Here is a 121,896-nt window from a genome sequence, read left to right on the forward strand (position 1 = left end):
GACACAAAAAATAGCAGTCGCTGAGCATAGGGCTATAATGACAATAATCAAGATGTTGAAGATGAACACCAAGTGGTCTTAAGGGACCGTTCACAAACACTAGTACGAGGGGGCTGAAGCCCCCCTTAGGAGGGTCAAAGATTTCCAGGGCCCCCTTTTTACATCAGCCCCCCCCTTACAAGTGTTTGTGAACGGTCCCTAAAGGAAGTTCTTGGATGCTTGGCATATCAATTCTACTCCAGACTATTTCAATAGGGACAAAGGAGTGACATAATTATAATATATTACTCAATATGACCTTTGACCTAATTAACCTCTGTTGCTCTCCACATTAGAAGTTCTCTTATTGGCTCATTGACAATTGCCGTTTGACAACCCCCCCCCCCCCCTCTTGACACTTCCTGCCAATCACATTGACATATCCTATTGACAGTTCAACTGGTGTATTATATAAGCCGCATCGTTTATGTTTATTTAGGGACGCACCATTAGATACCAAGGGGGGGCTGGGTAGTTTTTGAAAAAAAAAATTGTCGCGCCATCTGAGCAAAAAATAAAAAATTGCTCCACCTCAGACTAAAAAAAAAAATTTGCTCCACCTCGGACCAGAAAAAAAAAAGATTTGATGTCAAGGGTGAAAAAAGAATTGTCACAGGTAGTGAAGAAAAATTAACCTAATATAGCTTTTAGATTGCAAAATTTTCCGCGCTTCGCGCGAATTTGCTCCTTTTTCAACAAGAATATTTATTTTAACTTCGAACTGGTACGTATTTTATGCGCATTTGTTTGTGAAAAGTTATTATGTGAGACGGGTTTGTGAGTGAAAACATTTGATTCACTCTACTTCACAGATTTTCACCAAATTCCACCCCAATGTCAAAATTATTATAGAAATCTGTGCCACATGACTGGTTGAGAGCATAGGCGTAGATCCTAAGGAGATAAATCCCCCCAATATTTGCTAGGGGGTGGTCCATACAATCATCCCCAATGTTGACGCCTGTATGTGGGTTTCTAACGAAATTAACCAAAAAAAACCCAATTTTTGAGCGCTTCGCGCGCATTTATTCCACATTAATGTACAGTATTTAACCAGTTTAGCTTCAATATGCCAAAATAGTTCATTATACTTCAAGAAAAATTTTACAACTCAACAAACAAATTGTTGAAAGTTATAGGACTTTACGATTGAAAAAAAAATTGTCTCTCCGAGGTGTTGAAAAAAAAAATTTTGCTTCATCCAGGGGCTAAGGTGAGCGTGGCCTTGCGGTTAAGGCATAGGACTGTGAACCCAAGGGTCAAGGGTTCGAATCCCAGGTCCGGCTCTTTGTGTCCTTGAGCAAGACACTTCACTCTACTTGCTTAGTGCTTCGGAGGGCACTTTAAGCTGTCGGTCCCGTGTACATGCATATTTTCTCACATTAATGTAGTGTGCACGTTAAAGGACGTCACAGGCTATTCGAAAAGAGCAGGGGATCATCCCGGTCATGTTGACTGTACTTCAAAAATACACTCATCTACTCTAGGTTCCCGAGTAAAAAATAAGTACAGCTTGTCTGTACGCAGTGCGACAATACTCATACATATGAGGGAGGCACTTATAAGGAAGAAGAAGAAGGTGCTAAAAAAAAAATTGTCACGACCCCAACTACCAAGCCCCCCCTTGATATATAATGGTACGTCCCTTAGCTTCTCTGAAGATAGTACCCGCTAGAGTTCCGAATGCTCAGTCGCCTGAAAGGAATTCTCTAAAAATCGTAATTTGAGCCAATGTAGCTCAAATTGATTACAACATACCGGATATTATAAAATATAATTTTCATCTAATAGGAGCAGTGATTTTCTTACCCCTGGTATCCTTTACACCAGCGACAAAGGAAAAAGAGGGCTAAGGAGACTGAAGAAAAAGACTGAAGTAGAATGATTGAAGAAAGTAAACAAGACGCAGATACACATGACAAAGCCGACTAAATATTAAATCAGCAGGGATTAGATATTTCCTTCATAAAGTTATTTCTTTAACCCCCCCCCCCCCACACACACACACACACACACAACTCAAAGAAAAAAGTAAAAGAAATAGGCCTTGTTCTAAGTTCTGTTACGCACAAATTTTACAAATTGTAAGGCAAATACGCATACTTTCAGTAAACATCTTGATTTGGTATAAAATATTGTAAAATAGCACATTTTTGCGCGCTTCACGGAAATGACCTAATTTGAATCAACTTTCACTTCAAATAGAAGGAAACTGAACATTTTCTCGTGCTGCGCACGCATATATCCAAGCAAAAGCGGGCCGGAATAAACTCCCTGGCCATTTTTCCTACCCCACAAAGTTTTCCAACTAGAATTTACACAATAATATTGTAAAAAGTGTCCACCAAATGCCTCATGCACACCTGCGTCGCACAAGCGTAAAGGTACCCACTTCCAGATCATATTTCACAAACATTGTGTCCCCACACTTTTAACTTCGGATTGACTCCCTTGGCCAAACTGAAAAATACCGGAACATATAATATTACATACCTGGTGTTAGCCTGCCCAGATGTACTCTCGGTAGCTAATGTAGTTCAGTCAATCATCCAAAATATCCAAAACACAAGACGGAGAAGATGAGACGTCTCGGTTTTTAGATTGGGTACAAGTTTAGGCGTGTTGCATTGTTTGAATTATTTTGTTATATTTGACACTTTTGTAGATTTGTGGCAACAAACAGATGAAACTATTTTATACAATTGAGACGGTATAATAATAAACATTTTTTTACTGTTTTACTCACTAGTCGTGTCGATATTGGTAATCAACGCAAAAGTTTATAGTACAGTAGTGCAACAGTACACTTTTTAGCCGAAATCAATATGTTTACTGGAAGACTTATTTTTTGCTAATTAACATTTCTTTTAAATGCAATGAAAGCGTAGTTTACTGCACATCTATTTGTCAGAATTCAATATTATATCAATATAATTCTATCATGCAGACGGGGTGCAGCAGAATTTCACTATATTTCACCGAACTCTCTTAGTCACTTTATGTGGTGAAACGTCGCATAGTGTACACGCAATAAATTTAATAATGACACTTATATTAGAACGAAATTGTATGCTGTGCAGAAGCGAAACGACCACTACATGCGCATTCAACCCAGCAGTTTGACTTGATATTCTGGATGAAACTTCTATTTCTAGCGCACTCTATACTATCCAAGCAATTGATCCAAATTGATATTGAGTGTGCTGTATTGGTTTTATGCGTTGTTGCCTATTGCTAAGATATGCAGTAAATCAGTAACTATTGCTGTTCCACGGCTAATATATGTGCCCATGTGTCATAAGTTGGGACCCTCTTTTGTGACATGCTTTGCAGTTTTTAGATAAAGGGTTATACTTTTTATGTGCCAATTGCATAGGTTTAAATTGCCCAATCCCGTCGTATGCAGGTGGGTGTGAGATGGTGCAAAAAGTCCCAAAATATGACAGGGTTTTTACGCTTTTTTGGCCAAAAAAGGTCCAAATTTTTGAGGAAAAGTCCACTTTTTACAAAATTGCCCCCCCCCCTTGGGAAAAAAAGGTCCACTTTTTCAAAATCAGCACCCCAAAAATAATCCTGCGTACGGGCCTGAAATTGCCTATTCCTTTTAGGAGTATTTTAAAATTCTGCGGAGGTCAAAGTCAAACAGGGCTTGAAAAAGCCCACCAGAAAATATATAGTTTGCATAGGGTGCGAAGCTTGCTTATGTTAATACAGGGTGATAATTTTCATTATCATAATGCTAATTGATTTTTCAAAAATCTTAATTAAGGTTGGTCTTATTGAAACTTTCTGGCCTCATAACTTCTAAATTGTTGGTCTAAAGTATATAAAAGTATACATATTTAGAATTGCAAAGACTTGATAAGTTCATCTGTGAGGTCAAATTTGGGCCAAAATGGCACTTTTGGCCCAAAATCCCAAAAATAATGGTTTTTGGCCCACTTCTTTTTCGTGCATCGTAACAAAAAAAATCTTAGGCCAAAATTTTTTTTTTCTTAATTTTTAAAAACTAGATCAAAATATCTAGGACCTTTTTTTCATTTTTTTGAATTTTGACCAATTTCACCAAAAATATTTGAAATTTGGGCCAAAATCGGGCTTTTTTATGATTTTTTTGAAAAATCAGCATTTTTTGACCATTTTTGGCGCAAATTTCTCAAAGTTGGTCGAAATCCAAAAAAATGAAAAAACGGGTCCTAGATATTTTGATCTAGTTTTTAGAAATTAATACAAAAAAAATTTTAGCCCAAGAATTTTTTTGTTACGATGCACGAAAAGAAGTGGGCCAAACCCGTTATTTTGGGACTTTGGGCCAAAAGTGCCATTTTGGCCCAAATTTGACCTCACAGATGAACTTATCAAGTCTTTGCCATTCTAAATATGTATACTTGTATATACTTTGGACCAACAATTTAGAAGTTATGAGGCCCGAAAGTTTCCACAATTCTAGGGTTCAGACCAACCTTAATACCAATTAGCTGCTTCAAATACTTGCAAGTACCTGGTTTAAGTAAATAATCATAACAACCCAGAAATAGTACACAGCTGCATTCGGCCAAAAGCAACTTTGAAAATCGATTCTTTTACATTTTGTGGAAAATGACACTGATTGATCAGTAAACTAGCTCGTTAGTCTAATTAATTAATTAATTAATTAATTAAATTAATTAATTAATTAATTAATTAATTAATTAATTAATTAATTAATTAATTAATTAATTAATTAATTAATTAATTAATTAATTAATTAATTGATTAATTAATTAATTAAAATCACACAAAGTACTTAATTTCTCTAATTAATATATGACACGATCTAGTCGTGTAGTAGTATCAAATGTACAGTCAAACGAAATCTTGCATAAAAGTAAGAGCTAGCGTGGCTAGCTAACATGGGAAATATTCAGATCTATATAGAGTAGATAATTAAATAAATGTGGTGGCGATTCATTTTTATGACGAGAAAGCGTTGAAAACGTGTACATTAACCGAGTAGTGTAAAAAGATTGGCAGTGCAGGCACTGGAAAGCGTACGTTATAAGTAGTGAAATTGAACTACATTGCTGTGTAAAAATGTACTCGATAGACCTATGCAAAAGATAGAAAGATTCTTGCCAGAATTATTTCAAGCGTTATTTACATATAAGTGTAGGCAATATAATAAGTGCCGTGAGCGTCATAGGGGTACATGTCTCCCAATCGATTTGAAAACTTGGACAATCCCACAGGAAACTTGTCGAAAAAGGGCGTGTGCCTCTCAATCTGACCAGGTGCCCACCCCAATCATGGAAGGTGCCCCTTCATAGGATTACTGGACAATATGGATTTCTTTTTCTTTTCAAAACTTTCTTCAAAACGTATTCTCCAATAGGTTAATAATAATGTGCATATGCAATTTTGAAACAACTTTGGAAAGAGGTAAAAATTGCTGTCAACACTTTGTTTCCTCTGTCTGAACAACAATGTACAATAATTGGCCTTTATAGATTAAACATTAAACAAATTCACACGAATAAATAGACGGCAAACAATATCGTATACCTTCTGTGCCCATTTTATTCTCTACAAGCTGTCTATAAGCTAAGATACAAATCAGTTTGTCTCAAAGCTCCTGAGTGGTTGAAAGTTTACTTTTTTTATCATTGCTAAAAATATATGTCACAAAATTAGAAATTGGTGTTTACACGTGTTTCTTAATCAATCTGGTACACTGGCCTTTAACTAGTTACATCATAAATGTCTGGAAAATGGTTACATTGTAAGATAATTTTAATGAAAAATAGATATCTAATACGTATTTATATGGAAAGCTTCGAGACAAACTCATTTTCCCATCATTTAAATGATTACATTGTATGTCTTATTATGTTAAGGGGTGGCATTAATTTCATTAAGTGATGAATTGCTATTTTGACAATTTTGTTTTCTTTTTACATTCAAATGGGGAATCATATAGCCCAGTCTACTGTTTCTTTTCATTTGACTTAAATTGGACATTTAGGTCAAAAGTTATGTCTGCTCAACCGAAATAAGTTGCTCGAAATCCTATATTAATGTGTGTGTTGTATTTCTTTTATATTTTATATATTTATCTGAAAATCTATAAAGAGAAATTTCCAAATTTTATTTTTTTGAAATTGCGTGCTTCGGAAGCGGCCCTACCTAAAAGTATTCAAAAGTATTATGCAAACCAAAATGTATGTAAAATTACCAAACAAAAAGCACTTGAAAATTACGCGCAACCATATCCTTCAAAAATCTAATAAGGCCGGGGTTGCCATAGCAACGGGTGGCGCAGCAATGTTAATATTTTAGAAAATATATTTTGAAACTAATGCCTCCCCTTAATTGATTTCTTAATAATTACATTACTTTAAACATCACCCACATGAGCAAACTCACACACAGACAGACACCGCACCCGTACAAACTAACACTATTATAACGTCAAAACAAACTGGTCACAAAAATCATTCACAAATGCTTCATATCTTTATGAATACCGCATACTAACAAATAGAAAACAATCCTTTGCATACTTAATTCTGACAGAGGACGATGCTATATCGAAGTATTTAACAATGACAGCCGGTTTGATGCGGTCGCTACCTGCGCTCGGCGAATCGCTAAAGGCACTCCACGGTTTATATCAATATCGAATTCATTCGATGTTCATGACGAATTATGTAGCATTATGTTCCTTTAATGACCAGATTAAGCTTCAATGTCTAAATCATTCTATTATGGAGACCTTAGCTGTTGAAGTGCCTAAGTCCAATTTTGGCATTTAAAATAAGTATTTAATGTTTTCAAAATACAGTATCAAAACAATGAAAGGAAATAACATTTGGCATACACATTGGAAATGTCTATAGAAATGTATTAGCACAAGAATTGGTTCTTGATAGATCAATACTATTGATTTTGAACTTGGGCACTTTTGCAGCTCTGAGCAATGAACGTGTCAATTATTACATTTTGATATTGATGTTTAGATCAGAACCGTTAGAAAATACTATTATTACATTAAAAAATAACACCATAAATATAGGTGACATAATTATCACATGTGCTGTTGGCCTATCTCTATCAAAACCCATGCAAACACACTATGGGTTGGTAATGATAAAACGCTATCTAACCTGCGGCGTTAATACAAAGTTTTGTAGACTTTCTCAAAGATTATTTTTCATTACATTATACAGTATTTTCATACCCTTGAAATAGCTGGTTTTGTTATTTAAAACCAGTTTTAATATATCTTATTATACATTATTATATCCATAACTAATGTGTTTTTCAATTAAAATTAATAGGCACTTAGATTTACAAAATAAAAACACAACTCGAATCAATGAAGATACCATATTTGATCCTCCCTCCTCCTAAAAAGCATTTACAAATTAGGTTTAAAAAGGGTTTGCATTATATTTTCTGACCCCTAGCAACATCAGAACGTCTAATAACTCAATTTCGCCAAAATCAGACTTAGGCACCTCTGCAGCTCAGGTCTTCATATACTAAGTCTTACTTTTAAAATAATAAACTAGTAGCAATACTAATAAGAAAAGGCCTTTTTTACTTGCTTTAATATTTAAAAAGACTGAAAGAAGTAGCCGTGTAGCAGCAAAAAAAAATCTTAAACAGACACTCACCCCACACCTCCACCCCCACACAAAGCACAAACAACATAGTACATAGCAGTTTTTGGAGACACACACACACACACACACACTTATTTTTGACCTAAATGATCCTTAATCTGTTGTTTATGATTGATAGCCATTGTAGGAGTTTTAAGGTATTTTTGAAACCTAAACTCACTCAGAACTTTAGTCAGCAACTTCTATTGTTATGCATAGTCGCGCTAAAAGTCGACCGATACATGTTGAAATCAGCATAATTAATAGATTGCTATGAAATTAATTTTATCGGTCAAACATAAAGCAATATTTTTCCTTCAGAAATGTCAGTTAAAAACATAGTGCTTTGATATACTTTTTTTAAACAAATCCTGGTGTTAAAATTAGGCATGAAATTGTGTCCTTTAGTGTAAGATTTCTTATTTTATAGGCCTTAACTTCGCCCGCGAGATTTTCTCAGAATTCATTTTTTAGCGTTTCAAACTAATATAGTTTGCTAAAGAAATATATTTCCCACCTCTGTAAGGCACATCGTGTGGGTCTATATATTATACTTTGGTCAGAATTTCCGTTTTGATTTCACCTTTTTTCACTTGCGACTGCCAAAATATCCAACCAGTACTTCATTTCTATTATAACCAGTAGAAATAATCGATTTCTATTGTGGGTTACAAAATCATCCATCCATGGGTACATTCGCGAGTTGATTTTGACAAAATTGGTAATCGGAATTGAAAAATGGTGAAATCAAAACCGAAATTCTGACAAAACTATGACATATAGCTTGATATGATGTGCTTTAGAAATTTGGGAAATATGTTTCGTTATAGAATTATGTTTCTTTGAAAAGCAAAAACGTTGACCCCAAAAAAGCTCGCGGGGCTCATTTCAACACCAAATTCGATCATTTGTATTGCTTCATTAAATCACTGAGTGAGCCTTGTACAACAATAGCCTTCGGTTGAATAGAGTTCTGAGTGAAATGTGGATAGACTCGTGCATATTGTGTGTTTGTTTGAAACACGCAAAACATAGTCAATTCATTTGTGGTGAATTTTATGCAGCTGTGGGTAGCATAATGTACATGTAGCTACCAATCATGAACCAAAAATAAGGGTTTCCTAGTTAATAATAGATAAGGCCAAATAAAATTAACTGTTTGCCTCATGTCCCATGGGACTTAAAACTCTGATGCGGTCTACATTAATTTTTCGAATTTGGCAATTCAATCGGAGACTCATTTGAAACTGAAAATTAATTTCACAGACAATTTTCGGCCAAATTTTCGTTAACTTGGAAAAAAAACCGAATGAAAAGAAATAAAATTTTACTTTTGCAATTTTGCAAGAGAAAACACACAGCATAAATGTAATGCGCCAGGGGGTTATGAGACAAACTATTATTTTTTTCAGCCTAATATACATTTAAAAAATATTCCTGAGTAATATAAAGATGATAAGAAAAAAACTTGTTCCCTCGTCTTAACACAATTGATCGAGTGGGTGGTAGCCACATCTTCTCTTGATTTTCCTAAATTAATGTCCTAAATATGCCTGTCTGCAGGATATTCATACCAAAATAAGCACCAAACGGTACTATGATGTCATACCCCATTGATATTGCTGATTCCTCATTACACACATTGTACTATTCCTGTGGCTAATGAGACCAAATAGGGTTTGTTTCTGCCGAAGATCTAATTAACATCAAACCTGTACTTATAACAATTCTTTAATAAGCAGAAAGTTTACAATTATTATTAAAAGGAAACTGAAGTAATGGCAACAATCCCTTAACCATAGGCCTCTGTATGCAGTTTATACTCAGGCCCCAGGTAGGGTGGTATAATTGGCTTATGTTGTAAAAATGACCAAATTGTTTGGCCAATGTGACGTCCCTTGTTCATGGATTTAGCTAAAAGGAGTGAAAATCAAAGATGGCGGGTAGCACCCTTAGAAAGACGAGGGTTTGTAGAAACAAAATGGTTGAAATGTGGAAACTAAAAATATATTTTTCGAAAACGTACAATTTGTTCAACACGTATACATTGTATTACTTTATATTAGCAATATAATCAAGACACCCTTCTATACCTGTTATTGAATCACGATGCTTTAATGTGGCGCAATCAGAGGGGAAATTTAATTTTTTGCTCTTTCTTGTGAAATTATAAAGATGTATAATATTCCAGTAACACACAACGTTTTATAGAAAAGTTATAAATCCCGGGTTATATAATAGGGTATAAAAACGTTTTAACAAGATTCGTGAAACATTTTCAAAAACGTGATGCAAACATTCTAACAGAATGTTATTTAACTGTTGACAAAAATGTTTGCCCAAAATATTTTACAATAACGTTTTAAATACGTATTCATGATCTTTATATAACCCGAAATTAAAATGTTTTTAAAACGTTTTGAATGAACATTTTAAGAACATTTGTGTGTTTGCTGGGATAATAATAATCATAAATATAATGCGTTAATATACTAAACATGCCCCTCTTTGCAACCATCTTGATATAAACCGTTAACATTTATGACTGTTTACTTGTAATCTTTAATCATCCTAGCTCAATTATTCTTTCTGTTTTGGAAAAAGTGTTTCAAATTGTACATTTTGTTCGATAACTGTCCACGCATTCTGAGTAACTATGTGACACCAATAATATGTGTCATTCTGTGTAGTAAAATATTTTCATTTTAAAAGATTAAAGCCATAATGTATGATTTAGGTCAAAAATTAATTTTGTTTAATATTATCTGCCAATAATTAATACATAATAGTAGTAACAACTGTCAATGAGGTTTTCTGATCATTTTCAACCGAAATAATGAGGTAAAATGAAATGAAACCATTTAGCTCTGTGTGGGAATTGGTGAATAAAACCGGGGATCTACGGGTTTATTACAAAAACTCTTAAAATTTTACTGCAATTGCTTCTTTCACATTCTACACCATTGGGCATTAAAATTATGCAAAAGTAAAAATTCGAGAAACAATTAAGGGCGTCGCTGTGGAGCAAATCACACATTGTGGCTTTAAACAGGCTGTGATAGTGTGAACACAATCACAACAGTGGAATTACTGTTCTAAACAATTAATTTACTCGATTTGTAAAAGTAACATTAATTTAACCATAGAGAGGGGATTGACTTTCCTCTCCTATTGTTAATGTTTTTGTATACCAATCTGTAATCACACATTATGGCTTTAACAGGCTGTGATAGTGTGAACACAGTCACAACTTTGAAATTACTGTTCTAAACAATTAATTTACTCGATTTACAATATTATCATTAATTTTACCATAGAGAACGAATTGATTCTCGTCACCTAATTTGTTAACGTTTTTGGTATACCAATCTGTAGTCAAGGAATAGTTTTTGTCTTCCACTCATATGGCATAAGATATTCATGATTGGCTCCGTTCAAACCTTTGGTATTGCATACAAATTCGTAACGGACTTTAGCTAGGTCTAGACTACTAGACAATGCTTATTAAAATGTTTGGATGCGTGAAGTATATCAATATGAAAAACGGAATATTACGCCTCATCGGCTTCATATATGTTGTGATTTCATGTCCGACTTTGATTGACATCTATCATAGACTCAAATTAACTCATTACCTTTCCAGAGCTGAAAACGGAATATATTACAAACGACTTTGTTGTTTTATAATGAGGCAAATCACCAAAGACTGGAATCGAGCATATGCCAAATTATAAGCCAAAATTAATTTTCACCATTTATCCTATAATATAATTGGTATGTGACGGGTTTTCCTTTTCCTACATTCCCCAATCATGACAAAAATGTTCAAATAATTTATTAATTGGATTGGTTACCACCCACTTGTAACCACCCATATGTTCCTCCGACTTTGACAACTACTCTAACCGGTTAGAGTGGTTACAAAAAAAGCTTACAAAAACATTAAAAAAACAGAAGAAATTTAACCGGAATTGATAATTTTACACAAGCAAATTCTTTACAAAACAAACCGAATTAGGTGACATTTTAAAACTTGAAAAATTACGATTTTAAAAATACCCTTATCTCCAACAACACCAAATGTTAGTCAGAATCTGCTAATTTTCAGTCTCACGAAATGGTAAATTAAGAAGTACATAAGAAGGTTTTGGGTTAGAAAATAATAGTTGAAGAAACGAATTAATCTTAAACATTATGTTAAAGAAATAAGATTTTACACTCGTTATTTCCTTGATATTTCCAGGTCTTTTACTGTAATGACAACTTAACAAGCGACTCATAATTATGACCAAATCGCTTGATTTAACTTCCACTTAAAGATTAATGTTTAATTTAACTAATTATGTTGAAGAGATATTATTAAAAAATATAAGGAAATAGACCCATAACTGTAATAGTCGCCTTGTTTAACATAAATGTACTAAAGACGTGATGCACATTGGAGAGTTGATTCCAGACGGTTGCTTTCCAACGTTTTTACTTTTATGTTTAAAATAACTGTTGACAGCTCCCGATGTGGATTGGTCATACTAGTGCTTAATAATAAAGCAATGTTGATAATGGGCTATTCCTGTTCAAATCCATACACCCCATGGAAGATATGACATTAATTGTCTACACAAGGCGCGTGGATTTCAAACGTGGTTACCAGAATGGATGACTCAATTTGAAATTTACAGCCCCTGTGTAGGAATTGAGGACAGTGGCGGCCGAAGCATTAAGTGCGTAAAAGTTTTGGATTTTACCTTATTTTGGTACGTGTTTTTCAGGCTAAAAATGAGACTCATAGGCTAATTATGATTAAGGTCGTGTCCTCCATAGGGGGTGTATGTAATTTAGCTGGAATAGTCCGATTATTGAGACAGTTGTATACAACTCACACATCGGATTGTATTGGTCTAGAAGATATTAGTCGGGAACGCAGAGGGCTGGTTGAGATATTGGCTCTGAAAGAAAATAATGATGAAAATCAATTTCAAGACTTTATGTACACCAACAAGTTAGTAATGGCTAGAGTTTGCAAATAGTACATCATAGTGGCGTGGAAATTAATTCAGGGGTTCGTGCTTTTTCTGCAAAATACGGCCAGTTTTGAGGTTTGTGGTAATCAAATTCCCGTAGCGATATTTCCCCCTGGTCAAAAGGTACATCGCATAGCCATACTGTAGGTCTGCGTACTTGATGCTGAATTCTACGTCATTCAATGATTTATTGCTATTCTGTTACTTACGGAAAAATCCAAGCAAAAAATACTAGCAATAAATAACTCCGGGGATGTCTTAGTGGAAATGTGGGTTCGGGAATTTGTGGCAAGTTAGGGATGCATTTTCATGAGTCCATGGGTCAAAATAGTGTAAAATCCCAACATTTGGCGACGCAAGGACAGAGATCTTACATTTGCAGTCTCTCGGTATATTTTTGTCGTCTTTGCCATTCTCCAGCAAAACGGTGAAGAATTTTTTATTTGCCCACTCCTCCCACCAAGAAAACTGGCTATGCGCCTGCTTAATTATGACGCATTCAAGCCATTACACACTATAGACTGTTAATATTGAATATATTGAATATGCATACGTGTGATAATGAGCCTTGCCTCTAGGTAGCCTGCTATTCTGCCAACGCTGAAATAAATAAGAAACGAGGAAATATAATTTCACCCACCGTTGTACCGTCGGTTAGCATAAAGTTATTGCCAAAACCATTTGCTGCCAGATCAGGTTGAATACCAACAGGTGCAGGGGGGAAGCTTGGCCTAGGTCGTAGAAGCATACAGATGACACATAAGACGATACCGAGAGTGACCAACCCGACAATGACGCCAACAACAATTCCTGCGATCGCGCCACCAGATAGCCCTGTCGTTGGACAAAAGAAAGATCATTCTTATAAATGAGGGTTTATGAAATCGCTTTAAGCAAATTTACCATTGCACGGATCTCTAGATTGAAATATGATTCAGTGTTGTACCCGTCTATTTTAGCATTCGCTCAGAGGATGATTTAAGCACTTCCCAGCAAGTCTTGCGGTTAGCACAGCTGTGTGCGTGAACATGACACCACTGCCCGCCCACTGCATACACACGTGCATGGTTAAATTTGAATTTGGACAGATATATTTACAATAAAAACACCTTCAAAAAGTTGGTCGATTTCACATTTTATGTTATCTACAGAAGGTGTGAATTATCCTTCATGCATACATCACTTTAGATCTGAAATCGACCAAGTAATAATGACACACGGGCAATTCTAAAACAACATCTTTTGCACAGAGTTCAATGGGATTTGAAAAGTAAAGTGGCAGTTGAAACTCTAGTGATAACACTTTTACAGTGCATGACGGGGCTTCCTTAAATCATCCTCTGGCGTTCGCTTGTGGGTCACGAGCTCAAAGAGTTCATGAGCTCAAAGGTCACTTCCAATCAATCAATAAAGAATCGATCGATAAATTAGATCAGAAAATCAATAAACGATCGATAAACCTGAATTGTAGATAAATCAATAATCGATATAAATCAATCAATCAATAATCGATCGATAAATCAATAAATCAATATTTGATTTATAATTCAATAAATCAGTAATCGAGATCACCAACGTGTAATCTATACTAACTACGACGCAGTCAGGTTTGGTGGGGTGTGGATAAATCGATTCTTAATCGGATCTTCCGGGACGTTTCATACTACTCGTATTAATATAAAAATATATTTAAACATGTATTCGTCAAGCCTTCTCGTCTGAATGTAATTCAGTAATTGTAAACAGTATTGTATAATTCAGTTAATACAAGGAACTCGTTGGTTTCACTTGAAAGGTTTTGAATTTCACTTGAAAGGACCTAGAACCATTTCAATGGTCCTGGTATGATATTGTTAATTATATTTACTGTGAAAAATATCACAGGGGCAGTATTAAACCTAAACTCATTTTTAAAATGAACCTGTGCTCTTTTGCATCAAGAAACACAACGTTAGGCCTTGGCTAATTGCTGACTTTGCCATGGGCAAAATACACTATGTTCACTGAAGCGGTTGGCTCAAGAATCTCTGTTTGCGAAATTAAACTTGTACATTACACAGTTTTGCTACTTGAAGCAGAAATACCCAGCAAACAAAAAACGTTTTACAGAAAATATTTAAATGTCGGGTTATATAAAGGGTATAAAAACGTTTAATAGCATTCAAAAATATTTTTGAAAACTGAATGCAAAACATTTTAACATAATGTTATTTTAGTGTTGACGAGCCCAAATATTTAAGTGTGAACAAAATATATTGCAAAAAATGTTTGCCCGAAATATTTTATAATACGTTTTAAAAACGTTTTCATGACCTTTATATATCCCGCCATTTTCAAATTTCAAATTTCGAAGTAGTTTATTCACATGCTTTTCCATCTTACCAAAGTATTTGATCTTACATAGCAACAACAACAATAATAGAAAATGAATAATAAATAATACAGTATAATAAATTAAAACACGATACACTTTGTAAGATTGCATACTAAGCAAGTACTAAATTAGTTGGAAAATAAACTATAATTAATACAGAATTAATTTTAAATCAATATATCAGTATAATATAAATGAAGAATAAACAAGTGAAAACTAAATACATTTAGACCGGTACACTCAATATGAGTTCAAAACAAGTGCAAAATAAATACAAATAGTACGTGATAGCATAGCATAGAAAATAATACAACCTATTATAGGCCTATGGTATGAGGAGGCACACGGGATGACAAAAGGGCCTGTTACCAATTGACAGTTGCCATGGAAAGGGGAAAAACATTTTAAAACGTTTGAATGTTTTATTCAAAACTTTTTAAGAACACTTTCGTGTTTGCTGGGTAGTCAGCTTATTTCTGTGTGGCATATTTCCGCCAACTGACCAACACAAACAGTTCCTATTCAGAACCAGATGTAAGTAAGTAAGTAAGTAAGTATAGTAAAAAATTATAGTGAAACCATCACTAGATACAGTGCTCAACTATAAGATATAGGATCGAAATATATTAATATTATACAAATGAAATTACCACATCGCAATACAAATTTGTTTCGTATGGATGGTTTGACCCATCCACACTCGTCAGTTGCAATGTGTAAAATAACAAAGAATATGTCTTGAGTTTTGATGCGAGCGCAAGAGGAATTAACGCAACTGCGTATCTTAAAGTTGCGCAATACAATACGCGTCTTAAGTGCGTATCCATGTCTGGGCCTACTTATTGCTAAACATGCTAATTAAGAGCGACTTATTTATAGTTACACAGTAAATGTTTTTTTCTATGCCTGCAGCCACTTGCTAGTTCGTTTCTGTGGTTCAAGGTTGACATTTGTGGTTTAGTTATAATAAAGTATTTCTCAGTAATGCATAGATTGCATTTTTTGCTGCAAGTAAGTAAATAAGTAAGTGAGTAAGTAACTGTGTTAGTGAAAAAAAAGAAATTAGGAATAATTATTAGTCAAGAATGTAAGCAATCACAAACATCAGGTGCTTCAACGACCTGATTAATAATGTACTGTAAATTAATTTTAGTGAAACAAGGAAACTTGGAGAGTATTGTCTAAAATTGGACACAGTTCAATTCATGAGCATAACTAAATTGATTTTTATCTTTTCATTACCGGTGTTTTGATGAGATTTAATTATAGGTATGGTTCTATTGTTTGATACGGGACACGCACAGGTACCTGCCTATTGTAGTCACAATATCTAACCTGACAAGCGGATTTGTGAACATTCTCAATGTCATTAAAATGCAATCAATCATTTTTTACGATCACGTTTGAATCAAATACCTTCATAGTTAGCAAACTTTGAGTTTGCCCGTTTATTGTATTTTATTACATTACATGAACTGCACGTAGGTTTATTGTTCACATTACAACAATAGGTTTGTACTTCGTGCGTAACCGCAATAGGGCATTATTCCAATATATTTTCCCTACAAAAATCAAAACAAACGTGACTGCTTCACGGTTATCACATGGTTATTATTGCCAGTACATGTCTTGCTTTAACCAACAGTAATAACCAGCACATATTTTGTAAATAATTTCAACATTTTGTATCTTAACATATTAATACATTAATTTCACCTGAGAAGTTCGTTTTAGCTTGACCGTTTGTTACCAAAAGTTTTCACTAGGTTACTATTGTATTGTTTTAGTATATTTATTATTTATTTACAGCCAAATTAGTAAATATGCCCTCATTTAACTTTTTAAGAGACTTATATGCGCTTTGATAGGTTTTGAAACAAAGCTATGCCTCCTTGGTAAGTTAAATGTCTTTTTGTATGTTTATTTTAACAAAAACTATTTCGGAGTATTTGTCGTTGGCTAGTCTGTCCACCTGTTTCATAAAATTTATTTTATATTATTAGGGGCTGCGCCAGGACTCCAGTTTCTAAGCCTATATAGAGAGAACTTAGCCCCTGTTACGACAAGCGTGCTTGGGAGTGTGAGATATGGGTACTTTGAAAGTTGTAAGAACATACACCTGCCATTAAGCTTTGACAAAAGAACCTATTTTTAGTAATATCAAGACCAAATTCTACAAAATGACTGTTGCTATACAATATTAATATACAGCAAATCCAATTTCATCCGAAAAAAAAAGTTCTATACTTCAATGATAATAGAAAACTATTACTTTTATGGAGATTTGAGTACGTAAGTCTATTTGTTTTTTTCCTGAAGAATATATATATGTGACTGTACAGCACGAATGAGCCGTAAATGTCCTCAATTGTATTCTGAGTTACAGTAAAATGGGCATGAAGGTCGTATTCATAGGTACCTCAATTTGGTGCTACGTGTACCTCATTTAATGAGATACACGTAGCACCAAATTGAAATAGCTATGAAAATGACCTTCATGCCCATTTTACACTGTAACTCCGAATACAATTGAGGACATTTACGGCTCATTCGTGCTGTACGGTCACATATGCAGTATGACGCGCGATGTACACTAGGTAAGAACTCAATGTTCGTTTCTCTTTGCATTGTCATGTTTAACTACAAACATAGATGAATAATGTTCCACCTGATCAAATAGCTATATAAGGACAATTTGGTGACAAAGGGTAGTTTTCATTTTATAAATCGAACTCTAAAACCTCCGACCGTAATATATGTAGATTGCAGCATACACCATGTATACAGTATCGAGTTGCGCAGAGTTGATCCATTTCTTCCCGTCTTATTGAAAGGTTTGCTATAAGGTTATAAGCTCACGCCATTACCAAACACCTATGGTTAAGGAATCTAATACTATAATAATTATTCAGTAAAGTTATCTTTATGACCTTGGTGTGAATGAGCCCTAATAATTGTTTGTTACCAGAGGCGTAGCGAGCCCTCTCAGCCAGGGTGGGCAAGACTCCAAACATACCCCCAAGTTGATTTAGATATAGATAGAGCGAAGCGAGCGGAGCGTTTACTGGCGTGGGGACATGGGGGTGAAGGGGGCAAAGCCCCCGGAAGCTCATGGTTTTGGAGCATTTATATACCTTGAGGGAAGCCTCGCATACATTTGTAACGTTTTTATGTGAATATTTTACCATGTAAAAATGTAAAGATTTGATTTTAGAATTATCTTCCATAAGTTCCCTTCCTTCTCTTACCTTCTTCATATATTGCAATTTCTTCCCCTCTCTCTCATTCCTTCCCCTAACTCACATAGATTACTTCCCCCCCCTCAAATCACTGGCGTGGGGTCCATGGGGGTGAAGGGGCCGAAGCCCCCGGAAGCTCATGGTTTTGGGGCATTTATATACCTTGAGGGAAGCCTCGCATACATTTGTAACATTTTTATGTGAACATTTTACCATGTATAAATGTAAAGATTTGATTTTAGAATTATCTTCCATAAGTTCCCTTTCTTCTCTTACCTTCTTCATATATTGCAATTTCTTCCCCTTTCTCTCATTCCTTCCCCTTTCATTAAATTATTTTCCCCTAAACTACTTCCCCTTCTCTTCCTTAAATTCCCATTTTATCTCTTTCCGTCTTATTCATATTCTTCAATTTATTCCCCTTTCTCTCATTCCTTCCCCTAACTCACATAGATTACTTTCCCCTCAAATCACTTCCCGTACCCTTCCGTAAATTTGCTTTCCTTCTTCATATTCTTTCCCTTTCTTACACTCGTTCCCTTTCTTACACTCCTTCCCTTGGGGGGGGGGGGAGGAGTTGCCCTGCTAAAAAGTCTTGCCCCCCTGTGGGATGGTGACCGCCCGACATTTAAGACTTTTTGTGTTTCTGACCAAATTTACATTATATTTTGTCATTCTTAACCTAACTTTTTGTACCATATTTCGCCAGTTTAGCGTTAATATGGCAAAATTTTTCGCACGCTTCGCGCGCATTTGTAACATTAACTGATTTTCTCGCCAAAAGGTGCCCTCTTAAAATTTGTCTCGCCCCCCCCCCCCTCTGAAAAAAGTGCTGGCTACGCCACTATTAATACAGACTATACCAAATATATCCCAAATGACACCTTTTTTCGTGTCACATACAAGCAAAGAGTACCGTACCCATTGGCACCACCGCCGCTAAGAGGGGTTATAAATTATACACATCCTGACGAATTAAAGAGCCAGGAGCCATGTGTTCATTACCCCAGGCCCGTAATGGGTATCGACAGGTACTCCTTGATATTCCGACCATTTTACATCTTTTGGAGATGTACGACAACATTTACATCGATATCTGATTATTATAACATTGAGTTGTCCTGTCTTCAAAAATTCTCTTCTGATTTGCGCGAAAAATACGAAAGTGAACAGTTGTACTTACTGGCATTCGTTTACCATGTTTATGTTGTCGCCAGGTACACATGTCCCTCCGTTCAAACAGTAGTCAGTAGGACATCTTACTATTAATATAAGCAAACATGCAGTTAATATGGCTGTATCTAGGCGTTACACATTCAATTCACATTTAAGCTCAATTATTAATTATCTGGTACTATCTTCAAACGAGGGAACTACTCAAGGTATGGTATCCCGGGTACTAGATTTTGGGTGGTTTTTGGTGTTTATAGTTTGGTTAAAGCCCACACTTACATGTTCCACACGTTGGTCCAGTGTACTCGGCAGGACACATACACCTGTTCTGTCCGTTGCAAACTCCATCATTCTGGCAGGACGGAGTACAATCAGCTGAAAAAAGAACCACGATTTTAGCAAGTTTAGGTTCAAACATAACACAATATTAAACTATGAAGGTATTTGTAATATTGCTCTTACAAATAAAGGTGCTTTACAAACCAGGTGGATTAAAAACATAACAAGCAAGAACGAAACATCAAATTACCAAACAAATGAGTCTTGAGAGATTATTTGAAGGTTGTGGGAGCATGACGTTGGGGCATTAGCGCCAATCCGGCTTGAAATGTGGGGGACAACCGGCCAAAACTGTTTTAAAATGGCTGAAAAGAACAAAAAAATGGGTTATTTTGCCAAAAGGTGGAGGGGACACGTCCTTCCTGCCCCCCCCCCCCCCCCCCGGATTGACGTCTATGCGCTGTGGCGAGTTTTTGCCCACTGTGATGGTCTAACAGTGAAGAATATATTGTCACCGGTTGCATATTTAGTGCGAGGAATACTGAAAAGTCTGGTATCTTGAGTTGACCAAAGATCACTTTTGTATTATGCAGGGTACTTTTTTTCCTCCGAATGAATTTCTAGAATTCTGAATAAGCAATATTCAGGGGTAGGGCATGAAAAGAGGCTACTGTCTGTTCAATTGGCTTAGATTCTTGTATTTTTAAGATATTTGAAAAAATAAAAGATTGTGGTCAAAGTCATCAAAGAAAAGTGTTAGCAAAGCCTTAGACCCAACGTGATTTATACTTTTCAATGTTATTTGAAACCCCATTTCGTTTCAATTTTGGTCTTTTCCCGCGATATTTTTACAAAAAGCCGTAGAACATCGGGTACCATGAACCTTTTTGATTCAATCCATTTAGTGCAATGGGGACGAATGTCATAAAAATTAGATGCGCTGATGAGATAGTATTTCGACCATCCGCATCAAGAAGTATTGTCCAGCTAAATAGATATTTTTGTTAATGTTAGTAGGCCTAGTTTGTGTTGAAACCCCACTGTTGAAACATTACGTTATTATTATTACATTCCTTGCGTATTTATTTATTTATTTATTTATTTATTTATTTATTTATTTATTTATTTATTTATTATTATTTTATTTATTTTTATTTTTTTATTTATTTATTGTGTGAATGCGTCTGTGAAGGTGTAGGCACAATCTATTATTAAACTACACATTTATTTTCAATTTGTTATTTCGTTTTGTTTGTTGAATATGTGAAGGATATTTGGAAACAAAAGAACGTTTGTACAAGAAAATGTTATTTAAAACAATGAGGTTACAGAAAACAATAAGTCACTATCTGGAAATGTCAAGCGAATGCTGATATATTCTTGGAAAGGAATGATTGTAACTCAATTTACATTGTAAACCAGTTGAAATAAGAACGAAATCCATAATTTTAATGACATATATAATAATAACAAAATAATGCTCAGCATAATGTTATGCATAAAACATAATCGCGCATATAATTTCGTGCAACAAAAACCGGTGGACCATCATCACCTATAGATCCTATCCAGTAACCGGAACGGTATTACAATTTAAATGGCAGGACAGATTGGTGGACGAATTGTTTTGCTAAATTGGATAGGGTCTATGCCCTAAGTTGAGAATGGACCGTCCCACTCGATTTGTGAAAATGTCGCGAACCCTTTTGGTGGGGCCAAGTAACTGCCTAAAATGAGGTAAAATTGAAAAGAAATGGGGGTTTAAATTGAACTTTGGAATTTGAATTGATAAAATCACATTGGGTCTAAGGCTGTGCTAACACTTTTCTTTGATGACTTTGACCAATTTTTTTATTTTTTCAAATATCTTAAAAATACAAGAATCTAAGCTAATTGAACAGACAGTAGTTTTAAGGTTGTTGTTTAGACAGAACAAAATAGTTGGAAAACTGTTTGATGATGGCGTACAATCGGATCCAATAGTATGATGATTGTGAAAATAAACATAGAAAAGAGATCATGGTTGCTTGATGTGATCATTATTAATGTTTCTTACAAAACATTACATACGTCGTAATTTTCAATTCTAGACCTTTACAATGCCAACAGCTATCACACTAAGATACACACATATATTTGAGCTATTTTTAACTTTAAATAGATTTTCTTTTCTTTATCAACATTTTCATCTTTTTCTGCCTTTTGTGGTAATTTTAATTCTATAAACTGTCATATTTGTGTGCAAATTGAGGCGCCATTTACATATAATTAAAATTTACTTTAGCCCAATAATATGAGTCATTCCTTGCATTTCATGATAAAAAGTAGTTCCCTTGCTATGTGTTACTCATTTTTTATGTTTTAATGCCATTATAAAAGTGTCTACCCTTTGTAAAGATTCAAAAAAGATTTAAGATAAAGAGCGCCATCAGTGTTCAACTTTGCTTTAAAATGGATACATCAAACAACCGTGAGATACTTACAGTCGTCATCTTTGATATAGACAGTAGCACTGTTGTGAATGCAAAGCAAGCCGCCTGATGGCTGAGACAGTGATACTTGGAAACATTCTGCTGGTTCTAGCAGCTCGTCATCCACTATTGCTACGTCTTGGGTCTTACATATTTCATTAGGAACAAAGCTGATACGTTGATTCGTGACCTCATAATCATTAGGGGCTATGGCATCTTCATTGGATGTCGTTAGAACTGGGGAAAAATGTCAAATGATTTGTTTGTTTTCAAAAATAATTGTAATACGCAAGGCTCGTCTGGAAGGATCCATATTTTAAATGTCCAGACGATGTTGTCATTTTATTGTTACATGTTTGAGTTTCACTTGAGTGCACTCAATCCCGATGGCAAAGTAAAGGAGAATGTGTTAGAAAAGAGATATCATACACGTGTGGCAAACGTATACATACCAACAGTTCCTTCCTGACTGACGTCACCTTTCCTGCAAATCCGTATGTTCACAGCAGAACTTGACTCCAAGACTGGGTAAAATGAACTAGTAAGACAGAACTTGCTCTCTATAAATAAAAACCAATAGCAATATTTCCGTATTGTGTAATACCTTAAAATAAGTATGTATAGCGTCACTGAAGGATCCCTTCAATGTGAAATGAAAAACACCCAACGAGCTCGTAACCCATACGTTACCACAAAGTTTTCTCTTGGTAAAAAGTTATTTTCTTGTTGCACCATCCTAGGCGGCCATATAGTATTAAACACTTTTTAAACTTAAATATTCCAGGGCCAGGTAGATTATTCACAATTCATATACAAGAAGTATCATGTTTGCCTGTATTTTTAACCTTTTGTTATTTACTGTTACTTGGGACACTCATGGAAATAATTTTTAAAAAAACTTTGCAGACTTTTCAGTCGTAGTTTGTCACGCAGATACTCACGGGAAGAAGAAGAATCGTAAAGAGTCACTGTTGCCTTGTTAACGTCTCCAAGCTCGCCGGTACTTGGACTGCTGATTGAAATCTCAAACACTTCAGGATCTTCCCGCGATACATCAGGTAGTATTGTCACACTACAAGTGGTAGTATCCGATCCGGCAGGAAACGTCGCTGTCACGGCTTCTAGAGGTTCGAAGTCCAAATTTGCTGTAGCACTAACATCACGGGTAGAACACGCTGTAAGAAACGACGGAAACTTAATATTACTCTTATACAGAATCATATTTAGGGGATTGATGATTATCCTTACCAGTAACCCAAAGTCCCGTCTCATGAAGTACTGAAAGGTGCGATTCATTTCCAAAAATATACAAAAGTGTATGTTTGTAATAGTTGTAATAGATTTGGACATGTATTTAATAATATAGTTCAATTAAATAATGATATATTTTCCTCTGTTTTTGCTTCTTTCCATTTTAAGCAGGATTGATTAAATATCAGTGGCGTGTGGTGTGCAAATGGATGCTGTAGCCACCCGAATTTTATTATTCAGTCGGTAAAAAAGCATCTAATCGGAAGTTACGGCGAGCAGAAAATTTGTGAGCAGTCTGGAAAATCGAAACCCGCCCCTACCCACTTCACTGTTGAATACGCCATTGGGCAATTCCAGTAGAAACCCATACATCCCCTATGGAAGTTATAACCTTAATTTTCCACACCGGGGTGTAGATTTAAAAATTTCAAAGAGAGTCACCCATTCAGGTAACCCCGTTCTATTTCACACATCCAGTGTGGAAGATTAGCGTCATGTCTTCCATAGGAGTGTTTAGATTTCTCTGGCAGATCACCTCGTAGTGGTTAAAATAAGGATATTTTCAGGTTATACACCTGCCGTCAATGCAGCCTTATTTTGTTAAAAAAGATATAATACAGCTATGTCATTACACAAACTAAACTCGACATAATTATGACACTTCTTTTGGAAATTAAAGAGACGGGGTTACCATTTGCAGGTCTTGTTATAAAAGTAGATAAATAGTCAAATGTGGGATGAAACAAGTTCAAGTAAGATCAGATTTCTGGCGCTTATTTAGTGAAGGCCCGTGCTGCAGCCTGCAGAATTGCCTAAGTCACTAAATGCCGAAATTAAGTATTTAGTATTTTATTCAGTCTTTTATTCTGAAAACCTAAGTGCCGAAGAAATATTTCGAAAATATCTTGAAACACTCACTTTTATTAATAGTTTTACCGTTTTGTCATGACCACACCATAATTATGTTTGCATGGGTTTTTGTAGAGATAGACCGACAGTTATTGACGATATCAAGCAGTGTTGATGTTCCCAGGGGTCATCAAGTATAATGCAAACCTATCAAAACCAAGTTCTTAATTTTATAACCTTTTTAGGTGGTCTAATTTGGTATCATTAAGGGATCTAAAATGAGCGTTTATTGCGTTTCGACAGTATTTTTTGTAGGACATGAGAGCACCTCAGACCTATCGAATTACATTCTGAATACGAAGCATGTCTTTCTGATATCAAATAATTTTCATTTTTTGAAAATCTCAATATAATACAAATTTTATGACAAATTATAAAAATTTGATATTTTTCACATTTTTGATATATAACAGTCCTCGAAGTAAATTATATAAATCCAATGATATATTCTTAAAGTGTATGTAGCTGGGAGGAAAAGCCGACGGTCAATTGAAAATTTTGACCTTTCATTTTGAAGATATGGATTTTTTTCCCAAAAAGACCTTTTTTTTTTTGGTGTTTTGGGAAAAAAATCCATATCTTCAATACGAAAGGTCAAAATGTTCAATTGATCGTCGGCTTTTCATCCCACCTACATACACTTTAAGTATAAATCATCAGATTTATAAAGTTTACTTCAAGTACTGTTAAATATCAAAATATCAATTTTAATGATTTGCCATAAAATGTGTATTAAATTGCGAATTTCAAAAATCAAAATTATTCGATATCAGAATGACATTCTTCGTATTCAGAATGCAATTCGATATGTCTGATGTGCTCTGATGTCCCAAAATAAATACTGTCCAAACGTTCATACCCCAGCCCTTAATGATCCGAGCTGCAAAAGTGACAAAATCCAAAAATCAATACTATTGATTTGACCAATTATCAAGTTCATCAAGAACAAACACCTGTGCCAAAACATGGCATTTCCAAATGGATGGAAAGTTTTATTTTTTATACCTTGCTCCATTCGTTTGCTACAGTATATCGAGGACTTTAAATGCTTATCTCAAAATGCCTCAATTGGACCGAGGTACTTCTGCAGCTTAGCTCTTCAAGTGGAAACAATAACTTACTTATAGTGGCTACACCTTCTCTAGTAGATCTCTTGATGTTAAACGTGAATGGTGTTTGGGATTCATCAGCTTTGTAGTCACAGAACTGGATCCAGTATGTTGGTAAAGCGGGGAGAGCTAAAGGGATATAAAGGGTTAACAAAAAATACCCCCCCCCCCTCAAATTAAAAGACATTTCTTTGCATAACTTGACATAGATTTCGTTGTTTTGAAAAATCTAACAACCTGTAAATAAAGAAATCATTTCATATTTATATTATTTTATTATTTATTTTCCTACCCTCCCAAAGTTCTTTCATTAAAAAATCTTTTTTTTTGGCCAAAAATAATCACATTTACCAAAAATGATGCTTTCAGAAAAAGTTGCACATTTCCACATCCTATACATTTAATGTACAAAAACATTCTCGATATCAATGTTTTGATTTATTTAATGGTGTTTTTTTTTTTTTTTTTTTTTATGTATACGATTACCCAGTCATCCATGCAATCATCTTGCAGTATAAAACAATGACTAATTAACATGTACGGGGTTTTTCTAGAAGATTTTATTGAGCCGGTGTTTCAAAAATGGTAAAATCAATTTAGGAGTTACAAAACATTTCTTTGCATAACTTAACATTCATTTTGTTGATTTGAAACATTTAAAAACCTGTGAATACAGGCATCTTTTTGCTACCCTACCAAAGTTATCCCTTCTCAAAATTTTTTTTGTTTTGGTCAAAAATAATCACATTTTTCCAAAATGATGCTTTAAAAAAAGTTGCGCTTTTCAACATCCCATATATGTGTAATAAACCATTTTAAATCCTTCATTCTATTAATTTTTGTTAGTAACACTAATATCAACGAGCATGGTATTAACAGAAACAAATAGCCGACTCGTTAGTAAATTAGTAAAAATGTAGCAAATACCTACCCGGACTCATTGTCATTTCTGCGGCATCACATATCCATACTGTGACATCCGACGGAGAGTCGAGTTTGTATTCAGTTGGGCTTGTAGGTGGATCGATACATATTTGAAACGCTTCACAACCTTCATCATCGTCATCGGTTATTGCTTCTACTAAAATCGCTCCAGTCGGGACTGTAACATCAACTGGACTTGAGGCTACTGTGTAATCTGTAGCAACGGCCGATGCGGGTGTAGCGGTAAAGGCTATCCAAAAGAGATATAAATATTAAGGTTTTGACGTTAGAGTAAATTATTTCCTTCCTTTTAGGACTTGATAATTCTACACAAATGAAGATCTTGGTTCCAAAAGGCCCTAATTATATAATGGTGAAAGTAAAGTGTTTAATAAAATTAATGTTCCGGAAATCACACAGGGCAATATTTAAACTTAGAACCAGGACATGCTACTGATGTGAAACAAAGGTTAAAAGACATATTTTGTATTAACTAGCTTTCTTTATTCTGCATAATTCTCAATTTCACCAAAAAAGCTCGTCAACTAAAGAAAAACGCGTGAAATAAAGAAAAAAACGAATTCTATGATACATTTGTACGTCATTAATTATCTGACTTCAAACACAACAGCAATTTTCCTGCAGCGATTTCAACCGCGGAATAAATGTGCCGTAGTGTAGGCCTATTACACGAACGATTGACGAAGACCTGAAAGAAACTCATTATTTGAGCAAAACTTAAACAAGTTATTTCTTCTGTGCGCAGTGAAAGTAAATGCATTAAGCATCTCGTTGATTTTCATTACGAATTATTAGGCTAATTAGGCTAACGGTGCAGTCAGTGAATGTTAGTCTAAGTTTCAATATTCTGTCTGTCGTATTACTTTCCAGTTAGTGGGTATGTATTAACCTCAACACCTACATGCATTGCGCGTGGGGAGTGGTCAATTTTCTTTAAATCATTTTCAGCAACCTGAACTTTACATATTAGTGTAAAAGCTTACCTATACTAACAGAAGGTACATCTGCAGCGTCTACATTGGAAATCTCAAGCCCTATGGATGTGTCCTCACCTTCTGTTACAAAGTAGCTGGATTTTGCAAATGAAACGCAAGGCACTACCAAAACAAACAAGTATATTTGTTAATAATTTTAAATGGAATGAAGCATATTATGTAATTAATGTGTACATACCCAGCAAACACAAAAAGTTGTTGACATCATTCTTAATAAGTCAGAAAACGTTTCATAACAAATTTTGAAACATATTTTGGAAAACTACTTTAAAATAATTATACTAACATAGTGTTATGTTAGTGCTGGCAAAATATTTGGTTAAACAGTATTTAACAATAATATTTTGACAACATTTTTAAAATGTTGTTATAGTGTGTTTCCATAAAAAAACGTTTTAAAACGTTTTCATAACCTTTATAAAACACGATATTTAATATAACGTTCTTACCAAAACCAAAACCCAAAATATAACGTGGCGTACGTGCAGGACAAACGATATGCTGCTAGTAACATAGTCGATACTCTTCCACTGTTATCTCCCAGTGGTCCAATTCCATTTGAAATTGGAATTTAAGGTTGCAACTATAAATACGTATTTTTAATACTTATCAAGGAATAACTATTGTCTTAAAATAATATAATAGTTTTTAATACTTTCACAACTTCAACTGTGTAATTTATATAATTTCCCACTTAAAAGTGGAAAGTATTTGTTTATGTACCCTAAGACCTTAAATATAAATTGTGTCATTTGGAATCTGATCCACACGCTTGATGTTTAACATGAATCTGTAGCAAGATGTTGCAAAGGCATTGATCTTGTTTTCCATGTCCTTGGTGATTACCCATGACTCACACCCGTACCCGTACAGAAAGACAGAAACACAAATTGTCTCTAACAGCTTTATTTTTGTTTCAATTGGCAGGGAGAACAGTAAGAACGAGCGCTGAAAATTAGTCCAGCCGATGTTTGACTGGACTAAGACTAGACTAAGAAATTGGAGATAAACAATTAGACAATCATTTGGCGACTGTCTAGGAAGAAAGAAAAAGAAAGAAGAGCATATCAGAAAACGGCTCTTAGCAAAAATACTAAGAGAAATAAACCTTGTGCAGAACACTTCAAACCCTATATGATATGATATGATGATGATAGGTCTAAAAATTAACATAATTTCATATTTGAACATAATCCTATAGCACACAATACGAAAATTACCCCACAACTGATATTCCACACATACCTGGTGCTGCTACAGGTGCTACTGGATCTGAACAAAATACAATAACTGTTGACGGAGTGCACAGATCGTAGGTGGGCGTGGCCGCTGTATCAGCTGTAAGTGTTACTTCAAAAGCTTCCGCACCTTCGACAAGAGTCTCATCTGGACATGTTACTGTTATCGGAGTACCAAAAGCAACTGTACCCGGGCCTGTTACGGGTGTTGTGTGATCTTCCATACTTGTCGAAATGTCACTAGTAGTAAAGCCTGTAGTAACAAAGACGAACAATATGCTGCTTTTATTGTGTGCTTGCGTAAACAACGTTAACTCTCGTCCTGATCAGCCATTTTTGTAACACTAAGTAAAAGGGGGAAACCCCTCTATTTGTCTAAAAGCCATACACTGTTATAGTTGGTACCCGGAGTTGGTACCAAGTAGCTAGTTTACAAAATTAAGTACAGTCCTTTCTCACATAACGTTGCAACGACGTCATAACGTGAGGGTTTATTTTAACCTATGTATTGCTCATTTAAATATTTGGAAAACAAGTTAAAATTGCAGCTTTTCTGGCTTCAGTTCTGTTCTGTTTTCTCTTTCCTTTGTCTTTTGAAAAAAACCGGTCATGTTTAAGCGACATTTTATTATCTCATTTAACCATACAATATAGCCCCATGAAGTAATGTATCTCATATTTTTCTACAGTGCTTAGTTCAGGAGTTATATAATAGAATGGGTCAAATGTCAAAAATTTCATACACAGATGTCAAAATTAAAAAATGGTCCGATTCGATCGAAACTGGTATCAAAAATACGACTGTTTAGCATGAATTCCGAATTTGCTGATATAATGATATAATATTTTTCTCAATGTGGGAGATATGTACCCGAGGTCATGGGATGTTCATATGACCCCTCCACCTGTTGTTAACTTGTCAATAATGACATTCAGTATGAATACACCATATAAATTCTAGCTGCCAACCTTTGTTTTAAGGAGAGGTACACGAAATGTTTCTCAGATTTTGTTTCCACCGATTTAACCCCATTTAAATAGTGATCACCTGAAAATTGTCAGTTTTTGAAAAAAATCACAAAAATACACTTTTTGCCCCACATACAAAAAAATCAGATGGGAGTAAAATATTTTCAGTTAGATTTTACTAGAGACGTGAAGTAGAGACGTGAAATCAGGAAAGATTTCTTTATTTTTTGGAAATTCACCTCGAAATAATGAAAAAAAAAACATGTGAAATAAGCAATTTTGTCACTCAAAAACAAAAATTCAACATGTATATTTTTGTTTAAAACAAATATTTTGAAAAAAAAAAAACGCGAGACAGCCTTCCCTGGACTTTGATGTGTTCTAAACGATAGTGCAAACATAACCTTTTGCTCGCATTTCTGCAAAAATCGTGCAATGCAATGTTGTCAAAAGTAAACTCTAATAAATCGACGTTTTAGTAAATAAAATATCAAAATTATGCGCAAAACATTAAGTATTAATGGGTCGAGGCGATTGCATTGAAAAACCTAATAAATTATTCATAACAGTTACGTAATCAATCGATAGTGCGGACACTTTTCATTTGCAAACCACCAAAATTCGTGATCTTTTAGCGTTGGAAAAGAAACCACGTGAATAGAGTGCCCTCTCAAGAATAGGTTCTCTGTGGTTCATATCAAATGGTCAATAACAAATCATTGCAGCGTTGCACCTGAAGGTAGCTAGACCTGTGTTGCGTTCTGTATATTACTATACACACGATTTCATTGGAGATCTTCATGATGATTTGTTTTATTTGCCATATACGGAAATTATCGAAAATACTCAGAAGTAATGATACAAAGCAATGAAACTCTTCTCCGTGAATCGAGTGTTCGGTTTAGGAACAACCATGCAATTATGGAAATTATTTGTTATCTTCGTTGAAATGCATCCCGTAATCATACATTATATCTGGTTCCATACAGCAATACGCAGTATTGCTGTCTGGTTAGCAGGTACGTATAATTCCGCGTGAATTGAGACATCGGAGCAGGTCAAACACAGAGGACTAGCCTACATCTCGTATCCTACTATCACTCAAACAAGCAAATCTCTTCACGAATTTACTCACCTTGCGATCCTACATCATCAGTTGAAACAAACATCTAAGTTTCCACAAACAACTTTGTCATTCTTCAAAACTACAAGTAACTACTATTACCCGTTATTGAAAATTGTGTTCGATTTATGTCAACCAAAAGAACGCACGAGTCGAGTTCAGTTGACCAAAATGGTATCTCCTGCCTCCTGGTCACCTCAGATATGACGTCAGTATCACAATCGGTGGATCGGATTGGTTGAAATCAACGCCACGTTTTTGACCTTACAGGGGTCAGAGATGTGCATATTCATGTATGAAAACAGCGTTGCGGATATAGTCAGGAGGGTGAAAGTGCATAGGAACAATGCCGGGAACTACGTCACACTATTGTTCGACTAAGGCTACATCATTTTTAACGCATGCGTGTTCGTCAATACAGCTTTAGTCTCCTCCACCTTCGCAACACGGTACGTGGAGTGACTGGAATCACACTGACGGCGGAGGAGAATACTAACTGGTCAGACAATTTGATTCTATCAAGCATATAATACCTGAACAATCACCGTCATTTGATCGATTTACTACAGAATATATTGTATACACAAAATATCATTTTAAAATTGTAAACCTGTTAACTTATATATTTGTGTACTAAAGTATAAGTACACGTGAATAAAATCATGTAGAAGACAAAATGGCCGCTAATCCGCCTATTGTCTAGACTTAGACTACATCTTCCGGTTTGTTACGTAATACTAGGATGCCCATCCCTTTGTATCGATCCCTGATATAGTATCATCACCGAGACTGAGAAATGCGACATTTTCGATGTTTGTACGGGGAATTTCAGACACGGAGACTCCGCGGAGATTTCTACAAATTCGTCCAAAGGTAACCAAAGGGTTGGGGATCGCATTTTTAACTATCACTAAATGTTTCGGAATTGAGGTCGGCTAAAAAGTAGACCGTTTCGGGGACTGTAATTGGTGTAGATGTCACATTTTGAACAGTGAGCGATAAGTGACCAATTTCACGTTCAGCACAAGTGTTTATCCTTACTCAGGGTAATCATACATTTGGATAATTGCAATTATTCGATGGAATCATTCAAAGGATATATTGTTGATTCATGGGATTTGTTTTGAAGATGTCTTTCGAAAAGGGAAAAGGACCTAAAACATGATTCTATATTTAGTCGAACAAAGGTAAGCATGTGTCCCATTTTAAATGTGTAAACAGAGGAAGAATTCGTTTTATTTGGTTGGTCTGAACCCAGTTGTAGTAACTACAAATTTCGAACGTTTGAGGACTTGTTCTCAAGTTGTAGCAGGTTCCAAAATGGTGCCCAATACGTAAAATGTTGGCAAGTTTGCATTAATATATCAAGTAAAATACTAGACCTGCCTGCATGTCTTCGGTCCTATCCTTCAACATACTGACATTTACTTGGCTGTAAAAATTATATAAAAATTTCAAAATAAAAGGGATGATAGAGCCTCCCCTATTTCCACTTTAAAATTTTGGGCGATTTTTTTACTATTGGGCGCCATTTCACGGCTATACCCGCGACTTGGGCTAAAAAGTTTTGGCAACCCTGGTCAGAAGTGACGTCACAAAATTCACACCATGTAAACAGTGTGAAACGAAATGTGGAAAGTCTGAAAAAAACCATCAAATTACAGTATTATAAGTGAAAATATGAAGACATCCATATGCGGATAGTTCGCCGGAGTGTCTGAAGTTCACATATTGGACTACATTTGCGTAAGTTATTTATGTGATTTAGAGAAAGAAGAATTTTAAGTTTTCGGCAACCGGTAATCATGTGGTATTGGCCTGAATAAGCTTCATTGCGGAAAGGATACAAATAGACCGATCTGTAACTCAGTAATCAGATAATGTCATAATGTTAAATAAAGATTACTGAGTTACAGTTACTGGAACTAGTAAAATACTCACTTTAGAAACCTGTGGCACTGATGTATGTTATCTGTGATTCCTGAACTTATTCTACGTATCAGCTTTTGTCCAATGAAATAATTAAAAAGATGATTTTTTTAGTGATTTTTAAGAGCAGCGAAAAGTCCATGCCATGACTATGTCGCCGTAGACCCGTTGTCGACCCACTTACGGAGCTGCTCGAGCTTCAACTGGCCCGAGTTGTTTATTTATTAAAATCCACGTGCAACACATGCGCACTCAGTCACACGGTCGGTTGATGATTCTTCAATCTTCAATCTTCAATTGTTACACTCCTAACAAAGCGTGATGCTTGTCCAAGGAGATTCTTGATGATGCTCAAAGATGTGCAGTTGTGCGATGTGCAGAAACTATACAGGTGCGAGTAAAAGTAGATGCCCAACTAGATGAGCTGGTGAACTGCAGTGGGTTGCATAGCCCGGACTGCAGGGAGAGCTACTGACTGGAAGATGTTTGGTGATGTTGCTGAGACAGCTTCCAGAGGTAGTCTGTTCCATGTAGGAATTGTCCGAATAAAAAATGAGTACTTGTACAGGTTGCACCTTGCGTGCACTGGGTTATAGCGGAGTTTGTGTGATGTTCTACCAACGGTGGGATTCATGTTGATGTTGGGTGGAAAGCCGATGTTGATTAAGCTGTGATGAATCTTGTAGAACAAAGTGCATTGGGACATTGTTCTCCTTATGGCAAGTTGATCCAATTGCAGTTGGTCTAGCAATGGTGTTACGCTAGCCTTTCTTTCAAACACTCCCGTGATAAATCTTACAGCTTGGCGTTGTACACCCTCCAGAGAGTTGATGTCACGAGCAGTGTGCGGACTCCAGGCAGCAGATGCATACTCCATCTGTGGTCTTACTAATGCTTGGTACGCTTTCAGCTTGACCTCGGTGGAACAGGGCCCAAGATTCCTACGGATGACACCTAGAGTGCTGACAGCTTTTGCTCTAATGTTTGATATATGTTGCTTTGGTGACAAGTCACTGGATATGGTTACTCCAAGATATTTATGACTGTTTGACTTTTCAATGACTTGGTTTGAGACAGTGTAATTATATTCAGAGGGTTTTTGCTTTTTAGTGATGGTGAGATGCTGACACTTACTGGCATTAAATGACATCTGCCATCTATCTGCCCAGTCAAAAACTGTATTTAGATCTTGCTGTAGAGTTTTATGGTCTTCTGGTCCCTTGATCTCATGGTACAGAATGCTGTCATCAGCAAATAGTCTCATTTTGGATTTTAGTCCCTCAGTTATGTCATTTATGTATATAAGAAATAGGGTTGGTCCTAGGACCGAACCCTGCGGCACTCCTGATATCACTGGGGCCCAGGAAGAACAGGAACCATTAATGACGACACATTGTTCTCTATTTGTTAGAAAGCCATTGATCCATTTAAGTGTCCTTCCCCTTATACCATAATGTTGTAATTTTGTAGCCAGTCTCTGATGCGGAACCTTGTCAAAGGCTTTGCTAAAATCCAAAAGGAGTACATCTGTCTGACCAGATCTGTTAACGCACTCTGCCCAGTCATGGATGGCTTCAACAAGTTGAGTCTCACAAGATCTTTTCTCTCTGAAACCATGCTGATTTTCCACAATGATGTTGTTGGCAGCAAGGTGTTTGGAGATATATGTGAGAACAATGTGCTCCATTAACTTGCAGGAGATGCAAGTTAGGCTCACAGGCCGATAGTTTTCTGGTGCTGACTTGGTTCCTTTTTTATAAATTCCGGTGACATAAGCCTTTTTCCAGTCGTCAGGGAGGATGCCTGTGTCAAATGACTGACGGTAAATAAGGTGGAGCATTGGCGCTATTTCAGAAGCATAGTCATGCATCATTCTGGCCGGGATGCAATCTGGACCCCCAGCTTTGTTGACATTAATTTGAGTAAGTTGTTTAACCACTCCATTTAAGTCAATGTCTAGATTGTCAATGCTGGGAAATGATGTCACTCCTTTGTCTGGTAAAGTTGACAAATTTTCCTCAGTAAATACAGAGGAAAATTGCCTATTGAGGGCTTCTGCCTTTGTAGCGTCGGTTGTGCATGTTTGCCCTTCTGAAACAAGTGTGGGTATTCCAAATGTCTCCTTTCTCTGAGATCTAATAAATGACCAGAAGCTCTTGGGACTGGACTCTAGACTAGGTCCCAGTATCTCATCCATGTAGTGATGGTATGACTTGCGTATCATGTCTGTAACATGGTTACGTTGTTTTTTGTAACTATTCCACAAGCGCTGTGATTTAGTCTTTTTGCTGCCTTGTACAACTTGTCCCTTTTTCTCATTTGTTTGACTATATCATGGTTAATCCAAGGATGACTTTGTTTTCCTTTTGAAAAATGATGAGGAACACATTTCTCCATGGCCTCAAGTATGTACTTCTTAAGCATAGTCCAGTTCTCATTGACTGATCTTTCAAGAGGCCGACTCTGGAAAAATTGATTTGCATTTTCCTCCAGCATTGATTTTATGTTGTTAGTATCTGCTTTCTTGAAGTTGTATAATTTGCGTGGCGACTTATTTTGCCTTTTCGGCTTGAGATTCAAATCAAACATTAGTACGTAATGATCACTAATTCCTGGATAAGTTCTGATGTTACTAACCACATTTGGGTTGGTGGTGCATATTAGGTCTAACACATTTTGTGAAGCTGGTCTGGTAATAAGCTTGTTCAGCTGTGCCAGCCCAGATTCAGTTAAGAAATCCAGGAAATCATCATGCAGCTTCTTATGTTTAGATTCAGTTTTTGTCTCCCCTAACTCCCAATCTATATCTGGGAAGTTGAAATCGCCGCAAACAATGATGTTTGGGTGGCCTTTGCTCTTAGTCATAACCTTGTTGATACTGTCAAGAAGGCGATTTACTGGTTCTATTTTACCGTTTGGTGGACGATAGAAGCTGCATATGTACACTTTACCAGTCTTTACAAACTCCATATGCGCCCAGACTAGCTCGCATTGCGTGTCAAATTCAGGAGCTTCCACAGTAATAAATGTATCTCTAAGGGCTAAGAAAACACCTCCCCCGTTTTTCGTACGATCTTTGCGAATGACATTGTATCCATCTGGGAAGATGGAACCAGATGTTATTGTGGAATCTATTTTTGATTCGCATCCAATGATAATATCGGGAGAGTGGAATTTTAAAGTTGCTTGGAAAGCCAACCTCCCTTTTTCTCCTTTGAGACCATCACAATTTATTACCATGGTTTTCAGAGTTGGTGATTTCTTATTCTTTAATTTATAGGGTGAGTTCGCTTTAGATTGGTTTTGTTTTTTGGGTGTAGATGCTTCATGTGGAACAAAGTCTTCTATTTCCGAAACATCAGATCCAAGTTGAAGTTCGTCATCAAGCAGACTGTATGAATTTTGTGTATCAAGATAACTATCAAAGAAGCTGGAGCCTACATTTGGTAGTCCGCATTTGATACATAACCAGGTTAGATTTGAATGCTGGGTAAACAGGTTGAACATATGATCAGACATGATAGCGCATTCTTTGTGGTACCAAATGTCGCAGGTATCACATTGTATAGCTTGATGGTCATTTTCGACCTCATGGCAACAGATACCACAAGGGTATTCCAGAACTGGTGTGGGACCTGGGTTGGTTTCAACCCCACTTAGGAGCAGTATCATGATTATGATTTGACGCGTACTATTCATAGTTGGCTTGATTATTCCTTTTGGAAGGAATGCATGCGTTTTATTGCTGGTGAGAGTAGCTAACATTTCTTGTTGATAACCTTTACTGAGAGGATGTAGTCGAGAGCCTGGTGACATAACTTCCACATTATGAATGTCTTTTACGTCCCTATTGACACTAGGCATACACGTAAGCCAGATGTAATTCAATGTTAGTATACAAAGGCAAAATCGGACAAAGACATCCATGGCTGCTGCGATAATATAGGCTAAACAAGGAGATATTGAATTTGGTGGATCACCAGTGTGCTTAGGATGCGCATAAAAACTAATCAATAAATCCAATATGGCCGCCACTTGAGCCAAGGCGGGAAAATTTAAGTCAATCTTCAGCTAGTGTGACTCATCAAATATCAGCTGCAAAAATCCAGTAATCCACGGGAGAAATAATGGAAAGCTTGACTGACCTGAGTAAGTCCCTAGACTATGTCTTGGTTGAACAAACCACCGGGTGTGACTCCTAAGTCCTATGGCTATATGTGTACACTATAAATCCATACATGTAGGCACTGGTGTTAGGCTGCCAAATTTGGAAGGTATAGTATCAGTACATGAGTAGCCAAAATTTCCCATACAAAGTAGGTCCAAATTCTTAGAAAAATCTAAAGAAACAAATTTAGATGTGGATAAATTTCCTCAAACTCGATCCACATAAAATATTCTAACTTAAGAATGTACCATTTTCAGGTTGTTTTTTTAAAGGGTAATGAACATTATTGACATTTTTATCAAACATTTTCTAAGACATAAATGAAGATGGCGCTGGATGGTACCTGCGTACTGCAACAACTTTCTCTAAAATCCACTCAAAATTAACCATCAAAATTAATTTCTTTTTTTAAATATCAGCATAACCGAGGTTAGTTGAGATACTATTTATTTGCTTTTTACAATAAATATTAATTTTAATGCATCAAGTCATTCGATGTCAGTGGATGGAGTTTTTGTATTTTGTTTCAAGGCAGAATGACAGATTACAATTCTGCTGGCGCACATGGGAGTATAGGGTTAATCCACCAGTCCTTCAACTGCTTACGCACGGTCATCGGGTTGTGCCATGTTTTTATTGTTTTGAGATCGGGGCCGAGGGACTCAGGCTAGGCTGGGTCATGGGTCGAATACATCCGGGAATGCATCACAGATTTGCAAGTTGCAACATTAAAACGGTGGAATGTTTGAAGCGACGCTAGAGGATTTCAAATGTGTGGAATTTTTTTATATTCTGTTACCATTTTAACTGGAAATCATACGGAATCGATGGATGCATATGAATCTTGTGATACTTAAGTATCATTCCATGCCAGTGTTGGTGAGTACTGACCGCATTAATATAAGCACATACAATTTTTAAAATGTCATTATTTTTAGCAGCCATAATAGCAATAAAAATATCATAGTTATGCCTACCCTACTTAGGTTTGTGGTATTCTAAATAGACTTAATATCAGACAGAAAAACCTGTCTCAGAGTATCCTAAGCTTTACATTTCATAATAAAATGATACTCATCATATTATTATAATATTTAATTATAATAAATATTTATAATATTTAATCATTATAATATTTAATTATCGGATAGGCCTACTGGCTAATGATCGATATAGGTAAATATTCAATGCCAAAATACCACCAGATGGAACAAAATGCAGTTTGTACACGAAAGACAAATAAAAATTAAACAGAAAATAATTCTACGGTGGCTAATATCATTAATAAACAAGCACAAAACAAACAAATAAATAAACAAATAGGCCTAAATGCATTGATACAGAATGTGTATTATGTAGCAAAGTTTCCTAAATAAAGAATACGTAAGCGACTGAAATAAAAAGAAAAAAGAACAGAATAGAAAAAAAAACGACCAAAGATAAAATATTTTAATTAAAAATAAGTTGAAAAAGAAGAACATAAGTCTATGCAAATCTTGGCGGAATAATATAGTTATGACACAAATGAAAGTGTAATGGCCTAATTACACTCAAAATGCACAATTTGCGTTGTTATTTTTAATACATACAAATACAATTTTGTAGGCCTATACCAAGCTCGGTAGGCCTATTATATAATTTTGGACAAACGTAAGTTCAGCGCATGTACAAATACAGTATATTGTATTCATTGTATTTTTTAGTACACCACATTTCGCCATAATTCATTCTAGAAACGCTTGCTGTTAGAATTTTAAAAAAATTAATGCTAAATTATTGCACATTCTAGGGAAGCGTGGTTACCGTTTTGAAATAACCGAGTGAGAGGGTTTTCAAGAAAATATTTTTCCTGTCAAAACTGAAGCATCCTCTGTATAAAAGAAAATATGAATATTAACTGCACATCATATATAACGATTCATGATACCCAATTGTGGCACGTTTGATGTCGTTTATGAGAATTTTATTTCAATTTTATATACGCCAAAATATTTTTTTAATTGAGCAAGAATAAGGATAGAAAAAACGTTGAAAATTATATGTATAAATAACATTAGACCCGGCAAAAGATTACTGTTTCGTTTTTATGGTAATATAATCTTTTATTTCCTGAAAAAACATTTGGGGTCTAAAATGGATTCTTTTTATGTAATTGATAAAAACATCGAACGTGTGTACAAGAAAAATGGTAGGTTCCTCTATAGTATTTTACTGACCATGGAAATGTACTGACACCGTGCGAGCACATGTCAAAATCGATATAATGTATTGTCCATATAGACGCGCATTTATCATGTTTATTGTCGGATTAACAACAATTAAGCGCTATTAATACACATTAATGTTTTTAGGCAAATAAAATTCCAAAATATGGTACGTTTTCTGCTTTTGCTTGTCACGTGGTAGGCCTATTTTGAAGTTGCGATTATATCTTCAAATAAGTTTCAAATGGATTCCATCAAGACAAGTGGCCGAGTGGTCTAAGGCGCTAGGCTCATAGAGCATATCCAAAGCGGCGTGGTGCGCCGTGAGTTCGAACCCCGCCTCTGCCAAACTTTAAAAGAAGTAAAATTAAAATTTAACTATTTTTAAATTTCATATTGGGGAAATGTGACTGGGAGAATTTATGTATGGCGTGGAGTGGTGTGATTTTTTAGTGTAAAATGGTTTCATAATTTTTTAATGTCGTTCATTTGATTTTATTTGTTCATGATATTATGATAATGTTCCTTCTCCTATCACTTAATTTAGAAACAGCCGTAATTCTATTCAATAAACTGTAGATTACATGTTTTGTACGAATCCACACTTAGATTCGAGCAGAAAAGTGTTGATTCGTAGAAAATAATCTACAGTTTATTGAATAGACTGGCGTCACAGCAATGGTTTAAATGAACCTTACATCATTGCCCCCATTGTTGTTATTACGATCTACACGTGAATAAAGTGCAACATAATTATTTTGTTTGTAAGCCTAGTCAAGATTTAAGATCAACTCATCAATAAACGGTAACCAAGACATTTGGAAACACCATCGAGATCAAAAAATGTTTCATCAAGCATCTAGAAACACCACAACAGAGTGATCAAGATTCCTAAAAGGAATTGAAAATATTCGTAAGGGAGTATCAGATAACCATTTTTACTTCAATGAACTATGAACGATCCAGCCGAATTTATCTTAAGGGGGTACTACACCCTTGTGGTAAATTTGTGACTATTTTTGCATTTTTCTCAAAAAATAATAACACACTGGTAATAAAAAAATTACGAATATTATTGGGGCAAGGAATCCCATTACTACACTGAAATTTCAGTGACTCAAGTCAAGCGGTTCAGTATATATGATAGGAAACGAGGTACATGCTAGCGGTACCTTATTTCTGATCATAAATAACAAACCACTTGTCTTGTCATCGAGTACGCTGCAACCTCCTGGGATCCCCACACCCAGCGTAACATCCGCAAAGTTGAACAGGTTCAGCGTACCTCTGCACGTTTCGTCACCAGTGACTACAGTCGTGAGAGCAGTGTGACTGCCATGCTGAAACACCTGGAATGGCCATCACTACAAGAGAGACGCCAACAAAGCCGCCTTGTAATGATGTATAAGATCCACCAAGACTTAGTCGACATTGATTGGACCAACTACCTTACCCAATCCACATTTCGGACAAGAGGACACAAGTCTCGCTTCGTGTACCCTCAGACCAGCTCATCAGTCTATGCCAATTCCTTCTTCCCACGTACCATCAAGGATTGGAACATCTTGAAGAAGGATCCAGCTGAGTACTCATCCCTCGACGCCTTCAAGATTGCGCTGAGGGAGCGTCTCCTGATGTAGCTCCGCAACACCAAGTTTTAACCAGCACTGTATATTTCGCACCTCTACAATTTTTTGTTCAAGTTGTTCCTACCCATGCACACAAGCAGTGCGTTTTTCCTCATAATTGAGGCTGCACTTTAAAGGAAGGAAGGAAGGAAGGGTCACTGAAATTCCAGTGTAGTAATTGAATTCCTTGCCCCTATCATATACATAACTTTTGTTGCCACTATGTTATTAGTTTTTGAGAAAAATGCAAAAATAGACACAAATTTATCGAGGGGTGTAGTAAGGGATCAGTAAACATTGTTAACGTACTGAAACTAATGGGAACGTGTATGTTTGTATTTGTTATAATACTCACCTATCATGAGAGCGGGGTCCACTGTTGTAGGGTCTGCTATATTAGTAGCTATAATTCCAATCGATGCATCAACACCTTCTACTACTACGTAAGTAGATCTATCAAAGGAAACACACGGCACTAATACACCCCCTAACAATACTCACCTATCATGGGAGCAGGGTCCACTGTTGTAGGGTCTGCTATATTAGTAGCTATAATTCCAATCGACGTGTCAACGCCCTCTACTACTACGTAAGTAAATTTATCAAAGGATACGCACGGCACTATAAGAAAAAACAAATAAGAAGAATAATTAGCACACAATATATTTGATTCACTTCTCAAAGCTTTCGGTGGTGGGGAGTAAAAAGAATCGGGGTCTTTACACTTCTTGGAATAAAAACATATGAAGTATTCATGACGGGCATGACGGGTGAACCTTCTTTGGAGTTCTTTCTTATTACAAGCAGCAAAATGGAATGACCTGGATCAATGTTAAGTTGATCAAATCAAGTTAAACCCATATCAATATATTTCTTTCATTTAGAAGGTTCATAAAAAACTAGTTTACCTGATTCCAAGCTCACCATTTTTGAGATATATGCAAAACCGTGATGCAAAAATTTAAGCACTCAAATTTTAGGCTCTACGTGGATCAAAAAGTTTAGAATGCGTCGGTTTTGATAGCAATTGTATCAAATCGTTCCACTTTCAAAACATTTCATACAAAGAATAGTTAGCTAGTCTCAAGTGTTTCAATACTTTGGTAACAAGACAAAAGCAATTATAAAATTATAAAATATTTAACTATGTTGCTCTTCACATATTTTGTGATGATACCTCAAACAAAGAAAATTGTTCAAAATTTGACCTTTGACCGTTTGGTCTATAACTCACAAACGTCCTATACAGGGTGTAACAAAAAATTATACAGTTTAGAAAATAGTACTAGGCTAACATGCCACTTGTATTAAATTTTACTTTATCGTCAAGATAATTTCATGAACTAAAGCTTATCAAGTAGCTTAAAAGCTACTTCATAAGCTTTAGTTCAATAAAATCGATGGTCTACAAGCAAAGATATGGGCAATTTGTAAAGTAGTCCTAAACAGCTTGGGCCACTTTCGTGTCTTTGTGTAGTAAAAGTGACTGAATTGAGTTGAATCATGAACCATCTGGTCGTTGCTCTTAATATGAGTAATTTGAAACAATGGGGCATCTCAATTGTATTAAGATGTATAAATTTGTAAGAAATATCATATTATTTATGCCTAATGTTAATTATTTATTTATTTATTTCTTATTTAACCTGGGGTGACCAATAATTGCACTGGCACTGTTCTCCCTTGGTTCCCAGGTGTGAAAAAAAGAAAGAAAGTAAAACCTTTTGTTCTTATATAGATCTTTGACGATAAGCATGAGAGTTCGTTTTACGCGGTACAAACTTAAAATGGCTAACAGCCTTTGAACCTACGCTATAGGAAAGAAACCAAGTAAAGGTTTTCTGTTAGCCTATATATTACTGATCCAACTGCATATAACATTTATGCCATGACACCCTTTATTTTTTTCTGAAAAGCAACAATGCAATTGCTAATCATGAAAGGCGATTTTATGCGGTGCAAATATTAAGATATGTAAGCTCATATTAAATGTGGCCACACTCGTTTTCGGGGCGATTTAGTTAATTGAACATAGTGTTTCAACCCGAACCAGAAAAGAAACCAACTAAAGTTTTTCTGTTAGCCAAGACATTACTAATTCCATTACACATAATATATATTTTGCTATGACCCCTTTCATTTTGTTCTGAAAAGCAAAATTGCAATTGTATAAATTTTCCTCCCAGCTACATACACTTTCAAAATTTGCAAATGATGGACGGCTTTTCCTCCCAGCTACATACACTTTAAATACATTTCCTTAAATTTAACAAATTTCAAAGTATAGACCTCTGGAAAGGCATTCTGTTATAATACTGTTATATCATTAAATTTATAAAGTTTACTTAGATGACTGTTAAATGTTTAAAAAAATAAAATTTTGATAATTTCGTGCAATAAACTTTGTATTACGAGCGTATATCGCAATTTTCAAAACATTTACATACTGATGCTTCCAAAAAGCAACAAGTCGCAGGACAGGCTGCTCCTACGAGTAACCTGTCCGGCCTGAAAGTATCACGTCCATATATTTTATGCTACAGATGTAGGCCTATATGCATACGGGCGCATTCTTAATGTCTAAGACAAAATTGCAAAATCATCCAGCAGACCCGCTACCCATAGGACTTTACTAGGACATGTGTGCGCGAAGCCCGATAAAATTGTAATTTTAATGCGAAATAAGGATAATAATAACAAAGCCAGACAAAAAATATTATTTAAATTTTGTATTGTATGTGGTTAGATAAATATCACGTCTGAAGACAAAGTAGCTCTTCTCGGACGTGCGGACGGACTCTATTTTACACACTGCTATAATAGAATCACCTGCACATTTTATGCATTTCCGGTTGCAGCAGTTTATCCCCCACCTGCTTTACCGTCTATTAATACGCAATGAACACCATGAAATTCTTTATGGTATTCTATATACTAGGGTCATTGGATGGTGCCCAAAATGTCATATGACCAAGTCGGGGTCAAAAATCGCAACAAGTCATTTAAAAGTCATTATGACCAAAAATGTGATTTTCACTCAAAAATGCTAGTCCATCCACAAATTACATACAACAGTAACGTCACTTGCACACACTGTCTACAGGGTAAATATAATATTAAGGTCAAAAATCATTAATGTTTCAAAAAGTGTGATTTTAACTTCAAACGCTACTCATTGCACATATGTGATGCGATCAAGCAAAATCAGTCTCAAAACTCCGAAATATTGATTTTGAGATATAGTCATATAAAGGAAATATCCCCTTTTGTTTCCTGTTGTTTGGGAAACTCTTTAATTGCTCATATCTTTGAAACTGGTTGTCCAATTTTAATGGGGGTTTCTGCAAAATCAAGATTTGTAAATACTTTTTACTATGATATAAGAAACTGAAAATTTAATATTTCCGAGTTCCGACTGATTTTGCTTGATCGCATCACATATTACATACGACAATAATATCACTTGCACACAGTGTATATTATAGGATAAATACAATATTAAGGTCAATAATCATTTATGGTCATTTTCGGTGTTGAAAAAAAATTGTGATTTTGACTTCAAATGCAACTCTCTCCACATGACGTAAGCACAGAATTGAGTCAAATATCATCAAGGGGTATAACCAAATACCTTCAATATGTACAATATGATGCTATTTGCACATATGCATCAGTGATTATCAAAACAAACATTTAATATACTTGGGGTCAAATGCCAGTTAGGAGTCATTTCTACTATTTCCGTTGTAACGACAGTCCTTGCTACAAATTCTACCCTCTTACACGTTATTCCGATACAAGGTGGTGAACACAATTCCATTTGTTTTAGTCTTAGAATGTTATGCAGATCTGTTTTGTTTTATTTTTGTTCAGAGTACAGCTCAACTGATCATACTTTTCCTACATTCGACCTTGCATGATTTTTGAGTTGACACAGTCATGAAAATAACTATAGATACTTGACAGACCATAAGTAGCCCAGTTCTGAACCTTTTCATTGATCATTCATAACAATAGGTATCTGATGGATCAGTGAAGATAAGAAGGATTATAATATATCCGTAACCTTGATATTATAGTACATCTCGAGGAAAAAGTGCAATGGACATGTTTTCATTTTATGTTTCAAATATCCCGCGCATGAAAATTGAGTATTTAACCCAAAATGGAAAATGGAACAATTTATTGGAAATCTGTTTTAACAGATTTTTTTGACATCTTTTTCTGCACTGTATTATACCTAAATTACGAAATTTGATAAATATTCAAAGAAAATATAGGTCATCCAAAAAATGTTGATTTTTACACATTTTGGGGCAAAAAAGGAAAAATAAGCAAAAATATCAAAATCTGTTTTAACAGCTTCATTCATCAAGTCATAACAAACGGCCTACATGCTTAATTTCTAATAAAATATTGAAATTGTGAAAAATATAGGTATTTATTGATTTTCATGTTTTTTCTTGCAAATATGCTAATAATATGCAAATTATGAAATTGCAAAATAAAGTTTCTACATAGCATACATCTTTCAAGTGTGATGTTCAAAATGACAGACATCAAAAGAGATTCGATGAAATGTAAAGGTGTAGTAACAATTTTGGCATGGACTGTCTGGTTAGGCAAAGTACGGTAAGTTGAGCTGTAAACACATAAATAATAATAAACATTTGAACACAACCGAGAATATGGCTTAGCTCATCACAAGGCAATGACAAAGATACCCCAGCGTCAAAGCAAAATATGTTCTATGGGCGGAGGAATTTGACACTAAGGGTCAATCGGTTGGAATAAAAGTCGCTTGAAAAATCTGAACATATATTTTAAAAATGCTCTGATGTACAAACAAGTTAGTCTAAATTAGTCGAAAATTTCAACTGATTTTCAATATTGCATACAGCTAAAAATCCCCAAAATGCAAACTATGGATATAAAACAGGTTTTATTTCGTCGCGTTATTACAGAAAGAACTGTATCGTCGGAATCCTAAACTTGTGGGTACTTAAGGGGGTACTACACCCATTGCATTTTATTTTGCATGTTTTTGAATTTTGTGAAGAAGTGAGAAAAAAACAAATTGGACAAAGTAGTAAAAGTAAGCAAAATGAAGGGACAAATCTTCTCGTTCTATTGGTGGCATCGGTATCAATGTAGCTTACATGCTTTTACAGGTAGAAGCCAAAAGGTGGTACATCACCGATGTTTTAAATTCACTTCATTTTGGAAAGCTTACTATCAACGGATTTCGTTAAAATTTTGGATACATGTTGCTAACGCGTATTTGTAATTTCTTACAACTAGTCCAAAGATTTCCACTTACCCAGCAAACACAAAAACGTTTTAAAAACGTTTTAAATAAGTTATATTTTGGCTTTTGGTTTAGGTAAAAACGTTTTAGTAACATTAAAATGTCGGGTTATATAAAGGTCATGATAACGTTTTTTTTGTATGAAAACACACTACAACAATATTTTGTAATGTTTTCAAAAAATGTTATTGTAAACTATTTTTGCAAACATTTTTGCCAAATATGTGTCAATACTTAAATAACATTATGTTGAAATATTTGAACCCAGCAAAAACAGAAATGTTCTTAAAATGTTTTTTTTTTTCAAAACCTTTGAATAACATTTAAATGTCGGGTTATAATATAATGGTTACGAAAACGTTTTTAAAACGTTATTAAAAATATTTTGGGCAAACATTTTTCGCAAAATATTTTTTCAACCCAAAAATAACATTTTGTTTAGAAAGTTTTGTATCAAGTTTTCAAGAATGTTTTTGGAATGTTATTAAAACGTTTTATACCATTTATATAACCCGACACTTAAACGTTTTCTGTAAAACATTTTGTTTGCTGAGCAGTAGATTATCAAAAATGTTTTTAAGGTTATGAAAACGTTTTATACTCTTAATATACCCTTTATATAACCCGACATTTAACCTTTTTCTGACAACCTTTTATAACCTTTTGCGAATGATGTCGAAAACGTTTTGTGTTTGCTGGGTACTTGCAGACGTTTCGAAAACTGACAGTATTCTTTATCGATGCTATTGTTGCAATGACGATCTGTGTACAGCTGATGATGGATCGGTTAAGTTATTGGTTTACCGGAAGCCTACTCATACTGACCAATATTTGAACTTTAGGTCACACCACCCTCTTCACCAGAAACTAGGCGTTGTTCGTACCCTTCTCGATAGAAAGAACAGAATTGTCACTAAAGAGCAAGACAAGGTAGAGGAGGAAACTCACATCAAGGGGGCTCTCCAAAAATGCGGATACCCAGATTGGACCATTGAAAAAGTGAAACACGCCTAAGCCTAAGAAAGACAGATCTAAGAAAGACTATTCCGTCGAAAGGACTTGTTGTCATTCCTATGTGGAGGGAGTCTCAGAGCGTGTCTCGAGAGTGTTCAAATCATATAACATCTCCACCGCGATGAAGCCCCATTGTACGTTGCGCAATCTCCTTGTCCACCCCAAGGACAAACGGGATCCCCGTCATTCCACGGACGTCGTCTATTCAATACCATGTAAAAACTGTGATTTGGCATACATCGGGGAGACAGGAAGGAAATTCGGCAAACGTTTGGAGGAGCACAAAACTGAGGTAGAGAAAATTGGTGATAATATAAAAACTAGAGCCACCAGAAAAGCATCCAAATCCGTTGTTCACAAATCGGGTATTACTGATCATGTAGTAGAAAACAATCATGTCATCGATTGGGAGGAGGCTAGGATCGTCAAAGAGAGTAATAGATATAAGAGATGGATCAAGGTGGCGATCACCATCAGAAAGCGGGGCAATACCATGAACAGAGACGAGGGGCAATACAACTTGAGTCACGTCTTTGACGATCTGATAAGTGAAAAATCAACTGGCAACTCCGTTACCAAGCAGCAGAAACCATCAGCTGTACACAAATCGCCATTGCAACAATAGCATCGACAAAGAAAACTGTTAGTTTTCGAAACGTATGCAAGTAAGTGGAAATCGTTGGACTAGTTGTGAGAAATTACAAATACCAGTTCATCATGAACTGTTCTGATGAATATCTTCAAGAATGTTGCTAACGCATTCCCACAATGGGAATAAGTGGTTCTTGATGACTTCATGAACTTGGTGATTTTCAGTGCTCCACACCTATCAAACGAAATGGTTAAAATGCTTGTATTTTCAATGTTGAGCTATATTTTGTATTTTTAACTAGCGACATTATTTCACTGAAACCTAATTAAGCCATTGGTAAAAAGTTTCCTCAACCAAACTACAGTTATGTTGGAAAAAATGCATTTCTCTTCACCTATACCATCAGATTAGGTAGTTCTTCATAAGCTTCATTTTTGTGATTTTGGTACCAATTTTACCTAAATCCATTTCAACTAGACAATCTAAATTGTACTCGCCATTTACATCCATTCCCAAGAAATGTTATGCTGTCCATCATCGCATTATATATCCAGTAAAAGACACACTAGACCAAATATCAAAATTGATGCCTCATTTTAGCAATGTTGATATATCACATGTTGTTCACAATGGATGCCTAAATTTGACTCCAACCAGGTGACATATAACCAGACATATGATGACCTATAGTTTTATAGAAATCTCTTTTACAAACAACACATGATGGAGGCTAGCCAGTATTCAATTTGCTATACCATTCATTGTGGAAGATATATTTAGCGTGCATCACTAAACACAGTAAATAGATAGTATAACAAAAGATATAATTTATTCTATTCAAGTACTGCTTGACTAGAATAAATTATGTTTTGTTATGAAGCACACATATTGAGTTACTATAATCCCATAGTAACAGGTAAACAAAAAAGTATATAGGGCAAAATTATATACTATAATGATTAAAAGCACTTTGTAGGTAGAGATATTTTATAAGTTCAGGACATGAGGTGATGAACATATTTATGTACTTCATAAATATGCAAGAAACAAAAAGAAGAGGGGTACTGATGAAAATCAGGGTATTATACCCCCTTAATAATGCTGGAAACAAACTAAATATTTCGAGTGGTTGAAGAATAAAACTGCGATCACATACATTTCAAATTTTGACAATTGACCAAACTCTTCATGAAAAATGAGCCATTTTAATCTGTTCATCTGATGCAAATATTCAATCAATGACAATTGACGCCTGATGCGCAGTGATTGGTACTATAGATACAGGCAATTGGAACGGTTTAAAAATGAGGCGTTATCGACGCAGGATCACTCAAAGTGGGAAATTTTAGACATTGTTTTGTATTGTATCTTTAAAAGTAATGATGATAAGTATATAAAACTATACAGTTTTTGAGAAAAGCGCCAAATTTGATTTTCCATGCCATTTTTTTTTTCGGTCCACCAAAACAGCTTACCCTAAATATCCAAATTGATGAACATTGCATATTTGTGTTCTGAGGACTAGAAATAATAATAATAATACTAATAATAATACCCTAACCCTAAACCCTAACCATAAACCTAAACCTAACCCTAAATCCTAACCCCTAACCCTAAACCCTAACCCTAAACCCTAACCCTAAACCCTAACCCTAAATCCTAACCCTAAATCCTAACCCTAACGCTAAACCCTAAACCCTAAATCTAACCCTAACTCTAAACCCTAACCCTAATCCCTAACCATAACCCTAAACCCAACTCTACTTTTTTATACTTTTTACCCCATAATTTTCCTCATTCTTCAAGCCCTACCCTCTATCGGGGGCTAATTTATAGTTTCAGCTTAATATCCAAATTGATGAACATTGCATATTTGTGTTCTGAAGACACAAAATTATATAATTTGGATATTTAGGGTAAGTTGTTATGGTGGACCGGAGCAATCAGTTGTCAGCTTTCAATTAGTATGTGATAGCTGTTTTATTAATCTACCACATCAACAATTTAGTGTTTTTTGTTTCGGTCAATAAAATACCCAAAACTGACAATTTCCGACGATCAAGTTCTGTTAGACCATTTCTCTCATGGATAGCTGAGTTGTTGGATCAGAACAGGATTGGTGGATTTTCCATGGCCAGAGGAATTAGGTGATGATAAATTAAAATGGTCTACTACAGTAGACTAGTACTTACCTGGAGTACCTGGAGCATCTATAATGCATACTTTGGCTGTCGACGGAGTACCTAGTTTGTACATTGGCGGGTCTGTAGGTGGATCGATAGCTAATACACAACATTCCACAGCTTCAGTAAGGGCATCGACCTCAGCTGTTAATGAAATCGGCCCAGTGAGGATATCAACTGGATTTGGATCTAATGTGTAGTCTGTCGCACTGGTTGATATGTCTGTACAGGTAACACCTATCCAGAAGAGAAAGAACATATTCAAATCATTTACCGTTATTTTGTTTCCCTTATGATTTGACAATGAGGACCTACTACCTGCTATAAATAATAAAAACAAATAAATAAATAATAATAATAATAATAATAATAATAATACACCCCATTCTCTACAAATTATGTGGAATATTTTGCGTTACATTTGCATTTTAAAGCTCAACTCAGTAGTGACCAAAACAAGAGTTCAACTGCGCATAACATGTGACAGGCTTATCACTGTTATAGTCCTACATAGGAGGACTAGAAATAATAATAATAATACTAATAATAATACCCTAACCCTAAACCCTAACCATAAACCTAAACCTAACCCTAAATCCTAACCCTAACCCTAAACCCTAACCTTAAACCCTAACCCTAAACCCTAACCCTAAATCCTAACCCTAAATCCTAACCCTAACGCTAAACCCTAAATCTAACCCTAACTCTAAACCCTAACCCTAATCCCTAACCATAACCCTAAACCCAACTCTACTTTTTTATACTTTTTACCCCATAATTTTCCTCATTCTTCAAGCCCTACCCTCTATCGGGGGCTAATTTATAGTTTCAGCTTGTTGGGTATCCATATTTCGCGGTTAGTGCTTCTTTGTAGCCATGCGGGGCAAACTAGTTGAATATATCCACATTTAGCGGTTAGTGGTTCTTTTTTTTTTAACGGACTGGAAGTGCCAACATTATACAACGTCCTCATTCGACCAAAAGTCGCCAATGTTCAACAAAAGGGCAAGTCCATCACAACATCTTAGGACTTCTTCTGATGAGGATGTGTCACACATCGAAAATTCAAGGTTAGTTGAATTTTTGTGCTGAAAGTCAGTTTAAATTTCCCGTCCAATTTCAAACTTTGGTCGTTCAGTTTAGTATGAGTGTCATTCCTTTTCGCGCGGAATTGAATGAACGTTTACATTCTCGATTTCAATTTTGCAAATGTACAATCTATTTCATTCAAAATTTCTAAATAGTGCATCCAATTTCGCACATTGTGCGGCCACTTTCGCATATTGTGCAGCCAAAATCACCGTAGCCTTGAATTCAGAGCCTATTTGGAAATGCAAATTCGTATTATGCGAAAACAAAATCGAAAAATGTTCAATTGAATTCGCGAAGTAAAGAATCAAATCCTGAAGTTTATGTTAAGCATTGGATGCGTCAACATTGTTTAACCAAGCACGTTGCTATATTAATGTGAAGGGAAAATAATATGTTAAAAATTAACTAATCCATATGCCTAATAAGAATTACAACTAATTATACATTTAAAAGCGTCTTTCCCGGTTTAGTTCAGAAACCTCAAGGTAATATAGGTCCCATAGTTCAATCAAGCTTAGTGTAATAAATCATATAAAATATATGAAGTTCTTTAGTTAATGGTGCTTCTTCTTACAAGAATAGGTATTTTTAAACATTATTCATGAACGCTAACATATTGTCAATTAAACACGTGTTATACCCGATATATAACCCGACATTTAAACGTTCTGTGAAACGTTTTGTGTTTGCTGGGCATATAACAGAATAACTATCATTATATTATATACTTGTATAACTGGACAAAATTCAAAATGTGAAGGAAACTAGACCATCTAACCTAAGCTGTACAGACATATTTCGTGTTCAAGCCATTGTGTTAAATTATAAACACATTAACTCCTGGAAATGTGAAGATTAACATGTTAAACTGCTAATATTGTTAACACCCGAACGTGTTAAACGATGTTTTAAACACATTTTAACACGTTCGTGTGTTAACAATGTTAACATATGTTACATTCGTATGATATTCGTATTTGCAAGCGTTAATATGTTATAAAATATACTTTACTGTACAATCATTACCGATTAAGTGTTTATTTTTATGTCCCGTAAGGCTGTTCTGTATTTTTTGCCCTATACTTGAACACGTAATGGCTTATCATGTAGTGAAAGGGAACAGGAAGTGTTCAGTTATGAACGTATTAACATCTGTAAATGTGAAGATGAAGTTGTTTAAGTGTTGATATTGAGTAGTAAGTGTAGGCCTTTTCGGAGGTTGAGGTCAAAGGTCATGATGACGTCACTTCCGGGTCAAAGGTCAACCGAGGTCAAAGGTCACGATGACGTCACTTCCGTGTCAAAGGTCAACCGAGGTCAAAGGTCACCTCGGGTCAAAGGTCATCAGGGGGTCAAAGGTCATATTCATGAGATGGGCGTGGCTAATTAGCATAAATGAATAATCATGAGACGGGCGTGGCTAATTAGCATATATGAATAAAATTTTGAAAAAGTTGAAAAAAAAAAAATTCAAAATAACATTTCAAAAAAAATTGTCAAAAAAAAAAACAATTTCAAAAACAATTTCAAAAAAAATTATAACAACAAATTTTGAAAAAAAATAGAAAAAAATTTTGAAAAAATTATAACAAAAAAATATATGAATAAAATTTTGAAAAAAGTTGAAGAAAAAAAAAAACTTTCAAAATCAAATTTCAAAAAAAAAAATTTTCAAAAAAATGTTCAAAAAAAAAAATTTCAAGAAAAAATTTCAAAAAAAAATTTCAAAAAAATTTCAAAAAAATTATAAAAATTTTGAAAAAAATAGAAAAACAATTTTAAAAAAAATTAACAAAAAATTTTGAAAAAAAAATAGAAAAAAAAATGGAATTTTTAGAGTGACCCTTGACCCGGAAGTGACCTTTGACCCGAAATGACCCGTTTTTGTTCTAGAAACACCGAAATTTTATAAATAAGTGAACAAATGTGCCTAAAATAACGCGTCGTATCGGGCGTGTTGCGGGAGGTATCGGCGTCAAACTCTATATATTCGGTAAGGGTCGTATTACGAGCTATCCGCGGGGGTCGAGGAGTCGAAAGGTCGATGCGCTTAAAAAATTCATTTTGTCTAGGGAAACATCGTATTTTTCGTTCTATAGCACGTATCGAGCTAGGTCAAACTTAAAGCCCTGATCATGCTACACGGAAGCGACCCTCGACCCGGAAGTGACGTCGATTGCGTAACAAAATGCGTCATTTGCGTAACGAAACTCGCATCAGTTGCACGATAAAATGCTTCAAAATGAGTCAAAGAGTGGGGTAATATAGTGCATTTTGACCATGAATCTTTCGTAGACCCAGTGTGGAGTATTCGTATTCCGAAAGTGAACGGGAATCGCGATATGGAACCGGATCAAACCGGATAGAACCGGATAGAACCTGTTCTCCTATCCCCTCCCACCAACACCCCACATACAGCAAAATACACCAATGCGTCGATTGCGTAATAAAATGGGTCAAAGCGTAACGAATTGCGTCGATCGCGTAACGAATTGCGTCAAAGCGTAACAAAATGCGTCGATTGCGTAATGAAATGCGTCAAAGCGTAACGAAATGCGTCAAAAATGCGTCATTGCGTCCTAAAATGCGTCAAGTACGCAGCAAAATGCGTAAAGGCGTAGCAAATTGCGTCCATTACGCTGCAATATGCGTCAAAGCGTAATAAAATGCGTAAAACTGTGTCAATTGCGTAATGATTAGCGTAACGCAAAAGCTTTATATATAAGTCGGTCATTTTAAACGTATCGATCATTTCGATCCTAACTTCCGAAAAGTCGACATGAATTCCTTTAAATCTTATCCTTGCTCCGTGTGCGGCAGGACATTCTCGCGCAAGTACGATCTCGAGAGACACAAGCGACACGTACACCTTGAAGAAGAAGAAGATGATGATGAAGACGAGGAGGAGGAGTCCGACGATAACAAATCGGAGGTTGTCTCGGACAGAGAATCCGGCGACGAACTGGAAGACAACGAGGCTTATCGGGAATGGTACGCGGGAGCTAAAGAAGCCACGGAAGACATGAGGAGGGAAAAATACGAAAAGTACTTTGGTGACGGCATGGATCCGGAGATGGCGAGGGAAAAGGCCCATTTGAAAACAGTATGGGCCGTCAAACGCGACTTTTTCGAGCGGTACAGCACGTTTCTACGAAGCCACGCGCTTCTCAAAGACGACGGAGTTTACGCGGAGATCGCGGATGATCTCGAGGAGAAAATGGAGAATGGCGTTGGGGTGGACAAAGCCGTGAAGAGAACGATGGCTAAACATCGCTCTAAATTTGACGGGCTGTTCCAGTACGATGAAGATGATAATGTCTCGGAATCTGCCATGGGAGGAGAGGATGACGAAGATTCACCCGCGAATTAAAGATAATAAAGTAGAGAAATGAAATACAATCGACTCTTACTCTTTATTACCCCAATTTTAAACCTCCCTTTCGCGTTACGCATTTCGTCGCGCGTTTGACGCAATATGTTACGTTTTGATGTATTTCGTTATGAAAAGACGCAATACGCTATGATTCACAAGGTCGAAAGTTAAGAGGGCGCAACACTAAATCACTCCGCATTTTATGTAACAACGAAATTCGGCTAATATAGTCCATAGTGAATTTGAGATTGTAGCGACCATATCTACCGACAAGTTCACTTAAAATCACTCAATATCGGCTTATTTGAATTCGACAAGTTTCTTTAATGATAACATGCAGAAAAAACTGGACAATTGATCTCAAAAGCAATTCTCTGTGGCGGATTAAGAGAAAACCCGATTTTGAAATGTGAGTGGTGAGTTTAGTATATTTTTAGCTCTTTTTTTTGCACCGCAAAATAGCGAAAAAAGTCAATGGTCATCGATATATGCCGACAGAAGTTTTGGAATCTAGAGAAACAGAGCTTTAATTTGATACCAAATTTATTTTGCCAAGTATTGCAGGGACGCTAGAAATGGCCCTTGAAGTAGGCCGAATTCACACGTTATCCTATGGGACGCTGAATTAGTGCTGCGCCCCCTTGTAACGGCCGTCGTTATGAACGCGTTCCTTTTACATTCTTCGCGCAAAATAACAGATGCGCTTCATAAAATGTGTTCTATTTCAATCATGATGATAAACAAAGATTACAAAAAGTCATCCCCATAAAATATTATTGGAAAAAAACACTTTATTGGCCGAGTAGGCGCCTGCAAAGTCTAGAAATGCGTCCAAAAATCCTCAAAAAGGCTCAAAAATGGATTTTAAGGTTAATAGACATTGTTAATCTGCATGAAGCCGTTTTGCTGAATATTCAGTAGGCCTACCCAAAAAGATCGTAATTGTCACCACTGGAACGGGGGGGGGGGTATTTATACTTCAGACTCAGTAATAAATGATTTCCAAAACAAAATGGCAACACTGATAATCTAGAAAAGAAATTAAACTCGGTTCAAAGACGTGCTCAAATTGTCGTCTGTCACTAATTTTGTGAGTTTTGTACAAACTTTCGCATATTGGAGGAAAAGTCGAAATATTCGATTTTCGGCGTTTCGGCACTTGATCTTTAAAACATCATTTCTCTTGAACGGAATGTCGCAGAGACATGAAATCTTCTGTGTTGAGCTTCAAACTTTCTCTAGTCTACTTAATGAGTAATAAATGTGGATTTTGAAAACGTTTAACACCTTATAAGAGGGCGCAACACTAAATCACTCCGCATTTTATGTAACAACGAAATTCGGCTAATATAGTCCATAGTGAATATGAGATTGTAGCGACCATATCTACCGACAAGTTCACTTAAAATCACTCAATATCGGCTTATTTGAATTCGACAAGTTTCTTTAATGATAACATGCAGAAAAAAACTGGACAATTGATCTCAAAAGCAATTCTCTGTGGCGGATTAAGAGAAAACCCGATTTTGAAATGTGAGTGGTGAGTTTAGTATATTTTTAGCTCTTTTTTTTGCACCGCAAAATAGCGAAAAAAGTCAATGGTCATCGATATATGCCGACAAAAGTTTTGGAATCTTGAGAAACAGAGCTTTAATTTGATACCAAATTTATTTTGCCAAGTATTGCAGGGACGCTAGAAATGGCCCTTGAAGTAGGCCGAATTCACACGTTATCCTATGGGACGCTGAATTAGTGCTGCGCCCCCTTAAAGGGTCAAGTGCCGCCATTTTGAAATTGAAGTTCCGCCATTTTTGTATCAGAAAATGATGCCAGAGTTAAATCCATATAAAGAATCGCGCTATTTTTTACGCATTTTGAAATAATTTTTTACTCCTCAACTCATTTCACGCCGCAATGATGCATTCGGGTCAAAGGTCACTTCCGGGTCAAGGGTCACTCTAAAAAAATTCTTTTTTTTTTCAATAAAATTCCATTTTAGTTATAATTTTTTTTGAAATTTTTTTGAAATTTTTTTTTTTTGAAATTTTATTTTGAATTTTTTTTTTTCAACTTTTTTCTAAATTTTATTCATATATGCTAATTAGCCACGCCCGTCTCATGATTATTCATTTATGCTAATTAGCCACGCCCATCTCATGAATATGACCTTTGACCCCCTGATGACCTTTGGCCTGAGGTGACCTTTGACCTCGGTTGACCTTTGACACGGAAGTGACGTCATCGTGACCTTTGACACGTGACCTTTGACCTCGGTTGACCTTCGACCCGGAAGTGACGTCATGACCTTTGACCTCAACCTCCGAAAAGGCCTACACTTACTACTATATTGTTAACACACGAACGTGTGATGCTATGTTTTAAATACACTTTAAGACGTTCGTGTGTTGACAACATTTACATGACTGTTCATTCCTATTCATATTTGCAAGCGTTAATGTGTTAATGAAGCATTAACCATCAACACGTTAAAGTGTTTCTGTTTTAGCTAGGCCTACTCTGTAATTTTTGCAATGTCAGTGGACCCATAGTTTCAAATTGAATGTATTATTGCTGATTAGATTGACAATTCATGAAACTGTTAAAGTTAAAAATTTAATTCACAAGATTAACACCGTTTCACAATCCCTCTTCATCTGTGGTGAAATTGGTTGCCGATTTCTTCAAATTAGACATTATATTAGAAGTGAAATTAGAAGCGTTAGATTTTAGAAATTTAATTCACAATAATGAATAGTTCTGATAAAAAATTGATTGAGCTAAAATAAAATAGATTGCTCATAATGTGAAAAAGAAAAGATTATTCAATCTAGCGTGAAAAAGAACGACCCTTTTATTAAACTAAACACACAAGTTGGGAAATTGACCCGGAAAATGTATCGTTACATAGGTATTATCGCCAAATACATGCAGGTCAAGGCCAATACGGTTCAATGGGCATTTTGGCCAAACATTCCTCTATAATAAGGATTCAGGAAAAGTTAAGTTTGGCTTTTCTGCAACGTCGTATTTTTTATTCGAGTTATAATCAAAAAGGTCAAAGGTCGTATCCTTTCACCTGGTTACCTATATAACAATGCCCCATAGATGGATGATGTAAACTATTCTTTATTTGAATTGTTTTTGCAAGGGGTTTGACCCCTAGTGTTGAGCCCAAAATCCGACCTGGGAGCTTTTTGCTTATAACTCGAGAACCATACATCTGAGATAGCTGAATCGTTATGATCAGATCAATACTTTGGTATGGTTTATAGCAAAATCTGAACTTTTTAAACCTGCTCCTGTATGACATGACCTAAACTCTTTCCTGAGCAAAGTGCATTTTACCACCAACGTTTGTCCTATACTTTTAGCCCAGTTTATGATATTAGAAGTGATTCTGCACGTGATGTCGCATCCTTCTTAACTACATCGCAAGTCGAGTGGATTCGAAATTAAACTAAACTTTGGGCAACCTCATTCCAGGATCCGTATCCACTTCCGCTGCGCTGCGCTGCGCACGGAAAATGTCACCGGGATACTGGTTTAATGCCTGTGGTTATTATTATTTTCTTTATTTAATCGTCTGCAATCTGACCTTTACGTATTAGTGAAAACCCTTACCTATCATAACAGGATCAACTGTCAACCCGTCTGGGTCATTGGTGATTTCAATTCCTATGGTTGTAGCAGCACCCCCTTCTGTTGCTACGTAAGCGGGTTCAGGAAATGAAACGCAAGGCACTATAAACAAACAAAAACAACCAAATATTAATGTATATATTTTTAATGGAATGAAGTATATGTATTTATTTGCAAATATATATTATTAATCGAGTTTCAGATACAATGGTGAAAAGAGAGACAGGTAGTTAGCTATCTGCAACTTACATCCTACAAAGGAAAATGAGTTGTGCATACATGTATCTGATCTTAATCGCTGGCCAAGGGGGATTCAACATTTGTTTTTTCGCGATTGTTCATTTTTTAACGCGCAGATGTGTCTTTTTATTTAGATAATTTCTCCAAATCAGTTATCTAATTACGAAAAAAAAAACATTCGCATGATGCGCTAATGGGAAATGAGGCTGCGTAAAAAATAAGTATTAATTTAGGCCGCATATAGTTGTTTTGGTCCTCGTCGGGTGGATTTTCTACACTTTAATTGTATATGATCAAATATGAATTAAACATAAAACATGCTGCCATTTCTGATTATGTGGGTTGATATGAATGTAAATAAATATATGAATACTAAGGGATTGTGCCATAACTATCTGTTCTAACGGGGTGATTTCAAATGACCTTCCAAAAATACTTGCCCCCCCAATCAAATGAACTTCCAAAATACTTGCCTCCACCCCCCACCCCGTCAACTGTGCGTTAATTAGTTTAACCCATCTCTTCCCTTGGGCTCCAATGAGGGTAAAAATTAGGGTAATAAAGACACGCGGTTATTTCTGATTATGTGATTGATGAAATAAATATAAATGGTAACTAATTCAGTTATCCCTATAGCTTCCTTGTGATGACCATTATAGTTGTTATCGTACGAACACGTATGAAAGAATCAGTGCCTATACTCTTTAAAATATAAGAGGATGGAAGTTCGGAAATCATTAAAATATATTTTTATTATCATGTTAATTATATATGTTGATTCCTTTTACGTTCAAGAGTGCTCGCTGAGGGGCTAAAATCAACAACTGTAAAAGAAGTTATAATTGACCCACTTTTAGTGTTACCCCGCATTATGCAGTTACTGTCCGTTTTTCCTATTCAGTGCACACACAGCGCTCCAATTTATGATTGACCTCTAGCTCACTCACTGTACTGTAGGTACTAGTATAGGCAATAGACTAGTTAGTGGGCTGGTGGGAAAACCCTTCACCCAATAATAAACATAGAGGCTCACGTGTGAATTATAATGTTCATCCTTAACATACTACAATTTGAAGTAAAAAATGTCACGGAAAAGCTGTTGTCGAGGTGTTTTTCCGAAGAGAGTCTTCCAAAATTTCATAACAGTCGGACGTGTAATTTCAATGGCAAATTGTGCTTAACAGCTCACTCGAGATAGCTCCAACTTCGAACGAGCACCATCGTGTGATCGGTTTTATCAATTTTCGCCACAGAAGCTGTAAATAAACTTCAATTCTTTCCCTCTATGGTCATCTAAAAATGATTAAAATGCGATTTTGGGAAGATTGTTGTCGAGCCCTCCCAAATATGGAGTTCTGACTGCCCGATAGTGAGCTAAAAATGGAAAACCTTTTTCCAAACCGTGTTAAGTCTAAAACCAAATGTTTCTCATTTACTTGTGTGATACGATCACAATAACTGTGTCAAGTTTGACATGAGTTGTACCATCAACATGGCTGGATAACTGTATGCATACTATTGTTCTCATTTCGGGAACAAAGGCCACGCCAGTATTGTTACTGTGCGTTTGCTTTGTAATGGTGCATCCAACTGAAATTATAATACCTATTTCATCACAGCACATGCAATATCGCACAGGTAAATCAGAAACATATGTTTATGGATTTAACCAGGGATATGAGACACATCCCTGATTTAACATAGTTGAGTTGTTTTCAATGAGGTTTATCTTGGTGTAATGGGGGTTTAAGTCCTGCAAAGGTCGTGGTGAATTCTGCTGTAGACATGACTGCATAATGGTCCGATGAATAGGGCTAATTATGGGGGCATCCTTTGCACTCACTTTAGCAAGAAAAAAGTCCAACCACCTTACCCGACCCAGGAACAGTGGCACATGGTCATATGGGTGCGGGGAGGCCTGAAGGTGGTCGAATATGATGACTCCCGCTACGCCACTGCTCAAGAGCGAGGGGGATTGAAGCAAGTACCCTTCCTCCTTATATAATAGAAGTGTATTATGTTTCAGATCGACTGTTTATAGTTCCACTGCCACATAATAGAAAAGACAGTGGAATAAGAAGATATTGAGGAAAATGGGTCACGTACGGTCATCGTTGGTAATGTGAATGAGAACACGACACTCCAGTGTAGTCGGATCCATACACTCTGTAGCTGGCGTTCCGTCGGGATTGGTGAATTCAGCAGCCACAATAAACTCTTCCGTTGGTTCAATCTCCGTGTCATCAATGATTGGAATAATTAACAATCTTTTGTACGTATCAGCCGCGGCACTTGGGATAGGTATCGTTTCCCAAGTAGGTATGTAGTCTGCTCCTTGAGTGGCTGCTGTTATAGGTGCTGTTGGAGCTGTACTAACAGCTGTGGCTACGTCTGAAGAAAAAAAGTATTTGTTCCCTCCAAAAATTAATTTCATAAGGGTCATTGGAAGCAGCACATACGATTAACATTTATTATTATTAATAATAATAATAATAATAATAATAATAATAATAATAATAATAATAACAATAATAGTAATAGTAATAGTAATAATAATAATAATAATAATAATAATAATAATAATAATAATAATAATAATTGTAGTAGTAATAATAATAATAATAATAATAATAATAATAATAATTGTAATAATAACTTTTAACCCCATAATTTCCATCATTCATTCATTCATTCATTCATTCATTCATATCTTATTTCATCAACATCAAATTACAAGTGACACTAGCAGCTCAACAAAGTAATGATATTAAATGCAAACAAAAATCAATGGTATAATTAAATATCAATATAAAAGCAGTAACAATTAAATCAATAAAAACCGAGAATAACAATATTATGTATGATTGAAATGTATAATGATATTATGAGGACTACGGGACTCTTGAGACGTCTTAAAACATTTCTTGACGTTCGCACTCTTAATGTGTTATAACAGTACGACAGCAACTTCGTGACCTCTTTTGTTCGACAGAAAATGTATACGGGTTGGTGAACACGAGTTACGTAACGCAATGTTGAAATTTTAGCCGGCAAACACGTTTTATCAAAATAGCTCCAGAAATGGAAGACACGGGTCGTATATTGCTCCATTTATGTACCCTAACCACAGATAAGATATCAAACATTGTGTACAGCAACAAATAACTTGTAAAAGTTGAATTAAATGGAAAATAAAGAAGCTTGAACATGTCCAAAGTAGCTCGGAAAAAGAGAAAAATTGCATGTCACGAACACAAAAATGTTCATATCATCAAGCAAGAAAAAGCGCCGGAATCAAAAATGGGTGTCATGTTATAGAATAACTAAAGTGAGCTTGCCTGAAAATTTCATCAATTTTGGTTGGGGTATATTCCGAGTCGTATATTGAACATGTTGAAATGTTTATCTTTGTGCGTGACTACTGTCACGCGATATATTGTAAGGCCAATGTTTTTCCTGCAAAGAAACTTGCATTGTCAATTGTTCATTGTTGGTTATTTATCTTGAAAATAATACTCCCAACGTTTAAACAATTTTAAAGTCAGCATAAAGGTTTGTGTTACATTATTTGGAAGGTGTTAATTCATTCCAGAAATAGAATATACGAGTGAGCCATGAGTGGGAATAACATTGCTATTATTACCGTATCTATCAAATCACTGGTATGGCTTGGTGGTAAATACCGGGGGTAATTTAAATATGTGGAAGTTCGATCTTGGTTCGAACCCCGCTAGCACCTCTCTTTGATTTTTGATTTTATTTTAACTAATTTTTTTTAAATCCTAGTTTTCATATTTTTATTAAATTTGAAGTTCTGTAATTCCAAAAATTATAACAATATTTATAATATTAATAAATAACTGTCAGGAAGGTTTTCACATTAGGCCTACATTTGAAGCAGGAGTAGCGAGATAAAAATGAAAGAAATTAACACCTAATAATCTTGACCGCTTAACTGTGGTGTTCTATAATGGGGGATTTATTACTTATAATCTTTATTCAGGGTAGGCCCGAATCAGCTAACCGCTTGTCTTACCCGGGGCCCTGCAATAATACATATACAAATTTAAAACAACATAGCATAAAATATTTAACTTCAACCACCATATCAACATAACATATCAACCATATTATAACAACAATATAATAAACTCAATACAGTGAGGCAACCTGCATAAGCACCACACAAAATATTAATTAGTGCTGTTTAAAGTGATGTCTCTTATACATCTCCTTAAAAGAAAGCAAATTTAGAGAATTTCTAACACATAGATCAATATGGTTCCATACTTTAACACCACTATAACTAAAAGAATGTTTAAAACACTCGATATCATAACCATTATTGAGTGGTGGAAGAGCTAGCTGACCAGAAGTAGCTTGTCTAGTATTACGATCATGGTTATCACTTACAAAATTGAACTTCTTAGATAAGTACTGCGGTGCTAGATTATGCAGAGATTTATATACCATAAGTGCTTTAAAATACTGATTGCGGACTGAAAGCCGCTCCCATCTAAGTTCATTAAACATGTAATCCGAACGAGTGAAAAAGTCATCACCTAAAATAATTCGCGCACACCGTTTCTGTAATACATCAAGTTTAGCAGTGTCATTTTTAAAGCGACCATACCAAGCTATGTTACAGTAATCAAAATGTGGCTGGACTAAAGCTTTGTAAAGAACATTAAGAGTGTTTATATCCAAGTAAGGTTTTACACGACGTAAAAGAAAAAAAAAAAAAAAAACCTTTTGGATAACGTTCTTAACTTGCTTATGCCAATTCAATTCATTGTCAATTAAAACACCCAAACATTTCATATTATGTACACTTTCAAGTTCACAACCATTAATCATAACAGAAAAATCATTTCTTTGCACATTCTTAAGTTTAGCACCTGTACCGAGCAACATAATCTTAGTTTTGTCAGTGTTGAGAATTAATTTATTATTGTGCAACCACACCATAAGGGCGTCAATATCAGAACTTAATTTGTTAGAAATTACATCACACATATTATTGATAAAAATTATAAACAACAAAGGACCGAGTATACTGCCCTGAGGAACACCAGTATTGACAGCGAGTGACTCAGAAATGGACCCTTTAAAAGAAACTTGTTGCGTCCTATCCGTTAAATAGGACCTAAACCACTTAACAGTGTTCTCGGTAGAACCAATGCCGTGCAATTTGTGACCGTCCACGGCGAATGAGCCGTAAATTCCTCCCCCGGTCAATTTTGTTTTATTTCATGTTTAATAAATATACATCATAAGCTTTAAAATGGTATATCATTTGACTTCAAACGATACCCAAAAGCGGGGTTATAGTTTGTTAAACTTTGCTCCTTCAACGACATTGAATACGACATTCGTACACATTTTACGCTGTAACTCAGAATACAATTTAGGGAATTTACGGCTCATTTGTGCTGTACGGTCACAAATTTTATTTAACAAAATATTGTGATTGACCGTGTCGAAAGCCTTACGAAGATCTATAAAGGCGACTCCCCGGGGGGGCCACTGGTCATTGACAAGGGGGTATCATGCGTGGCCATGGAGTTTCAAAAAGCACCCTAAACAAGTATGTGCAACGACTGAAAATACACCCTAAATAAGTATAACAAGTGTAATATCCTACCCTAAACAAGTATTGGCGTTTTTTTACCCCTTAGCAAGTAAAACATATATTTTCGACACCCTAAGCAAGTAATAGGCCTACTAAGTTGAAGCTCCATTTTCATTGATTTCTTTAATAGTAGGCCTAACTCAGAATGGCTCTGCTACCAGGGCAGAATATGAGCTATTTTAAAATTACAAAATAAACGTTACATTATTTTAAGCTGATTTATAGTATCAGAGAGCCTAAGAGGGAATTAAATGAAAAGAAAATTTACAAAACTCTAACTAAGAAAAAACAACACGAAGAAAAGAAAATAGAGAAAAAGAAGTCAAGAAATGTGAAATTATATCATTTTTGTAGGCCCTATTAAAGTTTCGACAATTTATTCTCCATCCTCCAAATATTATTATAGACCTACAAATCATGTTTCAAAGTGAGACAAAAATCATAAAATAGTGGTCAGATTTTTTTTATGACCTAGGCCTTATTGCGAAAAGATGAAAAGTGCATAATATTAATAATTTATTTTAAAAGCTTAAAATGACAACAATTAAGGCCTACTTCTGGAAGGAATCGGATGAATAATAGTGGTATTATTTCATAAGTTGAATAAAGTATTAGGATGAAAATAAGTCGGTAAATAGCGACTGAGATGCATGGTGCTCAATCAGTTCAGCCAAGACTTGCAGGATTCGTGTATGACTGCAGAATTTGATACCAATCCAAAAACGTATTTTAATTCTGCACCATATCCATCTTACCTTTTAATATTCATTTGATGTTTTCACAATATATTCAAAAGTTTAAAATTTGTTTTTTAAATAAAATCAAGATCACTTATTGTGACAAAATTCTGACAAAAATATGATGCTTTTGACGATAATAACATGCATGTTTTTATTTATTTATTTTGTGGATAGGTCACAGGTCAACTCAATCAATCCTCTACCGTAGATATTTGTGGTTAAATAATTGTATACAACATGAAAATTTGCTTGAAAATCTTTATTTTTATCCATAATACAAGATAGAAAATTCAAATAATAGTAAAAATATTTTAAAATGAAATGAGAAACTTTGGACTTTATAAAGGAGAATTGAAACTCTTAAAATCAGAGTATACACGTGCTGTGCATGTACAATGTACTGCATGTGTACATCACCATTGAATGTTGTAGGGTCGTGCATGTAGCATTGAATGGGTTAATGGAAAAATATTAACAGGCCAGCTGGGCGAAGTCGGCAATCTTTATGGACTAAACAGAGAACTACACAGTCAAGTCTAGGGATAAACATGAAGGACATGAAACTTATGAAGGACTGGTGTCTGGACGGACCCTAAATACGTAAATCTGTTGTGAAAAAGATACCCTTTTTCTCTAATTTCCATGTTTTTGACACCCTATTCACGATACGTACGTACAGTGCCTGATCGTGAAAAATTGACCCTTTTTTCGTGATTTTTTTGCCACGCATGATACCCCCTTGTCAATGACCAGTGGCCCCCCCGGGGGCGACTCCAGTCAGTTTACCTGAGTTCATATTACCAAGCCAACCATCAATCATATCAGTGAGAGAAGTTTCAGTGGAGTGAAATGGTCTAAAACCTGATTGATGCTGATTAATTAGGTTATGCTCACTGAGATAAGAGTAAACATGCTTATGAACTGCCTTTTCAATTATCTTTAATTGAAATAAAATTAAATAAGACATCAAAGCTCTATCTGGAAAACGAACTTCTGCTGATTCCAATTAGGTGTAATCCGAGGTGTAAGTTGGACATTGTGTAAAAATGACAAATATGCAAAAATATTAGGTTTGAAATTCGTGCATCTCGTGATTTAATATGAATGCATAAAAGCTCATAAAATATGTTGTCGATAGGGGAGGGGTCTAGTCCAATTAAAAAATCGTGAAAATCTGTGTTGATGTTCCTTTATTTGATAGGCCTATATATAAAAATTACTTAAGTTTGACATGCTTTATTTGACATTATTTCATGAAAGCTACTGAACTTAAATGCAATTTTGTAGGATTAGGCCTAAATATGAAATACTTAGCAACAAGAAATAAATCATGAAAAAGGTGGGCCTTCAAGCTGCATTCATTAGGCCTATATAATTATTAAAGACAAAAGGGAGAGAAAAAAAAGAAAGAAAAACGAACTGAAAAATTCTAAGAATAACATGATGGGAATCGAACTCTCAACCTTCCGCACTGCAGACCTTCGCTCTGTCCACTAAGCCATCGCATCTTGTTCTTGCAACGGGTATTATGTTGCTATCTTATTTCTCGTTCAGCATGTTCAAGTATCTCACTCATCAACAGTCTTTTTAAAACTGCGTGTACTTCAGTTAAATGAGATGATACTACCTTCTTTGACGACTACAATATTTTGTTACACAATAGAGTATTTTGTATTAATAAAATATATAACAATAGACGTTTTTAATTGCTATATTGATCAATATAACATGCATAATAGACAGCGCCGGCTGTGATCCATTTCGTGAAGCATCGTGACACTTGCAACGTGCGCTTACGACACGAGAACTCAAAGAACACAATTTTTCAACCTACGACTAGGTTGTTCCACCGCTCATTTTCGCTGAAAATTTAATACAAGCTCTGGTTAATTAATGTTTATCATAACAGAAAAGCATTAGACCGGCGTTTCCTCCAAGCTGTAGATATAACCATTTTAGTGATCGTGACATGCATTTTCTCTCATTTTTAGGCTACTTCGCGCACCAAAAGCATTCATTTTTTCCACAATAATTCAACTTTTACACTTTATTCTTTGCCCTATACTCAAGTTTCATATCTTATCTATGGGCTCAATATGGAAAGGAAGGGAGGAACGACTCGTGTATTCCATTTTTTGATGTTTTCTGAAAACCCGTATTTGCCACCTGATTTTCAACATTGCGTTACATAACAGCAGAGGTCACGCCGGTAAAAATTACCGGAAGTGAGCTAAGTTGCTGTCGTACTGATAAGGCTCTTTATCCAACCGCAGTTCTACTATTTTAGTGTAGTACGGTTTGGTCGCTTCAATGAAGATGTACGTAAATTATGTGTTTTACAGAAGCGATGTGCTAGAATAATATTGCGTGCCAACTACCTTACGTCTTCTGATATAATGTTTCCTATAATAGGATGGGAATCACTTCCAAATCGGGCAATGTATTTCAAATCACTGTTAATGTCACTGTCTAAATGATATATCACCACAGTATCTTATCAACAGGTTTTCTTATGTGAATGAAAAGCATAATGTTAAGACAAGCTGCGTCCAATTTATTGGGTCTACCGCCTTGTACAAATGGTTATGACACTGGATACTTTAAACCATCTTTTTCGTACAGTGGGGTTGAGGTTTGGAATAAGCTGAGTAATGATGTAAGAAGTTCAACAAATGTGCAGACTTTCAAGCAAAGATTCAAGTCTTAAAATTTGGGCATGTACTTGTTAATGATGTGTTGTTAAGTGGAATATTTTCTTATTTCCTGCAGACGTGAAAGATGAAGGTCGGTCGCCATCAATAATATTTTGGGACATTAAGAGGTTCTAATAACACTTTCCAATCACGACACTAGAAAAATCTCTGGAGCCCCCCGTAAAAAATATGACCACCCCCTAAAAATCGCTCCGAAATCACCTAAAATATGTTTTTAAAAGTATTTTTTTCATCGCTTTTACAGGATATACTGTAGGAAACTCCAATATTCGACAGGTCCCAAACAAATTGGTATTGAAAATACATATATTAGTTAATCTCCTCACAAATTTGCAGAAGCTAGCATTTTTTTAAAGGTTGATTTATTGTAAACTAAATATAACCATATTTTCAAAATGTCGAAAATGAAAAAAAAATGCAAATTTTTCCTAAGTTTGAACTTAAATATTAACTTTATTCAGGCTGATTTCGATATGACCTTTTTAGATAATTATTACCCATTCTTTGCCTGTAGAAAAATGCTTTCACTATTTCAAATTTATTATAAGGGGTCTTTAAAATATTGCATTTTACAAAAGTTCGCAAATCAACGAAATCAAAATGAGCATTTTAATATTGTATAATACTATTGAAAATCTACGGAAGCATATTAGTGCCAAAAAAAAAAAAAAAAAAAATTAGAAATATTATTGCGAATATTCGCAATAATTATTGCGAATATTCGCAATGTTATTGCGAATATTCGCAATGTTATTGCGAATATTCGCATATTATTGCGAATATTCGCAATAATTATTGCGAATATTCGCAATGTTATTGCGAATATTCGCAATGTTATTGCGAATATTCGCAATGTTATTGCGAATATTCGCAATAATTATTGCGAATATTCGCAATAATTATTGAGTATAAAACTATCGACAGTAGATAGCTGGTGCAAAGTGTGAACATAAGACTATCTAGAGTAGATAGTGTGTGAGTAAAACCTTTCTAAAGTAGATAGCAAAGTGTGAATAAAACTATCAACAGTAGATATCAGGTTATGAGTATGACAGTAGGCCTATATATAGCAGATATCAGTGGGTGGGAATAAAAGTATCTTCAGTAGATAGTAGGTGTGATTATAAAACTATCTAGAGTAGATAGCAAAGTATGAGTATAAAAGTATATTCAGAAGATAGCAGGGTATGAGTGTAAAACGAGCTAAAGTAGATGGCAGGGTGTGCGTATAAAAGAATCTTAAGTAGATGACAAGGTGTCCGTGTAAATATATCTACAGTAGACAGCAAAGCATGAGTATAAAAAACATGTAGAGTAGATAGCAGGGTGTGAGTACAAAACGTTCTAAAGTAGATTTCAAAGGGTGAATAAAACTCCCAACAAGTAAAAATCGGGGTGTGAGTATTTATAGTAGATATTAGAGTTTGAGAATAAAAGTATCTTCAGTAGTAGGCTGTGAGTATAAAAGTATCTTCAGTATATTAGAGGACGTAATTATAAAACTATCTAGAGTAGATAGCAAAGTTTGAGTATTAATGTATCTTCAGTAGATAGCAGGGTATGAGTGTAAAACGAGCTAAAGTAGATGACAGGGTATGCGTATTAAAGAATCTGATGTAGATGACATATCTAGAGTAGATATCAGGGTTTGAGAATAAAAGTATCTTCAGTAGATTGCAACATGCAAGTATAAAACTATCTTCAGTAGGTAATAAAGTGTGAGTATCAAACTATCTATAAAGTTATAGAACCGTGACGCCGAAGCATGAAACACCGATTGCATTAATAAGTAGGCCTACATAATCAAACTGGTGGTGTGATTATTGCGAATATTCGCAATAATTATTGCGAATATTCGCATATTATTGCGAATATTCGCAATAATTATTGCGAATATTCGCAATGTTATTGCGAATATTCGCAATATTATTGCGAATATTCGCAATAATTATTGCGAATATTCGCAATAATTATTGCGAATATTCGCAATGTTATTGCGAATATTCGCAATGTTATTGCGAATATTCGCAATAATTATTGCGAATATTTGCAATAATTATTGAGTATAAAACTATCGACAGTAGATAGCTGGTGCAAAGTGTGAACATAAAACTATCTAGAGTAGATAATGTGTGAGTAAAAACCTTTCTAAAGTAGATAGCAAAGTGTGAATAAAACTATCAACAGTAGATATCAGGTTATGAGTATGACAGTAGGCCTATATATAGCAGATATCAGTGTGTGGGAATAAAAGTATCTTCAGTAGATAGTAGGTGTGATTATTAAACTATCTAGAGTAGATAGCAAAGTGTGAGTATAAAAGTATATTCAGAAGATAGCAGGGTATGAGTGTAAAACGAGCTAAAGTAGATGGCAGGGTGTGCGTATAAAAGAATCTTAAGTAGATGACAAGGTGTCCGTGTAAATATATCTACAGTAGACAGCAAAGCATGAGTATAAAAATATGTAGAGTAGATAGCAGGGTGTGAGTACAAAACGTTCTAAAGTAGATTTCAAAGGGTGAATAAAACTCCCAACAAGTAAAAATCGGGGTGTGAGTATTTATAGTAGATATTAGAGTTTGAGAATAAAAGTATCTTCAGTAGTAGGCTGTGAGTATAAAAAGTATCTTCAGTAGATTAGAGGACGTAATTATAAAACTATCTAGAGTAGATAGCAAAGTTTGAGTATAAATGTATCTTCAGTAGATAGCAGGGTATGAGTGTAAAACGAGCTAAAGTAGATGACAGGGTATGCGTATTAAAGAATCTGATGTAGATGACATATCTAGAGTAGATATCAGGGTTTGAGAATAAAAGTATCTTCAGTAGATTGCAACATGCAAGTATAAAACTATCTTCAGTAGGTAATAAAGTGTGAGTATCAAACTATCTATAAAGTTATAGAACCGTGACGCCGAAGCATGAAACACCGATTGCATTAATAAGTAGGCCTACATAATCAAACTGGTGGTGTGATTATTGTGAATATTCGCAATAATTATTGCGAATATTCGCAATGTTATTGCGAATATTCGCATGTTATTGCGAATATTCGCAATAATTATTGCGAATATTCGCAATAATTATTGCGAATATTCGCAATAATTATTGAGTATAAAACTATCGACAGTAGATAGCTGGTGCAAAGTGTGAACATAAAACTATCTAGAGTAGATAGGGTGTGAGTAAAAACCTTTCTAAAGTAGATAGCAAAGTGTGAATAAAACTATCAACAGTAGATATCAGGTTATGAGTATGACAGTAGGCCTATATATAGCAGATATCAGTGTGTGGGAATAAAAGTATCTTCAGTAGATAGTAGGTGTGATTATTAAACTATCTAGAGTAGATAGCAAAGTGTGAGTATAAAAGTATATTCAGAAGATAGCAGGGTATGAGTGTAAAACGAGCTAAAGTAGATGGCAGGGTGTGCGAATAAAAGAATCTTAAGTAGATGACAAGGTGTCCGTGTAAATATATCTACAGTAGACAGCAAAGCATGAGTATAAAAATATGTAGAGTAGATAGCAGGGTGTGAGTACAAAACGTTCTAAAGTAGATTTCAAAGGGTGAATAAAACTCCCAACAAGTAAAAATCGGGGTGTGAGTATTTATAGTAGATATTAGAGTTTGAGAATAAAAGTATCTTCAGTAGTAGGCTGTGAGTATAAAAGTATCTTCAGTAGATTAGAGGACGTAATTATAAAACTATCTAGAGTAGATAGCAAAGTTTGAGTATTAATGTATCTTCAGTAATAGCAGGGTATGAGTGTAAAACGAGCTAAAGTAGATGACAGGGTATGCGTATTAAAGAATCTGATGTAGATGACATATCTAGAGTAGATATCAGGGTTTGAGAATAAAAGTATCTTCAGTAGATTGCAACATGCAAGTATAAAACTATCTTCAGTAGGTAATAAAGTGTGAGTATCAAACTATCTATAAAGTTATAGAACCGTGACGCCGAAGCATGAAACACCGATTGCATTAATAAGTAGGCCTACATAATCAAACTGGTGGTGTGATTATTGCGAATATTCGCAATAATTATTGCGAATATTCGCAATATTATTGCGAATATTCGCAATAATTATTGCGAATATTCGCAATGTTATTGCGAATATTCGCAATGTTATTGCGAATATTCGCAATGTTATTGCGAATGCGAATATTCGAATATTAATTATTGCGAATATTCGCAATGTTATTGCGAATATTCGCAATGTTATTGCGAATATTCGCAATAATTATTGCGAATATTCGCACAATTATTGCGAATATTCGCAATGTTATTGCGAATATTCGCAATGTTATTATTGCGAATATTCGCAATAATTATTGAGTATAAAACTATCGACAGTAGATAGCTGGTGCAAAGTGTGAACATAACACTATCTAGAGTAGATAATGTGTGAGTAAAAACCTTTCTAAAGTAGATAGCAAAGTGTGAATAAAACTATCAACAGTAGATATCAGGTTATGAGTATGACAGTAGGCCTATATATAGCAGATATCAGTGTGTGGGAATAAAAGTATCTTCAGTAGATAGTAGGTGTGATTATTAAACTATCTAGAGTAGATAGCAAAGTGTGAGTATAAAAGTATATTCAGAAGATAGCAGGGTATGAGTGTAAAACGAGCTAAAGTAGATGGCAGGGTAAAAGTGAATAAAAGAATCTTAAGTAGATGACAAGGTGTCCGTGTAAATATATCTACAGTAGACAGCAAAGCATGAGTATAAAAATATGTAGAGTAGATAGCAGGGTGTGAGTACAAAACGTTCTAAAGTAGATTTCAAAGGGTGAATAAAACTCCCAACAAGTAAAAATCGGGGTGTGAGTATTTATAGTAGATATTAGAGTTTGAGAATAAAAGTATCTTCAGTAGTAGGCTGTGAGTATACAAGTATCTTCAGTAGATTAGAGGACGTAATTATAAAACTATCTAGAGTAGATAGCAAAGTTTGAGTATTAATGTATCTTCAGTAGATAGCAGGGTATGAGTGTAAAACGAGCTAAAGTAGATGACAGGGTATGCGTATTAAAGAATCTGATGTAGATGACATATCTAGAGTAGATATCAGGGTTTGAGAATAAAAGTATCTTCAGTAGATTGCAACATGCAAGTATAAAACTATCTTCAGTAGGTAATAAAGTGTGAGTATCAAACTATCTATAAAGTTATAGAACCGTGACGCCGAAGCATGAAACACCGATTGCATTAATAAGTAGGCCTACATAATCAAACTGCTGGTAAGATTATTGCGAATATTCGTAATAATTATTGCGAATATTCGCAATGTTATTGCGAATATTCGCAATGTTATTGCGAATATTCGCAATAATTATTGCGAATATTCGCAATAATTATTGAGTATAAAACTATCGACAGTAGATAGCTGGTGCGAAGTGTGAACATAAAACTATCTAGAGTAGATAATGTGTGAGTAAAACCTTTCTAAAGTAGATAGCAAAGTGTGAATAAAACTATCAACAGTAGATATCAGGTTATGAGTATGACAGTAGGCCTATATATAGCAGATATCAGTGTGTGGGAATAAAAGTATCTTCAGTAGATAGTAGGTGTGATTATTAAACTATCTAGAGTAGATAGCAAAGTGTGAGTATAAAACGTTCCAAAGTAGATTTCAAAGGGTGAATAAAAACTCCCAAGTAAAAATCGGGGTGTGAGTATTTATAGTAGATATTAGAGTTTGAGAATAAGAGTATCTTCAGTAGTAGGCTGTGAGTATAAAAGTATCTTCAGTAGATTAGAGGACGTAATTATAAAACTATCTAGAGTAGATAGCAAAGTTTGAGTATTAATGTATCTTCAGTAGATAGCAGGGTATGAGTGTAAAACGAGCTAAAGTAGATGGCAGGGTATGCGTATCAAAGAATCTGATGTAGATGACATATCTAGAGTAGATATCAGGGTTTGAGAATAAAAGTATCTTCAGTAGATTGCAACATGCAAGTATAAAACTATCTTCAGTAGGTAATAAAGTGTGAGTATCAAACTATCTATAAAGTTATAGAACCGTGACGCCGACGAGCATGAAACACCGATTGCATTAATAAGTAGGCCTACATAATCAAACTGGTGGTGTGATTATTGCGAATATTCGCAATAATTATTGCGAATATTCGCAATAATTATTGCGAATATTCAATGCAATGTTATTGCGAATATTCGCAATATTATTGCGAATATTCGCAATATTATTGCGAATATTCGCAATGTTATTGCGAATATTCGCAATGTTATTGCGAATATTCGCAATGTTATTGCGAATATTCGCAATATTATTGCGAATATTCGCATGTTATTGCGAATATTCGCAATGTTATTGCGAATATTCGCAACAATTATTGCGAATATTCGCAATAATTATTGAGTATAAAACTATCGACAGTAGATAGCTGGTGCAAAATGTGAACATAAAACTATCTACAGTAGATAGTGTGTGAGTAAAAACCTTTCTAAAGTAGATAACAAAGTATGAATAAAACTATCAACAGTAGATATCAGGTTATGAGTATGACAGTAGGCCTATATATAGCAGATACCAGTGTGTGGGAATAAAAGTATCTTCAGTAGATAGGAGAGTGTGATATAAAACTATCTACAGTAGATAGCAAAGTGTGAGTATAAAAGTATATTCAGATAGTAGGGTATGAGTGTAAAACGAGCTAAAGTAGATGGCAGGGTGTGCGTATAAAAGAATCTTAAGTAGATGATAAGGTGTCAGTGTATATATATCCACAGTAGACAGCAAAGCATGAGTATCAAAATATGTAGAGTAGATAGCAGGGTGTGAGTACAAAACGTTCCAAAGTAGATTTCAAAGGGTGAATAAAAACTCCCAAGTAAAAATCGGGGTGTGAGTATTTATAGTAGATATTAGAGTTTGAGAATAAAAAGTATCTTCAGTAGTAGGCTGTGAGTATAAAAGTATCTTCAGTAGATTGGAGGGCGTAATTATAAAACTATCTAGAGTAGATAGCAAAGTTTGAGTATGAATGTATCTTCAGTAGATAGCAGGGTATGAGTGTAAAACGAGCTAAAGTAGATGGCAGGGTATGCGTATCAAAGAATCTGATGTAGATGACATATCTAGAGTAGATATCAGGGTTTGAGAATAAAAGTATCTTCAGTAGATTGCAACATGCAAGTATAAAACTATCTTCAGTAGATAACAAAGTGTGAGTATAAAGCTATCTATGAAGTTATAGAAACATTTGCAAAGTATCAATGAGAAGCTCTGTCTTTCTGTCTTTTCAATATATATCTCATGATCATAGCACCTAAAATAAACAAGAGGAGTCTTTCAAAAAGACACAGTTCACGGATCAGGTGTATAGTAATTTGTTCTAACTTTTCATTTTAATATCTAACCTACTCTGCACTGATCTTACAATAAATTAGTGATTTGACGCATAATGATACCTACATCCTGACTCTAGCTTATATAACTCTCCATCCAGCAAGAAACTCATTGAAATAGAAACTTTCAAATCACTTACACTATCATAGGCCTATTGAAATTCAATAAATATACCATACAGATAATAACCTTGGCCCAATAATTATTAGGGATCCAATTATGATAAGCTAACACCACTGGGTAGATAACAGGAACTAGATTTTGTCAGTTGGAAGGAATTGAGTAAATCGCCTGTATCAAAATAGTAGTGTATTTTTCATGCAGTAATATGCTCAGCCTTATCACAAAATAAACAATAGCATTGACCTTACCCACCAATCAGTAAAGCCTATTATAATCATGTGATGGCTCAATCCAATAGTGAACATGCTTAGAAAAAGCAAAAAAATAGTCTTGGCTGCCATTGTCTCAATACAAGATAAGATGTGCTAAAAAGTCCTTAACATGTGGGGCAGGATTAGATAAAGCCGGATACAAACCTGGGTATGAGACATTAGGAATTATTTCAGCCTCTTAACCACAGGGTTGTTGGGCTACAATAGCTATTTAACACACAGTGTATATAAGGGATAAACTGTGCATATGAAAAATAGATTCAATTGGGAAAAAGATACACTCCGTGAACAAAAAGCGCCAAATAATTGGGCGCCAAATCCAAAAGTTGGTGACCACCATGTGAGATCCCTTGTTATAAGCTTTTATTGATATAAGTATCATCCTCACAGCAACTACAATAAAAGAGCGCCCCATTGGGAGCCAAATCAAAAAATGTGATATGACACCCAAAAAATGTGATATGACACCCATTAACCAACCACACCCCATGTCCCACAATGACAACCTTTTGAGGTGGTCCAAGGCACCAATATCAAAATGCCTACACATTCCCTTTTAAGGGAGTTTTGTCAAGTGATCAATTTCCTTGACGTACGATTCAGGCCGTTATCATTGTAAACCCATGTAGCTAACGAAATGCTACCTATTGCGTTACACTGTCAGGGTCGGATCCAGGAATTTTTGATAAAGGGGGCGCCTTTTGGTCGACGACGAAAAAAATGTGTTAAAGGGGGTTACCCCCTCGAAAACTCAACGGTTTTGGCCCATTGTTTGCTGTTCATGGCCGAATTTGTTCCTTTTTTTTAATTTCTTACAATTTTTGTATTTTTAAGTTACCGGCGCCCTTTGCTAGTCAAAAATAGAGGGGCGCGCGCCGGCTGCGCCCCCTAAATCCGCCCCTGACTGTGTTAATAGGTCGTACCTATTTTGCCTTTTAAAGCCTTTGAACTTTGACCTTTGGGGTTGCAGCTACCATAGGATACATCTGGGGCCATGGGCCATCATTGTACCAAGTATGAACCCTGAGGGCGCTGTAGTTCTTGAGCTAGAGCTGTTTGAAATTTTACACATATTGGTCCCTGTAGCCCATGACCTTTGACCTCTGGCGTCGGGGCTACCCCAGGAAATTTCTAGGGTCATGGGCCATCATTATTCCAAGTATGGGCCCTGAGCCTACTTTTAGATATTGTGCAAAGTTATTGCGAATATTCGCAATAACATTGCGAATATTCGCAATAATTATTGCGAATATTCGCAATGTTATTGCGCATATTCGCAATAACATTGCGAATATTCGCAATAATTATTGCGAATATTCGCAATTATTATTCGCAATAATGTATGGGTGGCCGATAGCAACAAAACACGTCTAAATTATACGCCTGATCAAGATGCAATCTTGGACGTCCAAAATTTCGCGGCAGACATAAATCGACGAATCACAGTGTCAGAAATCTACTGTAGATAGTTTTATACTCACACTTTGCTATCTACTGTAAATTCTTTTATACTCCCACCATGCAATCTACTGTAGCTCCTTTTATACTCACACCCCGCTATCTATAATGTTATACTCACACTTTCCGATCTACTGAAGTTACTTTTGAAGTAACACCCTGGTATCTACTGAAAATTGTTTTTATACTCACACCTGATATCTATAGTAGATAGTTATTATTCGCATCCTGCTATCTATTGTAATTTTATACTCACTTAAGTAGAGATTAAAGTGCGACAGGGTCGGAAATCTACTGTAGATAGTTTTATACTCACACTTTGCTATCTACTGTAGATTCTTTTATACTCACACCATGCAATCTACTGTAGCTCCTTTTATACTCACGCAAAATGCCATCTTTTGCACTATACTGTGTTAATAGGTCGAACGTCTTTGCTATTGACGTACGTTCAAATCCGTCATCATTGCAAATACAGGTAGCTACCAAAATGCCATCTTTTACACTACAATGCGTTAATAGGTTCAACGTACGACTCGTATTTGATATTGACGTACGTTCCAATCCGTTATCATTGCAAATACAGGTAGCTAGCCAAATGCCACCTTTTGCACTACACTGTGTAAATAGGTCGAACGTTTTTTGCCTTGTAAAGCCTGTGAACTTTGACCTCTGGGGTTGCAGCTACCATAGGATACATCTGGGGCCATGGGCCAACATTTTACCAAGTATGAACCCTGAGGGCGCTGTGGTTCTTGAGCTAGAGCTGTTTCAAATTTTACACATATTGGTCCCTGTAGCCCATGACCTTTGACCTCTGCCGTCGGGGCTACCCCAGGAAATTTCTAGGGTCATGGGCCATCATTATACCAAGTATGGGCCCCGAGCCTACTTTAGATATTGTGCAAAGTTATTGCGAATATTCGCAATAACATTGCGAATATTCGCAATAATTATTGCGAATATTCGCAATAACATTGCGAATATTCGTATAACATTGCGAATATTCGCAATAATTATTGCGAATATTCGCAATAATTATTGCGAATTTTCGCAATAATGTATGGGTGGCCGATAGCAACAAAACACGTCTAAAATTATACGCCTGATCAAGATGCAATCTTGGACGTCCAAAAATTTCGCGGCAGACATAAATCGACGAATCACAGTGTCAGAAATCTACTGTAGATAGTTTTATACTCACACTTTGCTATCTACTGTAGATTCTTTTATACTCCCCCCATGCAATCTACTGTAGCTCCTTTTATACTCACACCCCTCTATCTATAATGTTAATTGTTATACTCACACTTTCCTATCTACTGAAGTTACTTTTGAAGTAACACCCTGGTATCTACTGAAAATTGTTTTTATACTCACACCTGATATCTACAGTAGATAGTTTTTATTTGCATCCTGCTATCTATTGTAATTTATACTCACTTAAGTAGAGATTAAAGTGCGACAGGGTCGGAAATCTACTGTAGATAGTTTTATGCTCACACTTTGCTATCTACTGTAGATTCTTTTATACTCACACCATGCAATCTACTGTAGCTCCTTTTATACTCACGCAAAATGCCATCTTTTGCACTATACTGTGTTAATAGGTCGAACGTCTTTGCTATTGACGTACGTTCAAATCCGTCATCATTGCAAATACAGGTAGCTACCAAAATGCCATCTTTTACACTACAGTGCGTTAATAGGTTCAACGTACGACTCTGTATTTGCTATTGACGTACGTTCCAATCCGTTATCATTGCAAATACAGGTAGCTAGCCAAATGCCACCTTTTGCACTACACTGTGTAAATAGGTCGAACGTTTTTTGCCTTTTAAAGCCTTTGAACTTTGACCTCTGGGGTTGCAGCTACCATAGGATACATCTGGGGCCATGGGCCAACATTTTACCAAGTATGAACCCTGAGGGCGCTGTGGTTCTTGAGCTAGAGCTGTTTCAAATTTTACACATATTGGTCCCTGTAGCCCATGACCTTTGACCTCTGCCGTCGGGGCTACCCCAGGAAATTTCTAGGGGTCATGGGCCATCATTATACCAAGTATGGGCCCTGAGCCTACTTTAGATATTGTGCAAAGTTATTGCGAATATTCGCAATAACATTGCGAATATTCGCAATAATTATTGCGAATATTCGCACAACATTGCGAATATTCGCAATAACATTGCGAATATTCGCAATAATTATTGCGAATATTCGCAATAATTATTGCGAATATTCGCAATAATGTATGGGTGGCCGATAGCAACAAAACACGTCTAAAATTATACGCCTGATCAAGATGCAATCTTGGACGTCCAAAAATTTCGCGGCAGACATAAATCGACGAATCACAGTGTCAGAAATCTACTGTAGATATTTTTATACTCACACTTTGCTATCTACTGTAGATTCTTTTTATACTCCCACCATGCAATCTACTGTAGCTCCTTTTATACTCACACCCCGCTATCTATAATGTTAATTGTTATACTCACACACTTTCCTATCTACTGAAGTTACTTTTGAAGTAACACCCTGGTATCTACTGAAAATTGTTTTTTATACTCACACCTGATATCTACAGTAGATAGTTTTTATTCGCATCCTGCTATCTATTGTAATTTATACTCACTTAAGTAGAGATTAAAGTGCGACAGGGTCGGAAATCTACTGTAGATAGTTTTATGCTCACACTTTGCTATCTACTGTAGATTCTTTTATACTCACACCATGCAATCTACTGTAGCTCCTTTTATACTCACGCAAAATGCCGTCTTTTGCACTATACTGTGTTAATAGGTCGAACGTCTTTGCTATTGACGTACGTGCAAATCCGTCATCATTGCAAATACAGGTAGCTACCAAAATGCCATCTTTTACACTACAGTGCGTTAATAGGTTCAACGTACGACTCGTATTTGCTATTGACGTACGTTCCAATCCGTTATCATTGCAAATACAGGTAACTAGCCAAATGCCACCTTTTGCACTACACTGTGTAAATAGGTCGAACGTTTTTTTTTTTTTAAAGCCTTTGAACTTTGACCTCTGGGGTTGCAGCTACCATAGGATACATCTGGGGCCATGGGCCAACATTTTACCAAGTATGAACCCTGAGGGCGCTGTGGTTCTTGAGCTAGAGCTGTTTGAAATTTTACACATATTGGTCCCTGTAGCCCATGACCTTTGACCTCTGCCGTCGGGGCTACCCCAGGAAATTTCTTGGGGTCATGGGCCATCATTATACCAAGTATGGGCCCCGAGCCTACTTTAGATATTGTGCAAAGTTATTGCGAATATTCGCAATAACATTGCGAATATTCGCAATAATTATTGCGAATATTCGCAACAATTATTGCGAATATTCGCAATAACATTGCGAATATTCGCAATAACATTGCGAATATTCGCAATAATTATTGCGAATATTCGCAATAATTATTGCGAATATTCGCAATAATGTATGGGTGGCCGATAGCAACAAAACACGTCTAAAATTATACGCCTGATCAAGATGCAATCTTGGACGTCCAAAAATTTCGCGGCAGACATAAATCGACGAATCACAGTGTCAGAAATCTACTGTAGATAGTTTTATACTCACACTTTGCTATCTACTGTAGATTCTTTTATACTCCCACCATGCAATCTACTGTAGCTCCTTTTATACTCACACCCCTGCTATCTATAATGTTAATTGTTATACTCACACTTTCCTATCTACTGAAGTTACTTTTGAAGTAACACCCTGGTATCTACTGAAAATTGTTTTTATACTCACACCTGATATCTACAGTAGATAGTTTTTATTCGCATCCTGCTATCTATTGTAATTTATACTCACTTAAGTAGAGATTAAAGTGCGACAGGGTCGGAAATCTACTGTAGATAGTTTTATGCTCACACTTTGCTATCTACTGTAGATTCTTTTATACTCACACCATGCAATCTACTGTAGCTCCTTTTATACTCACGCAAAATGCCGTCTTTTGCACTATACTGTGTTAATAGGTCGAACGTCTTTGCTATTGACGTACGTGCAAATCCGTCATCATTGCAAATACAGGTAGCTACCAAAATGCCATCTTTTACACTACAGTGCGTTAATAGGTTCAACGTACGACTCGTATTTGCTATTGACGTACGTTCCAATCCGTTATCATTGCAAATACAGGTAGCTAGCCAAATGCCACCTTTTGCACTACACTGTGTAAATAGGTCGAACGTTTTTTGCCTTTTAAAGCCTTTGAACTTTGACCTCTGGGGTTGCAGCTACCATAGGATACATCTGGGGCCATGGGCCAACATTTTACCAAGTATGAACCCTGAGGGCGCTGTGGTTCTTGAGCTAGAGCTGTTTGAAATTTTACACATATTGGTCCCTGTAGCCCATGACCTTTGACCTCTGCCGTCGGGGGCTACCCCAGGAAATTTCTTGGGGTCATGGGCCATCATTATACCAAGTATGGGCCCCGAGCCTACTTTAGATATTGTGCAAAGTTATTGCGAATATTCGCAATAACATTGCGAATATTCGCAATAATTATTGCGAATATTCGCAATAATTATTGCGAATATTCGCAATAACATTGCGAATATTCGCAATAACATTGCGAATATTCGCAATAATTATTGCGAATATTCGCAATAATTATTGCGAATATTCGCAATAATGTATGGGTGGCCGATAGCAACAAAACACGTCTAAAATTATACGCCTGATCAAGATGCAATCTTGGACGTCCAAAAATTTCGCGGCAGACATAAATCGACGAATCACACTGTCAGAAATCTACTGTAGATAGTTTTATACTCACACTTTGCTATCTACTGTAGATTCTTTTATACTCCCACCATGCAATCTACTGTAGCTCCTTTTATACTCACACCCCGCTATCTATAATGTTAATTGTTATACTCACACTTTCCTATCTACTGAAGTTACTTTTGAAGTAACACCCTGGTATCTACTGAAAATTGTATTTATACTCACACCTGATATCTACAGTAGATAGTTTTTATTCGCATCCTGCTATCTATTGTAATTTATACTCACTTAAGTAGAGATTAAAGTGCGACAGGGTCGGAAATCTACTGTAGATAGTTTTATGCTCACACTTTGCAATCTACTGTAGATTCTTTTATACTCACACCATGCAATCTACTGTAGCTCCTTTTATACTCACGCAAAATGCCGTCTTTTGCACTATACTGTGTTAATAGGTCGAACGTCTTTGCTATTGACGTACGTTCAAATCCGTCATCATTGCAAATACAGGTAGCTACCAAAATGCCATCTTTTACACTACAGTGCGTTAATAGGTTCAACGTACGACTCGTATTTGCTATTGACGTACGTTCCAATCCGTTATCATTGCAAATACAGGTAGCTAGCCAAATGCCACCTTTTGCACTACACTGTGTAAATAGGTCGAACGTTTTTTGCCTTTTAAAGCCTTTGAACTTTGACCTCTGGGGTTGCAGCTACCATAGGATACATCTGGGGCCATGGGCCAACATTTTACCAAGTATGAACCCTGAGGGCGCTGTGGTTCTTGAGCTAGAGCTGTTTGAAATTTTACACATATTGGTCCCTGTAGCCCATGACCTTTGTCCTCTGCCGTCGGGGCTACCCCAGGAAATTTCTTGGGGTCATGGGCCATCATTATACCAAGTATGGGCCCTGAGCCTACTTTAGATATTGTGCAAAGTTATTGCGAATATTCGCAATAACATTGCGAATATTCGCAATAATTATTGCGAATATTCGTATAACATTGCGAATATTCGCAATAACATTGCGAATATTCGCAATATTATTGCGAATATTCGCAATAATTATTGCGAATATTCGCAATAATTATTGCGAATATTCGCAATAATGTATGGGTGGCCGATAGCAACAAAACACGTCTAAAATTATACGCCTGATCAAGATGCAATCTTGGACGTCCAAAAATTTCGCGGCAGACATAAATCGACGAATCACAGTGTCAGAAATCTACTGTAGATAGTTTTATACTCACACTTTGCTATCTACTGTAGATTCTTTTTATACTCCCACCATGCAATCTACTGTAGCTCCTTTTATACTCACACCCCGCTATCTATAATGTTAATTGTTATACTCACACTTTCCTATCTACTGAAGTTACTTTTGAAGTAACTCCTGGTATCTACTGAAAATTGTTTTTATACTCACACCTGATATCTACAGTAGATAGTTTTATTCGCATCCTGCTATCTATTGTAATTTATACTCACTTAAGTAGAGATTAAAGTGCGACAGGGTCGGAAATCTACTGTAGATAGTTTTATGCTCACACTTTGCTATCTACTGTAGATTCTTTTATACTCACACCATGCAATCTACTGTAGCTCCTTTTATACTCACGCAAAATGCCGTCTTTTGCACTATACTGTGTTAATAGGTCGAACGTCTTTGCTATTGACGTACGTTCAAATCCGTCATCATTGCAAATACAGGTAGCTACCAAAATGCCATCTTTTACACTACAGTGCGTTAATAGGTTCAACGTACGACTGTATTTGCTATTGACGTACGTTCCAATCCGTTATCATTGCAAATACAGGTAGCTAGCCAAATGCCACCTTTTGCACTACACTGTGTAAATAGGTCGAACGTTTTTTGCCTTTTAAAGCCTTTGAACTTTGACCTCTGGGGTTGCAGCTACCATAGGATACATCTGGGGCCATGGGCCAACATTTTACCAAGTATGAACCCTGAGGGCGCTGTGGTTCTTGAGCTAGAGCTGTTTGAAATTTTACACATATTGGTCCCTGTAGCCCATGACCTTTGACCTCTGCCGTCGGGGCTACCCCAGGAAATTTCTAGGGGTCATGGGCCATCATTATACCAGGTATGGGCCCCGAGCCTACTTTAGATATTGTGCAAAGTTATTGCGAATATTCGCAATAACATTGCGAATATTCGCACAATAATTATTGCGAATATTCGCAATAACATTGCGAATATTCGCAATAACATTGCGAATATTCGCAATAATTATTGCGAATATTCGCAATAATTATTGCGAATATTCGCAATAATGTATGGGTGGCCGATAGCAACAAAACACGTCTAAAATTATACGCCTGATCAAGATGCAATCTTGGACGTCCAAAAAATTTCGCGGCAGACATAAATCGACGAATCACAGTGTCAGAAATCTACTGTAGATAGTTTTATACTCACACTTTGCTATCTACTGTAGATTCTTTTATACTCCCACCATGCAATCTACTGTAGCTCCTTTTATACTCACACCCCGCTATCTATAATGTTAATTGTTATACTCACACTTTCCTATCTACTGAAGTTACTTTTGAAGTAACACCCTGGTATCTACTGAAAATTGTTTTTATACTCACACCTGATATCTACAGTAGATAGTTTTTATTCGCATCCTGCTATCTATTGTAATTTATACTCACTTAAGTAGAGATTAAAGTGCGACAGGGTCGGAAATCTACTGTAGATAGTTTTATGCTCACACTTTGCAATCTACTGTAGATTCTTTTATACTCACACCATGCAATCTACTGTAGCTCCTTTTATACTCACGCAAAATGCCGTCTTTTGCACTATACTGTGTTAATAGGTCGAACGTCTTTGCTATTGACGTACGTTCAAATCCGTCATCATTGCAAATACAGGTAGCTACCAAAATGCCATCTTTTACACTACAGTGCGTTAATAGGTTCAACGTACGACTCGTATTTGCTATTGACGTACGTTCCAATCCGTTATCATTGCAAATACAGGTAGCTAGCCAAATGCCACCTTTTGCACTACACTGTGTAAATAGGTCGAACGTTTTTTGCCTTTTAAAGCCTTTGAACTTTGACCTCTGGGGTTGCAGCTACCATAGGATACATCTGGGGCCATGGGCCAACATTTTACCAAGTATGAACCCTGAGGGCGCTGTGGTTCTTGAGCTAGAGCTGTTTCAAATTTTACACATATTGGTCCCTGTAGCCCATGACCTTTGACCTCTGCCGTCGGGGCTACCCCAGGAAATTTCTAGGGGTTATGGGCCATCATTATACCAAGTATGGGCCCCGAGCCTACTTTAGATATTGTGCAAAGTTATTGCGAATATTCGCAATAACATTGCGAATATTCGCAATAATTATTGCGAATATTCGCAATAACATTGCGAATATTCGCAATAACATTGCGAATATTCGCAATAATTATTGCGAATATTCGCAATAATTATTGCGAATATTCGCAATAATGTATGGGTGGCCGATAGCAACAAAACACGTCTAAAATTATACGCCTGATCAAGATGCAATCTTGGACGTCCAAAAATTTCGCGGCAGACATAAATCGACGAATCACAGTGTCAGAAATCTACTGTAGATAGTTTTATACTCACACTTTGCTATCTACTGTAGATTCTTTTATACTCCCACCATGCAATCTACTGTAGCTCCTTTTATACTCACACCCCGCTATCTATAATGTTAATTGTTATACTCACACTTTCCTATCTACTGAAGTTACGTTTGAAGTAACACCCTGGTATCTACTGAAAATTGTTTTTATACTCACACCTGATATCTACAGTAGATAGTTTTTATTAGCATCCTGCTATCTATTGTAGATAGTTTTATACTCACTTAAGTAGAGATTAAAGTGTGAATAAAAACTTCATCAGTAGATATCAGGGTGTGAGTATGAAAGTATCTATAGTTCTATAGTAGATATCAGAGTGCGAAAATAAAAGTATCTTCAGTAGAAAGCAGGATGCGATTATAAAACTATCTGCAGTAGATAGCAGAATGTGAGTATCAAACTTCTAAAGTAGATAGTAAAGTGTGAATAAAAACTATTAACAGTAGATATACGGTTGTTGTGAGTATAAAATTATCTACAACCAGATTTCGCGGTTCTCGGGTTGGGTGGTTCTCGTGACAGGACTATCTCTAATTACCCAACACCCGTTACCCATATAGGCCTACCTACCCTGACCTTTGAAACTACTATGATAATATACGTCTACTGTATGGCTTCTGTACGTGTGCCGTATTGAAATTGGGGAAAATAGGCCTCCGATGAGATGCACCTGCACGGTTAACCACACTGTTTGCAATGTTTGCCGATGCTCGCACTCCGCCCGTCGGTACCCTGCGCTGTAGTTGAAAGCCATCATATATAATATGTGGTTTTCTCTCCTTCATGATCTGCTTTATTCCTGGTTATAAGCCATCTTCCTTGTATGTGCCGCCCCATAAGCCACCTTAGGGCCTTTTATGTAGTGCCGCCCACAAGCCACCCTCCTTCTATGTTTCACGACGTAGGCCCATTACAGTAACACAGCGTGATATACCGTTTTCCACTCCCTCTTTTCTCCTGGTTAAAAAACAACGTGCCGCCATTGATATGCGACTGACAAGCGTTTTCTCTCCTCCTCCCTCTACTTTTGTCCTGGTTACAAGTCGCCCTCCTTGTATGTGCCGCCTCACAGGCCGCCCTTCTTCACCAGCTTTCACCTATATTTATAACGCCTGTTGTATTTTTCCACCGCCCCTTTCTCTTGGTTACAAGCCAACATGTGCGGCCCTATAAATAGGTGGCTGATAAGCTTTTTCTCTTCACCTCTTACTTTTTTCCTTGTTACAAGCCGCCTTCCTTGTACATGTATGTGCCGCCCAAAAGCCCCCATACTTCTGTGTGCTGCCCCACAAGCCACCCTCCTTGTAGTGCAGGCCCATAGTTAAAACGTGTGATCTATCTTTTCCTTCCTAGTATGTGCCGCCCGTCACAAGCCGCCCTCCTTGTTATAGGTCACCCTGTAGGCATATTACGGTATAGTTATAACGCTTGTTGTACTTTTCCATCCCCTCTTTTCTCTTGGTTATAAGTTTACCATGTGCCGCCCTTTATGGGTGACTGACACGCGTTTTTTTCACAAGCCAGCCTCCTTGTACCGCTCTTCTTGTGAGTGCACACCATGTAAATACAAGTCTCCTACACCCTGGGAGGAAAAATCAGTGTTTCAAACGAGGAATCGTGCCAAAACGACTAAATTAAATACATTAGAAAAGGCTTAAAACCCAACTATTAGGCCCTGATTCATATTTAATCCTCATTTAGGCCTTGACTAAACTTTCAAAATGTGTTACATTTCAGAAACACCAAGCTATTCGTAAGGTGGCGTAGGCTGCATGGGCTATAGGGTGATCTAGTCGGCATTTTTCTGGAAAAAATGCTGGACTCCATATATAATTTCTACAATGGATGTCTTCATCTGACCTTCAACTTGCAGAAAGGGTAAGTTTTGAAGAACTGAGTCGCTCTGGAGTCAGTGCACCCTTGTATGTCGCCCCATAAGCCGCCCTCCTTGTATGTGCCACCCTGTAGGCCTAACAGTGCTCTCTCTCTCCTATTATTGCCTGATTACACACCACCCTACTTAAATGTGACACCAATATAGGTGATATGCGTAATTTTCTTTCTTCTTTTTCTTCAGGGTTCATACTTGATAAAATATTGGCCCATGGCCCTAGATGTATCCTATGGTAGCCGCAACCCCAGAGGTAAAAGTTCACAGGCTTTAAAAGCAAAAAACGTTCGACCTATTTACACAGTGTAGTGCAAAAGATGGCAATTGGGTAGTACCTGTATTTGCAATGATAACGGATTGGAACGTACGCCAATAGTAAACACGTTCAACCTATTAACGCAGTGTAGTGCAAAAGATGGCATTTTGGTAGCTACCCTTATTTGCAATGATAACGGATTTGAACGTACGTCAATAACAAATACGTTGAACCTATTAACGCAGTGTAGTGCAAAAGATGGCATTTTGGTAGCTACCTGTATTTGCAATGATAACGGATTTGAACGTACGTCAATAGCAAATAGTTTGATACTCACACTTTTTTTTTTTTTTTAGATAGTTTTATAATTACGCCCTGCTTTCAACTGAAGATACTTTTATTCTCGCACTCTGATATCTACTATAGAACTATAGATACTATCATACTCACACCCTGATATCTACTGATGAAGTTTTTATTCAATCTCTGCTTAAGTGAGTATAAAACTATCTACAATAGATAGCAGGATGTGAATAAAAACTATCTACTGTAGATATCAGGTGTAGATACCAGAGTGTTACTACAAAAGTAACTTCAGTAGATCGGAAAGTGTGAGTATAACATTATAGATAGCGGGGTGTGAGTATAAAGGGAGCTACAGTAGATTGCATGGTGTGAGTATAAAAGAATCTACAGTAGATAGCAAAGTGTGAGTATAAAACTATCTACAGTAGATTTCTGACCCCGTGATTCGTCGATTTATGTCTGCCGCGAAATTCTTGGACGTCCAAGATGCAATCTTGGACGTACATGGTTAGGCGTATAATTTTAGGCGTGTTTTGTTACTATCGGCCACCCATACATTATTGCGAATATTCGCAATAATTATTGCGAATATTCGCAATAATTATTGCGAATATTCGCAATGTTATTGCGAATATTCGCAATAACTTTGCGAATATTCGCAATGATTTTGCAAATATTTCAATAGCTTTTCTCAAGATCTAAAGTAGGCTTGGGGTCCATACGTGGTATAATGATGACCCATGACCCCTAGAAATTTCCTGGGGTAGCCCCGACCCCAGAGGTTAAAGGTCATGGGCTACAGGTACCAATATGGGTAAAATTTCAAACAGCTCTAGCTCAAGAACTACAGCGCCCTCAGGGTTCATACTGGGTAAAATGTTGCCCCATGGCCCCAGATGTATCCTATGGTAGACGCAACCCCAGAGGTCAAAGTTCACAGGCTTTAAAAGGCAAAAAACGTTCGACCTATTTACACAGTGTAGTGCAAAAGGTGGCATTTGGCTAGCTACCTGTATGTGCAATGATAACGGATTGGAACGTACGTCATTAGTAAATACGTTCGACCTATGAACGCAGTGTCGGGCGCAGTGTAGTGCAAAAGATGGTATTTTGGTAGCTACCTGTATTTGCAATGATAACGGATTGGAACGTACGTCAATAGCAAATACGTCTGACCTATTAACACAGTGCAGTGCAAAAGATGGCATTTTGGTAGCTACCTTTATTTGCAATGATAACGGATTGGAACGTACGTCAAGAGCAAATACGTTAGACCTATTGACACAGTGTAGTACTGGTAGCTATCTATATTAGCAAAGATAAAGGCTTAGAACGTACGTCTTGATATAAAACTTATATAAAATTCCCTTAAAAGGGGAATGTGTACGCATTTTGCTTTTCTTTCTTGGCGTCCAATTGGGCGCTTTTTTATTTGAGGTGCTATGACCTTGAGATATAAGAAATGAAAGCTTATAACAAGGGCTTCCACATCGTGGTAATCAAGTTTTTGTTTGAAGGCAGGGCAAGGGGGGGGGAGATAACGGATATTTTATTCGTGTTTGCCTAAACACAACAGTGCTTTCTCGTTATCTTTCTTTTTGTCTTTCACATCCTGCTATCTGATGTAGATAAATTTATAGTTATTACTTTTTATACTTCACCCTGATATCTACTGTAGATTATTTTTTATTAACATCCTGCTATCTGATTTACTCAGACCACACTATCTATAATTTTATACTCTCACTTTGCTATCTACTGAAGACATTTTTGTAGTTACACCCTGGTACTGGTATCTACTGAAAATGGTTTTCATACTCACACCCTGATATCTGCTGTTGATAGTCTTTATTCACTCTTTACTATCTACTTTGGAAGTTTTACTCTCACAAGCCTGCTATCTACTGGAGATAGTTTATACTCACACTTTGCTATCTACTGTAGATAATTGTATTATCATACACTGATATCTACTGAAGATAGCCTAATTTAATCTCACACTCTGATATCTAGGCCTACTATAGATACTTTCATACGGTTGATAGTTTTATTCAAACTTCGCTTATACTCACAGCCTGCTATCTACTGAAGATACTTTTATTTTCAAACTCTAATATCTACTATAAATACTCACACCCCGATTTTTACTTGTTGGTAGTTTTTATTCGCCCTTTGAAATCTACTTTAGAACGTTTTGTACTCATACCCTGCTATCTACTCTACATATTTTTATACGCACGCTTTGCTGTCTACTGTAGATATATTTACACTAACACCTTGTCATCTACTTAAGATTCTTTTATATACGCACACCCTGCCATGCATCTACTTAAGCTCGTTTTACACTCATACCCTGCTATCTTCTGAATATACTTTTATACTCACACTTTGCTATCTACTCTAGATAATTTTATAATCGCACCCTCATATCTACTGAAGATACTTTTATTCCCACACACTGATATCTGCTATATATAGGCCTACTATCATACTCATAACCTGATATCTACTGTTGATAGTTTTATTCACACTTTGCTATCTACTTTAGAAAGGTTTTTACTCACACACTATCTACTGTATATAGTTTTATGTTCACACTTTTGCACCAGCTATCTACTGTCGATAGTTTTATACTCAATAATTATTGCGAATATTCGCGAATATTCGCAATAATTATTGCGAATATTCGCAATAACATTGCGAATATTCATAATAACATTGCGAATATTCGCAATAATTATTGCGAATATTCGCAATAATTATTGCGAATATTCGCAATAATCACACCACCAGTTTGATTATGTAGGCCTACTTATTAATGCAATCGGTGTTTCATGCTTCGGCGTCACGGTTCTATAACTTTATAGATAGTTTGATACTCACACTTTATTACCTACTGAAGATAGTTTTATACTTGCATGTTGCAATCTACTGAAGATACTTTTATTCTCATACCCTGATATCTACTCTAGATATGTCATCTACATCAGATTCTTTAATACGCATACCCTGTCATCTACTTTAGCTCGTTTTACACTCATACCCTGCTATCTACTGAAGATACATTTATACTCAAACTTTGCTATCTACTCTAGATAGTTTTATAATTACGCCCTCTAATCTACTGAAGATACTTTAATACTCACAAGCAACTACTGAAGATACTTTTATTCTCAAACTCTAATATCTACTATAAATACTCACACCCCGATTTTTACTTGTTGGGAGTTTTATTCACCCTTTGAAATCTACTTTAGAACGTTTTGTACTCACACCCTGCTATCTACTCTACATATTTTTATACTCATGCTTTGCTGTCTACTGTAGATATATTTACACAGACACCTTGTCATCTACTTAAGATTCTTTTATACGCACACCCTGCCATCTACTTTAGCTCGTTTTACACTCATACCCTGCTATCTTCTGAATATACTTTTATACTCACACTTTGCTATCTACTCTAGATAGTTTTATAATCACACCTACTATCTACTGAAGATACTTTTATTCCCACACACTGATATCTGCTATATATAGGCCTACTGTCATACTTATAACCTGATATCTACTGTTGATAGTTTTATTCATACTTTGCTATCTACTTTAGAAAGGTTTTACTCACACACTATCTACTCTAGATAGTGGTATGTTCACACTTTGCACCAGCTATCTACTGTCGATAGTTTTATACTCAATAATTATTGCGAATATTCGCAATAATTATTGCGAATATTCGCAATAACATTGCGAATATTCGTAATAATTATTGCGAATATTCATAATATTGCGAATATTCGCAATAATATTGCGAATATTCGCAATAATTATTGCGAATATTCGCAATAACATTGCGAATATTCGCAATAATCACACCACCAGTTTGATTATGTAGGCCTACTTATTAATGCAATCGGTGTTTCATGCTTCGGCGTCACGGTTCTATAACTTTATAGATAGTTTGATACTCACACTTTATTATCTACTGAAGATAGTTTTATACTTGCATGTTGCAATCTACTGAAGATACTTTTATTCTCAAACCCTGATATCTACTCTAGATATGTCATCTACATCAGATTCTTTAATAGGCATACCCTGTCATCTACTTTAGCTCGTTTTACACTCATACCCTGCTATCTACTGAAGATACATTTATACTCAAACTTTGCTATCTACTCTAGATAGTTTTATAATTACGCCCTCTAATCTACTGAAGATACTTTTATACTCACAGCCAACTACTGAAGATACTTTTATTCTCAAACTCTAATATCTACTATAAATACTCACACCCCGATTTTTTACTTTTTTTTAGTTTTATTCACCCTTTGAAATCTACTTTAGAACGTTTTGTACTCACACCCTGCTATCTACTCTACATATTTTTATACTCATGCTTTGCTGTCTACTGTAGATATATTTACACAGACACCTTGTCATCTACTTAAGATTCTTTTATACGCACACCCTGCCATCTACTTTAGCTCGTTTTACTCTCATACCCTGCTATCTTCTGAATATACTTTTATACTCACACTTTGCTATCTACTCTAGATAGTTTTATAATCACACCTACTATCTACTGAAGATACTTTTATTCCCACACACTGATATCTGCTATATATAGGCCTACTGTCATACTTATAACCTGATATCTACAGTTGATAGTTTTATTCATACTTTGCTATCTACTTTAGAAAGGTTTTTACTCACACACTATCTACTCTAGATAGTGGTATGTTCACACTTTGCACCAGCTATCTACTGTCGATAGTTTTTACTTAATATTGCGAATATTCAATAATTATTGCGAATATTCGCAATAATTATTGCGAATATTTGCAATAACATTGCGAATATTCGCAATAACATTGCGAATATTCGCAATAATATTGCGAATATTCGTGAATAACATTGCGAATATTCGCAATAACATTGCGAATATTCGCAATAATTATTGCGAATATTCGCAATAATATTGCGAATATTCGCAATAATTATTGCGAATATTCGCAATAATCACACCACCAGTTTGATTATGTAGGCCTACTTATTAATGCAATCGGTGTTTCATGCTTCGGCGTCACGGTTCTATAACTTTATAGATAGTTTGATACTCACACTTTATTACCTACTGAAGATAGTTTTATACTTGCATGTTGCAATCTACTGAAGATACTTTTATTCTCATACCCTGATATCTACTCTAGATATGTCATCTACATCAGATTCTTTAATACGCATACCCTGTCATCTACTTTAGCTCGTTTTACACTCATACCCTGCTATCTACTGAAGATACATTTATACTCAAACTTTGCTATCTACTCTAGATAGTTTTATAATTACGCCCTCTAATCTACTGAAGATACTTTTATACTCACAACCAACTACTGAAGATACTTTTATTCTCAAACTCTAATATCTACTATAAATACTCTCGCCTCAATTTCTACTTGTTGGGAGTTTTATTCACCCTTTGAAATCTACTTTAGAACGTTTTGTACTCACACCCTGCTATCTACTCTACTTATTTTTATACTCATGCTTTGCTGTCTACTGTAGATATATTTACACAGACACCTTGTCATCTACTTAAGATTCTTTTATACGCACACCCTGCCATCTACTCTAGCTCGTTTTACACTCATACCCTGCTATCTTCTGAATATACTTTTATACTCACACTTTGCTATCTACTCTAGATAGTTTTATAATCACACCTACTATCTACTGAAGATACTTTTATTCCCACACACTGATATCTGCTATATATAGGCCTACTGTCATACTTATAACCTGATATCTACTGTTGATAGTTTTATTCATACTTTGCTATCTACTTTAGAAAGGTTTTACTCACACACTATCTACTCTAGATAGTGGTATGTTCACACTTTGCACCAGCTATCTACTGTCGATAGTTTTATACTCAATAATTATTGCGAATATTCGCAATAATTATTGCGAATATTCGCAATAATTATTGCGAATATTCGCAATAATATTGCGAATATTCGCAATAATTATTGCGAATATTCGCAATAACATTGCGAATATTCGCAATAACATTGCGAATATTCGCAATAACATTGCGAATATTCGCAATAATATTGCGAATATTCGCAATAATTATTGCGAATATTCGCAATAACATTGCGAATATTCGCAATAACATTGCGAATATTCGCAATAATATTGCGAATATTCGCAATAACATTGCGAATATTCGCAATAACATTGCGAATATTCGCAATAATTATTGCGAATATTCGCAATAATCACACCACCAGTTTGATTATGTAGGCCTACTTATTAATGCAATCGGTGTTTCATGCTTCGGCGTCACGGTTCTATAACTTTATAGATAGTTTGATACTCACACTTTATTACCTACTGAAGATAGTTTTATACTTGCATGTTGCAATCTACTGAAGATACTTTTATTCTCATACCCTGATATCTACTCTAGATATGTCATCTACATCAGATTCTTTAATACGCATACCCTGTCATCTACTTTAGCTCGTTTTACACTCATACCCTGCTATCTACTGAAGATACATTTATACTCAAACTTTGCTATCTACTCTAGATAGTTTTATAATTACGCCCTCTAATCTACTGAAGATACTTTTATACTCACAACCAACTACTGAAGATACTTTTATTCTCAAACTCTAATATCTACTATAAATACTCACACCCCGATTTTTACTTGTTGGGAGTTTTATTCACCCTTTGAAATCTACTTTAGAACGTTTTGTACTCACACCCTGCTATCTACTCTACTTATTTTTATACTCATGCTTTGCTGTCTACTGTAGATATATTTACACAGACACCTTGTCATCTACTTAAGATTCTTTTATACGCACACCCTGCCATCTACTCTAGCTCGTTTTACACTCATACCCTGCTATCTTCTGAATATACTTTTATACTCACACTTTGCTATCTACTCTAGATAGTTTTATAATCACACCTACTATCTACTGAAGATACTTTTATTCCCACACACTGATATCTGCTATATATAGGCCTACTGTCATACTTATAACCTGATATCTACTGTTGATAGTTTTATTCATACTTTGCTATCTACTTTAGAAAGGTTTTTACTCACACACTATCTACTCTAGATAGTGGTATGTTCACACTTTGCACCAGCTATCTACTGTCGATAGTTTTATACTCAATAATTATTGCGAATATTCGCAATAATATTGCGAATATTCGCATAATTATTGCGAATATTCGCAATAATATTGCGAATATTCGCAATAACATTGCGAATATTCGCAATAATTATTGCGAATATTCGCAATAACATTGCGAATATTCGCAATAACATTGCGAATATTCGCAATAACATTGCGAATATTCGCAATAATATTGCGAATATTCGCAATAATTATTGCGAATATTCGCAATAATTATTGCGAATATTCGCAATAACATTGCGAATATTCGCAATAACATTGCGAATATTCGCAATAATATTGCGAATATTCGCAATAACATTGCGAATATTCGCAATAACATTGCGAATATTCGCAATAATTATTGCGAATATTCGCAATAATCACACCACCAGTTTGATTATGTAGGCCTACTTATTAATGCAATCGGTGTTTCTCATGCTTCGGCGTCACGGTTCTATAACTTTATAGATAGTTTGATACTCACACTTTATTACCTACTGAAGATAGTTTTATACTTGCATGTTGCAATCTACTGAAGATACTTTTATTCTCATACCCTGATATCTACTCTAGATATGTCATCTACATCAGATTCTTTAATACGCATACCCTGTCATCTACTTTAGCTCGTTTTACACTCATACCCTGCTATCTACTGAAGATACATTTATACTCAAACTTTGCTATCTACTCTAGATGGTTTTATAATTACGCCCTCTAATCTACTGAAGATACTTTTATACTCACAACCAACTACTGAAGATACTTTTATTCTCAAACTCTAATATCTACTATAAATACTCACACCCCGATTTTTTACTTGTTGGGAGTTTTATTCACCCTTTGAAATCTACTTTAGAACGTTTTGTACTCACACCCTGCTATCTACTCTACTTATTTTTATACTCATGCTTTGCTGTCTACTGTAGATATATTTACACAGACACCTTGTCATCTACTTAAGATTCTTTTATACGCACACCCTGCCATCTACTCTAGCTCGTTTTACACTCATACCCTGCTATCTTCTGAATATACTTTTATACTCACACTTTGCTATCTACTCTAGATAGTTTTATAATCACACCTACTATCTACTGAAGATACTTTTATTCCCACACACTGATATCTGCTATATATAGGCCTACTGTCATACTTATAACCTGATATCTACTGTTGATAGTTTTATTCATACTTTGCTATCTACTTTAGAAAGGTTTTTACTCACACACTATCTACTCTAGATAGTGGTATGTTCACACTTTGCACCAGCTATCTACTGTCGATAGTTTTATACTCAATAATTATTGCGAATATTCGCAATAATATTGCGAATATTCGCAATAATTATTGCGAATATTCGCAATAACATTGCGAATATTCGCAATAACATTGCGAATATTCGCAATAATTATTGCGAATATTCGCAATAACATTGCGAATATTCGCAATAACATTGCGAATATTCGCAATAACATTGCGAATATTCGCAATAATATTGCGAATATTCGCAACAATTATTGCGAATATTCGCAATAATTATTGCGAATATTCGCAATAACATTGCGAATATTCGCAATAACATTGCGAATATTCGCAATAATATTGCGAATATTCGCAATAACATTGCGAATATTCGCAATAACATTGCGAATATTCGCAATAATTATTGCGAATATTCGCAATAATCACACCACCAGTTTGATTATGTAGGCCTACTTATTAATGCAATCGGTGTTTCATGCTTCGGCGTCACGGTTCTATAACTTTATAGATAGTTTGATACTCACACTTTATTACCTACTGAAGATAGTTTTATACTTGCATGTTGCAATCTACTGAAGATACTTTTATTCTCATACCCTGATATCTACTCTAGATATGTCATCTACATCAGATTCTTTAATACGCATACCCTGTCATCTACTTTAGCTCGTTTTACACTCATACCCTGCTATCTACTGAAGATACATTTATACTCAAACTTTGCTATCTACTCTAGATAGTTTTATAATTACGCCCTCTAATCTACTGAAGATACTTTTATACTCACAGCCAACTACTGAAGATACTTTTATTCTCAAACTCTAATATCTACTATAAATACTCACACCCCGATTTTTACTTGTTGGGAGTTTTATTCACCCTTTGAAATCTACTTTAGAACGTTTTGTACTCACACCCTGCTATCTACTCTACATATTTTTATACTCATGCTTTGCTGTCTACTGTAGATATATTTACACAGACACCTTGTCATCTACTTAAGATTCTTTTATACGCACACCCTGCGATCTACTTTAGCTCGTTTTACACTCATACCCTGCTATCTTCTGAATATACTTTTATACTCACACTTTGCTATCTACTCTAGATAGTTTTATCACACCTACTATCTACTGAAGATACTTTTATTCCCACACACTGATATCTGCTATATATAGGCCTACTGTCATACTTATAACCTGATATCTACTGTTGATAGTTTTATTCATACTTTGCTATCTACTTTAGAAAGGTTTTACTCTCACACTATCTACTCTAGATAGTGGTATGTTCACACTTTGCACCAGCTATCTACTGTCGATAGTTTTATACTCAATAATTATTGCGAATATTCGCAATAATTATTGCGAATATTCGCAATAATTATTGCGAATATTCGCAATAACATTGCGAATATTCGCAATAACATTGCGAATATTCGCAATAACATTGCGAATATTCGCAATAATTATTGCGAATATTCGCAATAACTTTGCGAATATTCGCAATAACATTGCGAATATTCGCAATAATTATTGCGAATATTCGCAATAATATTTCTAATTTTTTTTTTTTTTTTTTTTTTGGCACTAATATGCTTCCGTAAAAATCTGAATTATTCAGAAAATAAATATTATATAACATCAGTAAAAAGATTATTAATAACAATTGAGTGCAAGTTTTTACATAGAAGTGACTTTTTAATGTCCAAAAGTCCCATTTCTGACCGTATTTGGTCTATAATTTACAGTCATTAGAGAGCTTGCGAAATGAAGTTACTTTAACTTTAACTTTAACGTCTAGAGGATTATAGAGGATTATGTATTCAAAACCACTCTGCCATTAAAGCCGCTTGAAGTTAAAGTTAACGCCAGAATCTATAGTGTGCCGTAAATTATGATGAAAATACGTCATAATTAAAACAATGGTTTGCATATTTCCTCATAGACTACATAATTACCACTTATGTATTGTCTAGTTAATATACCAATTATTGGAAATCTAATTTGGTTTGGGTAAAAAACATGCCACAAGATGCTAAAAATTACTGATTGAATTAGATCAAAATAAATTTTGTTCCAAACGTCACACTTGATATATACATTTGTGTGTGCTCATGACGTACACCAAATCAGCTTGCGGAACCAAGTTCTTGGCTTGACTTCAACGCCAAGGGGATTAAGTTCCAGTAAATGGACTGATTTTACGGGACCCAGCAGTGTAGTGAACTTCTGCGAATTGCAGCTACTGTGAACATTTTTTTTACAACGTTGCGTGTCTTATAATTACACCTCTATATAACCAAATATGTTTGTACTGTTCAGGTATTTTATTTAATTATTATTTTATTCATTTAGGCCTACATTATGTACCCCAATTCAGCAGAAAGCTGGTCTAACATGCCACGCTATTATACGCATATTATAGGCCTAGCGCCTATGGGTATTGTATGTCAACCAAATTATTCATTATTAAAAAAGGAGGCCTATTTGTTACAAAAAATAAGAATGTCAGAAAAGGAGCATCCAGAAATATGTTGGTTGAAATTCAAAATTCTGGGAGTTTTTAAAGAACAAAATGAGGATCATTCGGGGAGATATATTTAATTCGATCAGAATGCAAAGAGGAGTCCTTGCCCTCCTAAAAGAAAACTCCTGGCAACGCCACTGGGGAGTGGGAAAGTGAGGATAGATGAATAGATGGAGGGAGGGGATGATATGGAGAGGTGGTGATGGTGGTGGGGGGGGGCTAGGGAGAGCAAACAGATACAATGGGCTTGTGTCCTGATGGAAATATAAAATTGACAAAGCTGACGTTTACTGGAATAATAATTGAGCTTTTATTATAATAATATAGGCATATCACAAGAATATTTAATTGGAACATGTTTAGAAGTATAATATTAGCGTATAGCTCATAACATAGGCCTAATCCCCATTGCATTGGTCATCGCCAAGAGATGTAATCCATGTTTATTCAAACTAAGCGCCTATTGTAATAAGTGTTACCAACAAACCACTTCAGCAAACAAAAGGGAGAAATTTGATGCAGTCGCTTTTACATACCCTTCTTTTGATCACCCATTGATACACTTCCCCTAGTTTAAACAACAAGATGCTGTTGGTACAGAAACCAATCTGACGTTCGCGTTGAAGTGAAGTTGAGCAAGAAGTCGAATCGATATTTTTGAAGTTGCCGTTAAAGTTCCAGTAACTTCATTCCGCAAGCTCTCTATTATATGCCTACATACGTATACCTAACGGCACGCACGATTGGTCGACTGAACCCGTGCATAAAGAACGACGATGGCCTAGTGTTTAGGACGGGCTGATCTGCGTGACGATTGCGGTTATAGAGAAATATGTTTTTAATAATGCTGTAATGGTTTTTTAATGCTAATATTTTATTTTTGTAATTATTTGGATGAATAATAATCCTAAAATGTTCTGGTAAAGCGTGGTTTTCATGAATGAACCCCTAACCCTAGATTACAATGATATAAATAAAAATCTTCCTCAGGGCTGTAAACTTTTTGGAACCGCGCATGAGATACTGTCGAATAGTGGTTTACCGGAACAGAATTATTGTTTGCCGAGTACAGCTCTTTATTTTTGACCCATGATTATTTGAGCCACTCTAGAATCTGAAAAACTTGGCCGTTTTGTATCTTTTTCTGTAGTGTGAAAAACCCCTTTCAACATAGAACTTGGCAGTTTTGTTTAATTTTTTTCTGCAGTATGGAAACCCCCTTTCAATTTATTTACCAAGAGGCCCGGCAAGAGGGATCCTTACATATCAGAAAGCATTTTATAAGAAATCTATCCGAGGAGATGCTACTTTTCATTTTCCAATTCACTATTCACGTGGCATTTTAAGAAAATGAATACCAGACCTGGGAGGCATAATGATGATGGGCGGAGGCGTCCTATTTAACGTTAGGTTTGGACATGTGATTATTTTATTGATTTTTCAACCGGGTAAGTCGGGTAAAAAAAAAACCAAATAAAATAATTAAATATCCAAAGCTAATGCTAGCGCATCTACCTAATGTAAAATTCTGAATAGGCCTACAGCAGTTTGGAGTATTTTGAAAATAGGCCAGGCAAATTAAAAAATCACTCACCACTAATTGCAACAAAATCTCCCAAAGACTCACACATCATCATGTCCCCGAAAATCCAAGTAGTGGAACAGTGCCTAATTTGCATAAATCCAAAATGGCCTCTTATGCGGAAGTGAAATTTCAAATTTGATCTAATCATGTTAAAAATCTTACTAATGTATTCCTCTCGTCGTAAGGACTCAGAAAAAAATATCGTTTGACCTATCTCTGATAAACATTTCTTGAGTTATAGAGGGAAAGGTCAAATGTCAAAATTTGGATTCCACAGGGGACACAAATTGAAATATTCTCTGATTTTGATAAAAAATGGTCTTATATTGCTCCGCTTACCAAAACATTTAAAACAAGAATAGCTTGCCATATCTCAGGTGGTTTGTTACCTTGGTAACATGAAAAAGAAGATCAAATTTGTTCTATTCATGTTAAACATCATACTAATGTATTCCTCTCGTCGTTAGGACTCAGAAAAAGTAAAGTTTCACCTATCTCTGATGTACATTTCTTGAGTTATATGGGGGAAGGTCAAATGTCAAAATATGGATTCCACAGGGTCAAATATTGTTTCTCTGATTTTGATAAAAAAAATGGTCTCATATTGCTCCACTTGCAAAAACATTTAAAAAAGAATAGCTTGCCATATCTCAGGTGGTTTGTTACCTTTGGTAACATGACAAAGAAAATCACATTCCATTGAGCCATGTTGACCTTGACCTATTTTGTGATTTTACCTGTGAAACAGTACATCCAAAACAATGCAACTGTTAACATTTTGATTTATTTTTGTCAAAGGAACAATTTGAGACCAATTGGATTAAAATTGGAACATATTTCAATTGCAAATGCCTGTGGACCCTAACATTTGACTTTGACCTTTTGCCTGTAACTCAAGAACTGTACGTCGGAGACTGATCAAACTACTTATTCGGAATCCTTATGATGTGAGCCATACATTGGTATGCGAGCCATACATTGACCAACTTTGAAATTTCAACCCCCTGCATAAGCAGCCATTTTGGATTTATGCAAATTAGGCACTGTTCCACTACTTGGATTTTCGGGGACTTTTGATGTGTTATAATGCCTTTCTGAAATGAATGGTGGTTAAATGGATTCTGTTGCAATTAGTGGTGGGTTAACCCTTTTTTTCTTAATGTGACTACCCTAAATGGAACAAGTTTGGGTGTGTATGTGAAGTTGTGCAAAAATATTTTGTAATGTTAGGATAGGTGTAGTTTTTTATCAATCCTTTATATCCTGATAATGAAATAAGTTTTACACGCCGTCGCAAATAACATAACTAATTACCATATAAGTTTAATTCCCGTCGATCATGCCAATGCTTTTCCATGTCGCATTTTACATTATTATTATTATTATTATTATTATTATTATTATTATTATTATTATTATTATTATTATTATTATTATTATTATTATTATTAGTCCTCCTATGTAGGACTATAACGGTGATAAGCCTGTCACATGTTATGCGCACAACTCCTGTTTTGGTCAGTACTTAGTTGAGCTTTACAATGCAAATATGACGCAAAATATTCCAGCTTGCATTTTGCGTTATAATATAATATATAATATAATAATAATAATAATAATAATAATAATAATAATAATAATAATAATAATAATAATAATAATAATAATAATAATAATAGTAATAATAATAATAATAATAATAATATTAATATTAAAGGTCCGTGACCCGATCGACAGCATCATCCCCCCGATTTTTCTCATTGTTGATGAGTTTTTGGTATCATTTAATAGATTATATTACCATCCTGAAATTTGACGATCCAATTTGATGTATTTTCGGAGAAATCAAGAAACAAACAGGCTATACTGGTAGCCACCTTCGACATTCTGGGTAGGAAAAAATGATTCCGTGAATAAGAGCCGTTTTACTCCCGTACCAATTCGCACGAACGGAAATAGACCCGAAATAATGAAGGCGCTATAATGATAAACGCTTAAAACAAAAATAAAGAAATACATAAGGGATGAAATAAATACAAAACAAGACCTTATCTTGTTAAGTATGATACAAGGAATATGAAAAAAATATGAGAAAAAATTTTCCCCGCTATAAAATTAATTAATTAATTAATTAATTAATTAATTAATTAATAATTAATTAATTAATTAATTAATTAATTAATTAATTAATTAATTAATTAATTAATTAATTAATTAATTAATTAGAAATATAAAAAAAAACCGTTTTTTTCATTAAAACAAATCCTAAAATAAAAGATAAGTTTAAAATGTACGTGATGATAATATACAAAATTAAAAGGAAATGTATCAGGGTCAAATTAAAATAAAAAGAATGACATATTTTGTCACAAGATTGATGAGCGTAGTGGTATGGCGAAGCACTCGACGGGAGTTTTGTTTCTGGATGCGGGACCACAATTCATGCGTACCAACGTATTGGCTTGCTAATTGTGCTAATAATTCACCTTTACGCTGAAAGTGTTCTCGTTTTCTCACATAGATACATAAAGGGGACAATATTTGAAATTGTATGTAAGTTTGAAGACAATCCATATCCTAAACGGATTGGGTTACCCCCACCCCCCTTTAATAGTAAGAATGATAATTATACATAATAATAACAATGTATCTTACCTTGTGATAAAAACGTATCATCAGCGGGAGTAGTAGTATCATCATCCTGTGACACTGTGATAGATAAAACAGCAAACCCGGCACCCTCTGAGAACTCACAAACTGGTGGTGTCCCTGCTGTGGGTGCTGTCTCCATCGAGAAATCCGTTGGATCCACACACATATACATAGGAGCTGTTTATGGCGATAATATTGAAGTTAATATCAAATTATGTTAATAAATGAATGAATGAATGAATATACAGGATGCCCAAAAAACAGAGGCCCCTCATTGCGCCCTCTTTTTCTCCTATTTCTGAAAAGTTGATCAAATATATGTAAAGGCATGTAAAGAAACCTTGAGTTGTTAGCCTTAATAAACCGAAACAATTATATCAATCGGCTCACCACTTATGAAGATATGCTCTTTTAAAGAAATGTACCCATTTTTCACTCTGTCCATGGAGAAGGTTTGGCTACTTCAAAGATTGAAAAGGAATACCATGCATGAATATCAAACATTCCTCAATGATAACTTTATAAAACAACTTTATTTAAGGAATGGGCTTTACCGGTGGGGCATGAAACGTTTGAAAAATCAACATGCTGCAGGCTATACGCTTTCAGACGTGTAGATGTTGTGCATATTGACTGGTATACATATCGTACACACTTACCACTTAAGGTTGCTAAACTGCTTTATCGTACCACCTGAGGTGGTGTTTTATTCTAAGTTGATCACTTCAAGTGGTTTATAAAGTAAATTCAGCAACTTGACGCATACATGTCGCTTAGACGTGTAAATGTCGTGCGCATTTACCACTTCAGGTTATTCAACTGATTTCACATACCACCTGAAGTGACCTGAAGTGATGCTTCATCCCCCACTTTTCCCAAAAAAAGTTGAGATTTTTACACCACTGGATACCTCTGGCTACATAATGTTTATGTACCAAATATTTCTTGCAGATTAATTCGTTTAGCAAAAATATCGCCAAATTTGAATTTCGTTACAACACATTGTCTATGGAGCAGTGTAATACACATAATCATGCAAAACTCGCAAACGCAAAATCGGAATCAACTGAAATTTTGGAAATAAGCTTTTTTCGTGGATATCTACTGAAAATGTCATAAAAGAGGATGCTAGGATCACGAAATCCTCCTTTAAGTTGTGTATGAAGTGAATTAAGCAACTTGAGAATATATACATGGCGTACACATTGATGTTGAATCCCGGGTGTTGGCATTGGCATTTCTTGTTGATAGTCATATTAACTTACCACCAAGTGTACGATATCGTACGTGCCCGGCGTACGTGTTCCAACACAGACACTATCGGTACAACAACACACGGTCCCGTACGGTGTGCCATGAGGGCCAATATTTTCCCAGAAAAAAATATTTTTCCCAGAAATAAAAAAATTTTTCCCAGAAATAAAAATATTTTTCCCAGAAAAAAAAAATACCCCCAGAAAAAAATATTTATCCCAGAAAAATATTTATCCCAGAAAATATTTATCCCACAAAAAATATTTATCCTAGAAAAAATATTTATCCCAGAAAAATATTTATCCCACAAAAAATATTTATCCTAGAAAAAATATTTATCCCAGAAAAAATAATTTTCCCAGAAAAAAATATTTATCCCACAAAAATAATTATCCCAGAAACTTGCTTTTTTTCTTTAATAAATCAGGCCTATTATAGGCTTATAGGCTATTATATGCCTATCCGGACTTTTTACGTCACTATAAACAGGGAAAATCGATTTGTAGGCCTATAATTTCAAATCTATTTTAGTCATTAACAGGTTAGCATCTTTCATTTAAATCAGAACATGCCGACCTCACGAAGAACATGGTCCACAAGGACACCACGTTGTCTCCAGTAGCCATCACTCATCACCATTGCACCTTTCGCGCAGTGATTCGGTATAATGCGCCCTGAATGGCCCTCGTCGTACGATACGCGATAATTTCCCCAAAAAAATAATTTCCCCGCAAAATTTATTTATCCCACAAAATTTTGTATAGTTGATAGATGTTGGCTGACCTTGTACATTAGGGTGATTCACAAAAAATGAAATTGGTATTTTCAACGGGACACCCCCTCATTTTGTTCATTTTGATAATAAAATCATACCTGCAAAATATGAAAAAAATTCAAAAAAGTTTAGGGGGTGCTACCGGTCAATGAACTTTTGTACACAAAGTCAATGGGATTTATGAGCCATTTTCTTTACAACACAAAAAAGCCATGTTAATTTTCCCTGATTGTGCCAAAAATATTTGATCATAGTGTGAGTAATGTCCTTAAAATAAATGCTAAAGAAAATTGTAAAAATGTTAACCCGCTTTCCAGAAAATTGCATTTTTGTGAAAACTGTTACATTTGGGGCAAGGCAGTTGCTGGAACAGCCCAAATATTATGGTACTTGGCTAGTATAAAGTTGTGTTTATGGGGCTCTAGTTCTTTCTTCTTTTTTTAAATGTTTTTTTTTTTTGTTTTGTTTCTTTGTTTGTTTTTGCTTTGTTTTGTTTTTACTTGATCATGATTATGTGTTGTTTTGTTTTGTTTTGTTTTTGTTCTGTTATGTTTTGTTTTTGTCTTGTTTTGTTTGTAATTTTATGTAAGTGTAGTGTAATGTTTAATGTGTAATCCAGTAGTAAATGTGTCTTAGCCACTCTAGCTCTTGTCACAAGTACCTTGCACAAGGTGTAGTTTTGAACTGGCCACTATCCAATGTTGTGACCCCAATTTATATACATTTCTTTTCAACCATGGTGAATCTAATCCTTCCTGTGGTCATTCAATTCAAACAATACAAATCTTCATCAGGTATTGCCATAATGACCACCCCTGATACAGATGTATGGATTTTGATAGTTACTATTACATAAGATTTCAAAAGCTGGTATCACCATTGGGGTAAACTAATATGTGAAGGATTTTAATCTTTTTTTTTATCAACAGTTCAGTTCAATAAGGTATAAATTTGGGGTGCCTGGTGGGATTCCAGGGGATACACTCCCTCTGTCACTTTTGAAACATTTTTTATTATTACAGTCAACTATGAACTTTAATTTGGTAAAAACCCATGTTTTCACAAAGTTAGGTATATCATTGAACATTTACTTCAGTTTTGCAAGCCTGGTAGACTTTTTAGGCCCTGAAATAAGCGTTTGAAATTTTTGACCAAAAATCCCATTGGCCCATTCCATGTCAACTCAGGGATGTGCACCGCAGCACCTCTTCAATTTTTTTTCTTTTTTTTCTGTGTGGTGGTAGATATTGATGAGAAAGTAAAATCCTGAAAATTTGAGCTTCATATTCCATTTCGTTTTCCCGTGGCATCAATTTGAAATTTAGGGGGTCAGCGTAAAAAATGTGTCGCAACGCGAAAGATGATGTTTGAGGTTCATAAATGTACAAAGGGAACCCTTTAAAACTGTGAAAAGTATGTATTCTGGGGTACTTTTTGGTGTAGAATTCAAATCTGCTATCAGTCTGAGAAAACTTGTAACTCCTTTACTTTAAAAGATATAGGGCCCTCAAAATGCAACTTCGTCCAACCAGGACCAACTTTAGGGGGGTCAAAATGTAAAAAAAGTGGTTTTCCATGGGTAATATCTCAGCTAAATGTATTCTAATATGCTCAATATTGGATAGGATGTCCATTACTCTTATCCAGGGCTCTGACTGGCCAAAAAATTGACGCTAAAATTATTTTTACTTTTGGAGTTCTGAGATCAAAGTTGGTCCTGGTTGGAAAACCACTTTTTTTTTGAGGGCATTATGATCTTTTAAAACCAAAGGAGTTACAAGTTTGCCCCACCATCAGATTTGAAGGTATGTTGAAAATATGTTCTTGGACATACTTTCTCAAAGATATTAAAGGGTTCCCTTTATACATTAATGGACCTCCAAACGTCGTCTTTCGCGTTACGACACATTTTTCATGCTGACCCCCCTAAATTTCAAATTGATGCCACGGCAAAACGAAATGGAGTATGAAGCTCAAATTTTCAGGATTTACTTTCTCATCAATATCTACCACCACACAGAAAAAGAAAAATATTGAAGAGGTGCTGCGGTGCACATCCCTGGAGTTGACATGGAATGGGCCCATTGACTTTGTGTACAAAAGTTCATTGACCGGTAGCACCCCTAAACTTTTTTGAATTTTTTTCATATTTTGCAGGTATAATTTTATTACCAAAATGAACAAAATGAGGGGGTGTCCCGTTGAAAAATACCAATTTAATTTTTTGTGAATCACCCACGATTTTTATTTATATTGTTCAAAATATTCCCTCCCAAAAATATATATTAGGAAGTAATATCTCCTTGTACTATCCTGAAAATAGCAGTTTCATATTTTGTTTCGTTCAGCCACGAGAGTGAAATGAAAAATCAATTGTCATTCACTCGAAGCCAAATGTGAGAATCAACAAACAGCACTATATATTTTGATTTGTTAGTAAATGGGCCTGCATTGTAAATCTGAAACTGCAATTTAAACCTTTCTTGTGAAATATTTTTTCTGAGAATTTTTTTTTTTTTTTGTGGGAAATTTTTTGGGGGAATTGTTTTTTTCTGGGAAAATTTTTTTTTTTCTGGGAAAAATATTTTTTTCTGGGAAAAATTTTTTTTTTGGGGAAAATATATTTTTTCTGGGAAAAATATTTTTTTTCTGGGAAAAATATATTTTTTCTGGGATAAATATTTTTTCTGGGAAATTTATTCTCAGATAAATTTTTTCTGGGAAAATTATTTTTTCTGGGAAATTATTTTTTCTGGGAAAATTATTTTTTCTGGGATAAATATTTTTTCTAGGATAAATATTTTTTTCTGGGAAAATATTTGGCCCTCATGGTACACCGTAGTCCCGGGCACACGGTATCCCAGTGGCGCTGATTAGTCGGCAGTAATTTACTATGCTGGAGAACGTATACAGAGTACCATAACTTACTGTGATTGTTTAAACTAAAGTGGCAAGGTTTCCGTGTCACCCCGATTTTTGTAGACATACAATTATATTTAACTTTGATTTGTGAAATGTATCACGGAATCTGAACACGGAATTTGGTGTTATAAATCACGGAAAACTTGCCACTCTTTTTAAAACCATAATTTTATATCATTATTATTTTCTATAAATTATTTTTCAATCAAGCACGAATAGATAAAATCCCGGGGATAAAATCAAACAAAAACTTCGAAAATCACCGGGAAAAACACCACACTGACGGTACATACATGCAGGGGCGTAGCCAGCTTTCTTGGTCAGGGGTAGCAAAATAAAATTTTGAGGGTACAGAGGAAAAATAAATTGCAGTTGCATCATACATACCGGTACATAACCGTTTTTGTTTTTAGAGAAACTGAACATGATTTGTCTTGGAGCTTCCAAAAAGGCTTTACTTGTAGCACCAACTTGAACGATGTGCCCGGCCCGCGTAGCGCGCAAAATATTTGTATTTGACACTTTTTTGCCCATGATTGGAATGAAAGGAGCTTCATTGTGACAATGTGCGCGCGCAGCGCACAACAATCTTGTATTTTAGCCCATGATCTGGTTGAATTTTGGTGGAAAAGTGGCTCCTTGCCCTTTTTCTTTTCCTTTGCCTCCAGATTTTCTCTTCATTTTTTTTTGTCAGAGGGGCACTTTTTTCTTTAATTTTTTTGACGACCTTCGACTGTTTCCACAAAAAACAATATTACGGCGCTACCTTGCCATCATCTTATCCTCATAAAATAACAGTCCTGCTATGCCAAGTACCCGTGGTGTAGTGGTTAGCATGCTAGAACGTTAATCTAGCGGACCGGGTTCGATTCCCGGCAGGTACTGTTTTGAGGATTTTTCTTATTTATAGGCCTTATGGTCATTTGTGAGTTTAAAACTCGATATAGCGGTGAATGCATACCCTTTCTACACTTACGACTTATATATTTAAATTGTCACCGCAGCGCCACCACGACCTTCGACTGTTTCCACAAAAAACAATAATTATTACGGCGCTACCTCCATCATCTTATCCTCATAAAATAACAGTCCTGCTATGCCAAGTACCCGTGGTGTAGTGGTTAGCATGCTAGAACGTTAATCTAGCTGACCGGGCTCGATTCCCGGCAGGTACTGTTTTGAGGATTTTTCTTATTTATAGGCCTTATGGTCATTTGTGAGTTTAAAACTCGATATAGCGGTGAATGCATACCCTTTCTACACTTACGACTTATATATTTAAATTGTCACCGCAGCGCCACCACGACCTTCGACTGTTTCCACAAAAAAACAATATTACGGCGCTACCTCCATCATCTTATCCTCATAAAATAACAGTCCTGCTATGCCAAGTACCCGTGGTGTAGTGGTTAGCATGCTAGAACGTTAATCTAGCGGACCGGGCTCGATTCCCGGTAGGTACTGTTTTGAGGATTTTTCTTATTGCCTTATGGTCATTTGTGAGTTTAAAACACGATATAGCGGTGAATGCATACCCTTTCTACACTTACGACTTAATGTTATTAGGATTGTACGAGTGAACAAAAGTTAAGATATTCTTGTTTTTATCATTTTTGGATTTTGGAAACAAGAGATCTTGTCTATTAATTCTACGTGCTTTGTCAATACCAATATTAATCACCTGAATTGGATAATTTTGAAAGTGAAGTTGGAACATTCAATAATGTGCGCGCACGTCCCACAGCGTTTATCTTTACACATTGTGCTTCCGCCATTATCTTTGTTATTAAGTGCGGCTCTGGTTAGTAACTTTTTAAGATTTGGAGTTTGGCGTTTGCTCATTATTAGCTTGTTATCAGTAAGAACTTTAGACATTCTTTCACTCTTTTTGAGCATATGAATAGAATTGTTGACTACATTACTTATATTAATGTTATTAGGATTGTACATGTACGAGTGAACAAAAGTTAAGATATTCTTGTTTTTATCATTTTTGGATTTTGGAAACAAGAGATCTTGTCTATTAATTCTACGTGCTTTGTCAATACCAATATTAATCACCTGAATTGGATAATGTCTGTCAAGAAGCATTTTTTTTTTCAACTCTGTAAGACGTTGGTGTTTAACATTGTCATTAGAAACAATAGTGCATATTCTTCTGGCTAAATTGAAAGGAATATTTGTTTTGACATGTCTTGGATGACATGATCTGAAGTCCAGGTATTGGTGTGTATCGGTAACGTTATAGAAAATATCTGCTTCTAAAAGGTTATCTAAATATATTTGAACGGCGATATCAAGGAAAGGAATGTTGGAATTACTGGAATCTGTTTTGAATTTAATAGAATTGTGAAGATCGTTTGTCTGTCTGGATTGCTCACTGTCCATAGTTTTTTTTTAAAGTGCAGACACATATAATTACCAGAGCATCAACAAAACAATCAAAAAATGCCACTGATTGTCATATTTTTGCAAGATATTCTGATTAAAACAAAATTCACCTATAAAAATAGATGAACACGCTAATTTTTATTTAGAGATGATACGAACAGCCACCTACATCCAACCACTTAATCGGCGCTATGCCCAGACGGGCAAATTACTTACCGACAGTAGCCCCATACGCATTACGTAGAATCAATGTGAGTATACCAAGTAATATCAAGGTATGTCCCAACATGACTACATGTGTGCTTGCTTGGCGTTTGATTCAAATCACCACTTCCTGTGAGTATTCCGTTATGCCACTTTCGTGACTGTTCCGTTCGGATAACTTTGCAATTTTGATTCAGTTACCTACTAGACAAACATTTTACCCATTAATAAGGAATATAATTTGCATATTTTATTGTAAGCGTTTTTTATTGGCTGCTGGAAAGACTAGTAAAGTGCAGTGATCACCCGGGAGTGATCATGGTGATAAACATACAGAAAATAATAAGAAATTTTACTGTATAAATAAATACGTGTACTGCACGAGTTAGAAACAGACAGATGTGATGTGTTTTCGTGCAGGAATACAGCAATGATTTTTTTTTTAATTCTTATGTTTTATGTTTCTCATAAACTTGTAATGAGGCTTAAGGAACTTCCTTTTGTTGAGTGTTTTGTTGATTTTAATTGTTAGTTACAAAAGTGACTTAAAATTGCTCATTGAACATCCGATCTCTCATAAATTGATTAATCTTTTTTACATGAAAATTATAGTGATGTGTTTTGTATCACTGAGACTTGGTTGTCCAATGATATTGGTGACTCAGTACTTACTGATCAATGAATACTCTTTTGCAGACTTGATCGATCACGGTGGTAGAGGGTGAGTCAATAAAAGAGCAATAGAGCAACGAATCGATATTTACGTGAGAACCAAGTTATTAGAGAGATTGCGATGTTCCAAACGCAGCACGTGGACTGTACGTTTTCACGTACGTTTTTACGTACGTTAAGACGGTGTTAAATATTACTAGTCTCGGTTCCAAACTTGATTGTGCTCATTCGTCACGAAGGAGAACAAGTCGGCTGGAATAAAGACTATAAATCTGATCTATTCTAATCTAGGTCGATAGAGGGCATAGTGATTGAAAAATTAACAGTAAGCGCATGCTACTGAGTCTATGCCTAATTCAAACAGCCCGCTTTTCATTTTGACCAACAATTTTGACTTAACATGCTGCTTAAACTTAATTGTATTTTTGTGCTCCCCAAATATTATAGTTGCCCAAAACATATATTTTGGTAGATTAAAGATCACTACATCCATATATCATGACTTTACTTGAGACCTTTTCATCCTGAAAATTGGGCGCGTTGCATGAACATCGACATGAGGTAAAATCAGTATATTTCAACGTAGCATCTGCGTTTTATATTACGTTGGAATGCAAAATGGGAAATCACAATGTCATACGCAAAGTATCACACGCATTTCAATGGGCAATCTCTGCGTATGGACATCGCGTATAAATTTAGTCGATTTTCAACACATCGCTGTACCTTTATTATAATGATTTGTTACAAACAAAAGGATCATAATAGTAATTAGACTTTCCTTCGTATGTTCATTATCATTGACTGTCTTTAACATATTGTGAAATGGACAAATTTTGTGCATTTTCAACGATGTATCTGCGTTTATTTTGCACGTGGAAAATCATAATACGTGACCTCGCTTCGATACAGGAGAGTGGTTTTGAATAGATCAACGTACGTCCGATACCTACGTTTGGTAATAGTCCTGGCCCTGTCCTACAGACCCGTATACAATTTTTCAAGAAGAAAGTTTGAATGTTGATTCGAGTAGGGTATGCATAGGTCTTTCAAATTCTACTAGGTGGAAAATTCCAAACCCGGGCAAACTCTGTATATGGCCGTTTTTCAAAATGGCCGCCAAAATGTACTTATGAACCAGGTATAATGACAATAACTCTGAAACTATTTGACCTAGAGGGGTGATTGAGGTGTCTAGCCCCACTAAATCAAGGCTGTCTGATTGAATGAAGGGGGTTTCATGGTTGTTCGAGGTCTAGGACACCTGAAATCCAAGATGGCCGCCCGTAGCAACCATAATCATCATATTCGCCAAGATGAAATGACAATAATTCGGAATCTGCTTGACCTACAAGGGTCATTAAGGTGTCTATCCCCACTAAATCAAGGCTTTCTGATTGAATAAAGGGGTTTCATGGTTGTCCGAGGTCTAGGACACCTGAAATTCAAGATGGCCGCCCATAGCAACCAGATAATCATCATATTAGCCAGATGAAATGATAATAATTCGGAATCTGCTTGACCTGCAAGGGCCATTTAGGTCTCTATCCCTATGAAATCAAGACTGTCTAATTGAATGAAGAGGGTGTCATGGTTGTCTGATGTCTAGGACCCCCGGGTCTAGGACACCCACAATCTAAGATGGCCGCCCATAGCAACCATATAAATATTCACATTAACCAGGTGAGATGACAATATCTCAATAATTATTTGACCCAGAAGAGCAATTAAGGTGTGTAACTTCGCTAAATCAAGGCTGTTTGATTAAATGATGTGATATCATGGTTGTCTGAAGTCGAAGTCACACCAAACCAGATGGCAGCCATAGCAACCACTAGTAACCAAGTAAAATATCATCAATTAGAACCTCTGTAACATAGAGGCTGGATTAATGCCGCCAAAATATGTTTTTTCACTTAAAAAATGGGTTAGAGTGTCATTGAAACAGCATTATAAGCAATAAATATTCAAAATAATCGATGAAAAATGGCTTTGAGGGTTATAGCAGAAACATTTCTCCCTAAATGATGTTGCTAATATGTTTTTAATCCAAAATGGCGCCGATTATGAGGTCCAAAATGGCCTTCAAAATACATTTTTTCACTCAAAAAATGGGTTAGAGTGGCATTAAAACAGCATTTAACACATTAAATATTCAAACTTATCAATGGTAAATGGCTTTGAAGGTTACAGCAGAAACATTTCTCCCCAATTGTGTTGTTAACATGTTTCAAATCCAAAATGGTGCCGATTATGAGGTCAAAAATGGCCACCAAAATACTTTTTTCACTCAAAAATGGGTTAGAGTGGCATTAAAACAGCATTATAAACATTAAATATTCAAAATAATCAATGAAAAATGGCTTTGAGGGTTATAGAAGAAACATGTCTCCCCAAATTATGTTGCTAATATGTTTTAAATCCAAAATGGCGCCGATTATGAGGTCCAAAATGGCCTCCAAAATACATTTTTCACTATAAAAATGGGTTAGAGTGTCATTGAAACAGCATTATAAGCATTAAATATTCAAAATAATCAATGAAAAATGGCTTTGAGGGTTATAGAAGAAACATGTCTCCCCAAATTATGTTGCTAATATGTTTTTAATCCAAAATGGCGCCGATTATGAGGTCCAAAATGGCCTTCAAAATACATTTTTTTCACTCATAAAATGGGTTAGAGTGGCATTAAAACAGCATTTAACACATTAATATCAAACTTATCAATGGTAAATGACTTTGAGGGTTACAGCAGAAACATTTCTCCCCAAATTGTGTTGTTAACATGTTTCAAATCCAAAATGGTGCCGATTATGAGGTCAAAAATGGCCACCAAAATACTTTTTTCACTCAAAAATGGGTTAGAGTGGCATTAAAACAGCATTATAAACATTAAATATTCAAAATAATCAATGAAAAATGGCTTTGAGGGTTATAGAAGAAACATGTCTCCCCAAATTATGTTGCTAATATGTTTTAAATCCAAAATGGCGCCGATTATGAGGTCCAAAATGGCCTCCAAAATACATTTTTCACTATAAAAAATGGGTTAGAGTGTCATTGAAACAGCATTATAAGCATTAAATATTCAAAATAATCAATGAAAAATGGCTTTGAGGGTTATAAAAGAAACATGTCTCCCCAAATTATGTTGCTAATATGTTTTTAATCCAAAATGGCGCCGATTATGAGGTCCAAAATGGCCTTCAAAATACATTTTTCACTCAAAAATGGGTTAGAGTGGCATTAAAACAGCATTTAACACATTAAATATTCAAACTTATCAATGGTAAATGGCTTTGAAGGTTACAGCAGAAACATTTCTCCCCAATTGTGTTGTTAACATGTTTCAAATCCAAAATGGTGCCGATTATGAGGTCAAAAATGGCCACCAAAATACTTTTTTCACTCAAAAATGGGTTAGAGTGGCATTAAAACAGCATTATAAACATTAAATATTCAAAATAATCAATGAAAAATGGCTTTGAGGGTTATAGAAGAAACATGTCTCCCCAAATTATGTTGCTAATATGTTTTAAATCCAAAATGGCGCCGATTATGAGGTCCAAAATGGCCTCCAAAATACATTTTTCACTCAACAAATGGGTTAGAGTGGCATTAAAACAGCATTTAACACATTAAATATTCAAACTTATCAATGGTAAATGGCATTGAGGGCTACAGATAGACATTTGTAACCAAAATGTGTCATTCACAGGTGTCAAATTCAAAATGGCGCCCAAAGTGAAGCCCAAAATAGCGGCCAAATACATTTTTTCTCAGCTTTTAATGCTGTTTTAATGTCGCCTTTAGTATGAAAAAAATACTTTAGCGGTCATTTTGGTTTTCATTTTTGGCACCATTTTGGATTTAAAACATGTTTTACAACCTATTGTTTGGTACAAAATGTTTCTGTTGTAATCCCTAAAACGGTTTACCATTGATTATTTTGAATATTTAATGTGTTCAATGCTGTTTTAATACTACTTATGGCTGCTTAAAATGTATTTTTGCGGCCATTTTGGACCTCATAATGGACACCATTTTGGATTTGAAACATGTTAACAACATAATTTGGGGGAAAATGTTTCTGCTGTAACCCTCTAAAGCCATTTACCATTGATAAGTTTTAATATTTAATGTGTTAAATGTTATTTTAATGCCACTCTAACCCATTTTTCGAGTGAAAAAATGTATTTTGGAGGCCATTTTGGACCTCATAATATCGGCGCCATTTTGGATTTAAAACATATAAGCAACATAATTTGGGGAGACATGTTTCTTCTATAACCCTCAAAGCCATTTTTCATTGATTATTTTGAATATTTAATGTTTATAATGCTGTTTTAATGCCACTCTAACCCATTTTTGAGTGAAAAAAAGTATTTTGGTGGCCATTTTTGACCTCATAATCGGCACCATTTTGGATTTGAAACATGTTAACAACACAATTGGGGAGAAATGTTTCTGCTGTAACCTTCAAAGCCATTTACCATTGATAAGTTTGAATATTTAATGTGTTAAATGCTGTTTTAATGCCACTCTAACCTATTTTTGAGTGAAAAAATGTATTTTGAAGGCCATTTTGGACCTCATAATCGGCGCCATTTTGGATTAAAAACATATTAGCAACATCATTTAGGGAGAAATGTTTCTGCTATAACCCTCAAAGCCATTTTTCATCGATTATTTTGAATATTTATTGCTTATAATGCTGTTTCAATAACACTCTAACCCATTTTTTTTAGTGAAAAACATATTTTGGCGGCATTAATCCAGCCTCTATGTTACAGAGGTTCTAATTGATGACATTTTACTTGGTTAATAGTGGTTGCTATGGCTGCCATCTGGTTTGGTGTGACTTCGACTTCAGACAACCATGATATCACATCATTTAATCAAACAGCCTTGATTTAGCGAAGTTACACACCTTAATTGCTCTTCTGGGTCAAATAATTATTGAGATATTGTCATCTCACCTGATTAATGTGAATATTTATATGGTTGCTATGGGCGGCCATCTTAGATTGTGGGTGTCCTAGACCCGGGGGTCCTAGACATCAGACAACCATGACACCCTCTTCATTCAATTAGACAGTCTTGATTTCATAGGGATAGAGACCTAAATGGCCCTTGCAGATCAAGCAGATTCCGAATTATTATCATTTCATCTGGCTAATATGATGATTATCTAGTTGCTATGGGCGGCCATCTTGAATTTCAGGTGTCCTAGACCTCGGACAACCATGAAACACCCTTTATTCAATCAGAAAGCCTTGATTTAGTGGGGATAGACACCTTAATGACCCTTGTAGGTCAAGCAGATTCCGAATTATTGTCATTTCATCTTGGCGAATATGATGATTATGGTTGCTACGGGCGGCCATCTTGGATTTCAGGTGTCCTAGACCTCGGACAACCATGAAACCCCTTCATTCAATCAGACAGCCTTGATTTAGTGGGGCTAGACACCTCAATCACCCCTCTAGGTCAAATAGTTTCAGAGTTATTGTCATTATACCTGGTTCATAAGTACATTTTGGAGGCCATTTTGAAAAACGGCCATATACAGAGTTTGCCCGGGTTTGGAATTTTCCACCTAGTAGAATTTGAAAGACCTATGCATACCCTACTCGAATCAACATTCAAACTTTCTTCTTGAAAAATTGTATACGGGTCTGTAGGACAGGGCCAGGACTAAATCGCAATCTCTCTATTTATCACCATGATCACTGCACTTTACTAGTCTTTCAAGCAGCCAAGACATAAAAGTCCTTCATACCTCACCCAACTCTAGTTTTTCTATTTGATATAGCGCCGGCTCCCATTGAACACGTGTTAGCCCGTGGCACTCATGATTTTAATGGTCATTGACGTTTGTTATTAACATTGCATATTTCACTTGTTTGAAGAGTGGTCGTCATCAAGTAAATTAAAACAACGAATCTTCACCCTATTACTTTGTAAACGCAATTTAGATAGCTCTAGATTCTTAGTCTCGCGTCCAGACCGCATGGTCTCTTACGAACGACGAATGTTAGGACTGACAGAAATCGGCTGTGAATGAGACTAGCCAACTGTCCCTAAAATTATATTTGTGACGTGTCATGTCAAAAGGAGACACTTTTGGGCAGGATCATAAATGGAGAAATAGGCAAAAATCTGCCCGGGGGTGATTTGTTCACATTATTTGTGTTTGTTGGGAAATTGTGATGTTATTAATGTTTAAAATATTGTCTGATAGTTCCAGACCGGAATATAACTGGCATCTTGTATTTTTTGAGACATTTTTCAAGGTAGTTCCTACTCTCAACATTGTCTATAATATTTTTAAAGGCCGATATCTCAATTTCCAATTTTATAATACCATAACTTACGAACTCAATATCTTCGCTTAGGAATGTCCGATTTCATTGGGGAAAGCGGCGTTGTGGAGCAAAATATCTCTATATTTAAGATATGTAAAAACCTCCAAATTGATAACCTGCCCAAAAGTGTCTCCTTTTGACATGACACGTCACATTTATCGATCAATCAATACAAAGGAACAATATACCACTAGCCCTCACATGATATAACAAGGATAAAATTTCTCTCGTGTCGATATTTACTTTTTACATTATAGACGAATCCAAATACACGCATTCCTACACCTGACTAGCAGCCTTTAGTTGGGTAGCCGTCGGCTACAATGCACTCAAAATGTGAAATGATTCGGTCTTGGCGGAAATTTTAAACTGCATTCCATCACCCGTTTTACACCTTCCGCGAAAACACAGGCAGACAAAAGAATAACACAATACAGTTCCCTTCGACAAAACACACAGCATGGTCTATTCGCTGTTGAAGTGACATAATAATCGGATTAATACACACGGTATCTATGCATTGATGTATTTGCGAACAAAAGGGCTATATGTATGAATAGATGCGACGGGATTACCTGCGGAATTATCTCCATTATATATATTATTAGCTATTATTCTATTAACCCTCCTCGTCCTTGCATCTTCTCTAGGTGTTAGGCGGCTTTTATTTGCACAATTGACGCTCAAAGCACCAGGTTGGTGCTAGCGGCTACCCAAAGATGTCCGACCAAATCCTGACCATGACTTGGCTACTTGGATTCGTCTATATACAGTTGCGTACCGCACAGTGTCAACACCCTGTATTATAAATATTTTTTTCCATACAGCTCAATACTCCGTTCAAATCAATATTCTATTATTGACACAGATAAAGAAAGTTTAGATATGCATTGTGTATAGGACGTGCACCTGGAACTTAACTAAATGGGCTAAACGCGTTCCTTTATCTTACTATAAATAGGGGAATGTTGTGCCGACTATGTGTGTGAGATAATCAAAGGCTCCGTCAGTTTCGATCCAAATGTTGCCAAATTCATACGGGATATCGGGGAATATACGGGAACGTGTTTAAACTTTATTTGGTTGAAAACGGTCAAGAATTGGCTGCAAAAACAGTGAAAATATGGGTAAAAACGGGGTTTTTGTTATGAAAATCAGCTGCCAGCCTACGCGTCACTGCAGCTGGCCGGCAGCGCGTCGGCGCGCCGCGGCGCAGCGTCCGTAATGCGCGCGTAAACGGCGCAGAGCCACGCGACTTGCGGAAAGAAGGATGGACGGGTCACAGGATTATGAGGGGTGAACACGTCCGCAGACACACTATGAGAGGACGCAATAAATACGGGGAAAAGATTTTTGTTGTATAAACAACATGAAGCGGTACTATAAAGAAAAATTAAATTAAAATGAGGACAAAAAAGGTAATCCCGGTTAAAGTAACTAATTGAAACGGTAAAGAAACAAAGAAGGAAAGAAACTAATCAAGAAATGTAAGACAAAAGAAGCTAAAATTATGAGATCAGAATTAAATATAAAAAAAATGGAAACGGGAAATCACAAGGAGCAAATAAAAAAAAGCTAAAAGGGAAATGTAAGAAAGAACAGATTTAGAAAATAATGGGAACGGGGTTAAATAAATAAATAACATGGAAACGGAAAATCACAAGCTAAGCAGAAGAAACTAAAAAAGAAAATGTAAGAAGAGACAGATTTAGATAAATAAAATGTATCTTTTCAATGATTCTACCTGTTCAGTAATTCTTCATGTTATATAGTGAACCTTAGATTATTAATACATAGTGAACGCTCCCATTTACTCATCTAGCGGGGACCCGCGCGAAGCGCGGGTATCCCGCTAGTCTTACTATAAATAGGGGAATGTTGTATGTATGTGTGTCCACGCAAAAGCTCTGTCAGTTTCGATCCAAATGTCGCCAAATTCACACGGGAAATCGAGGAATAGACGACAATGTGTTTAAAGTTTATTTGGTTGAAAACGGTCAAGTATTGGCCTCAAAATAAGTAAAAAGTGAGTTTTTCGGGCAAATTTATAGCGGTAGTTTGTTTACGGCCAATGCCAACCAACGCGTTCACATGTCTAGCATAAACCGCGCCGTTAGCGGGTCGGCGTACAAGACGCGCGCCGCTTGACTTGCACGCACGGGTGCGGCGTGCGCATAGCCAACTTGCGCACGGGGTTATGGTGATACGGGATAATGGGATAACGGGATTAGACCTACGAAGACATAAATATCGTAAGGGTACGGGTGGGGAAAAAGAAAAAGAAGGACACAAAATGTCCGGGGTTGTACGGGGGGTTGTGGTTTAGGGTACGGGATGGGGTTACTAGATTACCAAGATGATTCGGAAGGAATGAGGAATTTTCAATGAGTCTACCTGTACAGTAATTACTCCTGTTTAAGTGAACGCTTCCATTTACTCATCTAGCGGGGACCCGCACGAAGCGCGGGTGTCCCGCTAGTACCTATAAAGGATAATTGTCATTCTCAAAATTAAATATATCTCAATTTTTACGTTGGATTTCAAATTTTTTACATTAAAAATGCAGTAAAAGATATCCACAGCAAGCTGCAAGGCCCCGCTCATTAGTGTACTGCTTTTCGAGTGAGTGTACTGGAAACCAAATACACTGGTTTTACCTGAAAACAAATTTTTTTCTTGTAATAGAAACATCATATGGGGTACTAGAGCATGCCCAAATCGTTATAATGTGTAGAATATAGAAACGCTGTGGTATCTCATATGATAGTCATGGTATGCTTAGCCTGAGTCGCTCGGCCTATCTCGAACAAAGTCGCGGTGCGTAGCTGTTAAAAAACGAGAGGATTCGTTGTACTATCACGGCAATTTTAACACGAAGATATAGGGATGATGACGATGTGTACCGCTTACATAAAAAAAAGGCACTTGTCGGCTCCTATATATGTCTCTTTTTACATACAAAACATCTCCAAGTCACGTCTTGAGCTGTCTTGCAAGTTGTGACAAACAGCTAGCCAACCATTATACTGAATTCTATAGCATATTGTCCCTTCAACAATAGGAGTTTTGGTTGAATAAATATCTGTTCGACCGTCATTACAAAAGGGTTTACTACTATTGGCTAGTCTTTTGGCTAGAGTTGTATAGATTGCGTTTACAAAGTAATAGTAGGGATGACCATGACAATTTGACGTTTCTCCTGTTTTGTAGAATCATACCTTATATTACAGAGCTCATTAAATCACATTACGATTGGGTTTTGGAAAGAACCTTCTGTTAAATAATGCCTATTCATCTGACTACTCAATTTCAAATCTCTAAATCCCTTTCTTCTTGTCTATTGATATTTTGAATAGTGTTTATCTTTCCCCAATATATTATGATACTAAAGCAGTGTATACACGAGGCCCATTACTTAGTGGGTGAGTTATGTGCTCACTGACCATGACGCTGAGCAATTGATCAAAATACAGGAAGCAAAAATGGGGCCTTGCAATTCCTGTGGTCATAGGTTTGGGGATATACTCAAAACATAAGTAGTGGTAAATGATTTTCGAAATCATATCAAAATGGCTCATGTGTTGTCCTGAAAGTACAAGATTGCCATCCTCTCCTGTATACAATTTCTATACAATTTTTCATAAAGAAAAGGCTAAGGAAAACTAAGATCAAAAGGGCTAAACACCAACAACAACATAGGCCTACAAGTGTATTATAATGTAGCATGTGCACACATTATCATGTTGTGGATGGTGAATCAAGCTGGTCCCTACACATTCCCAAATGAATACAGTGACCAGCCGGTGTTCACTCATGATGGACATACTGATCATTATGTATGATGCAAACTCATAGGTGTTGTGCGTTTGGCAATTTGGGAGGGGGTGGGTTCAAAATGACCCCATAGGATTATACGGGGGTCAAAATTTCAAATTGCTCAAATACCCCTTTCAAATATAATTTGATTATTTACATAAATAAATAAATAAATAAATAAATAAATAAATAAATAAATAAATAAATAAATAAATAAACGAAAAAAATTGAACAAATTGTAGCGTAGCATTAAAATCATAAATATAACCATTGCTGGCAGGCGGATTCGAACCAACGATATTGACATTGCCAGCCTGGTGCTCTATCACTGAGCTATGACAGCATCTAGTGATGAGGGTCGAGTTTTTTAGCTTATACAGTGTTTGTCTGTGATAATGCCACCTCGTGAAATAAATAAATATAAAATCTCTTTAAAAAATGTTTACTTTAAATTTATTTGATAATTTTCTAACCTATATTTTCTTTAGAGCAGGGACAAATATTTCCCCTTTTATCCAATTAGACCGCTACATAAGAATCTACTTCTTTTATTACTGATTTAATTCCGCGATTTGTTCCATTAAGCAATATCAAAGATTAATGTCACACATCTCACAACATATATTTAGTTGGCTTAGTGGTCTTGCACAGAACTTTTTAACCAGGAGGTAACGAGATCGATTCCCACCTCTGCCTGCAATTTTTTCAAGACTGGGAAATAATAACCTGACATTCGCCGCTATAGCCAATGCTGCCCCATAGACGTCAGTACAAAACGTAACAATGACTGTCAAATTGGAACGATTTTGTTCCACACAAATTTTGACCCCGGGATTTTGACCCACTTCCCAATCAGTATGACGGCAACTTCGTGACCTCTTTTGTTCGACAGAAAA

General features: G+C 35.7%; 1 protein-coding gene across 1 annotated transcript; it reads right to left on the bottom strand.

The window, feature by feature from the left end:
• Positions 1-19,495: 19,495 nt before the first annotated feature.
• Positions 19,496-110,311, bottom strand: LOC140137948 (uncharacterized). Its single transcript, XM_072159762.1, has 15 exons — positions 110,157-110,311; positions 102,602-102,775; positions 60,255-60,539; positions 57,891-58,010; positions 49,814-50,041; positions 41,209-41,328; positions 28,694-28,939; positions 27,437-27,550; positions 26,440-26,682; positions 25,521-25,637; positions 23,181-23,414; positions 22,692-22,799; positions 22,252-22,476; positions 19,769-19,864; positions 19,496-19,578 (listed from the first exon to the last, which is right to left on the bottom strand). The coding sequence occupies exons 1-15, from the start codon at positions 110,227-110,229 to the stop codon at positions 19,496-19,498; spliced, it is 2,466 nt and encodes an 821-aa protein (XP_072015863.1). The 5' UTR covers positions 110,230-110,311.
• Between the last annotated feature and the right edge of the window lie 11,585 nt (positions 110,312-121,896).

Source organism: Amphiura filiformis, chromosome 2 (assembly GCF_039555335.1).
Source record: "Amphiura filiformis chromosome 2, Afil_fr2py, whole genome shotgun sequence".
Classification (NCBI taxonomy): domain Eukaryota; kingdom Metazoa; phylum Echinodermata; class Ophiuroidea; order Amphilepidida; family Amphiuridae; genus Amphiura; species Amphiura filiformis.

Bases quoted from the DNA above. Each gene is read 5' to 3' on its own strand.
- LOC140137948 (XM_072159762.1), bottom strand. From the start codon at position 110,229: ATGTTGGGACATACCTTGATATTACTTGGTATACTCACATTGATTCTA. The intron at 28,940-41,208 runs GTGAGTATTGTT...TTGTTACTACAG, and splicing joins GGACCCTGCTCCCATGATAG to GCTTTACTACTAGTGACATT. The intron at 25,638-26,439 runs GTAGGTATTTGC...ATATCCCTTTAG, and splicing joins AGAAATGACAATGAGTCCGG to CTCTCCCCGCTTTACCAACA.